The following is a 125,945-nucleotide window of genomic DNA, read 5'->3' as shown; positions in this document are numbered from 1 at the left end:
TTGATCTCTAGCATTCCCCAACGTTGAACTAGGAGGGCAAAGGTCTCCTTGCACAGAGACCATTCACCTGGGTGAACCTTTTGTCTGCTGAGAAAATCGGCTTACAATTGTCTACGCCTGGGATGTATACTGACGAAATCTGAGGCACATGGCGCTCCACCCATAACATGATCCTGGCTGTCTCCTGCATGGCCCCTGAGCTGCGAGTTCCCCCCTTGATGGTTTATGTATGCCACGGCCGTGGCATTGTCTGATTTGAATGTGCTAGGAACCTCTGACCTCATCAAGGTCCTGAGAACTGCCCTGAGCTCCAATACATTGATTGGAAGAGTAGTTTCCTGGGGAGACAAGAGACCCTGAAACCTTAAAGATCCCGTGACCCCCCCCAACCTGACAGACTTGCGTCTGTGGTAACTAAGGTCCAGAGGCCCTACTGGAGGGTCAGACTCTTGTCCAGATTTTGCGTGGTCAACCACGTCAGAGAAAGTCGAGTCGGTCTCGACAGGCGGATGATCTGCATGTCTAGCTGTTCGCGAGACCCCGACCACTTCCGAAGGATCTCTAGCTGGAGAGAACGGGAATGGAACTGAGCGAAAGGGACCGCCTCGTACACAGATACCATAGTCCCCGTCAGCTTCATGTAGCTGAGCATGGATACATGAATATGAGCCAACAGATTCCTGGTTTTGCGCTGATCTTGTCCCAAGGCAAGAAGACTCTGTGACACTGTGTCGAACAGTAACCCCAGAAAGCGAGTGAGCTGAGCTGGTATGAGGGAGGATTTTGGAACGTTTAGGATCCACCCATGGGCTTCCAAGAACTCCATCGTAATTTGCACATGGCGAGATAAGATTTCTGCCGACGGAGCTTTCAACAGAAGATCGTCTAGATAAGGGACTATAGTGATTCCCTTCTGTCTTAGAATACTCGCCATAGTAGCCATGATCTTGGTGAATACCCAAGGAGCTGAAGCAAGGCCAAAGGGGAGGGCCCTGAACTGAAAATGGGCCGGTCCCACCGCAAAACGAAGGTGATGACTCCATATGGGGACATGGAGATACGCATCCTTTATGTCGATGGAAGCCAGGAATTCTCCCTGTTCTATGTCCGCGATGACCGTTCTGAGGGACTCCATCTTGAACCGCTGGGCAATCACCTGTTTAAGAACTTTAGGTTCAATATAGGACGAAAAGATCCGTCTGGTTTTGGTACCAGGAAGAGAGTGGAGTAAAACCCCTGACCTCTTTTCTGCATTGGGACGGGAGCAATTACACCCGACCCCTGAAGCTTTATTACCGCCTTCAGAAGCGCTTGACGTCTGAGGGGGCAAGCGGGTACCGGAGACGACGACAAGAAACCTCGGTGGGGGAGGATGGTGTAGGTCTATAATGTATCCTCTTGACACGACCCCCTGCGTCCAAGCGTCTGACATGGCTGTCCACCACTGACATTTGAAGCGAAGCAGTCGTGCCCCCACCTTGGATACCTGAGTGGGGGCGGGAAAGTCATGCAGAGGGCTTATCGCTAGGGCGCGAACCTCCCCTTCTGGAAACGCCCCTGCCTCTGTTGCTTCCTCCTCTAGGGGCAGGAGGCTGGCCCCTGGGAGTACCACTCTGGGCTCGGGAGGAGGGAAACCGAGCCTGACAAGGTCTACGGGATCCCATGGGGGAGAACATTACTTTTTCCCCCTGTGGCCGCTTCAGTTACCTTCTCCAGCTCTGCTCCGAACAGAGTCACTGCATCAAAAGGCAAAACCTCTACAGACCTTTTGGACTCTGTGTCCTTGGTCCACGAACGAAACCATAAGGAACGCCGTGATGCAATAATCAGGCCGCCAATTCTGGCATTTACAGCCACCGCATTCATGGTTGCCTGTCCCACATAAACTGAAGTCTCCTGACTATGCTGAGCCAGGACGAGATTTGCCCGCGGAGTGTTTTCGATGGCCGCAACTAACTGCTCCGCCCACATCTGTACTGCTTTATTTGCCCAAGTAATGGACATCGTGGGTTCGAACATGCTTCCTGAAGCTATGTACGCTGAATGGAGAGCATGATCACACTTTGTCTGTAGGATCTCTCAGGGAAACCCGCTCATGTGTAGGGATGGCTGAGGATAAGGATAAACGAGCGACCAGTGTGTCCACCCTAGGAGACGCCTCCCATTTAACCGAGTCTTCCGCTGGAAGAGGATAAAGACTCTTGAATCTGGCTGGCATCACGAACTGTTTACCTGGTCTTACCCAGGCGTCCGTTACCATCTCCAACATCCAACATCTCCAACATCTGCGGGGACGGAGGAAAAGTTGCCAACTGAGACCTTTTAAAAATGGAAAAACCAGAAGGAGCCGAAGGCTCATGCTCTGGAAACCCTAAGGTATGTCTAATACCTAGGATAAGACTGTCTACATTATTGGCCGAGGCTATACTAAGTGAGTCTTCCTCCTGTGCATCCAGCTCTAAATCCCCTTATTTAACTGAGGTATGATCTGAGTATAGAAAATGTACCCAGATATCATCCCGTATGACCCCCTTGGTCCTGTGGGAGACTGAAAGCAGACGATCCTCACTCTGAGTTGCAGAACCGTGGGATGATGTGTCTGCATTTTCATAGGGTTGCCCTGTGAGGCCTCTATATGTGTGGGCCACTGCTCTGCTGAGAGAGCTACGCTGGCTACCTGTGTGTTCGCTGCAGTGTTCACGTAACTCTGCGGCTCGTAACATCACCTCGGTAAACCTTTCCATGGCAGAGGCAAAGGATTTTTACCCAGAACGGCTCTTCCATGGCTGCCGTTGTCTGTGCCGGGGCGGGACGCTCCTGAGCTCCGGACTCACATGCTGCACAAAGGGCAATTTATCATGCTGTCCAGCCGGAAGCTTTGCTCTACATTTGGCACAAGCAAAATACATCACAGACAATCCAGAGGGTCCCTTGTCAGAGGTCCCTTTGTTAGACATTATTGAACAATATAAAAATATTTTTTTTTATTTTTTATATGTTGAAAATACAAATCACCAATAATCTAACAGTAAGACACCAGACAGTACTACAAGACTTGTACACCAGATCTATATACCAGGCTACAACTTGTAACAGTACTAAATTAACCTCTTTGCAATTTTAAATAATATGCCAGTGAATGTTTAATATGCATCAGTGGCAATCAAAACAAGGTATTTTTTCTCACAAAACAACAATACCCAACAGCAGAAGAGAGAAACAGCCTACAGCTTTTGGTGTGTCTAAAATGGCGCATCCGCGCCGCAGGGACCTGAACGTGGAGGCGGGAGTTCCTCCTTCGGATCCGCCCCCTTTCAAAAAATTGTCTGCTCCTCACTGCTACTTTGATCAGCGCATACTAAAGTATGGCTGTCGGAGACTACTGCACACACGCTGGTTTAAGTGCCCAGGCAGCATGTGTACTCTCCCCTCCTCAGATCAGCATCGCTCTGTATAATAGAGTGGAGCGCTTAGACTCCCTGCTGCTCATTGTCCCCAGGAAGGGGGGGCTTGTCGGCATGTCCATTGGCGGGGAGAGATGGATCCCTATATCTCCCCCGCGCGACTTAAGCTGTGCCCCGCTGTGATTTACCTCTGTGGGCACCTAATGGCTGTCAAAAATAATACAGCTCCTACCAGCTCGTATTTAGGAGATTGAACTGCCGACGAGAAGGCGCAAGAAAGATATAGGGCATCAGTCACTTCTTACCTTACGAGGGGATCAGAGTGAAGGAAGTCCAGGACTGTTCACCCCCTCTGGGTCTTGGGATCGATCCCCGTGGGCACTTTTATAAGAAAAAATAAAACATGACATTATCTAACTAAACTGGGTATAGGCAGGAGCCTATACCCCAATGACCTGACTTCTAAGGCACTAAAAAAAAACAAAAAAAACTGAGGTGTCCAGGAGAGGAGGGGCATAGTAGTATGAGGGGAGTGAAAATCATAGAAGTTTTTTAGTGCCTGAACTCTCACACCCACTACTAGACCCCAAATGTATTGCAGTGTCCCCCAGTGGTAGGAAAGAGAAATTTCTGTATTTATTTTGTCTATTTATTGGGGATAAAGTGCGCTCCAGAATTATTTTTCATATTTTTTTTATTTATATTTTTAATACGCATGCCTAATTTTATGTAGAGCCTTCTCATGCCGCCAAAACAGCTCTGACCCCTCGAGAAATGGATTACACAGGAACTCTGAAGGTGTCCGGTGGTATCTGGCACCAAGACATTACAAGCAGATACTTAAGTCCTGCAAGTTGCTCAGACTTCTTTTTCCAGCACATCCCACAGATGCTTGATCAGATTGAGATCTGGGGAATTTGGACGCCATGTCAACACTTTGAACTCTGTTATGTTCCTCAAATCATGCAGTGGGGCAGAGCGTATTATCCTACTGAAAGAGGTCACTCAGGGAATACAGTTGCCATGAAGGGGTGTACTTTGTCTGCAACAATGTTTAGGAGGTGGTATGTGTCAAAATAACATCCACATGAATGCCAGGACCCAAGGTTTCCCAGAAGAATATTGCCCAGAGCATCACATATGCCTCCGCCAGCTTGCCTTCTTCCCATGGTGCATTCTGGTGCCATCTCTTCCCCAGGTAAACGACGCACACGCACCTGGCTGTCCACATGATGTAAAATAAAATGTGGTTCATTAGACCAGGCCACCTTCTTCCATTTCTCTATGGCCCAGTTCTGGTGCTCATGTGCCCATTGTAGACACTTTTGGTAGGAGTCAGCATGGGCACTTTCACAAGTCAAGATACGATGCACCGTGTGTTCGAACACCTCTCGGTCATAGCCAGCATTAACTTTTTCAGCAATTTGTGCTACAGTAGGTCTTATGTGGGATTGTATCAGATGGGCTAGTCTTCGCTCCCCATGCACATCAGTGAACCTTGGGCGTCTATGCCATGTCATCAGTTCACTAGTTGTCTTTCCTTGGACCACTTTTATTAGGTACTAACCACTGCATTCGGGGAACACCCCCGCAAGACCTGTTGTTTCGGAGACGCTCTGACCTAGTCATCTAACCATCACAATTTGGCCCAATTTTCCTGTTTTCAAAACATCAAATTCAAGAACCGCTTGTTCACTTTCTGCCTAATATATGCCACTGCTAGGCAGATGCCATTACAATGAGATAATCAATGTTATTCACTTTGCTTGTTGTGGCTGATCAGTGTATATATACACAGGACATCCATTTTTCATAGTGTTTAATTTGTAGTATGAGGCTTCAGAGTATTTTTGGAAACCTTTAGGAAGGGCAGGCAATAAAGTCACGGAGTCTGTGATGAACAGTACAGTCTGTGAATAAGCAGATTTTGCAGGAATAGGTGCCAAATGTGAAGCCCGTAAGTACGGAGTCAGTGGATCCAATTCTTCCGCCAATGGTTTCGCAGCCAGTGTGATAATGAGTGGGGACAGGGACCTTGCCTATCCCATTCGATATACCAAATTTTGAGGATAGTAACCCATTGCCAAAAATGTGACTAAGGGTATTTTGTATAGGGAAAGAATAGCTTGGATGAAGAAGCCTTTAAAACCAAACCTGGTAAGGACCATAGCCAAGAACATCCAATGCTGCATATCAGAGGCCTTCTCTGCGTCAAGGTATTACTAAAGGTTCAGATTTGGTAGTGTGATAAGCTACTATACTGAGCACCCTTCTCTATTATCAGGGGCCTATTCGTCCATCACAAAGCCCACCTAATACTGATTGATTAACCTAAGAATTGGGTTAAACTTGTTGACTAAATTTCTGGCAAAAAATAAAATCAGACTTCAGCAAGGCTATTGGTTGGTAGTTTGACAGATTCCAGGTTTTAAAGGAGATCCTAGTAGCACCTGATTTTATATAATTTGAATGTTACATAACATTTACAAATATTTAATGTTACCAACTTATAAAACGCAGACAATAACTAAGTTTGTAAAAAATATTTATTTACATACAATGTAACAATATTTCTCGCAAGCAAAGTATTACATCCCGATGTCCAGCATTTACCTGCTCAGAATTAAGAATCATATCAGAAGGGGGAGTGTGAATTTAGAATTCAGGGAATAATTACCAGCTGTTGAAGTCCTAATGTCAAGTTTCTGTATAGCCATTACCAAGCGCAATCCTGATGCCTGACTGTACTGCAGTTGCAACAACAAATGTACGGGTTTAAAAAAAGGATATCGGCACACATCCAAAAAAAAACAATAGGGTTTGCATTGCACAAAAACAGACATATCATTTGAGTTATTGCAACTACCAAAACTATTCTTCCTATATTGAAAGTCTGTCTTGCAGCTGGAGGAAATCTATACCAATACAAAAATATGTATTCTCAAAAAACAAAAACAAAATCAGCAAGGATACATTGTACTTGTAAATTAAAGCATTCATATCCAAATATAATAAAAATTCCTTTTATGGAGGCACAATCTAGTTTTAAAATTGCTAGATGTGCAACCAATCCAACTGAACATTTATTTTCTTTTTAAAAACATATTTAAACACAGTAACAATGTAAACTGTAGTAGATGAAGGACTAGTGTGCTGGGCAGAAATGGCTGCACAGCTCCTCTACTAAATTTTTATTCTCAAGAATGTAATTTGTAGAAAAAGAAAAAATAAGCAATAACGTTAGAGAAAATAAAAAAAAAGAAAAGAAAGCAGCAGACATAGAAACTTAAAAACACTGAGGTTTAAAACGGCTCTTTGGCGCCTGGGTATGGGCAGATTTATTAACTCAAAAAGGGGAAACCTAGATACCAAATACTGAAAATAATTTCTTTTAAATTAAGGCACAAAAGAAAGACAACTCACAGAAAAGTATAAAAAGGATAAAGAATAAAGCACAAGAAAATAGCTTGTTAATTACTATTAAACGCCACAAATAGTTAATTGTTGTTAGGTGTCAAAGTCCCCAGCCAGTGGGGATCAAATACAGGTTTTGTCTTCATGTAGAAACAAACAAAACACTGAATTCCTCTGTAATACTTGTCCTTTCTAAGAGCTACATTAACCAAGTATCTAGGCAACAAGTTCCCATACTATTTCAAATGAGATTATCCAACCATTCACCTCAGTAGGCCATCTTGCAGTTTTTCACCTAACTGCATTTCAGTGAAATGTCTTTGTCTACCGATTTGCGGACTGTCAAATTAGTGTAAGAAGGAAAAACTGCTTGATTCACAATCTGCAGAAAATTGTAGATTCAAAACTCTTGCCAGAAATGTAACCCATTTTTGTGACACCTGTCAAGTGCTGTACACGGTCTCCATTATGAAAACCAAATAGTTCCTCTAAAATAGTTTTCATGCATGAGGCCTGGACTACAAAATCAAGAGAGGAAGTAGTATAAAGCCTTTTCTCAATTTTTCTAACTGCTCTGAGTAGAAATAACATCTGTCGATTGTGGATCACAGAAAGGTCCAAAGCGTCCATAAACATCTTTCGCTCGAACAGCAAAATAATATTTGCTGCCAGAAACAAACTGTGTTAGAGTGCATGCCATGGGAAGTGGTAGTGCTTTCACTTCCCCAATCTTTTTCCACTGTGAAGGAGATGTTGCAGTTGGATCTTCATGATAAGCATACAGATGGTAACTGTCTACAACGGCACAGCTACGATCTACTTCCAATACGCTCCAAGAGAGAACAATTCCATTTTGGCTTTGTACTCTGGCCAGTTTCAGGTGAGGTTTTTGAGGAGCAGAAGTTGAGGCAGCTTCAGGAGGAAGGCGCTGAGGTTGTGGGGCCTCAGGAAGTGGTGCCGGGTGGATTGGCCTTGCTGGCTCCTACAAGAGAAGAAATATAATTAAAGTAAATTATATATATATATACACACACACACACATACACACACACACGTTAACCCGTGCATGATACTCATGCATTCTAGTCAAATCAAGCTACTTAAGGTGTTAAAAAGGTTCTTGTCGTGCATTTGGGCCATAGCCCAGGCCTCCTCAGGAGAAGAGCGTTACTTCCCGACACTAGCGCCCTTTTTGAACGTGGTTTTGTCCACATGTCACCACCTCATCATTCTTCTCCATCACCTCATCCTTCATTTTCATCGCCACATCTATCCAGGTGTCTATCCAGACACAGGGATCTCTCTCAGCGGTCCTGAGTATCACACTCCTCACTCTGTCACCCCCGGCAACCACCAACCACTCCCAACTGTCACTTCTCCTTCAAGAAATATATATATATTTTTTTTAAATCTTTATAAACACTTTTAACAATTAACAAATGAAAAACATCTTAGTGTGTGTGGGGAAAAAAATTCAGAAAGGGCTGAAATTTGGTATACTAAGAATTTAGTAGGTCAGTGTATAACTCCGCCCAGCAGGTGGTGCTGCAGCTTGGTTTTATTTTTTTCCACACACACACAGACTAACACATGCCACTAAGCATATACATGTATATATATATATATATATATATATATATATATATATATATATATATATATACACATACATATACACACACACTTTATTTTAACATTTATTCAACTCACATTTGATGCATTTTAAAGTATGTTTTAATGTTCAGCAGATACTTATATTTTAGCTTACTAACGAACTTGTCTGCAATAGAAAGAACTGAATGTTCTCATATGTACACTCACTTGAGGTGGGCGATGATGAACTGTAAGTTGTGGTCCAGTAGAACTTACAGGCATCCCATTATTTACTACATATGCAGTGGTTTGCGGCATTCTTACAGGTACTCCTGAAAGATTTCAGAAAAAGAAGAAAATTAGTTACAAATGTACAGTTTAGTAGTTACTTCATCTCTGAGTACACTGCTTAAGAATTGAAAAGAGGAAGTACTGTGCCAATAATACATAACAGTCAAAGCATTAAATTCCGGGGAGCAAATATAAGTTTCTGAAAGTAAAACTACATTAAAAACCAAACAAAAAAACAATAACTTTTCCAAATAAAGTTTAAAAAAACATAAAAACTTAAGTCTCTTACAGCTATTTTGGGACAGACACAGTGGGATGAGAAAGCCAGGAAGGATTAATAAGGACACAAATATCCAGCTGGTAAAATTTTGTTCAGTGGGTACCCTATTCTTCAGATATTAAGTCAGACCGATCCACCCTGCTAAAGTAAAGCTGTAACTTGCTGCCTTTCATAATAAAGATTATTAGCAAGCAATGCCACTTAACTTTATGTTGCTTGATGGTTGAAAAACACAACAGCTTATCTGCATTGCTAAGGAATGTGCCGGATGGCGAGACAATATTTTAGTGTTTAGGAGCTACATTTCATTGGCTAATATAGTCTACGTAGAATACAGATTCCTATATCATACACTGCATAGTAATCATATGACCACAAACTGTAATTCTCAGTTTTTTATAAATGTATGTAGATTGCGAGATTTACTGTTTCATCTTGCTAGCTACAAAATGCTGACGCATGTAAAAGGGAATATTTTTGCAGATTGCAGGGGTAACATTTTAACAGAGTAGAAAACTGGCATAGGGAATGGGTTTACGAGCTCAGATTACAATTATATTTTAAGAACACAGTAGTAACATGTTTGCTTAAATCTCCAACTCACAAAGAGAGATGTACTCTCCCCTTTTAATATTGCAACCATGGGCTGATGCTCTACATAGAAGTAAATATTACAGCAAGTTACTTCTGTGTGTATATAGTTGGTGTCCTCTTTGTAGAACTTTTGCACATGTCAAATTAGCTTTACTACAGTTTCAAACAGTTACTGCCACCAATACATAACGTTTAACTAAAAAAAGTTAGCTATAAACTTATGATAAGTCAATAAGAGACTTATCAGATAGACAAAAAAAGGCATTTCAGGAAATAAACACTGTATTGTAAGCACAGCATTTAATTTAAACACACAACATGAGTTGTTTTGCTTATTCTATTAGAAAGTACTTAATATTCACCAAGTTGTTTGTATAGTCTTACCTCCAGTTTGTGGACTAATCTGCCGTAGGTTCTGGCTTTGCATGGTAGTGTGGCGTATTGGTGTCTGCACAGGTACAGTGGGGAGGGTTGAAGTGTAAACCATGTGTGGGTTGTTTGGTGCTCGAGGAGCTGAAGCCCTTGTTGCTATTTGAGTCCCTGGTCGCTGCGTTATATTAACAGTTGTCTGAGCTGTAATAAAGAGTGAAACATTAAAGCTTTTGCCTTCCTCTTGTGTGTATTTTCAGCCTTACTATGTAGAAAAAATTATTAACAAGTTTCCTGGGTCTCCCCCAAAAACCTGAACTCACGTGAAATATATAATTTATTTATATCTATCTATCTCCATTTGTATTGGCGACTTGCTTTTATATGTATATAAAAACAAGTCACCAATACTAAAGGCTAACATGTGTTTTTGCATGTATAATTAAGTAAGGAAATATTGGAAAGTAGGGGTACTTTTTATCCTGTTTTCTAATAGCCACAAAATAAATCTTCCACACGGCTTCTATTACAGGAAGGTTCCATACGGTAGCTTAGTAGCGCTATATAAAATAGCTGATGATCAAACCCACGATAGTGCAAACTGTATATGAAAAGGCATATAAAAAGACTAGCTTCTGTGTATACACTTCATGAGCATTTATGGTTCTTATGCAGTACAAATGCACTTGATATGCTGACGTGTTTGAAAATGTGTTTATTTTTATATCAGTAGGGTTTTCATTTAAATGAATGGGTCATTAAAATAAATTGGAAAACTGTAGTAATAAAATATTTTAAAAATATCTCGTCTTTATTGAGCTAGTTGCACTCAACATACTCCCATAAAGATGAATGGTCTTTTTCAAGTGTGGGGATCTGCTTAGACCAATCCAAATTATAGATAGGTTGGCTAAGAAAACATACACAATACAAAGTTTTTCTTTTTACATGGTATTGTATATAATGCATTTATGTTATGTTAAGTGTTATGTGCATTAAACCACTAGGTGAAAACTTGTACTCTGTGGATGGAGCACCGTCACCCTGCAACACCTGTCCAGTAAGGAAAGAAATGCAACACTGTATGAAGGTGATCAGTCAGTACCATTACTTCGTGATCAATATTGACCTTCTTTTCTAGAACAATGGTTATACCCAAACCACGTCAGGAAAATATGCCCCACAACACTGCAAAACCACCAGAACCATTCACTGTTGGGAGACAAAGGCTCAGGGCTGCAAGCAGAGTTCTTTAGGATGGCACCCCAAATGCATTTGTCAAGACCATGGTGAAGGATGATTCATCTGATCACCTTCCTCCGCTGCTTAGCTGTCCATTGTCTGTGCTCTTTGCACTAATAAACTAGTAATGCTAGTCATAATTGTAGACAACCAGGGTAGTCCAGCATTTTAATACTAACCCTGACTGTGCTGGGATGTTATTTGGAAAATTAACACGCGAGCCGCATTGATGTGAAAGCCCTTGGTTTCAATATGCTTAGCGTCCCTCTGCAGGTAGACTTTAAACACTCAAGACTTGCAAACAATAAAACATTTGTGTATCAGAATCTTATATTACTAATAATATCTGAACATGAGGTTGTTTTGCACACTGAATACCTATCTACCGCAAAACAAGTTGACCTTATTCACTAAATTAATGCATTACTTTGATTCATTTCACTTCTAGAAGATTCTAAATTATTTTATTTCTCCAAAAGTTCTATATTGGTTGCCGTAAATCCTAACATCGATGATACCATCGGGTTATCTTGTTACCTGTTGGTAAAACATGTATTGTGGCCTGAGAAGGAAGGCCTGCAGGTGCAGATGTCTGCAGAGGCTGTGAAGGCAGTGCGGGCTGTGGAGCCTGTGCTTGACGAGCCACTGGTTGGGATGTCTGAACATTTCCTGACACAGCTGCAGAGTTGGTCCTTCTTGAGTCTAAAATAAAAATAAATTTAATTAAAAAAAAAATCAAAAACAAAACCTAAGTGTTTGGTAACTTGACAGGTATAAAAATTGCACTTATTCTTAAAAATAATTTAGCTTCATTCATTTGTAGTAAAAAGGCTGTTTTTGTTTTTTAAAATTTTTTGCACAAATAATTTACAAATACAATTTGTATTGACAAACCTACCACATCTGAACAATTATAAAGTGTGCTATACTACTACAGTAGCTAATTGCAAGAAAATAGACATTGAAACATTATCGCTGACTTATTAAGGCTCCACAAAATTCTGCATTGCTGTACAGTAGGAAAGTAGAGCATACATAACCTAGAATAAATTACACTATGTTAGATAGAAGTACAGAAAATGTAATTATAACAGCATGATGAAGCAAAAAACAGACAAATGCAAAATAGAGCATAAGATGTAATAAGCGAGGGGATAAGAGGTTAGAGAACTTGCAAGAGGTGATGTATGAGGAGACACAGATTGATAAAAAACGGTAGCATATAATCTAGAAAGGAGGGTGTTAAAAATATCAACTTCAAAATTGTATTTGTTACATGTACAGGTGAATCATTATGCTAATCATAGCTTTATGTTGCTCCTTTGCACAGGCTATAAAAAAAAAGGTGTTTGGGACGGCTTCCCATTTGGATAGTGACATTTTTGACCATCCAGATGTGGTGATGCCTCCACTTCATTCCTTAAGCCTGGCCATGACTCCCAAGTTTACATATTGGGAAATGGTGAACACTTATTACCACCTATATTTATACCGTGCTTGCATATTTCAAAGCTCTATACACTAAAAACCTTATTCAGGTATATCAGTACCTGCTTCAGCGAAGTTTAAATCTAAATTTCTCTACACACAAGAGCAGATTTTCTCAGAAGCCAATAAACCTAAAATTAAGTCTTTTTTTATTGTGGAATGATATCAGAGCACCTGGGAAAAACTCACATTAACATGGGTATAACCTATAAATTCCATGCACAGAAGGGGAATGGGTTTGGGAAGAGATGAGACTGCCAGGAATGAGTCATTTTCAGTTTCATGTCTGGGAAAGTGTGGCTTGCTTTGTAAATAATGCAACAAAAAAATAAATAAATTAATTTTTGTACTTTTTTTTTTTTACTTTTCTTAAACTCCATTGGGGAACACTGGAACCATAGGAGTCTATAAGTTACTGAAATGAGAGCTCCTCCTCCTCTGTGGGGGAGATTCAGTTCAGCGTGAGATGTCGCCGGAACATTTGCCGAGACACCTCCCGACCAATGTTATGTCTGGAATCTCCTCATTTTTCCTCACACTCTACAAATGAACAGATTCCTACTGTATTCACAGTCAATGTGCGCAGCTGAACATTGCACTCATGTCTACGCGCCACATTGCTGGCAACTGAATCTCTAAATATCTCTAATTAATTTTCCATCTCTGTCCCACTACATGAGAGAGGTAAATAAAGAGGGAGAGTGGGAAACAAGTACTTTTTCCTCAGCCAACTTATGTCGAAGGAAAAAACAAAGCAAAAACAAAAACAAAAAAACCCCACACACGACCAGAGTATTAAATGGGTGGGCATCCAGTGCCTTCAATTAAAGCCTTAAACGCAAGTAAACAGTTCCCTTTTTCTCATGCATCCTGTGGGGGTCACTGACAGCATGAGGGCTTCCAAAGCTGCTCCTATGGGATGGAATGATCTGAAGTTGCTATGCTCAGAGACCTTTGTTCAATACTAGAATCTTTGGAAGTGAATATATTGAACCTGTTAAACTTTGAGAATGTATGAACAGACTGCCAAGTAGCCACCAGATGTAGCTGCACCGCCAAGATCCCATGCCAACCGAGTGGAATGTGCTTTGAACTTTTCAGGAATGGGTTTATCTGCTCCAATACAAGCTTGCCGAATTATAGAAGCAATTCATCTAGCAATAGTTTTCTTGGTCACAGCCCAACCTCTCTTTTGCGCAACAAAGAGGACCAACAAGTCATCCGTCTTTTGGCTATCAGGAGTCCTAACAATGTCTGAAACGAGAAAATTAGGCCCAAATACTGACCAAAATGAGGCCTTCATCTAAGGCTACATTCACCCGGTACTCAGATGCCTCCCAGGTATAGTCAAACAAAGCCACCAATTCTGACCTTCGTTTGCCTGATTGTATGACTACAGAAGGCTGTTCTGACCACTTCCCAACTCGTTAACCCAGAACGAAGCCAAGATGGGTCTAATGGAGGTCCCAGCAACAAAGTACTTCAGTGTGCGTTCACATTTTCTATAATGTTTTAGACTGGCTGCATTAAGAATACAAATGGTTGGGGGCTTTAACAACTTCGTTGTAGGGGCATCCAATTCATATTTTCTCTATCCTATCCTGGAAAAGGATAACATGATTGTAATCTGTGACTTTGAACCTCTTTATAAGATTTGGCCTGCACTTAGTCAAGCATTTCATCTTTTAGTTGAGGAGAGGACAGAAAAGAAACTTGCGGGTTTACTCTTAAGGAGGAAGGCCTAGTGGCTGACAAAACAGACATATGGGAGTGTTGTGGAGATTGTCGGTCTAGCAGAAGAGATGGAGTCTAAAATACTCTCCAAAGGAGGAAAGCCTCACTATGCCTTGTACAGAGACTGGACCAGACTCTGGGCCCAAATCGACTCTGTGAAGATAGGGTGAGAAAGCTGATGAAAGGTACACAGGCTCAGATTCTGCACTTCAAACATTGAGGGGGTGGACTGAGGGAACACTTTTCTCGCTCAGCACCCTGCAGTAATTTGTAAGCTATGTGAGCTCTGCAATTAATTTGGCACCACCTGTGGGCAAACATAGCGGACAGGCCTCAGCCTCATATGATGCAGCAAAGGGTTTCCACCTCAGACTGCACACTAGGTAATTTGTTGTGACATTCAAATCATGTACAAGATTTCACCTCACCAGAAAAGGCTCTGGCATTACTCAGTTTGTCTGACATTACAGAAAGAAAAAAAAAAGAGAGAATAATGTGGACATTGGAAAGAATGAACTAAGACGCAAAATTAACAAAACTTTTGGCACAGAAGTGCATGATCATTTTGCCCATACATCTGAGAACTAATTATTCTTGCACTTTAGATTTAGTGATCCCTTGAAGATATAATCATGAAACATAACTATCCATGATTCAAAGTGAATATATTCTACAACTGATACAAACCGATACAGCTCTAAAGTTAAAAAGGTAAATTTTTCTTTAATGCTCACCTTGAAGAGACAGCTCAGCATCTTCATCATCCAGTGTAAGATCAATAACGCCAGCAGCAGCTTTTCCACCCTGAAAATAAAGCCCGTAAAGGTGACATGTAACAAAAGGGTATCAGTGTAGTGCACATGTTATAAGTACTTTCTGCTGAAATACTTCTGAAAGAAACTGGTATCCAACAAGAATTATATCTAGCAACAACTCCCTTTTCCACTAGCAACAAACAGATTGTGTATTTATGGACTAGAACTGAACAAGTGAAGTTTGGACGGCATTTCGGCTGCAATACGATCCAACGATTTAGCAATTGTGATCTGTGGTCATATACCTTCCTAATTCTTTACACAACACATGTGCTGTATTCCACGTGACAATATGCAGTTCACTTCTCAGTGAAAGTGGCCTTAATAACTGATCATAATCAAAACAAAGATCTATTACAATAAAGAAAAAATAAATTACCAACATTATTGATTGCTTTATTCTGTTTTTAGCAGCTGCTTAACTTTCTATTCAATTTCCTAACTCCTTCAGAATGCAAATACAGATTCTGTGACAGCTTTGATATGAGCGCAGACACTGGGCTACTCTAAAGGACAAACTTTAGACTCCAAAACAGTCCCCTCTCCTATCTGCAGACGGAACAAGACCAGGGACCTTATGTGTCTGCATGAGGTGTACTTTATAATAGCACCAGAAAATCAAAATGTAATTTTTTATTTAAAGGCTTCTTCCTAAAGAGTTCAAACTGCAGCACCAATACATAGATTTACAGTCATTGTCAAAAGTTTTGAGAATAACACAAGTATTGGTTTTCACAAAGTTTGTTGCTTCAGTGTTTTTAGACCTTTTTGTCAGATGTTGATATGGTATACTGAAGTAAAATTACGAGCATTTCATAAGTGTCAAAGGTTTTTATTGACAATTACATTAAGTTTATGCAAAGAGTCAATATTTGTAGTGTTGACCCTTCTTTTTGAAGACCTCTGCAATTCGCCTTGGCATGCTGTCAATCAACTTCTGGGCCACATACTGACTGATGGCCACCCATTCTTGCTTAATCAATGTTTGGAGTTTGTCAGAATTTGTGGGTTTTTGTTTGTCCACCGGCCTCTTGAGGATTGACCATAAATTCTCAATGGGATTAAGGTCTGGGGAGTTTCCTGGCCATGGACCCAAAATTTTAATGTTTTGATCCACTGAATGGTCTCAGGATGCTTTACTGTTGGCATGACACAGGACTGCTGGTAGCGCTCACCTTTCCTTCTCCAGACAAGCATTTTTTCAGATGCCCCAAACAATCTGAAAGAGGATTCAGAGAAAATTACTTACCCCAGTCCTCAGCAGTCAAAGCCCTGTACCTTTTGAAGAATATCAGTCTGTCCCTGATGTTTTTCCTGGAGAGAAGTGTCTTCTTGACACCAGGTCATACTTCATAAGTCTTCGCCTCACTGTATGTGCAGATGCACTCACACCTGCCTGCTGCCATTCCTGAATAAGCTCTGCACTGGTGGTGCCCCGAATCCTGCACCGGAATAAACTTTAGGAGACGGTCCCAGTGCTTGCTTGACATTCCTAGGTGCCCTGAAGCCTTCTTCAGAACTATTGACCCTCTATCCTTGAAGTTCTTGATGATTCGATAAATGGTTGATTTAGGTGCAATATTTACCAGCAATATCCTTGCCAGTGAAGCTCTTTTTGTGCAAAGCAATGATGACTGCACAGGTTTCCTTGCAAATAACCATGGTTAACAGAGGAAGAACAATGATTTCAAGCACCACCCTACTTTAAAAGCTTCTAGTCTGTTATTCTAACTCAATCAGCATGACAGAGTGATCTCCAGCCTTATTCTCGTCAACTCTCACCTGTGTTAACGAGATAATCACTGACCTAATGTTAGCTGGTCCTTTTGTGGCAGCAAACTTTGTGAAAAATAATATTTGTGTCATTCTCAAAACTTTTGGCCATGCCTGTATACTGCCCCTCTCTGTTCCATAGACTGGAATAGGGGAGGACAAAGAGCAAGCTCATAAGGCTGATAAGCCAAATATGTGGGTGGAGAAACTCTCCAGGACGGCTTCTGAATTTAATAAAATTATTTTCTATTAAGTTCTTTGGTCCTTCAAATAGTTTTTTTCTTGTGTTCATACTGATAGAGACTGCCGTTTACACTAGGTCTTGATGTTCAAGTGAATTGTGAGAATCTCCTAAATAACAGCTGTATTAATTGAGGCAATGGCTTCGACCTATTTGACAGTTAAATGACTGTTAAACAGAAGTGCTTGTTCCCTATACTAAGAAAGCAGTTCGAACTCGTGTAATCCACATGCTGCTTTACTTGTAGCAGTGTGTAAATATCTCAAAATTATGAAAGTTTTATACACCATATTGTAATTGCTGTAGCTTATTTTTGTCATATGCCCTCATCAACATTCTATGTAAATTTGAGCATCTTCCATGTAAAGCCTTTAACCAAAAACATTGCAAACAGTCTAACAAATGAATACCATAGTTTATAACTTGGAGAATTTTCATCAACACCAAGTCCTATTTTTACAAAATGTATGCTATTCCTTAAATAAAATCCAGAACATTTGACAGTTTTCACATGCAATTTTAAAATTGAGGAACCAAGTCTTCACATTTTCACGTAAAAATTAATTATGATACTTTTCAAACTTCACACTCCTCCACAGAGCAGATTTTCAACATCTTATCAAAAGGTTTCGCCCATATTTTTCACTATCCCTTTCATAGATATAGCAGTATGAATTAAGAGACTAATAACTGCACTACACAAAAGAGATATTTATGATTAATTTTAAAAAACATACCGATGCACTGCTTTCAGCGGCGCGCTTGCCTGCACCAGTCTCTGCTGTCTGTGTCCGGCTGGTTTGCAGTTCTGCAAATTAAGTAGAATATACTACACTGAAGTATAGCAGTAAAATAATAATGATAAGAACACCACATGTGTATTTCAATGAAAAACATGATTGCGAAAACCATTAACACTTTGTGATAGTGACTTGCCAGTACAATTCTCAGAATACCCAGTTTGTAAAACATTGACTGAGGAGGCTGCCACTAAATGTAAAATCCCATGACAACCACCCTTACAATGCATTAACATATTTTCAGAATGCAATATCTTAAATTTCCCCAACACTTCTTAGTTTCAATAAGACTTCATTAAGTGACAAATAAATCTACCTACCTGGTCTACTTCCAGAAGATGATTCAGTTGAGGATGTAATGTTAAATGCAGATACTGGCGTTTTTAACTGTGCTGTGTTCCGATTACTTGCTTGACTGTATATCCCAGAGGTTCCAACAGTTGGCAGTGATGGCCTGGATGATAAAGTAACTGAATGGGTTGTGGGAATAGCCTGTACAGTCAGAGTGGAAGCAATCGAACTGCCAGGAGAATTCCGCTGGATGCCTGGGCTTGGCATTGAAGGGCTATTGATTGCTTTGGTTACAGGTAGTGATACTGGTGTTTTTGTGAGACTGCCAACAGTGGTCTGATTTTGTACTGGGATGAACTCAACATTACCAGATTGTTTATTCGTCACCAATGTCCCAGTTGTGCCTTGTAGAAGCTGTGGTTGGGAAGGCATTGCAACTGGAACATGTAGAATGAAAGGTAAGGACGGAAGAGTTGGCTGGGTGCTGCTAGTAGACACTTGGCTGTTTCCAACAACGGTTGCAGTACTAGGTGCAGGTAGAACTGAAGTCATAATTGGAGCAGAAGTAACTGGTGGAACAGGTTTGGATTGACTGCTTAAAGTATTTTGAGATGCTCCAATACTTGAAGCATTAACTGTATAAACAAAAAAACAAAAACACATTTTTACCAAATACAACATACAGAACAATAATGAAAGCTCTTTAATTGCGTAAATGTGCTCACCATGGTATTATTATTTAAATGTAAAGCATCTGTGGCTTTTCAACAGATACAATACAAAAACTTTACATATCAATAAGTCCAACTTACTTTTCTGCTGAATTAGTTTCCAGTCAGGTGGTGCTCTTGTTTGAAGTGTAGTATTAACAGGGGGCTGGTTTACAGTCATCTGTGAGGTGTTTGATGTGCGAAGTGTTAAATTAGAAGGACTTGGGACAGAAGTTGAAGCTACAATATTAAAGAAAGAAAAAAGACAAGACATTAACAATAGGCACATGAATATCACAATGCAACAAAAGTGCACATAAGTGGGAGCAGACGTTTTGGTTTGCACAAATATTTCTAAATGCAATTAAAAACAAAATGTTACAATACTTGTCTTGAAGCAATGAAAAGTGCCCACATAAAAACATTTACTGTCACATGCAGTCTCTTACCAGCAGTGGATGACAGCACATTAGCTGTAGTAGTTTCTCCTACACTTCGTTTTGATTCTAACATTTGTCTCACAGTGCCAGCGGTCCTGTAGAAGAGTGCAGTTGTATTAAATTAGCAGGTATTGTTATGCAAAATATTTACAAAGGTTCAAAATATTTACAAAGATTCAATGGACCGAGCATAGGCCACAATCTCTGGGTTTCGTCACCAGGAATAAACAAGCATTTACAATAAAGGAAACAAAAAAAGAAAAGAAAAATTACATAAATGAGAAGGGTATGTCCTTAGAAACAAAACAAAAAAAATCACAACAAAGAATAATCAAAAGAAACCCGACATGTAGCTCCATGTTAAAATTTGATTTTCATTTTTTTTAAATTTATTTTGGGATGGCACTTTGTAAATTGTTTTAAGGACAATGATGAAATGTAACAGGTTATGATCCCTCTCCACACACCATTAGTAAGATGTCAAATAACTTTTGGACAAGCAAGTAAACATCTAAGCCATGAACATATTTCCTTCCATTTGGTTAAGTGACTTCATTGTGAACTTGTCTACCTGAACAAAACGGTTGAGGATTTTGAGGTTCAAAAGTGCCCAAAAGTTACAGTTTGGTCTTTGGACCAAAATCAGTTTGAAGTAGAATCCCATCACCCTGAGACCTGCTGACACTGGGGATATAACCCTGATCACAATTTGAATTTCCACTCAGAGAGCCTGGCATTTTACCATTTCCATAAGGAAACAGTCAGTGAAGAAATGTATGGGTGGTGTTCTGACATATATTCTTGATCCATGATGCTCCTGAGCCAGGAATCTGAAGTGGAGCTGAACCACTGACCCGGGCAGAGCAACAGATGGGATCCCACCATAGCTGCCACTAGTTGGTCTCAATGCCCTTCATGTGGACAAATTGTCTGAGGGCTCAGTCACAGTTTTCTTTGGCTGTCCAGGCCTGCCTTCTCCAATGTTGCTCTCCCCCAGGGGCAGAGGATGGCTGTCTTGGCAGCAGACTCCTTTTCCAGCAGCACAAAAGGGAGCAAAATACTGGAGAAAATACTCAAGTCAGACTGTCCTCAGAATGGAAATAAGGCAGAACCCTGATGCTTCCAGGACCTCACCCCTGAAGAGTTCTCCAGAACACTCTCTAAGAAAGAGGAAACTTTAACCAAACCCTGCACTGACATCACTGACCTAGCCAAGTCTTGAGCCCAAACCTGCTTGTCTAGTAACATTGCATGACCTCTGGCTGAGAACTCATAGCAGACTGGAGTCATTTATGGAAAATTCAGTGAAGGAGGTAGGAGGTCCCTTGACCAACACCCTTAGGATGTGCAGTAGTAATGAATTCCCTTGCAGGATGGGAATATAGGCGAGGGACATGATTTAAACAGCTTACAGATATTTAAAGTGCCAAAATCCTAATGGAAGCTCTATATCCCTATGGTACCAGGTGCCACCCAATTTGATGAATGATGAAAACCATTATAAATTTTTGAATCATCTAGGGACCGGCCAGATGAGATAATATACTAGTTGTCCAGCATAGCATTTTAATTTGGGAAACTTCTTGAACATAGATGTGGACATTAAATAGTCTGGGCTGCATAAAAATCATCATCTATTTATATAGCGCCACTAATTCCGCAGCGCTGTAGAGAACTCACTCAAATATAAAGTTGTCAAATAAACCTTGACATGTGGTTACATGAGTAAGGATTCTAGTATACTAATACATCATTCTATCAATACTTTACAGTAAATGTACAGTTTTATAGAAGAAATAATTACAAACTGCACAGTTGCTTTTCAGCTTACCTGTAGGTCATGGAGCTTGTACTTTGAGCAGGATCACCTACTGCAGACTTCTCAGGTGAAGCAGGCTGGGTGACTGTGGTTTGCTTTATTAAATATAGAATAAAGTTAATATTCAACAGTACTGAATATTTAAATCAGTTCTTCACAAAAATGTAAATTATTCCAATACCTTATTTTTCATGACCTTATCAATGTTTTCCCAGCGCAGAAGTTCAAAAATTTTCACTAGGCTGATCATACTAATGGTCATTAAAAATGAAGCCTAACAATATTATATTATCAGTTGGTCTATAAATTAAATACTTTCCTAAGGTACCTCTTCACAATTTGATGCATTGTGCCCTGAAACTTTATTTAAAAGAAAAACTAGTTCAACATGCATATTTAATAAACATTCTTCTATCTAGTTACGTATATCTTCCTTTTTAGCTGCATGTAAAATATCTTCAGTTGTTCCCTAGTCAGCCGTGGCTTCCCAATTATTTCTAGCACGAAGGCAAGGAGACCCATATAATATAATGTTTTTTTTCATAGTATTCATATCGTCAAGACAGTCTATGTCTAGTGCAATACAGATTTTTCTATTTTAAAATAAAACCCAGCCATTACCTCAGGTCTCTTTTTAAGGTCTTCCTTTGCTGCCCCAAAGCGTTTTGTCAGCCGAGTTATTTTAGCCTAAAATAAATAAAAATAAATAAATGTAACAATGTACAACCCCCCCTTCCCCCGAAAAACCTGCAGACATGATGCATAAAACCAATGTAGTGCATATAGTGCACACTTCTGTGCATATACATGAGTATTACCTGCATGGAATGCAGAACAGTCTCGTGTTTTTTGCACTCAATTTTTTCCACTCGTGTTTTCAGATCAGCTATTGCTTTGTCAAAGTCTATACACTGCAAGGCACTGAGCTTTTCTTCAAACATCTTCTGGATCACCTGAGAAGAAACATCAACTTTTGTTGTATTTTGTAAATACATTTAGAGTAATCTTTAATGTATAACATATTGCTAAATCTACATATTTTTATAAAATTTGCTGTTCCTAGGGCCTAGGCTACGCCTTGATTTGTCCTTCCAGTTGTTTCATGAATGTCTTATCTTTGTCACAACAGTCTGCAGTGCCACAATCAGAATGATAAAGCATATAAAACCCAAACATTAAAACAGAACAAGTACAGACAAGGTTGATAAAAAAAAAGTACAAAAGTGAGGCAGGGTTATGAGGGCCCTGCTGCCGAGAGCTTACAGTCCTAATCATTTGATTTTGTTTCTGTATTTGTAAAAATGCACTCTTCAAAAGTGGCTGAGCACCTCTGAAAAAAACCTTCTAATGTTCTTCCTAACCTGTAGTGGGGACCTTCTGGGTGCTGAAGCATGCAGTGAGGGAGAATTGAAAACATCAAACACAGCTGTGGAGGAAACTCCTGATCAGCAGTATTAAACAGTACTAGACAAATTCAGTCCTCCCACTCTTTGATGGGCAGCGCAGCATGCTGCCAGGTATAGGTAACTAGGAGTAAGGAAAGGTTTCAAAAGGAGGGACCACACCTATTTGCAAAACTGTGCATGTAGATAAAGGGTTGTCCCACACTCATAAATCCCGCAAAAACAAAACCAGTAAAAACAATAATTGAACAGTGAATTTTCACAAGGGTCACAGACATGCCTATTATCATTTAACTATACAACACACTTCATGACCCTTTTCAAATAATGACCATATGTTGCTTCTTGTCAACCCTTCATTTTGTAATGTAAAAAGGCAACTCAAACCTATGTGAAGAAAAGCTCAGAGTATGATGAGTGACCACACAATTATAGTGGTAAACTGACACGACATGAAAAATATATATATATTTTATTCAAGAAAAAAAAAAGATATATTAAGGGATTACATTGTGATTTAGCATACATTTCTTCATAGTTTAACAAAACATACCTTCTGCAGTTTCTTGTTTAGGTCATCCCCTGCTGTAATCTTAACCTGTAGCTCTGCTTCATACTCTTCACCTTCAAAACGTCTCCGCTTGGAGCTCTGGCTGTCCAAGTCCTCAGATTTAGAACGCTTCCGGCGGGATATTTCACCTGTAGAGATAAGCATGCATTGAATATTAACACAATTTAGAATGTGCCGTTTAACATAGACACCATAGGAAAAAAACCTTACTTTTCTCTGCTTGTGGTTCATCTACATTTTCTGTTTTTCCCTGTTCTTTATCTTTTTCTTCTGGCTCTTCTGTAATAACCTTAGCTGCATCTACAACAGGGGGAAATAGAATTATCCTCCACTCCTCCCACATTGCCTCAAAGGACACATTTAAAAGGAATAGTGAAGACAAACTTAAAAGGGGGGGGGGGGGGAACAAAAAAAAAAACCCCAACAATCACTGTAAAAGAGTTCTCAAACTATTTAAGGACAAATCCTTTTAACCAACAGTGCAGGGGCCATTTCTTGACCCCGACTTGAAGCTCCTAAAAAAGGTTATGTTTTGGGGATTTCCTCAATTATCCACAGACAATACCAATCAAACTGTATAGTCAATAATTATCCTACATGTTACTGCTATGTGATCCTTCCATTCTTTGACCGTCCCAGATCTTGGGGCATGGATCTTTTGATCACGCAAAACAAAGCTTTTCTGCAGTCTGCTTTAACACAGAGAGGAGCAAAAAGCACACAGCCTGGTATAGACCATCACACTGCGGCAAGGGGTGGGCTCCATGATGTGGCAGTGGTGGGCGTCATGACAATCTCTATTGTATGTTGGTCACAAGAATGTAGACGAATACTCAGATGGGGCTGGTAGATGTTGTATTGGATTCTAGCTCTATGACAATGTTAGACAATACACAGTCTTCATTGAGACCCATTTTTCTGTTGCAGGCACATTGGTATGAGAGCCTGGACCTCTTCCTTGTGTTTACCCCCAAAGGCCAAAATTTGACAGCCCTCCCCTGCTTGTCGCCCAGCAACTACATCTGTGTGAGCTTATACACACTGTGTAATAAAGGTTATATTATAGTTTATGTATTCTATACTGTGTGATCTTTCTACGGTACGGTATTCACTTACTGCTCAACTTTCCACATAAACATATACATTTTCTAATCATTCCCCAATATTCCAGAATACAACATGTAGGAGACAGCAACACAGTCCATCAAAAGACTTGTGCGGTCCCAACCTCTTGCTCTATTTCAATCACTTGTCCCATCCCCTCTCTGTCCCCTATCTCCACTTCCTCAATACCCTGTCAACCCCCCTGGTGTATTTATACCTTCCATCGCCTCCTCCACATGGCCACGTCCCAAACGCAGTGTATGGCCGCAAAGCGGCGACGTACAAACTTGGTAGTCCTGACTACCTTAGAATGACTGACTGTCTCTAAGCGTGCAATCAATGTATTTGCTACTGAATATCACAATGCTCTAATGTAAAATTTAAAACAGGAAACAAAAGAGGTTGAAGCATTTCTTTAAAAAAAATTTTTTTTTTACTGCACTTGTCTTAACTTTTAAAGACCACCTTTTCTGCAATGGTGAAAACCTACATTACATTGCAATGAGAAGATAAATGATACAGTCTTAAATCTGTGATACTCCTAGAACAAGTGCACAGCAGACAAACAAGCTCAAATATTTTCTAAACATGTTTACATTATGTGTGTCTATTTTAAACAAAGTCAAAACATTGTTTTTAAGTTGGAATTTTAAATTGCAACCAGCATTCTAGTACCTTACAAACAAAAAAAAAAAAAAAAAAGAACACCCCCCTTAGAAAATTACCTTGGTCATTTAAAAGGTTTTCTTTAGGTGGTATACTTTCACCACAAAGTTCTTCCTCATCAGAAAGTACTAAAAATGCTTCACTTGGTAGAATCTCACCACTATCATTTTTGCTTGGAGAAGTTGAATTGTTTTCAGTTTTTTCTTCTTCTGTAGTAGCACTTTCAGAGAGCACGCCAGTTTTTGAAAAATACTCGAGCGCATCCTCCACTGGTGCCAACTTTTCAAGAATGGGTATAATTTCATCAGTTTCCATTGTATCCAGACTTTCCATCCCAGAAACTCTCTGCATATCTGAAACAGAGAGGTCAAAAGGAGCTTCTGCTGGAGAAGATTTTTGCCCTTCGATTTTCAAATTTTGGTCAACCTCCATGCTACTTGATATAGCTTCTTCCCCAACATCCTGTTGTGGTGACAGAGTCTCTGAGGCTTCTCTTTTTTCCTCTGAATACCCAGTTTCAGACACAGCCATATCAGACAAAATATTTGGTTCATGTGGTCCATTTACCAATTCTAGATTTTCCTGCTTTCCAATATTTTCTTCAACATTCTCAACATTTTGCATTTCATTTTCTTGTAACTTTGTGCAATCTGACTCATTTTGAGGTTCTTCTTTGTTCAAAGTCTCATCATTTTCTACAATATTATCATAATCAACAGCCTCTGCATCAAGTGGCTCTTTAAGAATATGATCTTCCGTTTCATTTTCTGCTTTAGCAATAGGGCTTTCTAAAAATGTGTCCATGTCTTCGTGTTCCAGATCTCTCTCAATGGCATCTTCCACAGGATTTACATCTTCCAACTTATGTACACCTTCTAGAACATTGTGACTTTCTGCTTCCTCATGAGTGATTGATAGAATCTTTTCCCCTGACAATTCAGTATCACAAGAGAGATCCTCCACTAGTGACAGGCCCTCTTGCTCTCTTTGGTCTACTTTTTCAAGGCCAGTAACCTTTTCATCAAGTTGTTTTTCACTGTTCGTTAAACAGGCCTGGGTCACAGCACTACTAGTCCCAATTTTGCTTGTATCTTCTGGACATGTAATACTCTCAGGAAGTTCAAAATCAAGTGGAAGTTTCAAATCACTGGTTTGGTCAATATTTATTAAACCTTCTTTAATGTCAGACAGTTTCACAATAGAATCATGAGAGTCGCTGTTGATATTTATGCCATTTAGATTCCTTTTGTCCTCCATAGGGTCTGTAGCATTGTGGATAAAATTCATATCGGAATCACCATTTTCATGGTTTCCATTTACCAGCTTTAACTCTGGAAGTTTCAACAGATCCTCTTTAGCTTTGTGCACAGCATCCAACTGTTGACGGTCACTTGCTTTCATTGTTTTGCGGGCTTTAAAGATTTTTTTTTGAGGTTCTTCTGCAGTATCCATCTTAAACCTTTAACAACCAAAAAGAGGCCAGAGTAAAATAAACAGAAAGTGCTGAAAACCTAGTACACAATACAATTATAAACAAACATACATACGAGGGTACGTTATTCCTGATAATACTCAACTTTTCCTAACAATATTAGAGCTGACATTTACAGTAATTTATACCTATACTAGTATCATATTACACATTATTTTACAAGTCTGAACAAGAAGCATATTGCATACGCATACCTGGGGGGGGGGGGGGGCGGGGGGTAATATTGTCAAGTTTCGAAAAACAGATCTCTACCAAAATTCATGTTAATGATATGAAGAGCTCTTTTTGCATTTGTTGATTTTTGTTACATTTTTAGACTCACAATGTTTGATTATATTCATTTAACAATGAAAACAATTACATAAAAGTAATATCAAATACATTTTGAAACTTAGATGATTAATACAGCAATGGCTTAAAAGAAACAAAAAATTGAAGTACACAGTAGCAAGAGTAAAGGCTTATCAAACAAGTGGCATATTCAGAAAAAGAGCATGAACTCAGTAAAACATTGATAAATCAACCACAAAAATACAAACTTCTGTTCCTTACCAATTATTCAATTTAATTCATATTGATCTAGATGTACATGTTCTCTTAACAAACCTAGTAACACAGAATAGGACTGGTAATACATTAAATGTATATTTTCCAATAAGACCAAAACATATTAAGCAGAAATTGCACAAGTAAAAACACCTCTACCCTAAAAGCCAGTCACATTAAAACCTTGTAATGCAAATATTTCTGTGGCATATTGCTCAGATATGGCCCATGCCTGAACACAACAGAAAATATTTCCAGTCATATCCACAAGAGAGCTCCCTGTAGCAACAACTGAATATGGTTTGGAGAGACAGCCGTAGGCAGACAGCAGGCTCCATTGCAAAAAAGGGGGTGTTTACAACTGTGCAAACCAACAAAATGCAGTTTATCAGTGTTCTTAATAAATACACATTTTGAGCATGTGTCTGATTAGAGTATGTAGTACCCTAAGAAATAGCAAGTAAGGATATATTAATGATCACTATAGAAGGACATATCATGGGACACAGTAGACAGCAGTTTGCTGCAATAATGCCAACATACATTCTTGTCAACACTGCTTGCGTACTCACTAGGAAAGCCATTGTTTAGACCAGTGTTGGCTAACCTGTGACACTCCAGGTGTTGTGAAACTACAAGTCCCTGCATACCCTTCCAGCAATAAGCTGCTATATATTGGCAAAGCATGCTGGGACTTGTAGTTTCACTACACTTGGAGTGTGACAGGTTAGCCAACACTGGTTTAGACCAATCTAATTTATACAAAGTGTTATAAACCCGAACATCAATGTTTTCTAAAAAAGTAGGCATACCTTTTCTTTACTTTAGTGATCATATTACTGAAAAACTGCTATTCTTTATGCCTTGCTTGCTGCATGCAGTCAATGTCACAATGTATATTTTGAAACGGACAGAAAATCAAGTTGTGGAAATGCCTGTATCTTTAAATTTGGTTGCACATGCCCGTTTAGTTGAGATATTTTAACTGTGGTGCTCTAGCCAAGGGGTTGGAGAAATAGCATATGGGTCGGCTATAGGTTGAACAATGTCTGCTAACATGAGTTGCAAAGTAAACCAGGCAACCAGTATGTCATCTACAAAAGGGAAGTGTATTGAAAGTGTACACTAAGGCGTGATTACAGATAGATATAATTGTGTGACTAACATGATCATTACAAATTAACGGGAGAGGGGGGGGGGGGGGGGGCGGGTTACCTCCAGGTGCTCCGGTTTTCTCCCACACTCTACAAACATACGTGTGTGTGTGTGTGTGTGTGTGTGTGTTATGGAATTTATATTCTAGGCTCCATTGAGGCAGGGACTGATGTGATCGAGTTCTCTGTACAGTGCTACAGAATTAGCGGCGCTATATAAATAAATGATTATTATGATAACGGAGCTTGTTAAATCTAAAACGTACGTCAGCTAATTAAGGGGAACTTTTGCTTTATGCACATTGGGCTCTCTTTGCAAGCCTATTAAAAGGACATTGCAGAGCACCTTTATGAGAACAGTTGTATGCACTGTAATAGACAGAAAGGTTACATCAGAGACCAAATTCCTATCCCATGACCAGAATTATGACATCTAAGTTTATCAAAAACGATGCCCTTCAACTAGACAAAAAGGAATGGTAATACGAGTTGATAGGATCATATGTAGATTAATTACAAGTTACCGAAATCAGATGGAGATTTTAATGGGTTTTTTGTTTCATTTTATGGGGCATATTCAATCGTTTGAATATCCCGCAGCGTTAAAACTATTACCGTTATTACGGTAATAGTAAGCTGGATTTCAGCTCGCGGCTCAGGGAGCTGCAAGCTGAAGTCCAGCGAGAAAACTATTTACGCGCAATATTACCGTAATAACGGTAATAGTGCGCTCGCCGCGAGATTTTTTGCGTTTTCGCCAACAATTGAATATGCCCCTATGTGTATGCACTTCTGTTTAAAACAAGAGACCAACATCTGCACATGGCTGAGCAACTACTCTTCCCTAGATTTTCTTCCCATTTACCATCTCTGATAAGGCACACAAGTCCTAAATAACTTATAAAAAAAGGAATCATAGTACGGCTTACATTTTTTTTTATTTCATTTGGAAAAATTACACCTTTACAAAAAAATGTAACTGGATAATATACACGGTAACTTCCATTTATTACCAGTTTGTTTCAAACAAAATATTTGGGCATACATTATTGTGAACGGAACCCTATATCATTGTGCATTTTTATGTTCCATAATATAACTGGAGTTAACTGGTTGTTATGTACATAACCAGACTTTTCTGGTGGAACAAGATAACAAATATGAATAAGAGGGGTCTATATAATATCACTTTGCTATATAGCCAGTTTTGGCACGTTGCAAAAAGAGAAGGAAGGAGCACTTTTCTTGCCTCCGTTTGACGCACCTATTTGCATAGAAAGTTTGTAGAACAATAGCATTTCCAAACACAACAGGTCAACAAAAAAATGTAAACTTTTTTTCTTCCCAAAAAATGTTTGGCGTGTACCATATTCTTGTTTCTTTAAATTATATAATAGTAATAATTTACAGCAAATAACAGATTGCGGTTTTTGTTATTGCCTAGCAGGTTTGAATAAACGACAAAGCACAAAGCTTGATTTTTTTTGGTATAACCACTAGATGGTGCTTTAGGAAACTACAGAACATAGGTCATGGAAAAATGTAAATGTTCTTTTAATTTTCAATTCCGATTTTTTTTATTTATTTTTTTAAATAAGTTAGGAGAATATAGATATATATTAAAATAAACATTTCAATATGTGAATTAATTTGAGGCAGACATACATGGACTAGGAAAACTGGTGCCTGCCTATTCTACAAGAAAATGTATCTCTTGCTTGATTTGATTCTGCTGCACAGAACCTGTGCCTGGTGATGCAACCAATGTCAATTTGGTCACAGACGTAGTGGAAATTGGATGGTGGCGGTATTGACAGATTTCTTCTAGCATGACTCTGGCCTGTTATAGTGCAGTTGAAAAATGACCACACATGGGCCAACATGATTAATACAATATGAGTGATTCATTATCAGCCATCTGTCCTTTTTAGGCTACACATTCTGCAACATTGTGACAACTGCTAAATATTCGCAGGCAATATTGCAACATGTGGCTAGCGTTATTGCATAATAACTATAGTTTTTTGTATAATTAGTAGAAAAATAAAATCTACTATGTCCTGTGAAATAGCAGTGTGTTTGTTAACGACAAACTTCTATAGCCCTTGCTTTATCAAACGTAGACAAGAGTGATCAGTCCTTAAATACTAGATACACAATATTGGTTCTGAATATTTGTAACATGCTGGACCATGGATTTAATTGAAAATCAAAAACTACAAGTTTTGTAACTATTCTTATTTTATAAAGTTTTTCGAAGTGTTTATGACAATGCTTAAAATAGAACAAAACCTCTGTCAAAAGTAAAAACTATAGGAGATAAGACTGAGACACTTCAGTGGTGCTTTTTGTTAAGGGTAACTTGACAAACATTAAAATTTCAAATTTCCATTTCTAATTGGGACAGTAAATAAATCTGTTCATTTTTGCAAAATATTCCTAATGCAATAAACTCCAGTCAACAGCTCAGCTAACCATTTATTGTCCTCTACATTAACCACTCCCCTCCCTCATAAAAGAATAACTAAACCTCATTAGTTCTAAAACAGTTTGAGTTTGTGTATGGGGAGGAGGAATGAACATTTAGTTCTTATAGGGGTCAAGGGAAAGTCATGTTCAATTTCAAACCTCCCAACAGCCCTCCTGTTGGACCCACATCACCTGCATCTTTTTGCTGCAAATTACCATCCTTTCTGATCTGATGCATTGAACTGTATGGATAAACACTTCCATTTTTTGAAAACAAAGGTCTGCCACCAAATTAAATTGAATAGTATTAACACCATAAGCCTGGGTGTAGTAATAATTATACTTTGAAGCGGTTTGAAGGACACTATTGGAAAGATTACAAAAGGTGTCTGCCCTCGTGTTCCTCTTTGGCATAGTCCTCCTCCTTTGTGTTGTGGCGAAAAATTTTATTGTAATCCAATGACAGCAATACTTTAGTCTTGTTAAAAAAAAATAAAAAAAAAATAATTACTAAATTTTCCACTAATTTAAAATTTGTTTGCACAACATAACCATTCACATATAGTGAATGTCCATACAAACAGTGAGGGGAGTGCATCTTTGAATTGGCTAGCAGAACTGCATGTTTGGCCAGCAGTTAGCTCAGTTATTTTTACATTGTCACCTGTGCTGTCTAAAAATAATTAGATTTCCACAAATAACTTTAGAGAATTCTAATTTGACAATAACTGCATTGGGGGCGTGTGGTCATCACAGAAATCAAATGCATGAAGAACTTTTATCAAATTGTTTGCACTCATCCTGGCTCTCTACTTGTCTAGAAAGAAAGATCAGAAAGATATAGCCCTTAAACTAAAAGCTCACTATATCAGTGAAGTGTAAAGGCCTCTATATTCGTAACAAACAAGTTTATGGCGGAAGTTTGGACACATGGCTGGCAATGACTAGATTTGGACAAATAATTAACAATGACTCACATAATTTGGATTAAAATTTGAGAATTAACAGTTTGTAGCCAGTAACTGCTAGCAGGAACAGATATGGAATTTTGCTGAACAGTTTGTGTACTGTTACTCCTGTTGCCAGTCATTTGCTCAATCCTATTGGTGTTCTAGGTGCTGAGTGGAAAGTTCTCTTGCATCAACAGCACTTGTTTCCTGAGACTTAGTGTGAAGGTGTGTCTGAGAGGGACATTTTGGTCCTATAACAGAAACAGCGAAAATTGCAGTAGACAAATATGTTTAAGACACACAGATAAAGTAATTAAAACTGCACACAGTAGTGTATAATAATAATAATAATAATAATATATATATATATATTTATTTTGGAATTCACACTAACTCTATTTATAATTGAAAGCACAAAAGTAGATTTCATCTTCAAGATACTATTCAAAATGTTATACATGATAGTTTTCTTTCCTAGTGTGATCTTACCAGAAAATGTATAAAATATATTTAAAACTAAAAATGCACCTTATCTTATTAAGATTGAATGGGTGGTAGCCTCAGTAAGCTTCTTGCACATGACTAATTTTCCGCCAGTTTTGATTCACACAAATTAATATATATATATATATATATATATATATATATATATATATATATATATATATATATATATATATATATTTATTTTGCCACATGTGTTACTGTTCCTTTAAGCGAATGTCTAAAAAGGCCTCATCATTTGCTAAGAGTAAAAGCTGTAGTTAGACGCCATTAAGGTTTAAGTTCCCTGCAAAACAGTAAAGGGTTAGAATGTGGGTTTAAAAATCTATATATAATTAAACAAAAACAAACAAACCACATACCAGAAAGAGAGCCCCCTGCAGCCATGGTGCCGTCAAAGATCAGCTCTCCCGGCAAATAACTATACCAGCCCTGTCTGATGTCAACTGAATGAGTGTACAATTTGCATAGAACCTGCCATTGGTTTTTGAGCCTCACATTATGCAAACCAATCAGGAAACACAGCAGACAGCTGACTGAACAGAGAAGGAGGGGATGGAGAAAACTGCCTAGTAACAACAATAAGACTGGGGAAAAAAAAAAAGAAATTATGTCAGGAGATCTGACATGGGTGTGAAAATGGAAGCAGGCTGCAGGCACAACTTAAAGCTTACCAAATTATATATTACAAATGGTGTACAAACAAATCCATTGTAAAAAAAAAAAAAATCTCAAGCCATTATAATATATATATAATTTTTTTATTTTTTTAAAAAAAATAACAAATTTAAACGTATACATTAACTAGTTTCTAAATTGACAGACCAGAGTTCTAGGTTATAAAACAAGGACGGCACAGAAGCAAATCACTGAAAATTAAAGATTTGCATTTTATATTCATAATATTACAAATATGATGTTGCAGAATATACCAGAAAATATAAACAGCAGTATATATAGCCCAATTTCCCCTGAATTCAAGATATGTGCCCATTTTTATTTTGTTAACTTCGAAGTCATTAATTCTGGTCATCAGTACAATACAAATTCTCTTGAAACCGTGGCATCACTGCGACAATGCCTAAAATTCAGAAGGCATTGGTTCTTAGAAGCAATCTCGTGAATATTAATTTAGTCCACAAAATTCCTACCAGCACTGTGTAGGTGACCGGTCCACTTTCAAGCAGGTTTCATATGGGCTGAACCTGCCTCATGTAGCACCAACACCACGGCAGGATCACTGTAGAAATTTGGCCACACCCTTGTGGGTTTGGTAAATTGAACAAGACCTAGGTGTTCAGCATTTGGGCTACGTGTCCTGTATTAGTTCTGGCTTGTAATGAGGCCTGGTAGTATGGTTTGGAAGGTTGTCTGCAAACAAGCTCATGGCAGCAATCTTTTGATCCCATTTTAAAATATGCAAAATCAAGTTTGAGCTAATTAATATAAGACCCTTAAATTTTTAGAATATTCGGGCAATCAACCAATATTGAAGTATGCAGTCGGCTTTAGAGTCAATCCTTTATTATGATGCAGCAGCCATGAAAGTTGAGCTTTCCCCCTCAGACTGCCAATGAGAATACCTGAGTTAATACTTTTAAACATAAATAAATCGCACATTAGAACACTTTCTTGGTTGTCTTTTAAATTGATTTACTCACTATACAGCGAGTCTCTATATCAGTTATCGTCCTTCCCCATAGACAGATTCTCTTGGTAGTTTGCAATCAGTGAGAATCATAGGGATGCCGATTAACAGAAGAACATATGTCCTGCAAAATGACAGTGAATCACTTGATATGCATACCTTCGCTTATCTTGACAATTTTCAAATGCTGCATTACCCATTACATAAGTCAACTATGCAAACCATTCCTCCCAACATGGTGGCAAAAAAGTTAATTAGCAGAATACTTAAAACAAAAAAAAAATCTCTTACAGAAAATGATCTAGAACACAAGTGCATTTATACAAACAGGACTTCTCACTCAGGTGTAAGGCACAGCTCTAATTTGCCCACTTCTTCCTCACAGACCATCGATTCTCCTGTAGTGTATGCTACCATCAGCCAATGCACAAGATCAGTACATTCAATCAAGCCTTAGTATTTGCACTGTGAAGATTATTTAAACCTAAACTCACTTAAAATTTTCATTTTAGTTTAATTTCTCTTAACTCCAATAGCAACCATTAGACTGGTACATACACACACACACACACACACACACACACACACACACACACAAATAAAAAACATTTGGGAGGTATAATCACATGGCAACATAGCAGATAATTTGCTATTACCTGCTCATGCCAAACATCACCACTACTGTCCTAATTGTATACCTAGAAATTATTGAATTTAAATATGGTAAGTTAATTTGAATGTGTAGAAAACCCAAGCAAACTCTGGGGGAACATGTAAATTTCAAACAGCTAATGCAATGGTCTGAATAGAACTTATGGCCCCAGCGCTATAAGGCAGCAACACTGACCACTTTGTGTCGCGTTAAAAATACTATTTAAAAGTAATTAAGATGGCACAATGAAAGTAAATATACTTTATATACAAGCAGAAGAGGGAAGTGATCTTCTCATAAAAACACATACACATTTTTACCAAGCTTCCTTTTTTTGCCATTAATTTAAAATGGGATCTCCACAAATTCATATCTCCCAACTGATTTGCTGCTGTCATGTATTCATCAAGTTAGAGGAGATTGGAATATGTGCTTTCACATTCCCTTCACTACTCAGAACAATAGAACTTGGCAGACAGTGCATTAACCCCTAGTGTTAACCCTCTAGGGGTTAACAAGAGCAGTTTCACCAGTATTCTGCTGTACTGTTCCCTATTCATTACAATGAAGTTGCGTGCCACATATAGAAACTCCAATGAAATAAATAGGACATTGATATCAATGAAGCTCCATAACATTGTTATTCCCCGGTACATTGCCCATATGAAGAGATTCATGTAGTTTATACAAATTTCCCCTCAACATCTTCTCTTAGTGCAAACCACCATCTTGGACCCGCCGCCATCTTTTGTATGTTCGCATACCGCAACCTTTTTGACCAATTTGGTCTTGGCCTTTTTGAAGATGCAAGGAAGTATGGGAGGAAAAATATAAATATCTAGTGATAATCCCACAGAACAGATGCCTGCATATCCCTGATTTTCAAACAGAACAGATCTACCTTGTGGTTCAGCAGAGGATATCATTTCACCCTCTAGTAGACCCCATCTTTTCACTATTTGATGGAAAACTTCTGGTTGAAGAGACCGTACTCCTGAGAGAATGACAGGTCTTCTGAAGAAGTCTTACTCCCAATTCTCCAACCCCAGGGTAAACAGCAGGTATTGCCAGAAATTACTGTTCATGGCATGTCATGATACTGGCCTCTCATCCTTAGGGGGCTCCTGATTTATGCATGTCAAATTTACTGAAAATCTGCTTGCCTTTCAAGAAAGATTGAGCGCTTATGAAAGAGTTGACAGGGCAGCACGGTGGCGTAGTTGTTAGCACTTCTGCCTCACAGCACTGGGGCCATGAGTTCAATTCCTGACCATGGCTTTACCTGTGTGGAGTTTGTATGTTCTCCCCGTACATGTGTGTGTTTCCTCCGGACGCTCCAGTTTCCTCTCACTCCAAAAACATAACAGTAGGTTAATTGGCTGCTGATGTGAGCGAGTTCTCTGTACAGCCCTGCAAAATTAGTGGCGCTATATAGATGATCAGCGTGGGGTAAAGCAATTTCAAAACAATTTGAAGTACATCAATTTGATAACATTGATGGAAAAGCTCTAGTACATTGATGTAGAGCTCTGACCCTCGTTAGACCAGTTACCTTGGAGATATAGTGCCACTGTCCCCCGTCACTGAAGGCTGGCTCTGTTCGCATGCAGTCGCAGATGGAAAGAGAACGACCCTTGTTCAAGTTGTCAGTCCACAGCAACCACAGGATGGACATACGTGTAATGAACTGAGCAGCTAAGTGAACGTTAGATTTGAACCACTGTCTCGAATCGTCATTCTGAACATTCTGAGAATGGAAGCACACAAAAATGCACAACCTCGAATGTCCACACCATCTTTCCCAATAGTTCTGTGCACTTGAGAACAGATGTTCTTCTGTTTGTTAGAACAGACCCCACTAGTTTCTGGACAGATATAATCTACTCCTGTGGTAAAAAGACTCTGTAGAACTGTAAATCGAAGAGAAAGCCCAGAAATATACACCGAGTCAGAATAAAGTTGGATTTTTGATAATTGTTTTTCTATCCACCCATGAGATTCTAACAGTTCAGCTGTTCTGAAAGTGGTTGAGAAAGCCTTTAACAGCAAATCTGCCTTTAAGGAATCATTGACTCCTTTTAATCTGAGCAGAGCGGCCATAACCACCACAACTTTGGTGAATACTCTGGGAGCCGTAGACAATATGAAAAAGTCTGAACTGGAAATGGTGATCTCTTAACACAAATCTGATGAGGCCATGATGTCCTTCCCAGATCAGGATGTAAAGAAAGGTGTACATAAAGTCCATGGAAACAAGAAATACGTTCTACTCCATGCCATTGATTACTGACTGTAGGATCTTGAACCTGTCCATCTGAAGACTGGTGTTTAGAGACCTCAGGTTTAAGAGGAGTCAATAGGTTCTATCTGGTTTCTGAACCAGAAACAGATTGTAGTAAACTCCCTGGGCCTTCTGTCTGGCTTTCTGAAACAATCTGCTGAAGCCAGCAGTGACTGAATGGGCTCCATGAGACTACGTAGAGGACTTTAAGAGGTTTTGAAGAGAAGGGGTTGTATTTTAGACCTCCACTCATAGTTCTGGAGAGGAGGTCATCCATTTTCCCTGGAAAAACAGAAGGCTGGCTACCACCACAGCTGTGTAGTGACAAATTCAGTCATGCTGGAGATTTGTCAGCGGGCTTGGAGGCTGGATGTATGGAAGGCCATGCCTATTTTACTCTCTATGGTCCACTTCACAGGGTAAAAGACTGACCCCTTGAGGTAGAAGAGGTTATGTTTGAGGTGAAAGCAAAATGACAGAAAATTTGGCTTTTCACCTGGGAGCATTTACCAGAAGAAAAATGCTTTTACCATCTGTTGCTGGAGCGATTATCTTGTCTAGCTCTCAGTCAAAGAGAGCCTGACCATCAAAAAGCAAGGATTCAAATAATCTTCAACTCCACATCTGCATCACTAGATCTAAGCCAGAGAGCCCTTCTACCAGTCAATAAAATTCAGAAATTCTAGCAACAAGGGTTGCACACCCAGAACTGCCTCACCTGGGTACTCTGATGCTTCCCTAATGTGATCCATTAAGGGCAGTAAATCAGAGTTAGAAGTACCCTACTGAAGCCAAATGACTACCTGTTTCGACCATTTTTCAATGGCCTTGTTGACCCATGTGGATGCCAGATGGGTCTTGGCCCACACCAGCTGCAACATACATGAATGAAAAATGCCTTCCCATTTCCGATCTGTGCTGTCTTTAAGAGAAACAGCACAAGGGACAAGAATAGATTTAAACATGCGACCCATTGGTGCATCTACTTTTGGAGGAAATTCACACTTTTCAGTATTCTCAGCCAGTAAGGGATAAACTACCAGGAACTTCCTCGGAAATTGAAATTTATCAGGTTTAGACCAATGATCCCCTAACATTTCAAACAATTGAGGAGAAGGGAAATGCTCTTTTTCTCTTAAATAGAGAAACTTAAGGAAAATCTGAGTCCTATGAATCCTTTATATAAAGTGTCTGGAGAACTACAGTGACCAATTCATTCGCTACCTGTTTCCTAAAGGTTCTTTCAGGTTTGTAACATAATATCAGTCTCCCAACATCTCAACCTCCTCTTGGAGAGCTCTAAATTAGAGCCTTCTCTAAAATGAACCAAAGTGGGATTGGGGCGTTTACATGGCTTTAGGACTGAAGAGTCAATTTCCCCAGAGATGAAAAAATCCACACCAGGCCTATAACTGATTTGCAACAGGCGCCACTGAAATTTGAAAAATATTTCCTCCCAGTGAAAGACTACACCAGCGATCTTGCTTAAGCAGGTTCAATCTCAGCCGATTTCCCTCCAGATGTGCTCAAATAGCGGTCCTCATACTCATAGGCCACAAATCGGGCATCCGATTCCTTCAATCCATTCAGCAGTTTAGCTTGGCAGTTGGAACAGGTAAAGTAAATGACAGACTTTCCCACAGAGGTCTTAGCCTTGGAACTAGTTCCTTTATCTGACATGGCAGCAGAAGGGAAAAAAACAAACAAAAAACCTGTAGACCACAGCACCACAGTATTGGAATCTATTTTGATATGGTTGCAGTATGTCCTAAATTGGATGCGAGAGAAATTAATATTTTTGCACATCATTGAATGACCAACCCTTTTAAATCATTCCAACAACCGAAAGTTATATACTTACATCAGTGGGCTTCCATCAAACCATAGTGGGAGTCAGATATAGAGCGCTAAATAATTTTTTTTAAAAACATTTATTGTACTACCAAAATACTAAATTACTTCTTAAGTATAATGTAAAAGGGTCTTCTGCAACAGAGTGGTCTTATTTTAATTGTTTTACAGCGGCCCTAAAGTGACAGCTTGCTCCAGGAAACCGGAGTGTGGGTGTAGAAGTTACCATAGCTAGCTATCACATGTATACAATGAATATAAAATGTTTTTGATTTTTTTTTAAAATTTAAACAGACATACCAATATAGGAAGACAAAAGTTAATGTATTGTTAAACACTAAAGTTTTCTTTAGTTTAGCAACACTGTGTACAATAAATACTACAGCAACTTTTTTTTTTTTTTTTTTTTTAACAACTATATTTCCCTGCTTATAAAAAAAAAAAAATCAGACAAAGTAATTTTTCTTGTTATAAATGTGTCTGTCTGGTCAGTCTGAAGCAGCTGCAGATAGAATTTTGAGGGATGCAGCTGATGAGTGATTTTCTACGGCTCCCTGTGGCCAAGAAGAGCCAGGACATTGCTAGAGGCAGGAGCACGGAAGTACATACTTTCAAAATTAAATCAACCCTTATTTGTGTTAAACAGTTTAAAATGGGACAAGCATTACAAATTTTAGAGCAAAATCCTAATCTCTTACCCTGCCTTGTCCCAATAACATTACTTCCCAGACTACCCCATGTCCTTACAATCTAATGAGACAAGGGGTAGAGGAATGCACCTGATTATTTTATTATGCTACTTAACCAAGCTGAACCATTAATCACCAATACGTAACCTGCAATATTCTAAACAGAGAAGAGATTAAAATTCAGAACTGTATAATGCAATACATATATATTTCAGTTCAAATTAACTTTATTAGTGGTGACATTAGAACTCACGGTTTACATTATTATGTATGTTAACCCCCAATAATACACAGCTACTGTGATGCTCCTCATAACTAGGTGTTTTGCATTCAAAGACAGTTGTGCATTCTGTTGAATTATAGAAGGATACGCATAGAAGAGTTCATAAAACAAAAATAACCAGATCAGCAGACACCTTTCGTTGTTCCACAGTCCCTCCTTCAGCCCACGTTATCTGTTTTAAAAGGAACACTATGTATTCATCACTACCTCTATGATCGAACCCATTTTTTATTAATTGGTGCTGCAGAAATACTTTTTAATATTTTAAATCTACCCAAGCAAGTTTTATATTTTCCATGGCACAAATGATTTTCTTTTAGAAGTTTTAGTAAAGAGGTCCTCTTTCATTTTACAGCCATTACCCAGAAGGGGTGTTTGCTTTACACCCTAAGTAATTCCATAAGGATCAAATGAAAGTTGTCTAATTTTCTCATGTATAAGGAACTATATTATAAATGTCTAGCGGCGTGTGTTAGTCTGTGTATGGAAAAAACTACCGGATGACAGAGTGCTCAAACTGCAGCGCCACCTGCTGGGCGGAGTTATATACTACACTGACCTACTAAATTCTTAGCATTATCTAATATATAAAAGTAAAAGCCTAGCGGCGTGTGTTAGTGTGTGTGGAAAAAACTATTTTCTCAGAAAGGGCTCATCCAATTGACCTGAAATTTGGTATACTGACATTACTTGACAAAAAAATTAGAAGAGTGAAGTCAGTTAATTTCCATCATCCCCCCTTCCCCCCATGGGAGGGGTAGTAAAGGCTAAATTTACGAGTTGAGGGGTCAAACTCCTTTTCGTGAGGTAATTTTACCTCATGAACACACATTAAAAAGGGCGCTTGCGTCTGGAAGTAACGCTCTTCCCCTGAGGCCTGGCTAGGCCCAAATGCATGACAAGAACCTTTTTAAGACCTTAAGTAGCTTGATTTGACTAGAATGCATGAGTATCATGCACTGGTTAACTTGTACCAAATATGTTTGTTTGGCTTTCAGTAACGGAGTTCTAGAGGGGCAGAATAATGGGTATATTGCTTTTTTTTTGTACATTTTTCACATTATGTCAGCATAGAGCCATTAGTAATAACTGATACATGGTGACATCAATAATACTTCCCACCACAACATGGAAGCAATATGGTCCTTATCCACTGATTGCATTTTGTTCCAGAGTGCAAGTCCCTTGCCTTGATTCTTTCAAAATTCAGTATTCAGAGTGAACAAAGTGTGTGTGTTATACATCTCTATTTATCACACACAAATATAGAGATTGTATATGGAAAACCATGCCCCATGTAAATCTTTGTTGTGAAAGTAAGGGAAGAATACTAGGCCAGTGAGGTTATGGTTATGCATGCCATTCAGTCAAGTGTTGATCCACGCCCAGATGCACTAAAGCCCCTGGGGGGGGAAGGTATTATATATGTAAATGTGTAACAGATTAAATAAATTTTGGAACACTTAAAATAAATCATGTCAGACAAGGGGTCACGGCTTTTTCACCCCAGACAGAATCAGATAATCATAGAAGGCTCTCTTGCCTTCGGTGAAATACCTAAACAAAAATTCCGCACCACCATCTTCTCCTCCTTAACCAGATTTTTCAGCCATTTTTAAATTATAATAGTATTTGGGAACGAAGTTATTTCAAGCATTTTTAAAAATAGCCACCACTGAGATATTTTACCAGTAAACCACTTATTCCCAGATGCCAGAATAGCCGAGGTGGCATGTTCATTGGCGTCTATACAATGGCCGGTTCTCCTGCCACAGATGGCAGAAGAAACGTTTAAACTCCAGTCTAACAACGCAGATTATAATGTATCCGCAGCATTGGTTAGTGCTCTTGACACGATAGTTGCCATAAGTGCATCTCCAGAGTGAATCTGATATTGGAATTTGTGTAGGGGGAGTTCTAGCAAAATACTCCTATGGGTAGACAACCCCTCGAAAATATAATATGACCTTGGTGTTGAAAGGAATAATGCAATTTACTGCTTAGTGTAATATTAGAAATCACCTCAGATTTTCATGAGTTATAAAAGCACTGCCTGCATTCTCTCTTTATATAGTCCCAGTAAACTTAATCTCATAATTTATACTATAGTCATACATACTCGCCAACTTTATGTACCTGGCATCTGGGAAATCCTGGTGAGGGGTTGTGGTGGGAGGGGGCATAGCAATTTGTGTGATTTTGGTCCCGCCCCCACAACGGAATCGTCATTTTGTCATTAGGGACAGGCCAAAATGACATGATTCCCCACAAATTGTGTAATTTTGTCACCAGATGGGCAGGATGTGGGAGACTTGCCTGGTCTCCTGGAGTCCTACCCGAATTTCACGAGTCTCCCAGACATTCCGGGAGAGTGGGCAAGTATGCCTATAGTAATGCAACCAATTATAAAGTTATTGAACAAAGGAATTGTATAAACATATTACATAATCAGAAAATATTAGAAATTTGATTATAGAAATGTTTGGAAAAATATACTTCTGCTTTATATATACACTAAGATATTTAAAGGTTTAGAGCAAAGGTTCACATATTTATATAGAAACGCATATACATCACTAATTTATATAGATGCACAGGCAACGTGAGGTGTTATTTTCCAAAGTATCACTGTTTGCAGCAAATCAGACTATGATAACCACTTCATCAACGAAAAGTAAAGCAAAAAATTAAACCTTTCAACTTCCTTGTCAATGCAGAATATAAACACTAGAGTGTGCTAGAACAACTGACAAAAAGTAATGAATTATGAATAGGCAAAACAAAATGTACAGTGCTATAAACACTTGTTGCAAGTATTTACAGCACTGTACATATAATTAAAATGGTTTCTTTAGACAATTTAGTATCAAAATAGCAAAAAAAACATTATAAAGACATCAGCATTACTTAAAAAACAAAACAAATAAAACCCTGTACACTACAACTAAACAGGATTGAAATGAACTATATGAACAGGTCATCTATATAATCCAAAATTTGAGGGGGAAGCACATTTACAAACTGTATTTGAAGGAATAATAAAAAAGGATATAATATACATTTTATAAAAAAGTATATTATATATACACACACACTACTTACCACAAATATATACCATAATATATAAACACATATATACATACAACTTAAAATTTGAAGATAAATTATCATTTGGAAATTACAATCCTATAAAAAAATAAAAAAAAGTCATCGATAGCATTTTTGGGATGACTAACAGCTGTCAAATGTAGTTAACCGGCATCACAAAAAAAAAAAAAAATCCAGTTACAAAAACTCCCCTGTGGGTGGTGTCTTTGGCAGAATCACTGCTCAGTGAAACAGTTTGCCACTCCTCCAGCTATATTAATTACCCTCACAATGTCAATGTTCGAGCTCAAACCTTGCAGCTTTAAGACATGGATGTCATAAGTTTTAGCAGTACTAGCTCAAAATTCATACTGAAAGATAAATTTATAATGCAAGATCAAACAATTGTCTCTTACCTCACAAAACAGTGCCCGCGTAGCGATCTTCCCCCTTCGGACACACCGCCAGCACCAAACAAACATGTAAGAAAGCTAAAATACTATAACATAATTTACTTTAAAAAAAAGCTAAATAAGCTATCTGGGAACAAATATTACTTAAAAGAGAATTCAACCGATTGGCATACTCATTTTTCCTACAAAGTGTAATAATAACTATCAAAAAGAAAAGAAATGACAAAAGCTGTACACTGAGACTGATCGTGTAGTTACTATGGTCTGAACTCTTTGTACTGTTTTCGGTGCTTGCCAACTAGGAGTACTGCAGCAAATGTGTGCAGTGAGGCACCTCCCACATCACATAGCAGCACCAACAGACAAAACTAATCCTTCACAGAAAAAAAACAAAAAACAGGACATTAACACAACAGTAGGCAGTATTGCTCCTTGATGGGCCCCATTGCAGACTAAAAAGGAAATGAAGCATTACTTTCAGCTGCACAAATAAACTCAAAAGTGATCAAAAGCCATTCCAGGCAGAGAAAAAATCCACAACTCCTGTTATATACTGGTAAGAAAGCTGCAGTTAAAACAATTCTAGCACAAGCAAACACATGAAAGCAGGCATGATTTCAAGAGGGAAACTGTAGCACAATAGTGCCTATTGCAAACATTTTAATTGCTTTAACACCTATTAACAATATTCTCAATGAGTTAATGTTCAGATTTTAGAACAAACCTAATGTTTCAAGTATTTTTTGCTCCAGTAATTAAAGTTACATCTTAGAGACAATTCTGGTTAGAAAAAAACCCAAACATGACAAAATTACAATAAAAATTACTTGTTCAAATAGCAGTATTTTTTTTTGATAATGAAGCATACAAAACAACTCCGGATACTCAGTCCAATGCCTCGGATTGGTAGCGGTTTTACTGAAATGCTTGATAATTTGGCAGGTACCCTGCTTGCAGTAAACATATCTCCATTCATCATGACAAGGCTGAAGTAGTAGTAGGCACAGTTACATGGATAATGAGGAAGACAGCCGTTAGTTTCGCTACAAGCCCACTTGCCTAACTAAGATCAAACCCTATCATCATCGTCAGCTATATAGCGCCACTAATTCCACAAAGCTGTACAGAGAACTCACACAAGACCCTGCCCCTTTGGAGCTTACAGTCTAAATTCCCTAACATACAGTCTAGGGTCAATTTGGTAGCCGCCAATCAACCTACTACTATGGTTTTGGATTGTGGGAGGAAACCACAGCAACCAGAGGAAATCCACGCAAACACGGAGAACATACAAACTCCACACAGTTAAGGCCACTGCAATGTGCAGATAATGATGGACCAGGCCCACCTAAACAGATGAGTAGTCAGACTGTATGCCCCCGTGCCTTGTAGACATGCTGTATTTGAAACACCTCAGACAACCAAATATGAAACATTTTTATCAGCATTGCAGTGACTCTTTCATATTGCAGGGGTGATATGTAAAAAACAAAAATGATCATGTAGCTGTATTTTACTGCAAGTAGACCGATAAATACTGCTGTCATGAAGGCAAACCCTTAATATACACAATGTGGTATTAAATGTAAAACCCGGAAGTTGGCCATAACAAAGTTCTTTGGGCAGCACATTCAGCGAGACATCTTCCATGCCTATGCCACTAGTACATAATAAATGGAGATGGTTGTCATCCATGTTATTGGGCATATTTTACAATCATCGTTTTTTCTACACAATCATTTTTATTACTTATTGTAATGATACGGAATGAAAGATTGCACCTATTTTACAAAATTGTTGTTCCAGAACAGCAGTTACGATAAACTGCTGTCCACGCGAACACACAAGTACACCTATAACCTATCTGCTCTATGGTCACTATTGCAAAGTGCTCACTTTGCGATAGTTACCGGAGGGGAGAGCAGGTGAGATGAAATCTTTGATTTTCCGAACTTGTTAAAACATGCAAAATAGCAGTCCCCATAGAAAACTATGAGGACTGCTTTCCGTAGGAGGACGCTGGGACGGCAGCAGATATCTCCACTATCTGCTGCGATGCCTTAATAATGAATTTAAACATTCTTTAAATAAGAAACTATCCCCAAAAACCTGCCATTTTAAAGAAGATTTGAAAGAAAAATAAGATTGATAAATAGGCCACTACATGGTTGTTTCTTCATGATTAGTACACCATAAATATGGTCAGTTTTTTCTACAACATACAGTTTTGTTTTTAAATTAAATATACAGAAATATATATATTGAAGGATTTCAACATGTCCATACCATAGGATTTAGTTAATGCAGGCAGTATGGTTACTAAAAAACTAAACAAAAAATAAAAAAAAAACAAAAACAGGTACTACTTACAAACAGTCAAACTTGTAATTTAAATGCAATTAAAATGTAATTTATGCATTTAAAACTGTGGCAATTTGCACTAGAAAAAAAAAAGGAGCAAAAATACAGATATTCAAAGCCAATCTATTGCAGCTGTGCTCTACTCATTATGACTGAGGATCTGGTGCTTGCTAACAGCAGCTCTTTTGTGTCTTAGGAGGTGACTCATCGGAAAAATACAGCTCCACCTCCTGCATTCCATCCACCCTTCCCCCAGTGTTTTTCATTAGCACAAGCTTTTTATGTGTGCAGAGAACAGGATGCCAAAACACCCTTGCAATGCTGTTCCTGCAACAGCTAACTGCATGCACAAGGATGCATTTCTGCAGTGTCAAATTAATAAGGTTTATTTCAAGGTCACAGCAAAGACAGGAAGCGATAACCGATAGTAAAAAAAAAAAAGCACTGTAGCTGATTTCTATTTGAAAAAAAATCTCCAATCGGTTGACTTTAGTTTAAACATGTAGTAAGCAGCTAAATATATAGTGTGATGTTGATTCAGCAGGGTCAATTTATTATGCCACAGTGCTTTGCAGTGCTGGACGGTGGAGAACACATTACATACAAGATGGACAAAATAAATGCAAACATGAAAACAAAGGGGGGGGGAGGGGTCCTGCTCATGAGAGAGTTTACATCCAAATTGGTAGAGGGCACATTTGAAAAAAGAGAAAATAGTGTGGCTCAGAATTGAGACAGTTGTGAGATTGCTTTAGTGTGGGTAGTATAAGTGGGAGTAAGGCAAGCGTTTTCAAAAAACTGAGGCCCAGGTCAGAGAGATCCAAGAAAGCGAGAGTGTATGTCGACTTGAGATTAAAGATTTATGAAGGGAAGGAGCTGTTGAGGGGTTTGTATGTAACAGGTAAGTAATTTTAATAGGACTTTGGAGGGCATGGAAAGCCAGGGTATGGATTTCGAAAGTAGTGCAGCATATGTGGAGTGGCAAGATAAGATTAGTGTTGCTGTAGAATTTGATGATAGAAACATGGATAGATGGGAGAGGTAGTTGCAGTAGTCAAGGCGGGAGATGAGAGAGAATGTATAAGAGTTTTGTAAGCAATATTTGGCATTTTATTATGTTCAATTCTACTGCATACATGAGGCAAATTCAGAAACAAGATTAAGATATACAGATACAAAACTTAAAATAAGAAGACATTTTCTTGAAGTTAATACTCCTGTTGCTTTTATTAGCTTATGAATTCCATAAGCATTTTCACAACTAAAGCTTCACACACACACAAAGGCCTATGGCCAAGCAAAAGGATCAGTGCCCAATTTGGTCATACACGTAACTGGCCAAATTAGAAGAGATGCCGTAGTTCACGTCCAATGTAACTGGGACCCATCAGCGCAGTTGGATAGTTGTCATCTGCGGTTTTCTTAAGACCGCAGTACACGTGCAATAAAGATTTGGTCAATATCTAGCAGCAATCATTTTTGAACCATATATGCTGTGATACTGGGTCAGCCATTGTAACATGTTAATTGTAATACAGCATTAGCAAACACATTTGGTTCCCATGTAGCGCATACCAATTACTCCATACAATATAACTCTACCCATTTTCATTATATGCAGATACAGAGCTAGCAATGAACTGGCCCTGCATGACTGTGTAAAAGGTTCACAGGAGGCATAAATACTTTTTGCCATTCATGCATATTTTGGGCACTTTATGAATGCGAGGCGATTCTCAGATCTTACACAAGCATAGCTTAACTGGCAAGCTAAGCTCTGATATTGACTGAGCTAAGCACACCTTTTATATCTATAGAACCACAAGTAGGCTGATCAGCACTAAAAAAGCAAAGCTTATTTCCAAAAAACATGAAGTGCAGTCATTATGTCTGTAGTGGAGCCCAGACAAGTCACACACAGCATGCACAGAGAGAGACCTTCCCTAGTCCCTGTATCAGATGGTTTTTATTGCATGCAACTTTCAGTTGGTTTGGCCTATCTCCCAAAGTAAAACTTCAACTTGAACCTGGGAACTCAACAGAAATGTATGTCTACGATTGAATAAACTGTTCTGTAAGGCATTATCCAAACAACTTGCAGTCAAGAGCAAAAGCTGAGTGCATAAGAACTCACACAGGTGATTTGTATGCCCCATAGTATTTTATGATTGGGCTGCATTCCTCACACTGTGCACAAAACACAACAGGCAACTGAAAATGATGCTCATGCATTCAAAGTATATATTCAGAGTGACTGTTGGGTCATCGACACAAGACATGATACATTCATGGGTTATCCGGTGTACCAAGATTATTTGCATGTACTGTGTGCACATTCTTCGGAGATCTGATTATATTTTGTTGATTGTACAGCACTGCAGATTCTGTGGTGCCTTATAATAGCCCACTAGACATTTAGCTTCATCTTCACCATAGTTTATATCACTGGAACGAATTCTGCATCATCATCATATTCCCCTACAGCCACCAAGATATACTGGCTTTATTTTATTGAACATGTATATATAAAAATATATAGCATAGTGGTTGTGGCAGTGTGTTAGAAGTGTGACATACTGATCCAGGGGGCATATATAGTCAGCATATATAATAATTTTGTGTCTTGTTGGGGTAGCGACTAGCATATAAAGTGTCTGAGTGGCATTAACCCATTTACATATGTTGATAGCTCTTCTTTAAAGGATTTCATAACAGGCTTTTTATACTTTTCTTCAATCCTTTTCTCTGAATCCATTGGGGGACACTGGATCATAATGATACAAAGCTTCCATTACGACCATTGCACTTCAAATAAATTCAACACACGAAAAAAACATTTAACTTTGTTAACAGGAGAACTAGAGCATACAATGGATGAACCCTTAGGGCCTGAGTCATTAAGGCAAAAAAGGAGTAAATGTTCTCTGGGACAAACCATATTACAATACAAGGGTGCAAATTAATTTATTATTTTGCACATAAGTTAAATACTGGCTGTTTTTTCATCTAGCACACAAATACTTGCTAGCTTGTTATAACACCGAAATTTAAAGCTGATCCAGGACATGTCCTACCCCAACTATAAATCTGTCCCCACATTTTAAATTTACCTCCCCCTCCAATACAACATGGTTTTGCCCAGGTGCAAATGTTACTCCTTTTTTATGCTTTGCTCTCCTTGATGACTCAGGCCCTTAGTGTCCCCCCTTAGTGGATTCAGAGAAAAGGATTGAACACAAGAATAAAAACCCTGTTTTCTGTCTTCCTCTGGGGGGACACTGAACCATGGAGCACTCCAAATCTGTCTTTTTTGGGTGGCTATGCTCAGTGTTTTATTACATGGAACCTTCTGGACAAAACTAGCATCCTTGGATGCAAAAACATTAAACTTGTAAACCTGAGAGCTACTTAGCGAAAGTTCTGTGCTGCAACGTCCCATTATACAGTCACTAATCTGGTAGCTTGTGCCTTCTCACTGTAAGGAACAGGTTACTCCACCACAATGTATACCTGCTGAACCACAGAAGTGATCAATCTAGCTATTGTCTGTTTAGACTCAGGTCAACCTATGTTGTGGGTATCATAAATAACCAAAAAGGTCATCCTTCTTCCTAGAGCCATCTTGATGTAGATCTTCAATGTCTACCAAGATCCAATGAGCGAAAAGTTTACTCTTCGTTCATAGATGGATTCTGACAAAAAGCTAGATTGACAATATCCGTATTTAAATGGAATTTAGAAAACTTAGGTTGAAGAGATTTTTTAGTTCAGAGAACATCCCTATCCTCATGAAAACAGATAGAGAATTTGCAAAACAAAGCCCCCAGTTTGGATACCCTCCGGGTCATGGAAACAGTCAAGAGAAAAAACAATCTTCCAAACCTCAAAAAGGAGGTTGTTGTAATACCAGAAACTCCAAATTGTAGTCCCAGTGAAACATGGTCTAAAATGAGTCATGCTATGCAAAAAAAAAAAAGTCTGTACTTTCTATAATAGTGCCAACCTCTCATGTAAGAAAAAGAGCAGAAATCTGAACCTTCAAAAACTGACGTTTAACAGTTATCAAAACCATCCTGGAAAAACAGTAGCACATCGGCTAATTGAAAAGAAGTCGTGATTGTTCCCTTCTTGCACCAAGAAATAGAAGAATTCCAGATCCTATTATAATGCATAACCAAAATAGGTTTTTGTGCTATGCACATGGTCTCTATAACACTATCAGAGAACCCTTTTTTCTTAAGGATCATGGCTTCAACTGCCACACACGATCAAAACAGTTGTGTTCAACCCTAATGGTAAAAGAGTCCCCAAGTTAGCAGATGCCACCACAGACTCAACATCTTGAGACTATCTGTGTATCACAACTGTCTTGGCCAGTCTAGTATCATCAACACCACCCAGAACCCCTTCTCTTTTTACCTTTTTTTGAGAACGCATAGAAACATTGTCACTGGAGGAAACAGAAAAATCAAGTTAAAATCACATGGAAATGAAAAGATATCTACAAGGTAACACTAGTCTTTGAGCTGAATCACTCCACCTTGTGGTTTAACTGGGACACGATCATGTCAATCTCCAGCTGACCCTATCTCTCCCACTACTGATATAGCCAGCCTCCGAGTTTTCCACGTCTGGAATTAACAGGACAGAGATTGAAAGACAGTCTGCTAAAAGGTGGATTTCTTTCATTGCAAGGGAGCTTTTTGTGCTTTTCTGGTAGTTAATGTATGCTACCATAGTGGCGTTGTTGACTCGATCTTTACCCAAAAAAAAAGCTGTCCCAGAGCTAGAGCACCATCCTTAATTCTAAAGCATGGATTGGAAACTTGCTTCTTTCAAGGACAATATACCCAAAAAGTGTCAGCCCCCCCACCCTCCAGTCCCAAAGGCTGGTGTCTGCTGTCATAACTGTAAAATTTCATATGGTAAAAGGGCGTTCCTTGTTGAGATTGTCATCCCTCAACCACTAAAGTGACCAATGTGTTTTTGAAACTGCCCTTTTAAAGACGCTTTGTAAAACCTTTTGCAGGTTTGTGGGTCCGGCTAGAAATGTGCCTAGTAAAACATTAAAAATGTCACTTCAAAGTCCACACTGCCAAAACCAAGACCACCTACATTTACTCTCCATTTTGCTCCTCAAATATTGCTCGGGTGAACCTCATTTATGTTTTAATCCAGTCAGGAGAGGGAGGGGACAATGGGACTCCCTTTTATTACACTTTACTTTTGGGGGTTTGAATGTTTTAATTACATTAGTTGAAATGCACCTAGAAATACACTTTAGCTATGAAAGATACTAGGAAACTTCAAAAGGCATCCCAAAGCATATAATAATGTGTAAAAGTACACTCCCTTTCAAAATATAAACAATCTAGTCCTCGCAGAGTACTAAAGTTTAATACAGTTAATCTCATACAACAAATAACATGCAAAAGGCATCCCAAAGCATATAATAATGTGTAAAAGTACACTCCCTTTCAAAATATAAACAATCTAGTCCTCGCAGAGTACTAAAGTTTAATCTCATACAACAAATAACATGCAAATTTTATCGTAAATAAATAACAAATAAAATGAACATAAGTCCATGTGTGAAACAGTACATCCTTCCGGCTCCCATACCAATAAAGAAAGTAATTTGAGCCACATGCTGCTGATCAAACAAACTTCATTATTGGATTACCAGGAAGCAGAACTTTTGGTTATTCGTTCGGGAGCATTCAGGTTTGTGTTAACACCACGGAGAAGACACCTGCAATGATCTCCTTAGAAGCAAATGTTGCAGCTCTTCAGTGGTGCAGCATGGTGGCTTGGTGGTTAGCACATCTGTCTCACAGCACTGGGGGGTCATGAGTTCAATTCCTGACCTTGGCCTTATCTGTGTGAAGTCTATATGTTCTTCCTGTGTTTGTGTGGGTTTCCTTCGGGTGCTCCGGTTTCCTCCCACACTCCAAAAACATACTAGTAGGATAATTGGCTGCTATCAAATTGACGTGTGTGTGTGTGTTAGGGAATTTAGACTAAGCTCCAATGGGGGGCAAGGACTGATGTGAGAGTTCTCTGTACAGAGATGCAGAATTATTGGTGCTGTATAAATAAATGTTGATAATGATCAGTGTGGGGTAGGGCAATTTCGAAACAATTTGAAGTGCATCATTCTGCAGATTTTGAATTTGAGAACATTGATGGAAGACTGTTGCCAACCTACCCAGTGGAATTCACTGGGAACATTGTCAGTGGACCTGACAGTGAATTCACCTAACAATTGAACTGTATAATGCTCAGAGAAGCTACATCCCAAGAGCTAATGATCTCAACATCAACTTAGTAAATGTTAACATTCTTGGACCACCTTCAGAAAGAGTGTATTCACGCAAAAATAAACACATGATGTCAACAGTATTTGCATTTTTAGACCACAGCTTTTCACTTTCATAAACAGTTACAGTGTAAATTAAAGTTATAGTTACTTTCTGACCTGGATGATTTATGTCCTAACATGGTCACAGTAGTGAAGGGTATTATGTTTAATCATGTGCTCCAAGACCGTTTAAAACCGCAATGTAGATACTGAGAGAGCATTTGGAACAGAATGAGACTTCACAACTCAATAAGGAACTACTAAACTCAAAATGAAAATTGCATTTCTATGAAGGGCTACCAACATAAAATGTGTAAAATATGTAAAAACTTACCTTAGCATGTCAGGCTATTTACATTTGCAGCGCTGAGTGTGAGCTATTGTTCTGTTACCAGCTACATAGTGCAAAATGTGGACAAAATACACTTAATTACTGGTGGTGTAAATCTGGGCACAGATGCAGAGATATGCAGTGTATGTGTCCCCCAAAATGACCACAATGGCAGTTCAATAATCTGTTCAAATAATTAATAGGCATACCGGTAAATATGGTCAGAAGCAAGAGCTTTAAGAGCCAAATAGTAAAGTCTGGCAGACAAGGTGGGCCGATTGCCTTTTAGACATATGATTTGTAGGTTTCTGAAACAACTGGACAATTTTAATGACTAAAATTTTAATATTCAGTTATACTCTTTAGGAAGGATAGGGTGAATAGAAATAGATGGTTGAATCTGGCTTTATACACTTAAAGTAATCTGAAATGAAGGCTGTCTCTTGATGGGACTGAAATATTATGGAGTTAATTGTTGGGTATGTTGCAAGCGACCCTGTATATATGCTGGGAAATGAATTTGGATGCTATCAGTCAGAAAAGGCTGCATAACAGAAAAGTTGTAGTAGTAAAGGTTGTCAATAAAAGCAAGATCAATACCCAGAGAATATATATTAATCGTAAAAACAGAAGGTCAGAACATGTTGGTCCTAAAATATGTAAATGGAGAATTAGTCATAAGGGACAATGCAATTACTTAGTTACCTTTCCTCTGTGTATAAAAAGCAAAGAACTTGTGTTATGTTGTAGAAAAATGCTACTGACAATACATAGTCTTGGTTCTCAACAATAATTGAAAATTAATAAAGCATTTGAACAGTGTGATTTACATCCACAAGTCTTTAGATCTTAGGTCACTTATTGCAAAACTATTATTTTCAATATTTAAATACTCTACAAACTGGTATAGTATCAATGAATTGGCAAAAAACTAATTTGGGACCTACATTTAAAATAAATAAAAATCAATTGGGATCTCTCAACCTGGCGACAAATTCAGTAAGTTTAATGAGCAAGTAAAGCCGCTATTTGACAATAACATACGGCAGTGGCTGGTTTGAGGATACCAGGGTAAAAATTATCACTGTTCGCCCTGACAGTCGTAGATCAACCCTACACATCGCAATTGGCCTTCCTGGTACCTCAACAAGGGTTGACTAAATCACCTAGATAGAAATATAGGCAGCATGCTGGTTAGCACTTCTGCCTCACAGCACTGGGGTCAGGAGTTTGATTCCTAACAATAGCCTTATCTGTGTGGAGTTTGTATATTCTTCCTGTGGGTTTGCTATGGTTTTCTCCCACACTCAAAAAACATACTAGTAGGTCAATTGGCTACTATTAAATTTACCTTAGTCTCTCTCGTTCTGTGTGTGTGTTACAATAATGAGTGTCTGCAGGCAACATTGAAGCATGGTGAAGGTTCCTTGCAAGTTTGGGGCTGCATTTCATCAAATGGAGTTGGGGATTTGGTGAGAATTAATGGTGTCCTCAATGCTGAGAATTACTGGCAGGTACTTATCCATCATGCAATACCATCAGGGAGCATATTCTGCAGCAGGACAAGGATCCCAAACATACAGCCAATGTCATTAAGAACTATCTTCATCGTAAAGAACAACAAGGAGTTCTGGAAGTGATAATATGGCCCCACAGAGCCCTGATCTCAACATCAAGTCTGTCTGGGATTACATGTAGAGAATGAAAGATTTGTGCAAGCCTACATCCACAGAAGATGTGATTAGTTCTCAAAGATGTTTGGAACAACCTCCCTGTCGAGTTCCTTCAAAAACTGTGTGCAAGTGTACCTAGAAGAATTGATGCATTGATGGGTGTTTTCAAGGCAAATATTGATTTGATTTAGATTTCTCCTCTGTTCATTCACTTTGCATTTTACTAACTGCTAAAAATAAACTATTAACACTTCTATTGTTAAAAACACTCTTACTATGCAGCATTTTTTCCACACCCGCCTAAAACGTTTGCACAGTAAAATTATATATTTTATTAGTGGACAACACAATGAGAAGGGGTGTCCAGCAGGCTAAGCCACTGGTGTCAATTTTCTGACATGCCCATCTAGTCAGAGAGCTGACTACTATGCATGAAATAGGTGGAATGTTTATACTTTAGTCCACCATGATCTGTCACTGATTTGCAGGAGTTTTCCTGAAAGAACATAACCGCTTGGCAGACATGGTTTGCCAAAACACACTGGGCCTGACTTAGAATTAGCCCAGTTATAAGATGCAATTTTACACCTTGGCAAATCCAAGCTGCGCTACAGCAGATGCAGGGGGACAGAGTTGGGAGAAAGAAGAGTAGCTCAACTCTAAATGCACGCCTTGCATCGCAACAGGATTTGTCCTGATGCAAAATTGGGCCATTTAGGTGGATGTACTCCTAACTCTAAAGGAGTCCTACTGTGTAGATTGGTGAAATCACACACCCAGACTGAGTCAGTGGTGTCGCAGAGTCTCTGTGTGAAACATGATAGTTATCCTGTTGCTGCAGTGCAGCAGGATATGATCCCTACAACTGCACTTAAAAAGGGGATAAAAAAGACAAGAGCCAATTTGTGTCTAGAGCACAATTCTTTTTAATGCCATTAAAAAATGTCAGTGTACTTTAATGTGAGAATAGCAGGTTCTCATTCATTTTATTACCATAGAAACTGGTTTTGAACTAACAAAACTTAGCTTACAAGTCTTCCATCTCTCCTGTAGCTATATCTGCACCATATGCCATTCCTACTACAAAATGCACTTTTTCTTAAAGCATACCTGCCACCGTGTCCTGTAAGCACTGCTTTACTATGCAATGGCTTCTGCACTCAGGCTAAACTGCTTAAAGATAGGAAACAAGACAATCTGCTGTGCAGGCTAGAGGTTCGCCTGGGAGAGAGCATTAGAACTATGACATGTAGTGGAAACTAGCCTGGGAGCAAGCACTGTAGTCTGATGTACCAAGTCTGCTTACAAGTCAAGCCAAGATATTGCACTATGCTTGCTCCAGGGCCAGCTTGCTCTATATGTACATAAGCATACTGCATGGTGGAAGAAGCATACACCAAGGAGAGAGCAGAACACACTTAACAAAAAGCTCAATGGGAGGGGGCACTGTCACGCTAGCAGTCAATTGCAACTGAATCCAATCAGCAGTTCACTGAAAATCACAGCCTGTGTGATCAGCATAAGAATGCAAATTGCTTGATAGCTATTTCAATTAACACAAATTCATACCTAGTGCTAGTTATCGATCAAGAGAATGGATCAAATTAAGCAGGGAATGTCAGAGACATACTCAAATAATTGTATTTGTCCCTTGGTCCCAAAACCACCACCATGTCCAATAATAATAATAATCCAATAGTCATTGAATGGATCATTAGCATAAGTTGTAGTAAATGCAGCAACTCTCACCAAATATGACCACTCGTTTGGAGAATAGTCCGAGCAGCAGGATAGTACTGTGAGTTTATAACATTACAATTTGTTATATGTTCCTACTACGTCCTTGGAGAAACTGGACTTTTGTCACAGTTTTAAAGTTGGGACAGCACCTGCACAGCATCAACCAGAAGTTCTTTTTTTGGAATTCAACGAATTTCCATCTAAGATCACATAAGCAATCGGTCTACTATATTATATCTCCTCCTCGTACAATAATGTTTCATCTCTAGACTCGCCACCCCCCAAACCACCCTCCTATGAAACTCCTTGTCTATTACATACCTACTCATTATACTCTCTAGCAGCACAACATTTAGGGGCATGCAATATCCAATCTTACATTGTGTCTTTCCCCTTCCCTCTTCAGTTTATTGCAGATAGATCACTCAACTGTGGTCTTATTACACATCCTCACCACTCCTTCCCATAATTTATACAACTGACATTGTTGTCATCTCTACTCCTACTTTGATGATCTCCACTGCCTCCTTGGTGACAGTAGCTGCTGCTGAACAACTGTCCTGGGTCTGTTTCCAGCAGTGTGCATGATACTAGTGACATGAAACACTTGTCACACCACTACCCCAAGCTGGCGGACAACGACTATAGAACAGAGGGTCAGTTCAAATAAATGGCAAACAACAGTTATAGGTGACAGCCGATGACTGTTTAAGATTTTCACAGTGACTGATTCACGTTTCTGCCTTCTAGTCTCTCCTCATTCCAACCATGCATAACACCAGTAGCTGCAGAGAAACGCAGGTCAGCAATGTCTGCTTTATTGATGTACTTTCAACACCAACAGCTTGAATGGTTATTCCTCTACCTTATGTATCAAGTGTCCACAACAACCTTTGGACTTTAGAATATTTAATATCCCATAACTACAAAAATCTACCATTGTTTCACAATCATTTCATTTGAAAGATCTTTCTTTTTCAGACATTGCCTTCACTGCAGCTCTCCCCTATGCTGGCTTGTAATTAACGCTCAACAAAACTTAAGAAGCAAGATGGAGGTGTGGGACTTATTCCACCTCCACTTCAAAGTTCCTCTCTTGGCCGCTCACAACTTCCACTGACAGTATAGGTCTCTTTTTTAAGACAAGGAAGAAAAGATCTCTGACTATACAAACTATCCTCTACAACACCTACCACAATCTACTAGGTTTGTACAACACCACTTCATCCATCTACACAGGGATCTCCAAAGAGAAGATAATCTGTTCTGCTTCTATGAAAAAAACCCTCCCTTCATCTCTATTTTGTTCTGTTCCAATTTAGCGATCTATCACTACAAACATTTCATTATCTGCGCAGGTCAATGTTGCTGCTGTCAAACAATGCGCCCCACTTCAGACTTTGCCATGGCATGCACTTTATATGAGATCTTTACAAAGATTAATCCGCACAACCGAATGCAAGTGGGAGAAATATGGCTTTAACTCAGATTTCTTCAAGAACAAATTCTATCGTCGCTTCTTGAAATTTAGCCTTCAATGTGTTTAAACAAACTTTTCCACACCAATAACTGTTCAATTCTCAACTGGCCCAATATGAAAAACCCTGCTTTAATGTTGTATTGTTTCACAGGAAGCAGATTATAAATATATTTAACCCCTTCATCACTGTACTGAGCATTTCTGGGATCACATTTATTTGTCTGCTGATCAAAACCGATTAGCAGGAAATAAACAAATAGGGGTACCATCATTAGAAAGTTAGGAGTGCCCTCCCATTTTCAAAGTGCCAGAAATAGGGAAAGAGAGGCTCATAAAAGAGCCTATGCCTTATTTCACATTGAATTTACTAGACTGCGCGCTGCATACGCACACTGCGATGCACGTGCTGCATACGCACACTGTAACGCATGTTTCTAATGGAGGAAAGATCAGATCACAGTGGGACATTATCTGTGGGTTTTCTTAAGCCCTAAAATGCAGAAGACAAGCCCCACTCTTCCTTTAGGAGTTAAAAGCAACACGTGGCCCATCACTAAATACAATGATTCCAGTATTACAGGGTGCTTCAGCTAGTGAGCAACATGTCAGCAACTAATTTCACATGTCAATTAATAGAGTAGTAAGTGCGCTAAGCATCAGGATCATTGAACCAGCTGTCCTTTTGGAACATGTATAAATGATTCCTATAAACTCATTTTTCAGGCCTAGTGTAATCCATAATTTTCAATTCGACAAAAACTCAAAAAGTATTAATTGTAACCATTTAGTTGGCTAGTGCAGGTCATCCAATCGGTTTCATTCAACACCCAGGCCAAGTCTGTCAGATACAATATATTCCAGACATAATTTGAGAGAAATTGGATTAACTGTTCCTCAAAAGTTACAATTAACTTTGAATGTAATAAAAAAAAGTGAACATTTATAGTTTTGGTTTTTTTTGTTGCTGAAGTGGTCAAGCATACTGCATTTTAAATAGCCGATTAGGTCCTTATAAGCACTAACTGCATGGAATTTATTTACATTTGTCCTTAATCCTTAAACAGCTACAATAAATGTTCGACTTCCATTTTATTAAATAAAACAAAAACACCCCAACAGCAAACTACCAATTACAATGAAAATAATTTATCTCTGAATGTTTCTCTTTACATAGACTCAGTCAGATGCAACTGGACATACATTTTTGCTAAACTCAAAATGAGAGATGTAATAATGTTGATGGGTGTGTATAGGTGTTTCAACCATAATATATATAATACAGATTTGATTTAACATAAACATTTTACTTTCTCTGCATGAAGGAGTTTTGAACCATGATACCAACCATTAGTAGAGCATGCAAACATATCCCCGCCCCCTTTAAACCTTCGCAATTACCAAACAACTTGCAAGAAAATGGCGCTTGCAGCTGTTAAGTAACGCATGCACAACGAGTCCTATACAAAGAAGCGGAGCTGGCAGCTAGTCACGTGAAAATCTGAAGTGAAGCCCCGCCCAAAGTCTGTGAAAGGGAGGGGGCGCTGCGCACCACTTCTCTCCGTTCACACTGCGGGCGCCATCTTGGTTACAGGGAGGAAAACGATAGCAACGCGCTTATATCACGACATAGCGCAACTAAAACGGCAGTGTGCAAATATTTACCTTTGTTTGAAGATCGTCTCCGCTGAGCTGAACAGGCGAGGCGAGCAACCAATATCGAAATTAAGCGTTTACGCTGAACTTTCACAGAGCCGCCTTCCTACAAGCCCTTCTTCTCCCTCGGCGCCTCTCTCTCCGACATTCAAACCCGAACGCCGATTGCTCCGCCCACTTCTATCCAAAATGTCACGTGCTCGGCCGTTATGCAAATGAGCGTGTGAACGGGGAAGAAACTTGCCGATTGGCAGTAAACAACGCCCCAGTTTATCTATCCTGCCAATCCGTGGTTATGTTTATACCACAGGCGCGGGGGTATTTAAATGAGTAACAAAATGGACTGAGTGGGCAGAAAGGTAAGTAGCTCCGCCTGGTCACATGGCCCATAGCAGATGGCAGCATGACCAACTAAGAGATACAATTGGTGTATGTTGCTAAAATGTTTGCATCATTTAATAACTCTTATCTGGATACTTATGTTATCCTAAGCAGTATAAAGTGTTGTGTTCTAAGAACCTCATTGAAATAAAACCATTTGTGCTCTGAGAATCTCATTGAAATAAAACCATTTTCATAAGATTAGATTTCGCACCACAAATCGGTGTCCGAAAGCTAAGAGCACTTTTTGTTACACTAAAAAAGCTTCACCATTATAAATGTGATGTTGCAAGCCCATTAAAATAGCAATTTAATTACACTGAATTATTAATTAAATATTTTTAGACTTTTTTTTTAGCAAACACCTTATAAAATAAGAGATAACAGGTATTAAAATGTATTGCCTTACGCATTTATTTTCTATCACGGTATTCGCTGGAGCACAATGTAAATTGTTGCAATAATAAAGGCATGCAAATCGTGACTTAAATATTGCGACTAATAAAAATCCGCAAAAACTAACAAATCAAATTATCAAAAATGGCAAGGTTTTCCGACTTCTAATTATCCCTCTTACAAATTCTTATTGTATGTGTTTTTTGTGAGCCGTGTATTGCTCTAAGAGAATGATAGTTAACGCAAGAGATCTACAAACAGGCATGGTTTTCAAATAAATACTTAATTTCAATGTTTTGAATTATTTATTTCATATTGGTTGATGGTGCTCTTCGACAATATAGAAAGTATTGCCTGTTGGTAAATCTATAGCACACAATTTCACTGTTGTACGAAGGACAGGGGTGGCTCTAAAAATGAGGCATGTACCTCATGCTACTTTGATGTGTTGGCTAGGGTTATGTCATTTATTTCAACACGTTTTTAGAAGTGCTATAGAAAATACTATATAGCATCATGATTAATGTACCTGTGGTTAAAGATGGCCATGTTGAATCATGACTGGTGAATAATAAGCAAAAAATGCATTTACAATTTTTATGTCGAGCATTTTGTTGTAAATATTCTTAATGAGGTAATCTGAGACTGCTGTAATAGTAAGAACCATGCTTAATTTAGGTAATGTCCATTGCCTATCTGGGTGAGGTACAAAATCTTAACTGCATAGTTATCTTAATTTAAAGTGATTTGCTTTGAGTTACCTCAAGGACATTATTGATAAAAGTCTCCCATCCAAGCAAAACACTTTTTATCAATGTATTCTTATTTTTGCAGTACCATTAAAGTGGGGCTAGCCCTGAAAAACTTTTTCTTTGAAATGTTGAAGGAATGTAAACTGTACTGTCTTCCCTTTTCTTGAATATCACAAAAGGTCTGCTTAATAGGACAATTAATTGGAAGTTGCTCACTGCATTCTGCTGAGTGCTGGCATATTGCTTTGAAAGTCCATACCAAATCCTTAGTCACTTTAACCTATTCAGGACCGGAAATCGTTAACACCTCCACGACTGAAGATATTTTCACATTTTTGTCCTTAATTGGTTTCATTGTCAATTTTTCTTATGTCTACACAAGTACATTTTCTATTATAGTTATGGGACATATATAGGTATTCTTTTGGTAAAATGTTGAACTAGATAATTTTTTTATTTAACAGGCAAATCAACCAGGCAAAATCACACTTTTCCATATTTACTTTTACTATATAGAGCCATTGTTGCCATATTTATTTTTACTACTTAGAGCAACCCCAGTAAACTACCCTGAAATGTTTTTGTAAGTATCCTAAATATAGTGATGCCAACCTCTCCATTTTATAGAAGCTACAGTTACTGGTTTCTGCAAATTGGAAAACACTATTTGAGGTAACCTGTGGTACTATAGCTATTGTGGAACTATAAGCCTCTGCATGCTGGAAATTATACCTTTGCAATAGCTGGGTTGTCACAAGTTGCTTCTGTTCTATAAATTATTGCCTTGTCAACAAGTTATTTGTTGTTTTTTTCTTGGGATTCTTGTAGAGTTTTTTTGTTTTGGTGGGTTTAAAGCACAATCCATGCTGAACTATGTAGGATAAAGAATAGAGGACGAGAATATTTTTCTTCTTTTACTTTTTTGTTAATAAAGATAATTTCTATCAAGGGAGTAAGGACTGTGTGTATTTTTTTGTGTGTATTTTTTTCAATTAAAAAGTATTGATGTAGAGATCTGTTATCGCAGATTTTTATCAAATAGTGCACAAATGTGCCACTTTACAAACCATACTAAGTGAACAATGGTAGGTTTATTCTATTTTTTACAGTATGTCTGATAAACTAGGGGATCCTGATTCCGAAAATGAAGGGCGAGCTGCAGAATGATAAATTTGACTACATGTGTGGGTCACCAAATCAGATGAGATTCGACCCCATCTGCACTGGTAGTCATCATCATCATCATCACCATTTATATAGCACCACTTATTCCGCAGCGCTGTACAGAGAACACATTCATATCAGTCCCTGCCCCATTGGAGCTTACAGTCTAAATTCCCTAACATACACACTCAGACAGACAGAGACAGAGAGACTAGGGTCAATTTGATATCAGCCAATTAACCTACTAGTATGTTTTTGGAGTGTGGGAGGAAACCGGAGCACCTGGAGGAAACCCACGCAAACACGGGGAGAACATACAAACGCCACACAGATAAGGCCATGGTCGGGAATTGAACTCGTGACCCCAGTGCTGTGAGGCAGAAGTGCTAACTACCAAGCCACCGTGCTTAAGCCATCTTCCAAACACGTTTTTATATTCTTTAGGGTAATGATCATTTTGATTTTAGGTGCTCATCATTTGGAATAGCCACTTAGCCTGTACATGATGCAATATCAGCCATTTGCCCAATATCTGTTGCAATATTGCAGCAACTATGGGCACCTATAAACCGCTAGAAAGATCTATACAATAAATATATCAATAACAGATCTTCCAAACTATACCTTCCATCTGATACAAAATGCTGTGCTCCCAATCTTTCCACTTAATCTACTATTACAGTTACCTGAGATGAACTAATTAATTGATGAGAAGGTTGTTTTATTTAACATTAATTTACCTTAGGTAACTCCAGTAATTAATGTGAAGTTTGGAAGCAGAGCATTTTGTACCAGGTGGAAAGGGTCATGTTGGATGGTCTGCAATAAACACAGATGTTTATTCAAAATTTTCCTGCATAATTTTAGCAGAAGCCTCATATCACTACTCTGCACTGTTGAGGGACTATGCTCCTTCCACTAGCAAATTTTCAGTCTGTGACTTCATAATAATCACACAAGTGATTAAGTCATTATGTCCCATATAAATGCCTTTCACACTGCCTAAAAGAACCAGGTTTTTGCCGGGGCGAGCCCCGACGACCCGGGTCCTGGCTTAGAGTGAAAGGGGGGTCCCTGCATCTACCTGGGTCTTTTTATTCCTGGGTCAGACCCGGATAGCCTCCAGTGGGAACGACATCCATTGAAAAGTTTAAAAAAAAAAACAAAGAGGAGCCAATCAAAGCTCCTCTTGTGATGTTGCCATGGAGACCCGGGCAGACCTGTGTTCAGTGTGAAAATAGTCTACCAGGGTATTTGGCAGGGGCAGAGAATCTGTTCCCCCGAGGTGGCAATCTGAAAGTGATATAATTTGAAACATTTCATGCTGCTGTGCACATTCGGATGACCTAAAAGGATTGTTGTGACACCGCCCACTTAAAAACTAGGGACAGCTGAACATGTAAGAGGTGCAGAGTGAGAAGTAAAATGTCCTCTGACACTTGATAAGCACACCTTTTAAAAAACATCCCTTAATTACTTTCACTGTATGTATAAATATTTTATTACATGTAGAAGATAAGTGCTCAGTTTTTTCCCACCTTAAGTGTACAATGCATCTGGGGCCTGAAATTGGTAACATTTTATTAAAAGACAAAACTTACAGTTATGCTCAGTAATCTTTTAAAGTCAATTCCATTCACATTTTAATCCATATCCCCTAATTGATACGATGGTATGCAGATAATTTTATTATTCATATTTTCTTTTGTGGACCAGCCTTGAAAGATAATTATCTACAAATATATATTTCTGAAAAACGTGATTTTCTCTGCAAAGCTAAGATTTAACTGTGTCCATAATGTATCAAACAGATTTTAAAATGTATGAAAGTTCACAGAGCTTTGATAGTCACCTATCGCATGTTAAGGTCTGCTATATTGAGTGAATCAAGGGAGGAGGATGGGAAAGGCCAGACAAGTGGGCTTACCTACTTGATAAAATTGGCTGCTTTCTCTAGTATTCAAAAATATATATATGCAACCAATTTAATTTATTTCCAACAGAAGTCAGCAGAATATGTAATAACCATAATTATCAAAAGTTATTATTAATTTGGTGATTCCTTTGGAACTAAATTTAAAAAGCAATTGCTTTAGGGTATGTATATTACTGTGTAGTTAACATGCATTTGTTTTGCATGGTAATCAAATGAGACCTTCAGTGCTTTTAATAACCCTCCCACCATCACTGACAATCTCTACAGACTATTTCCGACATCATTTAGTATCAACAGTATTAGGCCCACTAGCACATAATTGTAACGTGTCTATGTAAATACTTGGACTACACGACTTAAGATATTCATTGTGAGAAGTATGGGTCTTTTGAGTGGCTATCACAGGTTAGCAGATGACATTGGGTAATGAGGTTGGTGTTAAAGGTATGAATGCAAGATTTGTTATATGAGCAATATTTATTAACATTTATATAGCACCTACATATTATGCAGAGCTTTATAGAGAATATTTAAACATTCACATCAGTCCCTACCACATGGACACACACTATGGTTAATTTTGTGTGTGAGAGGAAACTAAACCACCTGGGAAAAAAACAAACAAACATGAAAACATACACAGTCCAAACATATAGGATCCTGGTCGGAATCAAAACCCATGACTCCAGTGCTTTAAGACAGCAGTGTTAACTACAGTGCTAACAATTCAAAAGTAATCATTGCAGAAGGGAAAAGAAAAACATTTTATTACATTAAAAACAGGTTGTTCCTGTTTTGGTGGGGAATGTTGTAGTCAGGTCATTGTGAGAGTTTGAAAAAAAATGGCTTGCTCTATATTTCGCCCATCTGGAGTAATAATAAAAAACAGTGCAGAAGCAGCTCCTGTTGCTAATCAGAACTTTTCCCCTTGCATGGAGAATCCCTCCTAAGCCATAAAATTTTCCCCTCAATATTTTTTTTTCTACCCTCCGCTTCATTACAGGGTACTGTTGTACCTTACATAAACAGCTAAGGAAACCAAAAGAGAAAAATACAAGTGGCAGCGCTGGTAATCTCTATAATAGCCTATTTAATTACATATAAAATAAAAATGTATAAAACTTAAATAGACACGCTCGGCGAGCCTTATAATAGCACTGTGCAAAAACAAAGCACTTGATTGATACAGCTGAAAAAAGTCCAATATAAACAGACAATAAGGAGGAATAATCCAGCAATATGTCGCAAAGTGCATAAGTGTGCCCACACAATTTCAGCGTTAGAAGAAATATGTCCAGCAGTGATGGACTATATATATATATATATATATATATATATATATATATATATATATATATGGAGTCTTGGCACACTTAGTGCAAAAAATGTCTCCTTTCCAGTTGTGTATGTGCAAGTACACTTAAGCTGCTGATCAAATTGATTGACAGAACGCTATTCTTGTAAAATGAAATAGCATCTGCAGTTACACAGGTCTACGTTAAGTTTTCACACTATTATTACATTTTAATTTTGACTTCTTTACAAGATAGAGAATGGAAAATATATACATGCATTTCCGAAGCACTGTCTAGAACCATTTAGTCTATGAAATTCTCTACAGTAATTCATTAGACCCTTTGCTTCTTAACCTTTAATCAGCTGTCAAAAAACGTATGTACTTTTAAAGTTTATTATTTTTATAAATAGGTTCTTTAAGCTGCTGATCCATTCAATTACACAGTACTATCCTTGTAACATTGCATGTTACTGGTCTTAAACTGCTGGAGTTGTCCAGGCCTATATTACTGTACATATAAATGTTAAGCAATGCACCATTATTTCTTACATATTATAAAACTGAAAATATATAATATACAGACATTTCTGAAGAATTGTTTTATCCAACCCTAGTGAACACTCCATGAAACCATTTGCTAAAATTATCTTAATTAGACCTTCAGCTTCTCAACCATTTAAGTTATTGCTGAAAACTCATCTATTTAAAAAAGCTCATGTATTTGGCCCGACATTTCTAAAGCTTTGTAATTACAACACACACCCAGCTTTTTACATTAAGATTGTAAGCACTTGTGATCGTTGTTTGGTTTGGTGTATACTGATATGTTATGTCTGTGCACCTCTTGGGAATTATACACTGCTATTTAAACAATGGAGCTATTTTAAATACTGGAATAAAATAAGTCCATCTAGCTTCCCTGTTTCCAACTTCTGGCAAATGCATTGATATATTTTCTGTACTAAACAAGAAGCGCATATATATGTAAATAGAATTAATATCTGAAAGTGCACAACCAGCAGGAAAGCAAATCACTTTTACTAACCCTGAAGCGGAATTGTTTAAGTGAAAAAGTGCTGTGGCTAACGCTGGGTACACACTACAGATGCGATTTCTGTAACGATTTTACCAATGACTTAAAGTCCCAATGAGCATGCAGATTTATGTGTGGATACCTACACGATTTATATTCAGATCTGTGCCCTTCGTCTGCTAAAAGGATCGGGACTCTGCACACTGTAGAGATGTGCATATACACTTCCACATTTGCCCAACATCGTTGATTGTGATTTTTAGGGCATTTATAAAAGCAAATGAAATGATACGATATGCTCTGGTTCTGTAGAACATGATCGTTAGAGCGTACACACTAATGCAATATCGAACCTAACAGTCATTTATCGCGTGATTGGGCCGATAATTGGTTGAAAAACATGTAGTGTGTACCCAGCTGTACATTGGTACAACAACTGTTGATTTTATTGAATTTCTCTAGCAGTCTACATTAGCTGGCACAGGTATTTAATGTTCTCTATAATTGTAGTGTTTGTCCAGGATAGGTATGTTTTTCATAGGTGTACTAGGTGAATATGGTAGCGTCACATATCTGTATGTGGACAAATTACAGACATTGCATTGAAATACAAGTCTGAATAGTAAAATGTACCTGCTAAACAAATTACAGTACATGAGTTATTAGGTTGAAGAACATTGTCATTTGATGCTCCAAATTGCAGATTAGCTGTGAGGACAGTCAAGATTTGCAATTGTACAGCCTTCTAAAACTTGTGTGGCTTTAACCAGTATGCTATCATTTATAATTTAAACACAACTAAAAATTTGTTAAAGGCAACTAAATTGATTATTACAGCTATATAGAGACAACTGTAAAACTGGGACAAAATGATGGGATGTAGAATGTGTTTTTTATTCGCTTTAAGACATCTGCTCATTAAGGAAAAGTGAGGGAGAGGGATGCAGGGTAGTATGTGGAATTGTCTTTAATAGTATTTCCGACAGCCAAGTAGTTAAAACTTTTGTTAAAAAGAGGTACTGTCCGTGAAAGAGCATTTTTAAATCACAATTGAGTCATTCCATAGCCAGTATCACAGGTGAAAGCAGGCAGTTTACGTAATAGTAACTCTATTGAATGTCTACAGAACCTTCTTTTACTAGATGCAAGTCCGTAGTTGCACAAATTATCCAATGTTTTGTACATACCAACTTTACTTCCTTAGGCACATATGAGATATGTCTATTAAATAATGAGACTGTGATTCCACCTAGTAAACAAAGCAGTGCGTACCGGTTAAAACTGCATACGTAGTAACCTTGAACCGGTCTGAACTTGCAAGACAAGCTGCACACTGTATGACGTTCATTTGATTGTGAGTCGCCATTTAGTTTGATTGTGTTTTCCGTAGAGTATCGAAAAAATGCTAAGTTTAAAAGTTGAACAACGTGTCAATTTGAAATTTTATGTAAAATTGCACAAAACACCAACAGAATGTTTTCAAATGCCTATGGGAATGACTGCCTGTCTCGTGCACGTGTATTTGAGTGGCACAAAAGATTTTAGCGAGGGACGTGAGAATGTCAAAGATGATGAACGCCCTCAATGACCTGGCACTTCAAGAACCAAAGAAAATGTAGAAAAAAATCAGTCAGATTGTTCAAAAAGACCGCCGACTCAGTGTTCGAATGATAGCTGAATACGTGAACATTGACAATGACACCGTATGAAAATTTTGCGTAAAGATCTTAACATGATGAAAGTTTGTGCAAAGATGGTCCCAAGGGTTCTCACACCAGAGCAAAAAAAACGTCACAAGGAATGTTGTGTTGACATTCTGCAGCAACTTGACACAGATCCAAACCTGTTTCATAAAGGAATCACTTGTGATGAGACCTGGATCTTCCAGTATGATTCTGAAACTAAAAGACAGTCAATGCATTGGAAAACACTGTCATCACCAAGAATGAAAAAAAATTGTCAAAGCAAGTCCAAATTCAAAGCAATGCTCATTGTTTTTTTCGATATCAAGGGTGTAATTTTGGAAGAATGTGTTCCAGAAGGCACAACAGTTAATCAGCATTATTATAATGAAGTTTTGCAAAAGCTGAGAGTCAGAAAGAAACGGCCGCAACTGTGGAGAAATGGTTTCTTTCTTCACCAGCACCATGCGCCTGCTCACATAGCACTTTCTGTGAAGCAGTTTTTGACCTACAAACACATTACTACACTTGAACATCCTCCATATTCGCTCGATTTAGCACCTTGCAATTTTTATCTTTTCCCGAAAGTTAAATCAGTGCTTAAAGGGACACATTTTGAGTCAGTTGATGCTGTAAAAAACGGCAGATATGTTGAAACAAGTGACAGATATTGATTTGCTCCATGCCTTCGACCATTGGAAAACAAGACTATAGCAATGTATTAGTGCAAATGGGGAGTATATTGAAGGGGACAAACATTAAATTTGTAATACCAATAAATAAAGGTGAGTTATTGAATCAGTCTCGTTATTTAATAGACATACCTTGTCTAGTGGGAAATTCAATTAGCCACGGAGTGACTCCGGAATAGCCGTGAAGGCTCTCCACGGCGATGTCACTCCCCCATAGAGGTGAGAGGAGAAATTTGCTATGTGGAGGTACAGTAGTACCTGGAAATGTGCTGAGTAACACTGTTTGGCTGTACATCACACACAATAGAGTGCCAGCCATAGTAAAGGAAACACAACTATTTAAAATATGAGTAACACAAAAGAATGCCGGAACTTATTTTTATATCTAGTTGTATGTTAATAAAAATTACAAAAATTGATGGTTTGTGAAATCAGATTTGTGCTAAACTATTCCTATTTGCAGTCATATTTTATTATTAATTTTCAAAATATACAATTTGTTAAACAATCTCAATTACTTTCTCTTACTGTAATATGAGAAACTGTTTAAACAAATGTATTTAAAAATTGGATTGTAATTTAATTAGAATTTTTATTATGTTTTGAACATCATTTAGTTTTTCACTATAAATACGTTATTTGTTTTGTTTTGTTTTTTTCAAATCAAACTCTTTTAGTACTTTGGTGTATGTTCCTCCTGTGTGATTCCCACAACATTGTTGTATCTAGCACCATTTTCAATGCTACTCAGCTGTAACTGAAGAAAAACTAATATTTGGATAGTAGCTAGTAACTAGGATCTCAATCCTAGACCCCAAAACCAATTAGAATTAAAATATTAAGAACAATAGGGCTGTAGAAAGTGTTAGGCAATAATCTTAATATTAGGACTGCTTCCTTAGGATTAGGACACTAACCTTTGAAACATAATGGATGATCTGTGTCGTTCAGGAATTGTTGTACCCATTTTCCCTTTTTAATCCTATTGGACTAACATATATAATAGCATGAAATAGTCTATTTAAGTTAATTGATTTACACTTTCTAAAGCCCTGGGATATTGAATATTGTTTAAACTCTGAATACTACAATACCAAACTTACTAATGTGTTTGGAAGATTTCCATGTCAGTGCATTAATTGAAGAGCTCCCCTACTATTTGTGTTTGTTAAGAAAAATAGCTCATATACATTTGCTTCATATTCCATAACCATAGCAAAGGTTAAAAAAAATGTAAAAAATATTAGTTATATTAAATTAGTAGTTATAAAATCCTATATTTAAGATGCATCAATTTTGCCACAAATACCTTATTGTTATTCTGTTTTTTTCTGATAAATAGTTTTTTTTAGTAGCATACATATTTTTTTTAATCATTTTATGTTGTTAGAAAAGAACCCTAAAATGTACATGTTTCAATTTTAAGTGTGTTGTGCAGGAAATACAGGCACAAATATGTATTTCACATCATTCTTTCCATAGTGACTATAATATAACTACTTTTATTCAATCAGTTCAACCTCAGGTTACTTACCCATGTGATATAACATGAAAATCTTACTAGTTAAAGCAAGAGACCTTACTGAATTACAGACTCTCTCTTGGCCTAACATTTTTTTTATATAATAAAATGCATAGTGTACAAGACAACCCACCAGCTTTCACAGGTTCTCTCTTACCTTTTGTAAAAATGTTACTAACTGTCTGCAGAGCTTAAAATACACTAGAGATCCTCTGTTCTTTGTCCTAACAAACAATAGGCTAAAACTATATTTCTCCCGGTATGACAATATTGAAAATAAGTACTTTTATAACAAATATATACATAACTGCCAAATAGGCCATTCACCTAATCACCCCAGTCCAACCATCCCAAACCTCACCCATTACTGGTACCAAGTACAGGCCTCTTTCTTGACTGGCTAAAATAGGAACTGTTGAAACTGTGAAATATGGAGAAGAGGGATAGATAGGAAGGAGTGACTGGAGAACCATGTGAAAGGTAACCGCACATATATATTTAGCAGATACCAGAGAGTGGTGTAGCTACAGAGTAGAGGAGGGTAAATGTAAATCTGATATAGGGGGCTGATATAGCAGTTGAAATAATGGTGGGAATATAGGTGACGATACTAAAACTAGAGATGAGTGCAGATAATATTAAAGCATTTTACAGTATAGGTAAGGATAAAAATAAGGATGGGAAAATTACAGATAAAAATTACATAGAAGAATAGAAATAAGAATGGAATTGTATATAGAGGTGGACACAGGAAGGCAACGGAGACTAATACAATGCAAGCAAACCTGAAAATACAGGTGAGGGAGATGTGCACCTTCAAATTAGATAAGGTGAGATGTAGGTAAAAGTGGCAGATAAAGATTAACTCGTACAAGAATGTACACAGTATGAGAGGATATTAAGTAAGTAAATAAATACAAGTAATAAAAAAGAATAATAAGATAAAATATAAAAGTTATAAAATATATAAAATAGAAAATGATAAAAGGTAGAAAATAAGAATAGGAATAGAGCTAGAGATAGAAATAAAAATAAAGATAATGTCACAATTCTTCGCCCAGCTGGATTAGCGCTGGCAGTTACAGAGGTGCGGATTCTAATGAATAACTGGCTTTCACCAGGGACCCCCGCAAGGAGGTTTGGGCTTTGCTGCAGCTAAGTTCACAGGTTGCAGTCCTCTGTGCTGCCTCCAGGCGAGATGAGCTGGTATCAAAGTGCAAGATTGGTCAACGTAGCCGGGACTGGTACACAACGGACTGCAGAATGCCATATCAGGAAACTGAAGAATTGTCAGAACAAGTCGGGTCAGCAATAATCGGAAAATCTCAGTACCAAGCGACAGAAGAAAAGTCAGGAACAGTCCCGGTCAGGATACACAGGAATCAGGAACAAAATATGCACAGGAATTCTGGAGTAAAGGTATGGAGCCTAATACTTTGGCACAGGCCTGTGCACTGAGTAGGTATAAATAGCTGATTTGAAAAGCAGGGTGGGTCTCAGGACAGAACACATGATCACAGGCTCAGAGTTTTTAAAGGGTCATGCGCCTTCTGTTGTACAATATATTACTATTATGGCACACGGTTCTGCTCCTGGAGCGGAGGGACGAATAGAGGGAGCATGCCAGACAGTGGGTTTGAAAAGTAACTGCCAGATTTCGATGTGTGACAGATAAAGATAAAAATAAAGATAAAGATGAAAACGTAAAAATCAATACAAATAGAAATAAAGATAAATATAAAAAATGTAGAATATCAACTGTTGTAGTAGTGTAGATGTGTTTCACCACATGTGGTGGCTTCCTCAGTGGGTTTTGCGTGAAGCAGCTGTAATACCACTTCTATGCTACATTTATAATGTAACAATCAAAAAAATGTGTTAACCAAATAAAATCATTATGCTGCATACTACAAGTTCCTGGAATAATTTCCAATACTTGTAATAGGTTTTCTCTCTGAAATTACCTGCTAAAGACTCAGAAAGTCTGCCATTTGATAGACGTGGTGAATAATACCCCTTTCACACCAAAATCCCAGGTTAGACACAGGATAATGATCACAGTTTCGACCCATGTTGCAACCCTTAAAACCCCTTTCACACAGAGGCATGGACCTGGGAATAACCTAGGTCGCTGTCTTTCACACTGGACCCGTGTCTGCCCTGCGTTTTCAAGTTGAACCTGAGTCGATTAACCTGGGAACACTTTTGATGCAGAAGCATATCTGGCTCCAACGCACAAATAGGAATAACCCTGGTCGCGACCAGGGTCGTGGACCCAGGGTGCATGACCCGAGTTGCCCAATTCACACAGACACATGACCTGGGTCCATGCCTCTGTGTGAAAGGGGTATTACTGACCTATAGAAACATATACAGCAATGGAAACACTTGTGAACTGCATATATTCTTTCTATTGCTGCAGATGTTGCTAAATTGAGTTTTTAACCATATATTTGTCAAACTGGAATTACAGTGACTTTTTGAGTTTTGAGAAGGCAATTGTAGAAATAAGTCATATATCATGTATCTGTTAACAAATAGGAGCTCTCCTGTGTGATCATCTGTGCAATTACTGCTACTACTATGTGTAATATCATTACTGAAGTTCACTGATTCAGCTGGTCACTTGGCAAATAGTTTCAAGCTTCATTCAGCTCTCAGTCTCACAGCCTCAGGCACTCACCTAACACCAGTGGCGGATCCAGGGGGGGGGGAGGGCGATCGGGGCAATCGCCCCCCTAGCAGGGGCTTGCTGCCGGCGGCTGCACACTATGTGCAGGTCCGCTCGGCAGTGACAATGTGCTGCCCGGCTGCTCTGATTGTGTTTTAAACACAATCAGAGCAGCCAGGCAGCACATTGTCACTGCCGAGCGGACCTGCACATACTGTGCAGCCGCCGGCAGCCTTAAAAGGCAGAAAGGGGGCAGGGCCTAAATCGCCCCCCTAAATCGCCCGGGGTAGAAAATCTATCTAGATCCGCCCCTGCCTAATACACTCATGCAGCTAATCATCCTGCAGTTCTGTTTGGTGCTGCTGCTTTTATAAACCTCTTACTGGTAGCATACTGGTGCTGGTGATAGTTCTTGCTTGACCTAGTGTGCCTTGTATTTTGACATGTTCAGCTCTCAGTGTTTGACCCAGATTGTGTATAGGAATTGTTGTCTTCTCCACTCCTAACTCTTGACATTGTTGAACAGATTTGACCTCATATCTCTATCTGCCCTGACCCTGGCTTGTTCAAAGGACTCCTCTATCTTCTCTACTGATCCTTGCCTGTCTGACCCTGAACTACCAAATATATTCTGGTTGCTCACTATCTGTTACCGTGAGCTATTAGACAAGTGGCAGAACACTCTGTATTATCCATTGCCTTTATGGCTTAGAGTTCAGCTATTTACAGTCTGGTTGCTCCCTACCTGCTGCTGTGTGCTATCCACGTCATCAGACAAGTGCCAGACTACTCAACATTAACCCTTGCCTGTCTGGCTGAGAGTACTGCTATTTACAGTCTTTTTGCACACTACCTGGTGCCGTGTGCTGTCCACTCCATCAGACAAATACCAGGCTATTCCACATTAACCCTTGCCTGCCTGGCAAAGAGTTCTGCTAATATATCCTGGTTGTTAATTAACTCCTACTGTGTTCTGTCCTTTCTGCAGGTCAGCTTCCTGTTCAACAACTGCTACTACCGGTGCTAAGCCTTGGGGGCAACCGAGTACTTATGGAATGTAAAAAGTTCCTCGGAAAGGGGGCTGCTAAAGGTGAACATCTTGCAAAGCAGGTTCTAGCAGTTGAAGAGCTCACGCTACTCTGCCCATTACAGTATCAGGAGTTATTCCAGGAAGTTCCATTAGTACCCCCATAATGATTTTAAAGAGGCAAAACTACTTTTTGAGTGAAGATACCATTTAAGAAACTGGAATAAATATTAATACAGGTACAGGTAAGGGGATATTTAAGAAATAGTGATCATTCAATGGTAAGATTTGACCCTGCTTTCAAAAATAACATTTTGGGTATATATAGAGCCCGTACATTTTAGAAAGACAAAATGTAATCATCTCAGAAAATCCCCACAGCTTGTGTCCTGGGTTGGTGTTGTCTTAAATAATAATGACACAAAAATCAAACATGACTTTTAAAAATATATTAAATAATTAATGTTGCCTGCATTTACTCTATGGTAATAAACATTCTAAATATAAAATAAACTTGGATAAATAAAAAAATATTAAAAAGCTATACAGGAAACAACAATTAAGCTCAGAAAACATTGTATGCAGCATCTTCAGATCTTGATTACTCTTGTGTGATGGGGCGGGGCAAACATTTACTTCAGCCAGTCACTATGTGAGCAGTTGAGGGCTATGGATCCTAGCACCTTTCTAGCTGAATGAAAGCACCTATGTGACACCACTGTAGCAAAAAAAGTATAGTTATATCTAAATACGATTAAAATTGATGAAGCTTCTGACCCAGATTGTATACTCTCACATTTACTTAAGGAACTCATTTCAGTAATTGTAAGACCACTATTTTTTATTTTTAGGGACTTTGTCATAACCTGGTCTACAAGACTGGAATACAGTCTGGAAGACTACAAGACATGTCTACAGGACTACAAGATTGGAAAATAGCAGATGTGTTGCCAATATTTCAAAAATAAGCAAAATTAAACCAAGAGCTGTTAGACCTGCAAGTCTGGCATCAGTTGTGGGGAACTGTACATATTTGTTATCAGTGAAAGTAGCCACAAAAAATGTGTCGGCCATAGATACTAGGCACATAAAGAAAATAGAAATTATCTGTCTATGGAATATTTGTTGCATAATGTTTCCTATGCACATGTACAGGAAGTCATAACTTGTTTAGTGGACGTAATATCATATTTCTTTCATGTTCTACAAGAGAAATATGCTATTCCTGTGTTGGAACAACCAGCAATAAAACCAACCATAAGAGAGATTAGCATATACACACACTTTTTTTGCGATGACCTCACAATAGCGGGGGGTGGGTTGAGGGGGAAATAAAAGTGGTTTTAAAAAGTGGTAACATGATGTGAGAAATTAATGAAAAAATGTTTTAGACTTCTTCGCACAAAATCAGCAACGCAGCCCTTCTTTTTAGAGTAGAATCACCACCTACATAAAATAACAGATACCCAAGATAGAATAAAGGATAATAGGCGCCTATTGATATCGATGTACATAAATAACAAAATATATCAAAGTCACATGGACATTGTCTATAAAGTATCTTTATATCCACTCCGAGACAGGAAGAGAAATTAGGACAAATAGTCCACAGTGTTATGGATGTAGCTTTTTCTCACTAATCCCAGTCACAAGAGAGCTAAGAAGTTAGTGCTATTCTTGGAAGAATCTTCTATTTTCCTTGTGGTGTGGTGAGAAAAAGCTACATCCATAACATTCCTGTTTTATTTTAAAATAACATTTTGCATTTCTATTTACTGTATGTCAATTATTATTCAATGAGCATTCTAAATGTCTTTGCCATATTAAACTCCGCTTAATAATGTTCAATCTTTGTGTTCTTAACAAATTCATGTCAGATAGGCTTGGTTGTTATAAGACTAAATTTAATTCAAATCACTGTTTACAATATTTAATTTTATGTTATATTTAACAATATTTAATATTATAGTTAATATTTAATGTACATGTTTACATTGTTTACAGTAACTCTGATTCAATTAGATTGAAATTGTTTTTTGAGATAAGTCGCAGAATAACTGAAGACTCTCTAAGACAGTCAGCTTTTGAACTAAATCGTAGAGTTGGCAATGGTTTGTGTTTAGTAGTGAGTATGAGAAATATTTGTAGGGGGTTTAGTCATTTTTAGATAGTCCAGGTGTTTGTTTTTTTATTAACCATTTCACACACATACATGTCATACATACCCAGGTAGGTCTTGTTGTGACAGTGTGCATGGGTTATTGTGGCATGCCCTATTTTCTAGCAAAATTTAATTCTCTGTAAACACAAATTAAAATATTTTATGGATATTTTTAATGAACTACTTTTCATAAATCTACTTTTACTTACTTCTCCAATCAATTTCCATTTTACATCTGTCACATCTCTGAGATGTGAGCCTGAATTGATGTCCTGAGTGGCATAACGCAGGTATACTTTTTATTAAAAAAAAAAAACCTTTAGAGCAAGTTAAGGATTCATTTATTATTAATAGGGTATGCACTGTGGATCTGATTTAGAGTTATATGTAAGTGCGTTTGCAGTTTAAATACACAACATGGTGCAAAATTGTTGTACTGCGTGTGTGCACAACTTGCATACGTATTTGGAGTTACACGTATCTTGCACTTGTTGCCCTTTTTGCTTGGAGAGGCAGATCAGGGACATTAACGAGAAAGCAGAACAGTGAGGGCATTGAGAATTAAGCATACCCATTTGATATGCATCTTATTTTGAGTCAAGGTTTTTGAAATACGTTAGCGTTGAGTGGTAAATTCTGCACCTACATAAACCGGCACAAGTTTTGGAGTTGTGATGATGATGATTGACGCATCTTTGCTCCGGACACATCTATACAGCAGATTTTTGCAGGTATTTTAATATATCCAAATACACACTTTGAAATACAAGTGTGCAGATCTAACTTTGTTCATAAGGAAACAAGACATCTTTATGTTCAACTCTAAATAAGGCTCTGTGACTACCAAAAAAATGTTTTGTAAGCTAGCAGGTGCACTTTAAGGTAGGGTAGATAAAGCCTTTAAAGCACATTATTGAGCTAGTTTGTTCAATTGTCTTTTTCACACATCAGTATATACCAAACTCACGTAACAATTATCAATATATTATCACTTTATTTTATTTAAACAGGGACATACAAGGTATACAAAAAATAAAGACTGGAAAACAAAGGGTATGAAAGTTCCTGCACACGAGAGAGCTTACATTCTAATTGGAACAGGGCACAGATGAAGCAAGAGGAGTGAGTGTGGCTCAGTTGTGTGGGTGCATAGGTATGAGAAGAATCAGCTAAATATAAAAAAGTTATTGTATGATAACTGTTGGGACTGCATTTCAATATCCCTTTAAACAGTGGAGATGTTGTCTATAGCAACCAATCAGATTCTAGCTGTCATTTTGTAGAATGCACTAAATAAATGACAGCTAGAATCTGATTGGTTGCTATAGGCAACATCTCCACTTTTAAAACCTGCAGTTTAGTAAATATATCCCTAAGAGCCCAAAACTATAAAAATATTGATAGATTCCGCAAAGAGACAACTTTACCTTTTATATGTGTGTTCATATACATAATATCTTGCTAAATGAAAGAGAAAATATCACAGATTGCCAAAATGTGCACAATAACCATCAAATCAGCACAGCTTTTACCTCGCTGTTGTGTCCGCTGGATGTGGGTTAAAAGAATTACTATTATTCTGATTCTTCACAGTAGCTCACGCTGCTACTGCATTGCTGTGGAGACAAAATAGTCATATTTGGCCAACAGACCCCTCAGACCTTTTTCATATACAACTCAGACCTTTTCGCATACCCCTCAAAGCTCTTCACATGCCCATCAGATGTCCCTGTATGTCATCAGACCTCCCCACATGCCGTCATATCTCCTCACATGCCCCTTACATGCCTCTCAGACCTCCCTGCATGCTATCAGATATCCCTACATTCTCTTGAGTAAGCCTCCTATGGGGCAAAACATACGTCGGCCTTTGCGTCATTAGTTACATCACAGACACTGGAGTTAGGAGCTGTCAGCGGCAAGAAGCCACTTCTCCCATACTAATGATAAATAGTTTGTAGTGTAGGTGCAAAATAACAATGAGGTACCAAACCTTGTAATTTAACTAATATAAATGTGAGGGGAATATAACAGCAGTTTTAGTGAGAGTAGGTAACTTAGTGGGACCGAAATGGTAGATACGTGGGCAGTGACTAACTAGTGTAATTGATAAAGAAATATATTTTACAATAAAAATTAGGAAATTACACCAACACTAATAAATAAGGGAATCATAAGAATCTCTAAATATTGCATTAGTAAATACTGTAAAGACCACGGCTAATAGATTAACTTTTAGAACCGAGCTAAAGAGTTCTTCACCTTTAGCAGCATCCTTTCCTGAAGAACTAGAAACTTTCGGAGGTACTTGGATTCCCCAGGACTTACAGTCTAAGGTAGTAGAAGATTATCTATTTAGCCATAGGGAAGGGAGTTGGAAAACCGGAAAACTGGAGACAGGAATCGGGCACAGGCCAAAAGTCGTACGTAGGTCAGTAACGAGCAGGAAAGTCCAAGGACAGACCAGAGGTCAGGGCAGGCAGCAAATGGGGATATGCAGAAACAGTCAGAGGTGAAAGGGGCACAGGCATAGATGCAGAAACCAATAAACAAGCCAAAGGTCACAACGGGTTAACTAAACTTAGGACAGCAGAAGTATCCAAACAGCAGGTCAGCAATCTGTACTAAAGAGTAATGCTATAACCGGCAGGGAGGCTAAGCCCTCCCTACTTTAAATGCATAGGTTGATCAAAAAATGGGGGGATCCTAATAACATAATCATCCTTCTCAGGCTGTTTAATAATTAGCTTGATGAGGCACGCACGCGCCCGGCTATCAGATTAGCCAGGGAGCGGCAGTGAGAGGAGAAGCATCCTGGCTGTTGCCGGGACGTGAAACCCGGAAGTGATGTCAGGGCAACAGCCGGGACACGGCCCCTACTGTGAGTGAACAAGTCGCCATGATGATGATTCGTGACAGATACAACATTAAATATATAATAAACATAACAACTACAGGTGCCAATACAAGGCTATAAGTATTTGGGAGCTACTCAGCAACCACACATATATTCAAATCTCATATGGGAAATTGAATCCCCTCCTCTCACGAATATATGTTAAGGAGTGAGGGATAATCCCTTTAGGAAAAAATAAATAAATAGGAAATAATTCCATTTGACTGAAGAGGTTTTTTAGATACCTATGTAAAAACAACAAATTATTGAAATACACCTACAACTATACTATGAGATATACATTTGGGATGATGTATGTTGGTATGATACCCAGAATATAACAGACACTATTATGAAGAAAACATTTATTGTGCTTTTAAAAATAAGGCACTGTTATCTCTGTTGCAGTAATAGTGTTTTTCACTCTGTTGAATTGATTTTGGGATGTGTGCACTGCTTTTCCTAAATTGGACATTCACGTTTCCACACAAGAGTTGAATTACAGGATCACCATTCAATTTAACCATTCACATGGGCAGCTAAATTGGTCAATATCTGGCTGTTCAATGCTCGTGCTGAGCATATGGATTACTTTTGGTGTCACTGGTACCTGTCAGTGCTGTTGAAAGATAGCCGCAGATAGTGGTCTTATTCCGACCACATTTTCAACAATGCTTGATATTGATCCTGGCTGTATGGCCAGCACAGAAGAGCAACTATTTCATGTTGTGACAACACTAATCACTGCAATTTTACATACGTTCTTCTGAATATAGCTGGGTGTCTCCTAGACTCTTTTTCCCTTGGCAAACATTGAGAAGCATGGGATTTTTGTTATTTTTCTATCAAAACAGAGGAGTGCAGCACGCACCCCACATTATTAATGATTTATTTCTAAATACAATAAAGGATTGATTAATATTGGAAAAAATACAATTATACAATCCTGAATCAGGATCCTTTTCCGAGAACAATACTTCCTAATTATCCAGTGATTGTCTTTAAAAAGGTCAATCATTTGATAAATATTTTTGTTGAAGACAACAAAAAAACAAAAACATCTAGATGCCTGTTGAGTGATGAGAATCAAACTGATCCAAGTAATGAAAATACAGGTTAGTGTTCACCAGTCCTGAATCAGTGTTTTAAATGTGACGGGTCCTGCTGCATAACATGCAAACATATTGACAATAAAGTATACACTATCACTACACCATTGGGCAATACGAATTTGAAAAATTAGGGGATTTATCAATTGTAATTCATGTTTTGTCATTTATGTATTGAAATGCAGTTGTAATCTATGTTATGTGGAGAGAACCACTAGGTCCCTTAAAATACGATTTAATGAACAGAAAAGAAACATACTAAAAGGTCTTAGGACACATAGGGCTTTATTCATTAAGGAAAGGAAAGCAAAAAAAAATGAGTAACTTTGCACCCTGACAAACCATGTTGCAATGCAAGGGGTGCAAATGATTATTTTGCACATAAGGAAAATATTGGCTGTTTTTTTCATGTACAATGCAAATAATTAATAGCTTTATTTTTACACTGACATTAAGGGCTAGATATACTAAACTGCGGGTTTGAAAAAGTGGGGATGTTGCCTATAGCAACCAATCAGATCTCAGCTTTCATTTATTTAGTACTATCTACAAAATGACAGCTAGAATCTGATTGGTTGCTATAGGGAACATCCCCACTTTTTCAAACCCGCAGCTTAGTAAATCTAGCCCTAAAAATTGATCTAGGACATGCTCTTACCAAATTATAAATCTGTCCTTACATTTTAAATTTACCTCCCCCTCCAATGCAACATGGTTTTGCCAAGGCTTAAAGTTACTATATTTTTTGCTTTACTTTCCTTAATGAATCAGGCCTATAGTGTCTCAAGACATAATACAGATAGGCATAAGTATATGTCTCAAAATAACGGGGGTTAGATATATTCAAACAGTTATGTAAGCAGGAAGTCTTTTCGATTTATCAAGTTGCATACACTTTCTCCTGAAGGTCGAAAGTCTTAATGAATCCTTAGAACTAAATGAGTTAATGTGATTTGAAGGTTGGCCTCTTATACATGTTGCAACATTCATTAAATATGTTTTTTCCTTTTTTAAAAAAATATCCAGTTGATTTTTAATTTATTATATTTATTATTTTATATCATTTGTTTATTTTCTTGGATACAATATTTGTTTTACAGTCAAAATATGAAGGTTCTAATGAATCCGTAGAATTGAATGAGTTAATTTGATTTTGAGGGCTTACACATGTTGCAATACTTGTAAAAGATCATTATATTTGTTATTTCAAATTAATTTATTATTATTATTTTATTGGATATAAGTTTTGTTTTATAGTGAAAATATTAAGATCTGTGGATAATAATTTGTTTTGTATCATAACCTTTAATAAGATTGTTTTAAGATTTGTTGATAATTAATTAGCTTGTTATGTTGCACAGGTGTGCAGTATAATTAATCAATTGGTGCATATACTATTTATACAATAAACTTAGTATCCATTACAAGTCTCTGAGGAAATTGCTTGCATGCAATAAAACGTGTAATACGTGATTGATTGCTTCCTAGACTGAGTTTTTGAGCACTTTTATTCACACGAGGTGCAAGCTGTTCTGATATAGATTCACTGAGAAGTCACATATCACATGGATTCCAGGGTTGTTGGATAATACAAACACAATCAATAAGCATTTATTACAGTTATACAGAGGTCTTAAGCAGAGAATGTTTGACACAGCTTCCGTGACATCGTCCACCTCTGTGCGGCTCAGGTTTGTAGACACAGAGCTTGTCTCACCCAGTTGGCCAGAGATTGGTTGCATTATCTACACAGCATCTGAGAAGAGGAGCTGCTGTATCAGATTTCTACTAATGATTAGAATCCTATATGCCATATTACCTATTGTGGACTGTATTACTTTGCAAGACATGGAGGACACACATTCATAGTGTGGATTGGTGCGGCACTGATCACACCATCACAGTGTGATAGCACCAGCCAAAATCTTGAAACAGCTATTCGTGATTACAGTTCTCTGATTTCCATCAAGGATAATAATACCATATAGGCAGATTGTGATCCAATTAGTGTCTTTCTAATTTACACCAATCTGCAACTTGGACATTGTTTATAAGCGGCCTGTGAAATAAAGAGGTGATTATCACCTCCTTTCCACATTTGTTCAAGATCCTATTTCCAAATTATTTTGAAAGCTGCCAACCTTTGGAGATTTGTTCACTACTATTATTGTTAATATTGTGGGGAATAACATTTATAACTCATTGTTCTCCAGGAATAGTGTTTATACATCTCACTTTTGTGAATAGTGTCCTACATGTGTATATATCTAATGATATATCCACATTGATTGCATTGTGGTGATTTGGATATTTTAATTGCTGTTTGAACAACATATGATATAATTGAGCTCATCTAGGTCAGTTGTTTTAATTATATATATGTACATGGGTTAATAAATTGTTTTTTTTTATTATCCATGGATCTTTTTTCAGTTTTATATTATGTGTCTATAATAGAATAGTTCCTGAGTGCTGATGCTGATTTTCTTTCTTTCTAATATATTTTCTATTTGGGGTGTGCAGGACCCCTGCAACTGGCAGGCTTAAACTAATTATATACTCACCTCTGAAAAGGTTTAAATTGTTATACAAGTTTCCCTGACTCTACCTCACTAAAGGCTGATAATAGCTATATATCTATTCAGTTTCAAGCAAAGTTGTCTCCTTTTTATTCAATATGAGACCTATTTCGTCCAGGACGGAGGTACAACATGTAAGCCTTCTAATGTCTCCCCTGCAAGGAAATCCTCAAACCTGGGCTTTTGGTCTAAATCCTGATGTCAAAGCTACATGATGTGTGGACAAATTCTTTGTAGCTATGGGGGTATTATATATGATGACCCAGATCGGATATCATTAGCAGAAGTTAGCCTGTGCAATCTGAAGCAAGGATGAAACTCCGCAGATCAATATTTAACAGAATTTTGGAGGTGGGCTACTCAAAAGACACTCAATGGAACAACCCTGCTCTAAGGAGTAAGTTTTGAGTTGGACTGAAAGATGCCATAGACCAATATCCTGTTCCAAGCACCCTGGACTCCTCTATGAGACTTGCCATTCAGGTAATCGTCGACTACAAGAGCAAGCCCATGAGCGCAAACAGTCCTCCTCTAGTTACCACAGGGATTCCTCCCCCCCAAGGAGGCCTCCTCTTCCAATAATAACCCAGAAATAGGCCAGTTTAAATTCACTTCAGAGGAGAAAACCAGATGATGCCAGCAGGGCCTTTGCCTGTACTGTGGCTTCAAGGGTAATTTTACATTCACTTTTCCTTAGAGGCTGGAAAACGTAGGAAACAGTACCTATTTCCAGGATCGTATCCAACTCCCTACATATACCCAAGAATGGGTACAACCGACCAACCTAAAAGCCTTACAGCGATTTCTTGAGTTTGCACACTATTATGAGAAATTTATGCAAGGATTCTCCTCAATTGTAGCTCTGTTAACAACTCTAACCTAGAAAAGGGCAGACCCAAACAACTGGCCTCTGGAAGCCATCAACATTTTTATCAGATGAAAAAAAGCATTCTGTATCGATACAGATTTAAAATAACCCTTCTTTGTTGAAATTGATGCATCATACACCTTCAAACTCGGTACCCATTCAAAATGGTACAAGGCAGGGTTGCCCTCTCTCTCCCCTCATTTTCGCTCTAGTAATTGAGCCATTGGCCTCTCAAATCTGATCTAACCCCAACATTTGGGGCGTACAGGTGGGAGATATTAATTGTAAAGTTTCGCCCTTTGAGAATGATGTCCTGCTTTCGCTTTCTCAGCCGGCCATTTCCCTCCCCAACCTCTATAAAGTTCTCCAGACCTACAGTGTGGTATCTAACTATAAAATAAACTACACAAAATCAGACGCCATGCTGGTCCATGTCACCCCTCGGGAGGCCGAGGTGTTGCGGTCCTCTTTCAAATTCAAATGGAAAACCAGGAAAATAAAATATTTGGGAGTCTATCTTACATCTCTATATGACCTCCTTTATCAAGAAAATTTTCTACCCCTATTCTCCAAAACACAATCTGATCTGGCTTCCTGGAACTGTCTTGTTATCTCATGGTTGGGCAGGATCATAGCAGTCAAAATGAATATCATACCTAAGTGGCTATATCTCCTCCAAACCCTACCAGTTGCTGTCCCCGCCACCCTCCAATCTAATATCCAAAAAGCTCTGACTCGTTTCATCTGGAATCACAGACCCCCAAGGGTCTCGTTCAATGTTCTGAAAAAGACTATCTCTGGTGGTGGCAGGGGACTACCTGATATCAAGCTATACTATTTGGCTTCCCATTTCTCCCAAATTGTTGCATCATATGCCCCCTCGGGTTCCACCTCGTGGCTTGACCTGGAGGCGGCACATATAGCTCTCCCTGATTCCACCCCATTATGGGGTCTGCCCCCTATACACCGTCCCCCACCCTTCCAAATCACTTCCTACCACTAAATTCGACATCAAGATTTGTGATTCTTACTCCTTTAAACTAAAACTCACAAATGCCCTTCCCCCCTGACTCCCATTTTGTTTAATCCTATATTTCCTCCTGGCCTCTCCAAGGTAAGATACCGCCTTTGGATTCAGGCCGGCCTAAAATTCCCATCAGATTTTTCGAAATTAGGCCAATGGCTCCCACTAGCAGAACTTCAGCCTCACCCTCCAGCTAGAATGCTTAACCCTTTTGAGTTCTTTCAAATCACCCACTTTTTGTGATCCCTACCACCCAAATATTTACTACGCCCCCTCATCCCGTTCGAGAACCTTTGCAAACTCCACCCTATGGATAAGGGTATTATATCACAACTTTATAATATCTTTCTTGAATCCAATATTCATCCACAACTCTCGCATGAAGCCGACTGGGAGAGGGATCTTGCCCCCCGGATGAGGAGGCCTGGGAGGACATGAGACTGGGGATAGCCAAAAGCTCCATGTCGACCAAACTAAAAGAAACATCCTATAAAATTTATTATCGTTGGTACTATACCCCCACCCGACCTCATACAATGTTCCCCTCCTCGTCACCTGACTGTTGGCGGGGTTGTGGCCACAGGGCATCAATGCTACACATCTGGTGGACTTGTCCAGTTATTACTCCCTTCTGGGATGTGATCCATGGCTTTATCAACACTCTATTTGAGGCTCCCGTGGCGAAGGACCCTTGGATTTTTCTCCTTTGTTACCCTCCCCCAGACCTTGATAAATTTTCTAGAAAATTGATAGCACACATCCTCACAGGCGCCAAATCCCTTATAGCCCTTAATTGGAAACGCAGCTCTTCCCCATCTATCTCCGCCCTTAAAAAGCAAATCTGGCATGTGGCTGCCATCGAACAGACTACTTACTACTTACACGATAGAGGTTACACTTTCAACCAAGTATGGGCCCCTTGGCAGTTCTCAGAGCGCTTGTTCCCTTCTGACCCTTAACGATCTCGTCATGACCCGTGTGTGGCGATCAGGACTCTACTTCTGTTCCGCCACTTTCTGATTCTCTAACATTTACTTTTTACCTTTTTCTTGATCACAATCCTGCATCAGCCTTTGTGCCCCCCCCCCCTCTCCTTCTAATTCTCCTTTATCCTCCCTCCCCATTTTACCTTTTGTATTAATGACTCATATGCCTAAAAAAAAAGGAAAATAAAATAACAATATGGTCAATTTATGTTAGAAGTTGTTGAAGGGCATCTTCGCTGGATTCTACTGCAATGTTAATGTCCGTCTATGTACACACTCTAAACGGTTTTCCTCATACTGTGTAAACCCTTTTTTTTTTTTTTGATTGACCAACCAAAATAAAGAATTTAAAAAAAAAAGAAATTGATGCATCAGATATCAGGGCTGGTGCAGTTCGTTCTCAACAAAATTTTATAGATCACAAGTTGCACCCATGTGCCTTCTTTTACTGAAAGTTTACAGTGGCAGACAGTCATTACGACATGAGAAATCGAGAGCTGGGCTTTGTAGGAGTGGTAGCATTGGTTGAAAGGAGCCAAGCATGTGGATAAGATTTTTAGCAATCATAAAAACTTGTCTACATAGAATCCGCTAAGAGACTCAACTCCAGATAGGCACGTTGGTCATATGTTTCCTTCAGATTTTGATTTTATTATCACATACTGGCCTGAAACCCTGTCTATAAGTTATATGCCTCAAAGTGGTCTATTACCTCTGGATCCTATTGTACCCACTACCAGGATTATTGGAGTCTTGTTTAGAGATCTATTCACTCAATTACAACAAGCACACCCCAGACTTCCTGTTCCAAATCCTTTGTATCTAGGAAGCCAAGATCCAAAGTTCTTCAATAAACCCACAACCGCAAAAAATCAGGCCACCCTTGAATTAGCAAAACACTTCAGTTGCTGTCCCAATCTCTTTGGTGGCCAGAACTCTGTAAAGTTGCTCAAAACTTTGCCCAGTCATGTCCAATGTGTGGGGAATTCTCAACGAAAAGCACAGCTTTGTCTTCTGGCACCACTCCCTATCCCTATAATTGCATTGACTTATATCACCATGGATTTCATAGTTGATCTCCCATTCTCCAAGAGGTTAAATACCTTCGGGGTGGTAGTTTGGTTCAGTAAAATGGCCCGTTTTATTCCTCTAGAAGGATTTACTTCAGTCAAGAAATTGTATAAGTTATATATATTTCATGTCTTCAGATTTCATTGGGCTCCGCTCAATATAGTATCAAATACACAGTTCTGCAAAGCCTTGGGAACCAAGCTTTTATTTTCATCAGCATTCCATCCACAGACAAATGGCCATACTTAATTAATCAATCGAGTATTGGAACAGTACCTCTGTTACTGTATCACTCAATGTCATAACAACTGGACTGACTATAACCCGTGGGTGGAGTTTGCCTACAATAATTCCCCCATTCGGCATCTGAGATGTCTCCCTTCTTTTACACTACTGGCCTTCAACCTCAAGTCTTCTAATTTTCTCCTGTTTCAACATCTTAGGCAGATGACTTAGGGAATACTGGCTCCAGGTTGAAGAAAGTTAGAGATAACTTAGAGATAAGGTTCAAGTTTATCTAGAGCCCAAACCAAGACAAAGACAGCAGCAGGCTGTCATCGCATGGAGTTCCAATTTAAGGTGGGAGACACAGTTTGGCTTGCCACTAAAAATGTTCAACTCCAACAACTATCCAGAAAATTCGGTCCTAGATTCATTGGCCCTTATACCATAATCAAGAAGATCAATCCAGTAGCATACAATCTGGACTTACCTCTGCCCATAACAGTCCCCAGAGTCTTTCATATCTCATTGCTGAAACCTGAAATCTGGTCCAGAACCTTTTATAGGAAACCTACTCCTAGGCCTCCCTCCTTTTAGTATTGATGGGCATACTCAATTCCTGATAGAAAATATTTTAGATTAACGCTGGGTCACAAACTAGCTTCTATATCTTGTCTACTAGAACGGTTAAGGTCTGGAAGGCCTGGGTGCCATTAAAGGATTTTAATGCCGAGAGGTTAAGGAAGTTGTTCCATAAGAATAATCCACTTTAGCCATCCTGTTGAAAGTTAGATGACCCCTCTTCAAGGGGGGTAATGTAATATTTTGCTGCTCTGTTGTCTCAGAATCCATTCCAGATTCTGCTGTATGTCAAAATTGTTGTATCTCTGTGTGTTGAAGGTTGATAAGCAACCATACTCACCCTGCTTTCTGAGCTGCTAACTGAGATTTCACATTTTAGCTGATTTATCAGCTGTTGCTAGACTCATTGCTGTTCACTACCTAGCAGCTTATCAACCAATTCACTCTGCTCACATGATTTTTACCCAGCAGCTGTGCCTAAAGTATGCAAAAAAGTGCTTTTTTACTCCCTCTCTTGTATATATTAGCATGGAGGAATTTAATAGTAACACATCAGAAGAAAAAAAGGGACTATTTCACATGAACTTGAGACTTTATTGAAGCACATTTTGGAATATTTCATTTGTTTAACAGTGCCACACTTTTCAATTAGATTTGGTTTTCATGTGCTTCACAGGTGTGGTGGCACCTTTTATAAAAGCATATACAACAGCATATAGTCAAAGTTGCAAGAACAAATAGGAGAGAGCAGGACAGTCTGCCAATGGTTCTGGTGGCACTGTCTTAACATCAGTCTGGGCATTGTCCCTAATGCAAGGACAGTTTTGAGGTATGTCCCACATTATGCTGCTTTACTCATGAAAAAAGTGGGAAAGTATTGGAAAACAGTCTCATACTGGCTAAAATAATAGCCTATTGCATGATGGTCGTGCCCATGCTGGCAGCGTAGAGTGTAAAAACCCCTCTAGAAATTCTGCTTTTGCTCCTGACCTTCCCCACCATTCCGCGCCATGCTTCCCATGCGTATATCAGAAGGAAAGAAAAATCACTGCCCTGGTTACCTGAGTGATTCTTTTTACCTTCAGATACTGTGCCAGAAGGAAAGAAGACTCATTTAGGTGAAGTGACCATGGCAGTGATTATTCTTTCTTTCTATTCTCTCTAGTGGCTGTCCATAGCTCCGTGGTGGCTGGCCACGCCTCTTTAGTGACACGACACCACTATTTCATAGGCCTGCTGAAGTTTAATAATTGAACGAAGGTGGTAATCAGTTGCGATGCAATTAATACGCAACCTAATTATTATTGTAGCAACATGTAAATAAGTTTAATGTATTTATATCATTTAGTCTCATTCTGTTTACATTCGCATGAGAAAGTTTCTGGTATTATTTATGTAGCGTTTGTGAACTCTAGTTATAACTGATATTACTTTTCATACACCAAATAGCAACTCCAGAGATGTCATAAAAGAACCAGTTTATCCAAGTCTAGGGGTTGGAGCCCAAGAAAAGGACATCTAGTCACACATGGAAAGATGACCCCCACCTCAAGAAAAAATTACTAGAGGAATCAACCAGTGGGGTGTTGAGTTCTTGGAAGGTCATGACCCATCGACCTATGATTATGGACCTTATGTCACTGAATTCGAGAGTGATTTTAGGATCACCTGAATCTGCCTGATTTGGCACAACTCAACCCAAGGGAGCGGAGTCTAACAGAACGGGTGGTCTTAACCAGGATCCCCCGCAAGGAAGTATGGTCTTAGCAGCCCCCGTCCCGCAGGTCGCTGTCTCTTGAGAGAGTACCAGGCAGATCAGTTCGGAAGAGCGGAGAACAGAGAAAACAGCCAGAAGCTGTACACTAGAGTAGTCAGCAATGGAGTCACTGGAAGAGCATGGAAGTTCATTGTGGCCTGCGGACAGGAGATGCTGAACTGTAGCTGAACACTAGAGAGGTAACTCAGGATATGTAGCAATGGAGTCACTGGAACAGCGTGGAAGTTCACTGTGGTCTGTAGACAGGAGATGCTAAACTGTAGCTGAACACTAGAGAGGTAACTCAGGATAGGTAACAATAGAGTCACTGGAACAGCGTGGAAGTTCACTGCGGTCTGCGGACAAGAGATGCTGAACTGTAGCTGAACACTAGAGAGGTAACTCAGGATAGATAGCAATGGAGTCACTGGAACAGCATGGAAGTTCACTGCGGTCTGCAGACAGGATTCCAAGAGCGGGGTCAGGTGCTTTAAATATCCATCCAATAGACTTGGGCCAATGTGGGACGAGTGAGTGTTCTTAAAGGGAAGAACGGGTCTGCGCATGCAAGATTGCGTCTGCCATCAGGAGGATGCGGCCGAGACCGTCTGGGCTTCTGTCTGCCGGAGGGAGGTAACACCGCCGGTACCCGATTGCGGGGCCAGCGTGTGACATACCCCCTCTTTTAAAATTGGCCACTAGACACTTAGAGATGGTCTTGTGTGGACACTTGACATGGAATTTATGTAGAAGAGCGGGCGCATGAATATCGGAAGCGCTAACCCGTGAGAGCGTTCCTCAGGACCGAAGCCCCTCCAATCCACCAGATACTTGACCACTTCCCTGGAGGTTTTTGAATCCAGAATTTGTGTTATTTTAAACTCCGCCTGTTGTGAAAATTTAGGTACCATGGAGAAAGATGCTGGAGTAGAGAATCTATTGATGATCAAAGACTTTAGGAGAAAGATATGGAAGGAATTAAAAATATGGAGAGAGGCAGGAAGCTGTAACTTGTAGGAGACAGAATTGATAACCCGTAGAATCTTATAAGGTCCGATAAACCAAGGAGCAAACTTCATTGAAGGACTTGAGACGGTTATTTTGGGTTATTTCTTTTTAAATACACTTTCACACCTTTCCCCACCTCCAGGGCTGTGCTCTGTGACACAGTTTACAACCATTATTTGCATATTGCCTGATTTAATACCCAATTCTGCTATGTGACTTAAATTTTCTGTGGAGTGTCTTCAGACCCAATTTGATTATTAATAGATCCCCTATGAATTTACTCAACTATTGATACCAAACAGGCCTAGGGACAGGGTATTAGTTGAGCTTATAATCATTTCCTCAACTTCTCTGTGTGGCAAAATTCTTAATTTGACATATTAGCTGCCCTTCATCATGCCATTGAGGAATATGTGGTTGATCACTACTTTTATTCATTTTAAGTGGCATATTTGAAAATTATTTGAAAAATATTCAAAAATATTTGAATTATTTTTGTCTACATAAAATATAGCCAGTCATCACATGGTCTCCTTGTGCCAGACACCATGCTGAGCAATTCCTAAAAGTTTTTTCAGGTGTCAAAACTCCATCCTCGGCCAAAATATATAGCTCACCACATGATGTCTTTGAAGCTGACACACTTCTAACACCAGGATGTGCAGAGCTCCCATAGATTGTAAGCTTACCAGCAGGGCCTTCTTACCTCTACGCATGTATATATTACCCAGTATTGTTTTAATTTCTGTTTGTTCCCAATTGTAAAGCGCTATGGAATCTGCTGGCGCTATATAAATAAATGTTGATGATGATGATGAGCCACCGAATAAACACACAAGAAACCCTCTGACATCTCATTTTACACTTTAGTAGCTCCATTTATGAATGGATTCATTTGATATACCATATTTACACTGCAGTCATGATTAGGCCTTATTCCTCCAGTTATGTTATAGGTTAATTCTTATTCCTGTAATTCCTCTATGATCACTACAGTGGGATATGAAGCAAAATTAATAGTTTGTATTGGTACGCAGCACAGATGGTGAACAATACAGTCTAGCCAAGTGACTGAACCATTAGATATAGTATACTATATTATATAGTATATTATATATATTATACATTAAAATTAAATATAAGCTCTGGAAAAAAAAGAGTTTCCAGGAGAGAAGGAGAACCTCATTGGAAAAAAGCGTTTCCAGTAGGGAAAGTCAGAGGACGTCACTTTAGAAACATCCAACCTTGCAGACGCACAATAGTGAGCAAGTGCCTGTATTGGTTATAATTCAGTTTTTTCTTAACCTACCCTAACATTCGGAAGGACCACAGACCATGGGAGCCAGGCAGACATGACATGGGGCAACATTAAAACAGTATAAGTATATGGTAGAAGAATCTGCAATATACATTATGAGTAGGAAATATGGTCTTGGAGCAACTGTTTTTTTGTGAGAAGTGGACAAAAATAATTGCTCAATGCGTGCACATTTTTCCTAATGTTGGTAGCTTTGATCCTGAGATATTATATACAGTTAAAGATCAAATTTGTATGTTAAGTTCCCGAAAATTGCGAATTAAACATATCACATGTTTAAATTAATGGCAGTATGAGGGCATATTTTGGTGAAAGAAATTAGTGCAGGCAGATAAATAAAATTGGTCAAACCTAAGTACGAACAGCGCCACCCCCACCTTATGTGGATAGTAACAAAAGTAGAGCTAAAGAAATCAGTGAACCTTGTAAATCATATCCTGTTTTGGGAAAATGTATTATTTTTAGTGAAGGAGATGGTGATGAGCTTGTTCTAATCTCTGCAATAGCTCATACTTTACAGTTATCAGAAGTTTTAAGAGATTAGGAAGGGGGGATACTGTCCCACCCTCAGTTTCTTGTACAGACCCCAATAAAACTCTCCTACACTTTAGCAAACACAGAAATATCCATTGTGCAGAGACAATAGTTCCAGCTAATGACCCTGAATGTAGTGATACTCTAGAATTACACCCAGCCAGTAAAGTGTTATAACTGTGGGAGAGAAGTGCATGTTACTAGAAGAAGTAGACAAGATAAGAAACCCTTCCATCCATATGCAGATAATAGCAGACAGAGTAATTGGCAATGAATTGCTAATAGGCTAGTGAGAGATTAGCATCAGGGACACACTCACTCAATGGCAGCAAATGTCATGAGTATGCATGCTAATCTCTGAAATCTGGGCCACACCTGTAATCCATAGATGGTTAAATTAATGAATAATCAGAACAAGGAACCAAACGTAAAAATGAATATATCTGGTACTAATCAAATTTATTTTTGTAAACACAGGGGCATCCAGATCTGTATTAATTTCTTCTCTAAGTTTTTCAATCACCAAAAATACTGTGCTAGCTGTGGGAGTGACTTGAGAAGTGCATCGTTAACCCTTGACTGCATCAGCAGAAGTTGCTATTGGACCATTGCATACTAAACATTCTTTTCATCTAGGTTCAGCAGCCCCTAATAACTTACTTAGCTGAGATTTGTTCTGCAAAATGAGGTGTGCAGTTTTCTCAGTCTCTAATGGGGTGTTTTTAGTTATTCCAGAAAACCATGCACAGGAAATACAAAATATAGTGGACACCCCACCAGGGCTAATGTTGCACTACTCTGTTATAGAGACAAGCCCATCACAGGTAAAATTATTTTTGTCACATATACCGGGTTTCTTATGGACTAAAGATGGAAAGCACACTGAATTAATGGCAAGTGTAGCTTCCATTACGATTAAAAAGAATGAAGTGGGGTCTACATACTAGTACAAGATTTAAGGGGGAATTAATAAAGCAATTGAGAGCCAATTCCCCGTAGTGCCCAATCCAGATGTCATCCTGATGCAAATCTCTTTTTCTGCAAACTATTTCACTGTCACTGTTATTGTTCCTTGCTCTACCTTCTTCTCTGTCCCTCTCCATCCTGACTGTCAGTGCTTCTTTGCTTTCTATAAAGGGGTACATTATAGATGGAACAGATTGCCCCGAAGGGTTTATGGACAACACCAATATCTTGTCACAAGCCTTGCATGTCTGTTTGCAATCTTTTCAACCAAGCAATGGGTTTGTTCTAATTTAGTATGTAGTATTGATGTGTCCTGATTGGTAAGTAAAAGCGAGTATATAGTATTGGGACATGAGTCTCTCTGTACACCACATGTGGTATCTGCCCTCCTAAATTCTAACCAAACTAGACATCTCTCCTCAGCAAGATTCACAAAATGGGAGTTAGCACTAATTCCACCTGTAAACATCACAATAAGAGGTGTAATACATTAAATCCAGCTACATAAATACTATATGTGCCTCGAGATGCACAAAGGGTGGAAGGAGAGGCGACTCTAGCTGAAGGTGAATTTGGCAGGTATACAGATGCAATGATTGTATGGAATACTTAAATCAGATTTTTACAGCAACACCTGACATACATGACACCCCTATAGAAAATGTAGATTTTAAGGGCTAGATTTACTAAGCTGCGGGTTTGAAAAAGTGGGGATGTTGCCTATGGCAACCAATCAGATTCTAGCTTTCATTTATATAGTACCTTCTACAAAATGACAGCTAGAATCTGATTGGTTGCTATAGGCAACATCCCCACTTTTTCAAACCCGCAGCTTAGTAAATCTAGCCCTAAGTCTTATACTGATGGGAGTTGTCATAGACAGATGGACAGAGGATAATTATGTACCAGTTATGCTGTTGTAGATGATGAAGGTGTTATTGAAGCTGAACCCCTTGGCCCACCTCACTCAGCACAGATAGCTGAACTCGTGGCATTGAGAAGAGCATGTGAGTTGGCAGAGGGTAAATCCGTTAATATATACAGTGACTCTATGTACTCCTTTAAGGTAGTGCATGATGATGGGCTCTAAGACATCTTAGGAACTTCATTACAGCGTAGTGCACTCACATCACAAAAAAATACTTCTGACAGCTATACAACTACCTAAGGAAGTAGCTGTTATCAAGTGTAAAGCACACATGTAAACAAAGGATTGGGATCCCATATCACTTGTTTATGACAGAGCAGATGAGACTGCTAAGAGATCAGCAAGATCAGTCATAAAATCAAATGTAACCAAATTAATTATTTTTTAAGCTCTCGGTGTACAGAAATTAATAGAAATGCATGATTTGTGTCCCCTATAGGAGAAGGCTGTCTAGAAATCAAAGGAATATGGTCAAGAGTCCTCTGGACTTTGGAAAGATGGAAAAGGCAGGCCAGTGGCTCCAGAGGCATATCTTCCAAGCTTAACAGAGGCAGCACATTGTCTGACTTACCTGGGTAAGGAGGGTATGTGCAAATTGGTAAGAGCATATTGGTGAGCATGAGGCTTCTCTTCACAGACTAGTAAGAAAGCAATGTCTTGTCTTACTTGTTTGAAAAAGAATATAGGAAGAGCTATACAGACAGAGCTATCCCACATTCCTCCTACAGATTTACATTTCCAGGTTATACAAATCAGCTTCATCCAATTACCACACTACAGGAATCTCAAGTATTTATTAGTATGTATTGATGTTTTCTCTAACTGGGTAGAGGCTTATCCAGCTGCTTATAATACTGTTGTTTTCACTGCTAAGAAAATCATTCAGAAATTTGTAGGTTTGGTATCGACAAAATCATTGAAAGTGATCGGAGTACACATTTACTTGGGATGTCTTTCAGCTTATTTGCAAGCTCATGGGTATTGATAGTAAGTTACATACTCCTTATAGGCCACAAGCCAGTGAGAAATTAGAGAGGGTAAATGGTACTATCAATAACAATTTCAGTAAAGTGATGATAGAAACTGAGTTAGCGTGGCCAAAAACATTGCCACTAGTACTCAATAGCATTAAAACCACTCATAGACCACCGCTTAACCTGGCACTTTTTGAGATACTTTTCTCAGACAACCTCACTTGATGGTAGATGCCCAAGTTGATTTAAAATGTTACAATGATGTGACTGGTCAATATCTTATGTAAAGAGGAGCAAACAGTTGAGACAGCAAAATAAGTATGTCAAAATAATGTCTCCTGATATGCCAGACACTGTCATAATGTTGAACTTGGGGAATATGTTATGATCTGCAATTTTCTACGCTCAGGTTGTTTAACAGACAGGTGGGAAGACCCATACCAAGGATGTTGATGACCACATCCTTGAAAGTAGCAGAAAGAAACACTTGGATCCACTCCACCCACTGCAGAAAGTCAACAATCCAGAGAAGGTTAAAGACAAGGCTGAGGCTGACACTCATGAATCTGTTCTGTGAAACTTAAAATCGCAGTCAATAACATCTGAGCAAAAGGATTCCGCAAGGCCTACTCTCTCATCATGGATCAGCAGTTTTTCAGTTTTGCTTTTTCTATTGTTTATGTTATCCATATTTTCAGGACAATCTATTTTTCCAACAGTGATCAGTTGATGGATATTGGTTCGGGTCATGGTATTGATGTTGTGGAGATGAGAATATGTTGGCACATTCAGTTCAGCCTAAAACTTTATTTAATTCATGTGTAAAAAAAAGATCTGCTAACCTTGGAGCTTGGAGACAGTGGGAGGGGCTATTGTATGAAGAATATTGTATTTGTAAGTACTGTGACCACATAATCAAAGAGAAGTGCATCCAGCAATGTCAGTCTAATAGTAACTTGAATCTGAGCGGACATCCATTATATAATTATCATTCATTGGTGGGTAAGGTCTTAAACCAAACTTAATGCTGGGTGTGGTTTCATGTGCCTCAGGGACAAAATAATGTAGGACTGGTACCCTTTCCACTAAAAAAATATCTCTGAGGTATTTAAATTACAGGGGGGAGGTGGACAATAGTAAGAGGTAAAGTTACAAGATTCCCTAGTTTGACACTTCATCAATACTCGGTAGACAGGTCTCTGCTGTGCCTGAATTTTACGCATGAAAAGAAACTTGAGTATTGGGAAGCTGAACAGAAAATCAGACAATCAGACAATCATCATCCTCATCACCATTTATTTATATAGCGCCACTGATTCCGCAGCGCTGTACAGAGAATTCATTCACATCAGTCCCTGCCCCATTGGAGCTTACAGTCTAAGTTCCTTAATATACACACACAGACAGAGAGAGAGAGACTAGGGTAAATTTTGATAGCAGCCAATTGACCTAGCAGTATGTTTTTGGAGTGGTGGAGAAAACCGGAGCACCCGGAGGAAATCCACGCAAACACGAGGAAAACAGACAACGGCCTGCTCCGCAAGTTTTGTACAAATGGTTAACTCCGAACTCCAAAGGAGTATGTTTTCTAGGAGAAATAGTTCCTAGAATAATGACTTTTTCCCATGATAAAATGATGGACATTTACAGATCGATCCCACCTCCTTATGTACACACACAGTATGAACACAAAGTCACAAAAAGTATGACGCCAGGGGAAGAACGATTAGCTGCAAATTTAATTACAGAATCTACAGGGTTTCAGTTCTTGGTTGCATTGGACCTCACCAAGACTGCTCGGGGAACCCTAAATTATAAATATATACAAACCCTGGCTAAACTAATTGATAACATTACTGAGATGTATGATGACACATTGAGGTATACGGGTAAGTAGCTACAAGCTTACAGGAAGGAATTAGTACAACATAGAATGGTACTAAATTATCTCATTGCAATTACTGGTGAATATTGAGTGACATTAGCCACCCAGTTCGGTGTTAATTGTTGTACCTACATAATGGGCGCAAGAACTGCTTACTTATATAGGTAAGCTCCTTATCCTTATAGTTGGTATCTATCATGCGCCGGGTGTGCGGGCAGCGCACCCGACACCCGGCAGACTTACCTGTCATCGGCGCTCCGCTTCCCGCTGGGCGCCGCCATCTTGGATCCGGATCTGCGCATGCGCAGACCCAGCGGTTGCACTAATTCCTTTGCCTGCTGCTGATTGGTCCTTCTCCCTGGCGGCAAGTTTAAAAGGCACCTCCTCTCTATCTTCAGTGCCTGTTCTTTGAGTCACCTCCTGGTGATAGAAGTGGCTTCCAGTTGCCTTCCAGCCATTCTCCTCCTTGTGGACTGCAGAGCTGACACTTACTCTCTGGAACGTTCATCTGTCACATAGTGACCTGCAGAGCTGACGCTCATTCTCCTGAACTTTACACCACATAGTGGTCTGCAGAGCTAACGCTCACACTCCTGGATTCTTCTCCACATAGTGGACTGCAGAGCTAACGCTCACTCTCTCTGGAACTTTCATATGTCACATAGTGACCTACAGAGCTGACGCTCATCCTCCTGAACTTCACTTCATCTGCCACATAGTGGCCGACATCTTCATTACCAACACTTCTAGCATTGTCAGCATTTCCTACGATACTATTGCCTGTAGTCTTCCCAGGGACTTCCGTACAGTGCTCTAGTAGGGACCGCGACCTGCGAGGTAGATGCAGCTAAGCCCATACCGGTTTGCGGCGGTTCCTGGTGAACACCGTCTCCTTGTTAGACTCCGCGCCCTGCTGGAGTAGTGCCAAACTGTTCAAATCTCTTGGTTTCGCTACATCTACCGAGTCTCCTCGTTAAAACCGTGACAGTATCTTTATAGTAATTGGCTTATATATCAGATGTGTTCCTGCTGTTTTGAAGTGTTGTAAACAATCAACTGCCGTGACCCCAGAGAATAACAATATGATGGTATTAAGAGTAACAGATATCACAGAAATAGAATCTTGAAAGGGTGAGAGTGTTGGATACACTAATAAATGGACGGACTGTTGAAGTTAATTGGACAAAGGTGGTAATCAATAATTTCTATAAACTACAATAAGTTGCGATCCAATTAATAAGTAACCTAATCATTAGAGGGACATGTAAATAAGTTTAATGTATTTCTGTAATTTAATATAAAATATAATGTGGTGAAAAAGCTAATTAATGTTTCCAACATATTAATTGTACTGGGTGTAGTCTCATTCTGTTCACATTCGCATGAGAACATTTCTGGCATTATTTATGTAGCGTTCGCAATATTATAACTAATATTACCTTTCATACACCAAATACCAACTCCAGAGATGTCATAAAAGAACCAGTTTTTACAGGTCTAGAGGTGGGAGCCTGAAGAAAGGACACCTGGTCACATAGGAAAGTTGACCCCCACCACAAAGAACAATGACCAGAGGAATCAACCAATAGGGTGTCGAGGTCTTGGGAGCTCACTGCGTAACTTTGTGATATCACTGCCTTTTATGACTGTACAGTGTATAAATTGTTCATCTTTGGCTTTGGAAACCAGAGCGTTCTGATAGAAGCTTGTTGTTGGTGCCAATCGCACAGGCGTATGTATGCAATAATTTGCCCTGTAATCTATTTTGCAAATAAAACTCTTGTGCTTTGGAAACACAGTGGGGAATGTCTATTTTATACAACACTACAGAGGTAACAGGCCCCTACCATCCCATCCCCTCAATGGGCCCATCATGTTCCAGTGCAACATTTGATACAGTATAAATATATTTTAAGGCAGCATGTTCAGCATTATTTGCAGAAACAGTTCTAGATCTATAACTGGAATAAATAGCTAATTACTTGCACCAAACAGATAACTGCCAAATGACTTATGTTCTCTGTTTCACCAGACAGTTATTACACCTTTCACAACTGGCACATTTCTCAGTCAACCAAGCGTTTCAGTGTGTAATCTGAGAAGCAGTGAAGACGGGGGATGGTAAACTATAAATACAGTTCCATACAAGGAGCGTTCTGTGGTAATCAAAACAATAAGAGAATGGTACTGGGCATCTCGTAATGACAGACTTACCCATTCCTGAAATCCTGGACTTGTTATTGGAACATTTTTGGTGTATTTATATAAAGTACATTTACAAGTCTGTATCTGTATTTACATACACAGTTTTAGCTCATGTGTGCTATGCCTAAATCCAACACAGAGACTGAAATTTCACATGACAGCATTGCTACAGTTTTGTATAGCGCTACGTATTATGTTTGTACTATATAAATAAAAGAGTATAATACTATAAATATTATTATTTTAGTATTTTTGATAAATATTCAATTACCTTTCTGACACTGCACCAAGTGTCATAAAGGTAATGCTCTAAACTTCTCTGTAAATTGCAGTTTGAATGCTACTATAGAGAAGCAGTTAAGACAATTAACTGCATCATTGCCAACTGACCCTAATTTTCAGGGGCAGTCCGTGGTTTCAAAGATTTGTCACTGGAATTTGTTTGTCCCTGGAAATATCAGTTTTTTCAATATTGACAAACTGCACAATACAATTCCTTGCCTTTAAAGCCAGTGCCGGTTTAAATTTACCATGCAAAGAAGCCGGATGTTGTTGATTTGCAAAAATTGCTTTTTTATATATTTACCCCTAAGTCTCTATTCTGATTTTCTCTTTTGCAGAGTTAATATTTATTGAAAATAAGTATTTACAAGGCAAAATGTATATTATTCATTATACATGAATGATGGGGATTTTAGTGATCCACCATCCACCGAGATGAATGACCATGGGGATCATGGAAATACCAGCTCAGGAGCAATGTATCCCTGGAAAATATTTGAAAACGGTGCAACTATGTAACTGTTAAACAAATTTCTCATTCACATACAAATATTAGAGTCTTTGACACAGGCACAGGCAATGAAATTGTAAATGCTGATGGATGTTAGAGATGGCTGCGCTTTAGATGCACCACTCCTAGATGTCCTGCCTTCCATATAATTTTCTTCTGACAAATATAAAATAATTAAGAACTTGTTAAAGCAATGGAAAATTAAACGGTGGTCCAGTTATATGTCATCACACCAAAGATGGTTGTTTTGTAGATCTACTGGCATACCATCTCTGTTCATCTGCTGGACCAACTGAGCTCAATTGTTATTGGTGTTGGACTTACTGAGCCTGAGTATATGTTGAAAGACAATAGTGTCTAACTAGCTGCACCAGTCTCACAATACATGCTTACCAGCCTGCTGTCACATAGAAAGTAACATCTGTGGTAAGATATTGTATGGATCACTCAATCCAGACTGCTCTATTTATGAATCAATGGAAATTTACATTACAGTCAGGAAAGTGTGACTCCATATATATGAGCAGCCAACGGTGTTATAATTTTGCATACTGCCTGGGCTTAGGTGGTAGTGTACTATATTATAGTAGTTGAATCATCATTGCCCCATTCCATGCAGAACTAGCGATATATCCCTTTCTTTGGTGCTCTGATGAGCACAACTTCTGAAAACCTGGGAGACAATTGTCCTGGCTCTGTGTCCAGCAGCAAGCATAATGCAAAAAAAAAATATCTGGCAGACATGTTCTCTGAGTTGGCAAACAACCACAAGTTGACGGCAGAAGAATTAATCAACAAGCCCAAGATGGTCAAGAGCACACTGATGGCCATGTAATTCAATTACTTGCCATTTGACACCAAATAAGAAGGATACGGGCACAGAGAGGGCTTTTGGCATAAAAGCCACTAATCTGGCACTTAAATCAGGAGCCTGTGCTGCTTGAAAGCCTTCTCCAGAACCAGAAGAGGAAGGACACATATTCCCTACCAAGACATACTTTTTCCGCTACCTTATGTATTAATTGTTCCCCACACCTCTTAGATTGTAAGCTCATTTTGGCAGGGCCATATTTACCTTCTGATTCATGTAATTGTATGTGATTTATTTGTATCACAATCCCCTCAACGTTCAGTGCTGCAAAAATATGTCAACGCTTTTGAAATAAAAGGATAATAATCATAGGCTTTATTGTATATTAATATTATTATTTTACATTCATATTTATTGAGACCATGAGTCACAAAATGAAAAAAAACCCAATGTTTTCAACAATCTTCTATAAATCAAGTTCCTATATCTCATAATGTGCTGCGTTTCTGGCTGATCTCTATTTATAGGAATTACACTAATTTCTATCATACCCCAGGGAATAGTCTACTTGGTAACCATAGATACAGAGCAGAGCAGGAGGAGCCTATAAGAATGGATTGTAAAATAAAAGAACTAAACACATACAATGTTAATCAGTGGTCCTAAATCAAATATACAGTTGATATTAAGCTCTAGCTATAAATTGGTACATATGTGCCATACAAGAAAAATGTAGCTTTGTAAAGGGAAAAGTTTTAGGAGTATGTTATTTTGTTAATAAATTTGCGTTTGCAGACCATTTACCCTGTGAGATTAGTATTCTACTGGAACAAAGCAAAACAGCTGGGAATTTCATGTTGAGACTTGTGCAACCAATAAGAATTGCCTGCAAACTAGCAGACATGTGAATGAAAAAATTTAGTGGTGAAATGTGATCACAATGATGATGTACAATAAGTATGTGTGTAGAATATAACCTGTGAATTATTTTTGTAGCGATATCAGGACCAATTTTACTTTTTGCGTACATGTTATTAAAAAACAAAGAAGTAATTATCCAGTGATGTCCCTTTATATGAGTTGTATAAATAGTGAACTGATAAAATACAAATATATTTTTCTTGCAAACAAATCTAATTGAATTGCAAGACAGTATCAAAATGATTAATGAAAAACTGAACTTTGATGTGTAGTGTGCCTTTATTCATTAAAAGAATATATATGGTGTAGTGTAAAAATCAAATACAAAAGACTGGTTAAGTGTAAAGTAAAGAAGATACAAATTGTAAACTATATGGAGAATAAAAAATAGAGTAATAAAAACACATCAAATGTTAAAAAAAAGTTTCTTTGTCTATTATAACCAACCAAGCCCTAAAAAGGTCAATAGAGAATTATTTTGCATGCAGATAATCTGTTGCAGCTAAAGAGTACCTGGTTAAACAAATAAAGTAGAAAAATATTTTTTTGTGTCTTTATTGAATATATTGATCCAATTTACTGCTTGGTGAAAAAAAGTGTGTAAACCTTTAGCATTAGTAATCACTGGCAGTGTAATCTGGATCTAATAGCACCTGACATGTCAACTTCTTATAGATCCATATTACCTTTAATCTTGTAGGGATAGGTTACACAACCCTACATCTCCCAGAACACCCCTATCTATCCTTATACTTTAGTAACCTTAAATACAACATTTATTTGAAAGCTGTTTTCTGAATGCATCTTTTGCTACCCTCCATACTGGATCTTTACATTATCAATGACAGCCCAAATTTTTAAAATGACCTTAAGGTGTCAGGATTTGATATTATATATGTTTGAAAATAGAAATAAAATCAGTTTTTTACTATAGTAATGCTGGCCACAGATATGTATATGGCATGCATATGGTCAGCCAACGTGGTCATTTTTGGCCAAACTGGATGAACAATGTATCATGTGTGGAATCACCTCACACTTGATCATTCTAAAAGATCAACCTATAATTGAATGAGGTTGTATGAGGCATAATGGAAAGCCAGCTTAGCCAATGGCTCCCACATGTGAAATCATCTGCCAAAATAAAATGGGAAGTGTGTGGGGAGCTTTCATTTTTAAATTGATTGTTCTGCCTAACACCTGTCCAACACCTTTGTTGTAAAATGGGGCCCTACAGGTGCTGCAGGGCCAATTATCATGATGGCAATGTGAGTGGGCAGCCTAAGAATTTTTTTTCCCCCCTAAGACACATACTCTACATGACCAAAAGTATGTGGACACCCGAATAATACATTCAAATGTGCTTGTTGAACATGTCATTCCAAAACCAATTAATATAGAGATGGTCACCACATTGCTGCTATAACAACCTCCACTCTTCTGAAGGTTCTTTACTAGATTTTGGAACATAGCTGCAGCCCAGTCACGTTATTCCACACCGATCTTGGGACACCAATTTTTGATTAACCTTGCTTTGTGCACAAGTGCAATTTCATGCTAAAACAGGAAGGGGCCTACCCCAAACTTTTGCCAAAAAGTTGGAAACACACAATTCTCTAGAATGTCACTGTATGCTGTAGCATTAAGATTTCCCTCCACTGATACTAAAAAACATCCCAGGACCATTATTACTCCTCCACCAAACTTTACAGTTGGCAGTACACATTCTCCTGGCATCTGCCAAATTCATATTCTCCGATGGGGAAGCATGATTTATCACTCCAGAGAAAGTTTTTCCACTGCTCCAGATTCCAATGGCAGTGTGCTTTACACCACTCTAGTTGATGTTTGTGATTGCACATGGTGATCTGAGGTTTGTGTGCTGCTGTTCAGCCTTGGAAACTCAATCCATGAATATCAGATGCTAATATTGTGCCAAATGTAATGGATATATATAGTGTTCAGTTTGGTGGTGTAACGAAAACTTACCCTTCCTCGCTTCCATGCCGGTTTCTTTATGCTGCGCATGGCACTTCCGGGTAGCGGGGTTTGGATCACATTGATTGGCCAGCCAAGTGGTCACATGATCGGGTCCCTGGGGCAGGTTTTTTGAAATCTCTTCCTATTTAAACCTGCACCGACACTTGCTCAGTGTCAGTGCAACTAGTTTGCTGTGCCTCTGACTCCCCTGTCGTTCCTTGCTGTATTTCTGTGGATCTCCCTGTGTACCAGTATCGCCTGTCTGACCAAGACTGTGGAATCTCCTAGTGTACCCTTTTGCCTGAACCATGTACCAGTATAGCCTGTCTGACCAAGTCTGTGGATACCCTTCTACCTAATATTCGTGTACCAGTTCCCAACTTGTCTGACTACCCTCTGCCTAATATCTGTGTACCAATCCCGGCTTGTCTGACTACTCTCTGCCTGACTCCCGCTCATATGTTCCATCCGGCCTGTTCATTCCTCCACCTGTACAGCGGCGGCTTCTTCATTCCACTCGTGTCTTCCTCCTGTGGTTCAGACCTTGTGTCACATCCTGAGGCAGTCCAGAGGGCCGCGACCTGTGGATTCCCGGCAGCGAAGGGCATCCCACATTGATGCGGTTCTTGGTAAATACCAGTTAGTCCATTAGACTCTGCGCCTCTGGTCTGCCAACGCAAATCGGGATTGATACAGGTAATCTGAAGTTGTAACAGGTGGATACAGTTCTCAGTATTCATTATTTTTTTGTACTACAAGCTCTCAGTTCCAACTACCATTATCAAAGGAGAAATGAGGTGGCTGTGCTAATTGCAGTACCCTTACAGGTGAGACTTACAACACCACCCTTTAGAATTTATCAGTGTTTAAAATGCAGCTTTCTTTTTACTTTTTTTGGAAGTGCAGTTGTAGTAATGGGTACTGGATAGTGTGAAATTGTAATGAATGAATATATCCAGTTCTATATGCATTATAGTGCGACACAGGCACCCTCTTAATGATGCACACGGACAACTTATTGCTTAAAACAAACGGTGCTTTATTGTTCACAACAAACAGCATATACATTATCAGGAATACACCAGGCAACCTGACTCTGGCTAATTTCATTCTCTAGACACCGGCCACTACCTTACATCGGTCGCAATACACAAATTCATAGTACAAGTTTCTATAGTTGAGACTCCTCCAACAGCCTTAGCTTGATGGACGAGTGACTCTCCCACTTTGCCTTTAAATTGATTTCTCCTCAGGTGTTCTGTAACTCCTCTTCACTGCAGACACATCCTGTCAGCAGGGCTGCCAAGAGGAATTCAGGGCCCCGGTACAACAACTTAATGGGGCCCCCCCTATTGTTGAGCATGGCAAAACTTATAGTGGGTGTATTCATACAATGGGGGTTGTGGCTATGCATCATTAGGGCATGGCTAGCAGGTGAAAAGCGCTAGACCACCCTCCTAGAAAATAAACCTGCATTGTTGTGTACACCATTGCCACAAGGGCAACCGCTCTCCGGAGAGTGACATATGTCCCAGCACTCCTGACTTTCAGGACATTTAGCACCAGAGTTTAGTATACATATGTTACATACATCTAAAGAACATTTCCAGAATACGCACATATCTCACACAAGACACCGCAAAAACCTTAATTCATGCACTCATCATCTCCTGCATCGACTATTGCAATTCCCTCCTTACTGGTCTTCCCAAAGTCAGACTTGAACCCCTACAATCTATTATGCACGCAGTGGCTAGATTGATTTTCCTTGCAAACCGTTCTTCCTCTGCTGAGCCACTCTGTCAGTCTCAACATTGGTTGCCTGTATTTCAACAAATCCAATATAAAATTCTTCTACTAACATACAAGGCCGTCAACAAAATTGCACCGGCATACATTTCCTCACTTGTCTCAAAATATCTCCCTACTCGACACCTCAGTTCTGTACAAGATCTGCGTCTCTCTTCCACTCTCATCACATCCTCCCATTCTTGGTTACAGGACTTTTTCGGGCTGCACCCACTTTGTGGAAGTCCCTCCCTCGCACAGTAAGACTTTCTTCTAGTCTCCAAACCTTCAAGCGTTCTCTAAAAACCCACCTCTTCAGTCAAGCTTATGATATTCCTCAACCACCATCTTAATCTCCCCAATTACCACCCTCTACACAACTAACACAAGACGACAACCCTCTGACCAACATTGGTACACACACAGCCCACTCAGTACTTTTACCAGTGTGAAATATGATGTAGCACATGCCCTTGTGTTTCAAACTCCCATTGTCCCATAGATTGTAAGCTTGCGAGCAGGGTTCGCTTACCTCTCTGTCTGTATGTATTACCCAGTATTGTTTTATTAATCTTTGTTCCCAATTGTAAAGCGCTACGGAATTTGCTGGAGCTATATAAATAAATGATGATGATGATAGAAAGAATGCAGTGTGTACATAAAGAGTTCACAGTCTTGGCCTGCCCCTTACTCACCAAAAACTGGGATTGTCCTACTAGAATCACAACATTTCACAGACTCTCCTGCTCTCTCCTACCTGTTCTTGTCACTTTCACCACCTGTGGCTGTTGCCTTATTTAGTTGTGGCTTGTCTGGATCCAAGTTGGAGGGGTTCTATCTGGAAAAAAAATGGGTACATTTAGAAAATTACAACCAGCCCCAGCGTTAAATCAATAGCACCCACAAGTAATAATTAGGCCTTCCTCCGACCCCAACATTAAAATAATAGTATTCCCATTTAATAAATAAACCTATTTCCCTCCTTCCAAACAGCCCCAGCAATAAATTAATAGTATTTACATTTCAGAAATGTACCTATTTTGCCGCAACCATCACTGCCATTAAATAATTCATAGTCAAATTTAATAAAGAGACCTGAGCCATCACACACAAACACATTACCACAAGCCCCCTGTGCCATCACACACACACACACACACACACACACACACACACACACACACACGAACACACACACACACACACACACACATTACCACAAGCCCTCTGTGCCATAACATACATTATCACAAGCCCCCTGTGCCATCACACACACATTACCACAAGCCCCCTGTGCCATCACACACACATTACCACAAGCCCCCTGTGCCATCACACACACATTACTGTGCCCCTTCATCACTACCACGCTGTGGCCACTTATGATCACACTGCACCCCCCATGCTGCTTTTCCCCCCTTTACCTGGCCCTCTTCATCACACTGTGCTATGCTGCTTCCCCTCTCTTCATCGCTTTTGCCATGCTACCCCCCATATCCTTCATCACTGTGCCATGCTGCCCGCCCTTTCCTTCATCACTGTGCCATGCTGTGCTCCCCTTTTCTTCATCACTGTGCCATGGTGCCCACCCTCTCATTCATCACTGTGCCATGGTGCCCCCCTCTCCTTCATCACTGTGCCATGGTGCTCCCCCTCCTTCATCACTGTGCCATGGCGCTCCTCCCCTCTCCTTCATCACTGTGCCATCGTGCTCCCCCCTCTCCTTAATCACTGTGCCATGGTGCCCCCCCTCTCCTTCATAACTGTGCCTTTCTCTCTTCCCCCCTCCCTCTCCTTCATCACTGTGCCTTTCTCTCCTCCCCACTTTCTTTCATCAAAGTGCCTTTCTCCCCCCTCTTTCTTTCATCACTTTGCCTCTCCCCCCTCTCCTTGATCACTGTGCCTTCCCCCTCTCTCTCCTTCATCACTGTGCCTTTCTCTCTCCCTCCCTCTCTCTCCTTCATCACTGTGTGTCTCTCTCCACTCCCCCTTCGAATTCATCACTGTGCCTTTCTCTCTCTCTCCCCTTCTTCATCTCTCAGTGCTGTTTTCCTCCCCTTGCCTCTCCGTTACTTTACTTACCTTTTATTAGCTTCTTTCATCTCTTCTTTCTTCTGTCCTGGTCCTCTTTGCACTGCTCCTCACTGAATGTCGAGCGTGACGTGATGAAGTCACGCCCGATATTTAGTCCGAATGGAACAGAGAGGAAGGAAGAGGACGCCGGCGCCAGGATCCCGTGAGTATATTTTTTTTACTACTGTCGAAGTCAGCAAATTGGATAAAGTAATTTCAATTAATATCGAGCAAACTTGGTTGTCTTTGTCTGAAAAGATGCGTAGAGCACACTACGGCGTGGAAGGGCGTACGCAGCCGCAACACATGGCAATAACAGTTTTTACACATTTACACACATTCGCACAAATATACACATTTGTAAATAGTACACATTAATTGTAGTTGCAACACATAGTTATTTATGTCGAAATATAGTAGTATTCATGTTTAATATTATAAGTTATGTGCATGTTAGTAAAACATATGGTTCGGGTTAAAGGAAATGTGTCATGTCTGGTATCATTCTAATCCCCTATTCATCAGCAGTTGTCCGGTTCCTTCGCCAAAGAGATCGCACATTGCATACTCTAGTTATTGATGTTAGGGAATAAACCTTTAAAGTAATACTGACTATAAAATGCTAATAGACTGGATTCTTGGCGGGAAAGTCGGAGCACATCCCCTTTGGATATTTTAGTTTGAACTAGCCTATGATCTGCAACACCCTGGACCCTCCTGAAACCTGGACTAATAGAAGCAAGTCACGTCATCTGCATTGTTTCACTGTATTTCTGACTGCATATAAGCAGGAGCTCTTCATCTAGTGAGCAGTCATCTTTGACCACAGACTTCAGACCTGAATGACTGTTCACTGGATCCAGGGCGCCTGTGATAAGTAACGGCTGTACTTATTATTATTTTGCTTGAATTATTCTGCTACTTTTTGAGAATAAATATTTGTGTGTTAGAAACACAAATTGAGATTCAACAATCGCTATTGGATAGCGACAAAACGTGCATAACAATACCCAGCTCCCCTCACCAATGAAGGGGGCGGAGCCACCCCCAAAAATATAATAATAAAAAAAATGTTACAGTAGTTACAAAACATATACACAATACAAATTATTTACAAACTGTTATGCACTGCCTTTTAATGTGTGCAAATATGTCTATTGGTCCACGAGGACACCTCAGTTGTTTTTACATTGGTTGAAATGAACCTAGAAATGTGCTTCCCCATGAAAATACAACTGGCATCCAATTGAAAGTGTAGGGCTAGGTCTGATCTCAGACACCCAGGAAGAAGTGGAAAAGGTTATTTTGCTAGGAGTAAAATGAGGTGCACCCTCTCACTGAATAGGGACCACTCACTAAATGCACTTTCTCCTTTAATCACATCCTATTAAAAAACCAACAACATTTTTCATGTTGATGCATAAGTACCCACATTCATGTGCGTATACAGCATTCAACTGGTCACATCAGAATTTGAGACCACCCCCAATGAAGCCTCCATATTGGGCAAAAATTATTTTTTTAAGTATGGTTTAGGCCCTGATTTAAAGTTAGGAAGAAATTCAGCTAAAAGGTGCATATTTTCACCAGGGCAAAACCATGTTCTGCTGTAGGGAAGGCAAATGTAATATGTGGTGATAAATTTAAAGTTGGCATTGTGGTGCATTCTAGCTCAATTTTAAATTGAAGTGTTAAAATAAGCATGCCCAGTATTTTTGTGCTACATGGAACAGCAGGCAGAATATCACTGCATGGAAAATTTGCATTTGCAATGAATTGCATTGCAACATGGTTTGTCCAACTGTAAATTTTAACCATTTAGCTGGATTTTCTGCCAACTCTGAATTAGGTCCTTAGTGTTCTAGTTAAATGTGGCACTTTCTTTCAGTTTGAAAATCCATTTCACATCCCTAACAATATACACTTTTCATCTCTTTATTTCATTTCAATAATCTCACTCCATCAAAGGAAATCTAATTTCTGCACTGCTACACAAAACTAGGTGCACTTTTTCAACTACTCTGTACTTTCATCATCATCATTATTTATTTATATAGCACCAACATATTCCGTAGCGCTTTACAATTGGGGACAAACATAGTAAACTAATAAGCAAACTGGGTAAAACAGAAAAAGAGGCAAGCTTACAATCTATGGGACAATGGGAGTTTGACACATGAGGTTAAGTCTACATTTGCAGTCTGGCTGGGCCGACTGCAAAGGTAAAAGTGACTCATAAGCTAAATGATCCTGTCACACAACAATGTTGGTCAAGGGATAGTTGTATAACAGGTGGTAATAGGGTAATGTAGTGAGGTTAAGAGGGTGGTTGAGGAATATTATAAGCTTGTCTGAAGAGGTGGGTTTTCAGAGAACGCTTGAAAGCTTGTAGACCAGAGGAGAGTCATATTGTGTGAGGGAGAGAATTCCATAGAGTGGGTGCAGCCCCAAGAAAGTCCTGTAATCGGGAATGGGAGGATGTAATGAGTGTGGATGAGAGACGCAGATCCTGTGCAGAACGGAGTTTCCTAGTTGGGAGATATTTTGAGACAAGAGAGGAGATGTATGTTGGTGCAGCTTTGTTGATGGCCTTGTAGGCTAGTAAAAGTATTTTATATTGGATTCGGTAGAAAACAGGCAACCAGTGTAGGGACATACAGAGTGATTCAACAGAGGAATAATGATTTGCAAGGAAAATCAATCTAGCAGCAGCGTGCATAATAGATTGTAGAGGTTTGTGTCTGTTTTGGGGAAGACCGGTAAGGAGGGAATTGCAGGAGATAATAAGTGCATGAATTAAGGTTTTTGCAGTGTCTTGTGTGAGATATGTGTGAATTCTGCAAATGTTTTTTAGATGTATGTAACATGATTTAGATAAAGAGTCAATGTGAGGAACAAAGGATAGGTGTTAGTCAAGGATTACACCTAGGCAGCAAGCTTGTGGGGTGGGATTTATGATCATGTTAGCAACAGAGATAGAAATGTCAGGTATGCTCTTGTTGGTGGGTGGGAATATTATTAACTCTGTTTTAGAAAGATTAAGTTTGAGTTGACGAGAGGACATCCAAGATGAAATGGCAGAAAGACAGTCAGCTACACGGGACAACACAGATGTTGAGAGATCAGGAGAGGATAGATAAATTTCGGTATCATCCGCATAGAGATGATACTGAAATCCAAAGGAACTTATTAGATTTCCAAGAGAAGCGGTATAGATAGAGAACAGCAGAGGACCTAGCACTGAACCTTGCGGTACTCCAACTGATAAAAGAAGCGGAGCAGAGGTGGCCCCAGAGAAATTAACAGTGAAAGAGCGATTAGAAAGGTAGGATGAGAACCAGGATAGAACAGTGTCTTGAAGACCTAGGGATTGCAGCGTTTGTAAAAGAAGAGAGTGGTCAACGGTGTCAAATGCAGCCGAGAGATCCAGGAAAATTAGGAGAGAGTGATGGCTTTTACTTTTAGCAGTGATCAGATCATTGACAACCTTAGTCAATGCAGTCTCTGTGGAGTGTTGAGAACGAAAGCCAGACTGAAGAGGATCCAACAGGTTGTTTGTGGAAAGGAAGCCTGTAAGGCGAGTGTAGGCAAGTCTCTCTAGAAGCTTGGAGGGGCATGGCAGCTGAGAGATGGGACGGTAATTTAAGAGAGAGTTTGGATCGGATTCTTGTTTTTTTAGAATAGGAGTAATCACTGCGTGCTTGTAAAGTGATGGAAAGATGCCAGTAGAGAGCGAGAGATTATAGATTTTAGTTAGAGGTGAAATGAGCACAGGAGGCATGGATCTACCAATTTGCGAGGGAATAGGATCAAGAGGACAGGAGGTAGAGTAGGAAGATAAGAAGAGAGTAGAAATTTCCTCTTCATTTGTGGGGTCAAATGAAGAGAGGGTGTCAGAGGGTAGTGGGAAGGAATTGAGCTGATTGCTTGTCGAGGAAGAGGATACCATTTCTAGTCTGATCTTATCAATCTTGTCCTTGAAGTAGGAAGCAAGATCCTGGGCACTGATAGTAGATGGAGGGTTTGGGGTGGGAGGATTAAGAGATTTAAATGTGTTAAAAAAGTGTTTGGGGTTAAAAGCCTTAGCATAGATAAGAGATTGGAAGTATGTTTGTTTTGCAGTGTCCAGAGCATTTCGATAGGAGCAGTAAATAGAAGTAAATGTGAAGAAGTCATTAGAGGTGCGAGATTTACGCCAGTGACGTTCTGCTTTACGGGAAAATTTTTGAAGATTTTGCGTTGCTGTGGTGTACTACAGCTGACATCGAAGTCGACGTGTAGTATGTAGTGTCGCTGGAGCCACTTGATCAATGGCTATTGCTAAGGTTTGGTAAAAATTAGGTATTGCCATCTCAGGGGAGGAAAACGTAGAGATAGGGGAGAGAAGGTGTTGGAGAGAGGTGGAAAATTGTTGAAGATTAATAGAGTTAATATTTCTGCGGGTATAAGGAGACTTTGCAAGAAAAGCCCTCACTCTGCCAAACTCATACCCTCTGCCTGTGCAAATGTCTGCTCCTCTGTAAACACAGTCAGTTGCATCACAAACCCATATGCCTTGTATAAGCATTCACCACACTAGTTCCAAATGACAGCTACAAACACATTTTGTAGAATGCACTAAAAAAATAAAAGCTAGAATCTGGTTGCTATATGCAACATCTCCACTTTTTCAAACCCGCAGTTTGGTAAATATACCCCCTTGTCTCAATTCTTGTAGTCAGTACTCTGATAAGGACAACAATTGAGCAAGTCACCCCATCTGGATTACTGTACAGCTTTCTTTACTCTGCAATCAACCCTTCAGTGAAAACATAAAGTCAATTAGAACAAATTTTATCACCTGTTTGTAGCTTTTATAAAGTCCCTCAGTTCTACCAAACCTTTGCAGGAGCAAATTTTTGGAATTTCTCTGTTTATGCTTTGAAGGAGACTTGTTATGTTTGACTGTATATCTTGATTCTACCTTCTCCAATCCTTCAACTTTGGCTTCATCCCCTACTATTTTACCTTCTACAATTCTTTGACTGCAGTCTATAACTCATGACCAATCCTCTCAGGACTAAACGGCTTTGCCGGACGTGATGTGTCTCTAATAGCTACCCCAGTGTTTCTTTCCTGGGAGCTAGCAGCACAATGAAACCTTGATTGAAATCTAGCAACATCTATGCAAATTGAGGTGCACAAAACCTAGTTTTGCACTGTGCAATATATATTTTGCGGTTTGTAAATGACCTCCAATTAAGGCAAAACACATCTATCTATGAAGATGTCCAAAAAATAAACAACTTGTTAATATTGTAAACCACCACACCATTATGTATTAACTTACAAGGTATAGTATTTAAATTAACAACATTCTCCATGCTTCATTGTGAAGTTGGGTGGTGTTCTTTGTGACGCATCTCTTGTCTAAACAGCTAATATTCATATAAGGTACAGGTCAATAATAGTATTGCTGTGTTTCTTTGCTATTTCATTTAAACCTGACTATGTATATAGATGTAGAGATAGAAAGAGAAGAGATTATCGAAGATTGAGTCAAAAGCACTCTATATCATGACAATAGGGTTTCTGGGATCCATCTCGGGACCTTTAGGACTAGCTATGGCAGGGATGAAGTGGAAGATAGGAGGCCGGATGAAGGTTTTGCTCATAGAGCAATATAGAAAAACTAAATAAGGCGCTATTGGATATCGAGCAGTACAAAAGCTTGTACATATATTATAATATAACTAACTATAACTTCCTCTCCCAAATGGCAATCTACTGATATTACCCCTTAGATCATCAAGAAAAAAAGATATCTATATGGAAATGATGTATATAGTAGAAATATATTTAACAATTGTACCTAATATCAAAATGCAAAGAGATAAAATGACATATGCATAATACATAATATATATGTCATTTTTTCTCTTTGCATGTTGATTTTAATTGCATTTATTAAATATATTTCTACTATATCAGCACTTCCATATACATATCTTTTGCTCATAGAGGAAGGATGTGCTCTATTAGTCTTTACCAGTTGACAGGAGGAGGAATGCTGCACTGGATTCCATACTGGAATAAGCAACTGGAATATGGACCTGATGGACTGGAATCTGGATGCAGGAACAGAGGGACTGAACCTACGGCCAGAGACTCAGTACCCCCAAGGGTCTAGAAACTCGAAGATTATTGTACCAAAATTGGGATTAAAAAAGGCTCAGAACTCAGGCAGCGGATTATCAGGGATGACTACCTCCTGAACTAGATAAACCTGGAACTCTCCTCAGAACTCAGAACCTGCATAAAGCCTGGAACTGGAAGCTGGTACCCAGAGACAAAGAGATGGCTCTAGAAGTTGAAAGACTCAGAGCAGTAACCCACTATCCCAAATAGCCATTAGGTGAGTCAGAGGAATAGGCTGAAAAGAGCTGAATCCACATGAGAGGAGAAAGCTGGAATCTTTCCAGCAGCAGATAGAATGAAGCTGAATCCAGACAAAGGGTTAAAGGCTGAAGTATGAAAAGCAGCAGGCAGAATGAAGCTGAAACCACATGTAGGGTTAATGGCTGAAGTCTGTACAGCAGCAGGCAAAATGAAGCAGCAGCAAACAGCAACAGTGATAAGCTGGAACCAGGAATTAGGGAAGTGTTACAGTGGCAATTAGCTGAGTGTAGGAAGTGACTTTTATAGTCTGCAGAGGGAGCTAATTGCTGGATAAAGTCAGGTGCTCAGAATAATCAGGCTGTAGCAAAATGTCTCACCCAAAATGGCAGCCTAAAGTGCAGCAGACAAGTCACTCTTTGTCCAAGGATTTAGAATGCTGCATTCTGACAGGAAGGAGATGCACAGTGATATAATACCACCAAGTGATGTAAACATGGCTAAGACCCCGATTCATGACACTCTATTGATCAAACTAAATCTACCTATCCCATGCCGCCCAATTTTTCCAGGACACATGAAAACTAGAAGTAATTATGTAATCTATGCTATTTCCTGCGCAAACTGTAGGAGACAGTGGTGTCTTGTTGTTTTATGACCAACATCTGTATCTCAAAAGGCAGACAATACTGGTGTCTAGGGTGTGAAAGGCTCTTACCTAATTCCCATGCTGAAAAATACTTTGATACCTGTCTTAGCAAAACTTCTGAAAAATCACCATATGGTCATATCTACCTATATGTAAAATGAAGAAATAAAATAAGAGAAGCTAGTCAAGTCAAATCACTAAAACAAACAATAGATTTTGGAAGTACATCTCTTCAGAGATCCAAATTGGATATGTTTGATTATTAGTCTCAGTAGGTAATCTTATTTATTTTTCATGGAAAACAACAATATCATTTGCCAAGAACCAAAACAATCAGACAAACCTCTTTCAAGATGATCTGCCTCTAATGTAGATCTATCTCTGAAATTTATCCAACCATGGTCAGATAATAAAACAATTCAGTAATGTTCCTAAAATATATTGGAATATGTTATTTGCAGTCTGGGTGTCCCATTCAGGTATTATGTTATCATATGCTTAGGAGCTGCTAGTACCAACATTATGTAAACTAGAATAAAAATAGAAAGTCAGATATTGAAGGCAGTAGATGAAATTAATCCTCAGTCTTGAATAGTCACCAAATAAGTCTATGCATGCAGGCTAATGTTACAAACCAGTGCCCATGTTCTTAATTTTCGAACAGTTCAGAAAGGTCCATATGACACTTTTCCACACTTGAAAGTGTAATGATGTTCTTCAGCTATGTCCACTTTCCCAGCAAGAAAAGTCAAAAGAAAATAGAGATAAACATCACACACTCAGTGTAGACTTGACTTGTAGTTAGAGGAGAAATAATACTCACGCTGTTCTAGAAAATTCCTGCCTTCAAGTCTGCAATAATTTTCTTATGTGTTGCTTCATATCACTTCATACTCATTCAAGTCTACTTCCTCTTTCAGACCCTCCAGAGGGCTCTCACGAATACGTTGTGGTTTTATCAAAACTGTTCTACCGCTAATCTCCCTTTTAAGTTTTGTTACTTTGTTAATTTATATGGTATCATTCAGAATGAGTCAGGATTACATTTTTGCCTCTAAATCATCTTTTTGGGATTCATATTCATTCTTAAAAACAAGAGAGAAGAGCAAAGTCTTCTGGGAGAGGAAACACCTTTGAATATCTATTTTGAATCAACCACTTGCAGTCAGAGGGGGAATCAACCACTTGCAGTCAGAGGGGGAAAAAATCAACTGTACCTTCCTTTTTAGCGATAGTTGGAAGACTCACAACAGTCCTCAATTATTATGAAATACATAACAATTGCAACCATGAATAGGGAGAAATTTGTCAAGATGTGTTTTCAGGGAACATGTAAAACTACAGCTGCCACCTTCAAACGTGTTGGAAGAAAAAGTCATAAGAGACTCTTGTTAACCTATAGCAGCCTTTTGAAAAACCATCATTTCAATATGAAAGGAAACTCACAAAGAGATGAGGAAATGCTTCATGGTTCTAGAAAGAACTTATATTTTCTGAGCCATCATCTATTCCTGTTATAAAAATGGTCCTTGATTCAAATTCCAAATCAAAGCTGGTTCTGTTTCAGAAACACAAGACACCATCACCTAGATGTCCTGTTCCTGATATGTGACTTTGCACTTCAATATATTATTCCCCAATTCCTATCAATAAAAAAGTAAAAAAAAATATTAGATACTGTTTGTCCCGAAAACAGTCTCTCAGCTGCCGTGACTTTGGGGGTGTTTGCTGTATGAGGTCACACGATTCCAGTCAGCAGTCTCTCTCTACCTATCACACAGGTTATAGACCTACTGAATCGCCCCCCAAACACAGTGCTCTCACACCCCCAAAAGCTTCATGTTTGCCACCACCTATTGAATACGGGCAATAGGATCCCAATATACTGTCCTACACTGGCACACAAGGCTTCTAGCTGCTCACAGACTAGCAAAACCCACACCAGCGAACAAATGGTTAACTCTTCACACCTCCAAACTGTTACACAAATGTAAATGCAAGCATACACTAAGCTTGTTAATCAAATGTATCAACAAATCAAACACTGGAATTCAAAGGGTTAACTTGGTTGAGCTATATTCTTCTTAACAGACTAATGGATTTATTAGAGTATCAAGGATGCAACATATGAAATTATAGATTTAATATACAAAAGTACAGGTGTGACAGGATGGACCGCCTATGCCACCCTCTCTGTTGCTGCTGGGAACCGGCTGGACTTACTTTGCCATTTTGCTCTTTGTCGCTGTGTAAGGAATTTCTAGCTTCTTTGTTTGGCACAGTATCTCAAGGTCCACCTTGGACATTTTATCATACTTCAACACCCTGTGCGTTCTCCTGGCTGCAGTTATTCCTCCCCTGAATTACTCGGCTCTCCTGAGTGGTGCACGAAAAGCCGACCGGGGTTATCCTGCCTCTTGCCACCAGAAATCTGTGACAGGATGGACCGCTTATGCCACCCTGTCTGTTGTTGCTGAGAACCGGCTGGGCTTACTTTGCCACCATTCCCTTGCATTATCCCAAGTGCGCCCTCTTGCCGTGATATGAGAGGCTTACAATGCTGCCACCACTGGACTCCTTAACCGGCATCCAGTACCGGGTTCCTTTTGGGTAACTGTCACTGCTGGGGTACCCCCTTGCTGGTGTACCTGGGCTGGTACTCCTGATCTCTTACTATGGATCAGGGTTGCTGTGGATGGATTCCCCCTGGCCTATGACACTGACCAGGGCTGCAGGGTAGCAGGCAGAGCGGTGGTACTGGAAAAGCTGGGTTCAAACCTCAGAACAGCCGGGAACGGATTAGATTTTGGGTCTAATCTGTAGGTCACAGGATTTTCAGCATGGAAGATATTTTCAAGCACGTCGTTGAAGCAAGTGATTATTTGATTTATTTGCTCTTACACTGGTTAAAGGTACAAGTGATCAGGTCAGATGAAATCAGAAGAACATTTCAGTGTACAGGACAGTGCTTTTTATACAGATTTGGACACAGGCTATTTTTAGAATCAGAATGCAACCTGTTTACCAAAAAGTAGATTTACATGCATTGCAAAGCTAACAACATTTACACTTATCTGTGATAGCTTAAAAACTTTGCTGTGATTTCCTGCATCTTATTTCAGAGGCAGGAGATCTATTAGCAAGTCAAAAGGTCTAATTTAAATTAATCCTTTCTTCAGACAGTCGCAGAATACACATTCCCAAAGAAAGGTACAAACCCCAAACAAGCCATTTCCCCACATCACAATACATAAAAGACTTTCTAAACAAAGGTTCATTGTATCAGATATGTACATCAGAAATAAGGCATTTCCTTTGGCAAGGTTAAAACAGAAAAAAATGAATTTTCTCCCCTAGTCTCATAAATAAAGATTTCCAATATATACAATATAAAAAATAAGTGCATTGGCAATTATATAAATAAGCGCCCTGTACTATTTCCTTTAAATAAATTTATACCATAAGTTATTTATAAGTGATCCAGTCACAACAGGGCATTCAAATATAAAAAAATAATTATTAAGCAATAAATAGATTGAGATAGCATATACAAGCAAAGCAGTTTAAAATAAAAGGGTTTACATTCAGAGTAGCACTTACATGAATTTGCATTTTCTGGCCAAGGGAAATTGGAAGATGGACAACTTATCAATGTGAATTGATTTCCCACAAGTGTGACAACCTGCCCTTCCCAACACAGGTTTTTTTAAGCAAAATGAAATGCGACGGTCTTCACAGGGGCAGTGTTAAATGCTAATAGGGGGCAGGGATGTCTCCTGGGAGTCACTTAGGATTTGTTCAAAACGATTCCTAAAGTTTTGACCTTTGGTATCTTCTCTCAGATATATTCTAGAGACATAACTCCCGCTTCAATAAACCGGTCATAATCTCCCGCACATTTAAATACGAAACATGATGGAATTATGACAATGTGGCATACCTTTTCCAAAGATATGTGATTATAGCTGTTCCCAGATACTGCCAGTACCTGTCATTCACAACCCTTGTGTGATTTCTGCTTCTTGGTATGGAGTAGCACCCAGATTTCCCAAAATATGAATTATGAAGACATTTTCCTTTGAAGCCAATATTTCTATATACCTGTATAGGCTTTCAAATGTGGCCTTTGTCTCCAAGAATCTCACCTAGGCTCTCTCATTTACATTTAGTGGTTCTTTGTGTTTACACTATGTTATGTGCGTATTGTCGCTAACCAATAACGATTGTCGAACATCGATTTGTGTTTCCAACGCACAAAGATTTATCCGCAAATAGTAGAATAATATGCTCAAGCGAAGTGATAATAAATACAGTCGTTACTTATCGCAGGCACTCCGGATCCAGTGTGCAGTCATTCAATCCTGAAGTCTGGGGACAAGATGTCTGAACACTAGATGTGAAGCTGCTGCTTGTATACACACAGAAATACAGTAATACAATGAAGGTGGTATAGTTTGCATCTATTGGTCCAGGTCTCAGGAAGGTCCAAGGGGTTGTCAATAATTGGCTAGTTCATCCTAAGGAATCCAAAGGAGGGGGTCACCTCTCCAGGGGGTATGCTCGGCTCTTCCCGCCAAGATTCCTTAGTCTTAAGTAGTTCATTCATAACTTGTGTATGCACTCTTCGATTCCTTTGCAGAGTGAACCAAACAGCAGGGAATGTAAAGAGGTTTATTATGATACCACTCATGTTATGATTCCTTCAACCTGTTCCGTATATTTCATTAATATGCATGTAACTTTCATATAACATATAAATACTACTATATTTCGACATAACTGACTATGTGTTGCAATTACCATTAATGTGTACTATTTTATAAGTATGCGTGTTTGTGCGAATGTATGGTAAAAGACCAATTACTGTTGCTGCCACATGTAGTGGATGCGTACACCCTTTCACGCCGTAGCGTGCCCTTGTACGTCGTAGCGTACCGTACGCATCTTTTCAGACAAAGACAACCAAGTTTGCTCGACTTTAATTGAAATGACTTTATCCAATTTGCTGACTTCGACAACTACCTATTGAAAGGAAGTCAATTAGGACGTGGAATACATGATCAAAAACAATGGATGTCTGTCATCTGCATATCTTAAGCAGGTCTCTTCACAAAAGGGTTTGCTTAACCTAATTACCTCCTACTGGGCTAATTGTTTCCTTTTTAAAACATGTGGTCAAACATTTATCTGGGTTGAAAATCGGGTTCATTTATGTATCAATGCAATATTTTATTTGGGCCCTGACATTCAATATTCTGTTTCATGATATCAGATTTACCCTCTCATCCTGACACCGTTCTACTACCATAATCCCAATAATACATATTCACCACAAAGAACTTCTGCGAATGTATATAGCCCATAACATTGGTTTTTCTTCTGTTGTAGACAAGGTTTTTCATCTATTGCAGACAAGTCTTTACTTTACAAAACTATACCTAGATATATGACTGATTAAAAAGAAAGGGTGCTATCAGCAAGAACATCGCCAAAGACTTTACAAATCTTCTAGAGTAAGATTTTTTCAGACTGTTGACAAATTAGATAGTCATCAAACTACAGATGTCTCCATAACAGAAATGATCATATAGTGTATCTAAAAGTCATATTTGAAAAAAGGACTTAAAACCCAGGGTAAAGATTTCTACATCAGTCTGTTTTTGGGCCAAAGTTTCCCTCAGTTTTCCTCAGTGAAGATTTTGTGCAACTATATATATAAATTACATAACTTGTAAAAGACGATTATAGGCAGACTGACAATTATCTTTGGAATGGACTAATATTCTATTAGTACTTAGTAATATTATGATGAATAACATTAACATTGGTAATGTTAGTGGTATACATTGTCACTGGCAGTCACACTAGTGAAATTATACACTGTACTTACTAGGCCACAGCACATTTTTGTGCAAAAGCACTTAATTGTCCATCATGTGCATATACAGGCGCACACCTTGTTTTGATTTCTAAGTACATCCATGCATGTTTGATTGTGGGCCATAATGGAAATACAAATACAAGCGCAAGTAAAAACATAACATCAAAGTCCTGCATCACACCTTAATTAACGGAGTTGCTCACTTTAAGACATATTTTACAGATTTCAACATAGACAGAGGAGAGGATGAGAGCGCAAAAACTGTAAACCAGTAGTTGAAATAATTACAATTCAATTTATTATATAAAATCATGTGTATTTATAAGTGTTATGAGTGAATCATTGCACATATTCAATGAAACATTACCCAGTATCAAGTGTGTCAAAGAACTGGCATAAATTAAGTTCAACACTCTTAATGAGTCAAAGCACATAAAAAATTCCTTATATGGATTCACAGCAGGTATAATAGTTAATTAATATACTGATACATATAGAGGTTGAGACCTATAAATAAGCACAACTCTGTGTGCAGGATGGTAATCAAACAAATATAAGGCTCAGTCCTGAAAAGTAGATGTGTTGGAGCACACGGATAGAGAAACAAATCCTCAAACCGCAGATGTAGAGATCCGTAAATTTAGTGAGATCACTCACAAGAAATTCGGAAAGTTCATATAAGCACAGCTTAGTGCACAAGTCCCCAATTATACACAAAAATACCCTCTCTATGAGAGGAAAAATACCCTCTCTGTGAGAGGAACACTGAAGCCTTGAGATGTTAAGTACTTAACGTTTGTCCCAAATGGGCAGTCAGATGTCACAAAAGTTCAGCCTCCAAGCGGTAGTAAATAGAGGTTTTACCATTCGAGTCACGAAAAGGCTCTTCAACCCCGGGGTACAGTAATCACTCTGCTGTCACAATCGCCAACTGGAATCCAGCAAACACCTGACGCGTTTCTCAGCGCTCTGGCTGTTTCATCAAAGGTGTAATTGTCAGGACAAACCAGCCTTCTATACATAGTCTGTGCTTGTGGTCACGTGGAGATGGTAAACCAATCCCTTGTTACTAATCACGTGATACAAATAGTCCAATAAAACAAGGTCCCATTCATAAAAATACCAGCCGTTTAGCACGTCACTAGTAACTAAGCTGTGAAAGTTGTAATTACAGCTGATTCCGCTGTTAAAGATCATCGTTTATAACAACAGATCATATTAGTGTTTACTACCAGTACACCTGGAAATGATTTAAACACACACAGATATATATTAAATATACATAGCTAAAGATACTAGGACATTACAAAAACTAGAAGTATATAACTAAAATACCAATATATATATAACAATACTGATGGTCGTTGGCTCAAAATTCTCAGCTAAAATAATAATAAAAACCACATATTATAAGCTCATTTCTCAACGTACATCAAATTGAGATACTAAAATCAGATTGGAATTAATTAATCCAACCTAACAGAATTAATATGACAAATTGTTGTAAATAACATAGACAACATAGAACCCCATAACACAAAAATACATATTTAGCAAATATTATTAAGCTCTATGGTATCATTCAAACTAAAAGGTGTTAGAGTTTTCAACTTAAAAATCCAGTAAGCTTCCCGCTTACACAACAAATGAAACCTCTCCCCCCCTCTCAAGGTTTTTGTGACTTGCTCGATTGCCCTAAATTTAAGACCTGACAAACGGCCTTCTTGGCATTGTAAAACATGTTTTGAAAAACAATGTGTTTTGATGTTTTTCAATATATTCCGCCGGTGTTCCTGGAATCGTGTGCCAACTGATCTTGTGGTGCGTCCCACGTACTGAATACCGCACCTGCAGTTGATCATATAAATCACAGTTGATCATATAAATCACAAATGTGGACTGACAATCTATAAATTTCTTAATAAGAAACTTCTCACTTGAGAAGAGAACTCAATACATTCATGGTCCACACATGCACATGAACCACATTTGAGTCTGCCACATCTATAAAAACCTTCTTTCCTACTCAACCATCTTCCTGGCTCACATAGTGGTATAGAGGGCAGGCTGGAGATTGAAACAGCACTCCTAAAAAGACTAGGGGCTAGATTTACTAAACTGCGGGTTTGAAAAAGTGGGTATGTTGCCTATAGCAACCAATCAGATTCTAGCTGTCATTTTGTAGAATGTACTAAATAAATGAAAGCTAGAATCTGATTGGTTGCTATAGGCAACATCCCCACTTTTTCAAACCCTCAGCTTAGTAAATCTAGCCCTAGGAGCTAATTGTTCCTTCAAGTTCTTACATCTCCTAAATCTTGTAATGTTGTTCTTTTTTAATGAGTGGGCCAATGTATTCATCTAGTTCTAATAGTGCAGCATTCTTTCTCACAATGGACTTAATGTCCCCCACCAGACTATTAAACTTGGTTATAAAAACCAGAGAGTTGTCGATAGCTTTGTATTTATTGGAAGACACAAATAGGCTTGATCTATCAGGTCTCTCAACGTCCTCGAGAGCCCTATCCAGAATGAAACTTGGATAGCCCTGTTCCAAAAATGAACCATAAAGTTTAGCAGAATGGGTTTTAAAATCTTTAATATCGGAACAGTTTCTCTTGATACGGAGGAACTGTCCCTTAGGTATATTAACCCGCCAGGATTTGTAATGGCTGCTTCTATAATGGAGAAAATTGACTGTGTCAACATCTTTTGAGAAGTTCTCTGTCTTAATTCGTCCCTGGACTATCTTCAAAGTAACATCCATAAAATTAATGGTTAATGGATTGCAAATACTTGTAAATTTAATACTGAAAGTGTTTAAATTAAGGTGAGCTGTAAATAAAGAAACAGAGTGAGTGTCCCCATCCCAAATAAAAAACAAATCATCTATATACCTGCTGTAGAGGACCAGGTTAGACCCAAAGCCAGAATCCCATATGTATCTCTCTTCTCTGAGCCTTATATTTGTTTGATTACCATCCTGCACACAGAGTTGTGCTTATTTATAGGTCTCAACCTCTATACGTATCAGTATATTAATTAACTATTATACCTGCTGTGAATCCATCTAAGGAATTTTTTATGTGCTTTGACTCATTAAGAGTGTTGAACTTAATGTATGCCAGTTTTTTGACACACTTGATACTGGCTGTTTTATTAAATATGTGCAATGGTTCATTCATAACACTTATGAATACACATGATTTTATATAATAAATTGAATTGTAATTATTTCAACTACTGGTTTACAGTTTTTGCGCTCTCATCCTCTCCTCTGTCTATGTTTATATCTATACTCAGGTCCCAGAGCCTGTAAGAAGAGCTGCAACTGGCCATAGTTTTGTACATATTTGTATCCAATGTTGTTTAATAGGTTTTTAGAGCGCCCATTAATTATATAATTTTTTTACAGATTTCATAAAAAGAATCCAACAAATTGTCTATCTAATTCCTGAATTTAAAGAGTACCTAGAACCTATACAGATATTCAAATTATTTGAACTGGTCTGTCATTCGATCAGACACTATATGGACAAAAGTATTTGGCCACACCTGCTAACTATTGAATTGAGGTGTTTCAATCAGAACCGTTGCTAGAGGTGTATAAAATCAAGCACCTAGCCATACAGTCTCCATTTGCAAACATTTGTCATACAAATAGATCAATCTGAAGAGCTCAGTGACTTCAAGAGTGGTATTGTGATAGGATGCCACCTTTGCAAGGAGCTCTCCAGGCAGGGCTCTGTCAAAATTTTAAGCTGACAAATGTCTAACTCACCGCTGACAGTCATGAACAAACACCGTTGCACACCTGCGTCATCTAATGGAAGTTTGAACTATTCTCCTGCATAAACTTGCATACACTCATCTCATTATACAGCACTATGTAAGACCCATAGAGAGAGATTACTATGGTGCCTTTTTAAGAAGATATGTAGAGAGACTTTTTTGGAGATACTGTATTTAATCTGAAAACATGTTAAAATAAATTAAAAACTCTGGCATGTTTAAGCTTAAATGGCTACATTTTATAGTATTTTTAATTAGAACAGAAAAGATTACTGTGTTTAAGTTAAAAGTTTGCCATTCGCATTAAAAATACTATACAATGTAGGCACTTAAGCATTAAACTTTCTTGAATATAGTTGTACCTTTTCACCTTGCTTGAATTTGGATAAAAATATATAGTCTACCTGAAGTTGAGAATATATTCTAAATTATTGAACTTTAGATCCAGTTTGATGAATTGGGTTGAGATTCACTAATTTGAGCAACTCTAATCACATACACATTTATGCCTTTAATAAGTAATGAAAGCAAAAGGATATTGGGAATGCCTTTAATTTGTGTGTCACAAATGTACATTTTAATGTTTTAACCAGTATTTTGCCTGCATATGTTGTTGCTAGCCATCATTCATTAAGAAAGCTCATATCCACCCAATTCTTCCAATCAGAAGAAACACAATTTGTTTCCTCTGCAGCTGCCACTATCTTGGTGGGGTAACTGACACATATAACCTTAATAATGATTAATACAAAATGATGGACTTGTATTTTTATCTCAAAAACCATTTTGGGGGAACAATTGCCCCTTTCCTCCAGATGTAATATATAAAGTGCAAATTAAGAGCGAAATGTAAAAACCAAGTCCCCAGACTTCACTTCTGAGTAGAGAAGGTCACTGACCCCCGTGTTTTGGTTTTGGTTTTGGATCTGGATTACCTTTGTGTTTTGGTTTTTGTTTTGGCAAAACTGCCCCTGTGTGTTTTGGTTTTGTCTGGTTTTGTTTTGCAATTAGTTAAAAAAAATATTTTTTGGGTCTAAAATAACTTAATTTAGGTATTATTTTGTACATAAATTATTATTAACCTCACTAACACTAATTTCCAGTCATTAAAATGCTTAACGGCTGATAACCTTTCCTTACCTTATACTCTTACCATTTAAATATAACCATAAATAAAACACAGATAACTTCAATGTGGCGAAAGTAAAGGGAATTTATTGTAAGGTATGGTGCTGGAGAAAGAGAGCAGTCCGAGTCGACTTCCACCAGGCAAACCAGGATGCCCCAGCCTTTCAATGGGACATCCGCAAATGGGGGACAACCACACACCCCAAGGTTCACATATCTACCTCAACGGGGCCACCGCCCTGAGCACTACAGAACCCTCCCCTTTTCTAGGCTAACGGAAGCAACCACAAGTAAATCCGATCGGGAAGTACTTTGACCGAGACTAATAGCCTATTCCATTTGAAAACAGGTGGGTTAAGCGTGCCCGATACCATCATGTGACCTTACCACTGGCCGTTGACTGTACTGCGATTTGCGGCCACTGCTACTCCCAGACAGCCACCACCACCAAAATATACCGGTACTGGATCATACTGCAAATGACCATCCAAGCCGTTCCACAGGGAGGGAGGGTTGGCAACGTCCAGCTGCATAAGGGACTTGATTCTTAACTGTCTATTCCTGATATGAACTCCGTAACCCCTCCCCATGACTCATATGGGCGTCATTACACAGACCAAACAAATTAACCCCCAGAGTACCAATACAGTCCAATACAGCCTTAGCTTTTAATATCCCTCGAGCTCAGATACAGCCCTCAGTTCTTATTCCATTCAATTTTGACCACCTCCTAGGTCACAATATGATTTTCATACACTTTCAAAGAAAAATAACTGCAGCTCTTGCCAATCATAAAAAAAGGCCATTGTCATGCCTGGGCATAAGACCAAAAATCCACCTCTTAAGTGTGGAATTATTTTTACAAAAATCCTGACAACAGTTGTCTAGCCATTTGTAGTGTTTTTAAAGCCACACTCAGTAGAGGTAGGGACCTTAACCATGTAGGATCCTCATCCATGTTACGTCATTTTTCAGCGAGTTCATGGAAAGCTGTTGGGAAAATCAGAAACTTAGGTTAAAAAAATAACAACAAGCAGTCCAGCATCATCTACCTCCCTTCTCTCATCTATATCCCAGCACCTGCAATCTACACCCCCAACACCTTCATCATCAATATCCCCAGAAGCAACAATTGACAGTTAAACAATCCTTTGCAAGAGGAAGCAAGTATGAAACCTGTCACCCAGTCGCAAAGTGGATCACAGATGCCCTGGGTACTATGCTAGTATTAGATCTGCTTCCAATGTCCACTATTAATACAGTTGGTTTAAGACATTTAATTGAGGTGTTCTGTCCCTGCTAGAAAATGTCATCACTATACCATTTTACTAGAAAAGCTATTACTCACCTGTACCGGAAGGTTCCTAAAAGTTAATTTTTTGGGCTAAAAAATGGCATTCTACCCACTGTACACTTAACCACAGATATGTGGACAAGCGGAACTGGGCAAACTAAAGATTATATGACTG

The 125,945-nt window shown here is 38.8% G+C and overlaps 1 protein-coding gene across 3 annotated transcripts; it reads right to left on the bottom strand.

The window, feature by feature from the left end:
* Nucleotides 1-5,932: 5,932 nt before the first annotated feature.
* On the bottom strand, nucleotides 5,933-58,948 carry ATF7IP (activating transcription factor 7 interacting protein). Of its 3 annotated transcripts, none has more exons than XM_075182878.1 (16): nucleotides 58,670-58,948; nucleotides 25,102-26,501; nucleotides 23,483-23,572; nucleotides 23,255-23,400; nucleotides 22,117-22,251; nucleotides 21,920-21,985; nucleotides 21,311-21,393; nucleotides 19,489-19,574; nucleotides 19,142-19,279; nucleotides 18,359-18,964; nucleotides 17,976-18,046; nucleotides 15,144-15,213; nucleotides 11,725-11,889; nucleotides 9,961-10,149; nucleotides 8,640-8,743; nucleotides 5,933-7,800 (listed from the first exon to the last, which is right to left on the bottom strand). In XM_075182878.1, the coding sequence occupies exons 2-16, from the start codon at nucleotides 26,492-26,494 to the stop codon at nucleotides 7,384-7,386; spliced, it is 3,759 nt and encodes a 1,252-aa protein (XP_075038979.1). In that variant the 5' UTR covers nucleotides 26,495-26,501; nucleotides 58,670-58,948; the 3' UTR covers nucleotides 5,933-7,383. The 3 variants fall into 3 exon arrangements, with proteins under 3 accessions (XP_075038979.1, XP_075038980.1, XP_075038981.1); XM_075182879.1 differs by lacking the exon at nucleotides 58,670-58,948 and adding an exon at nucleotides 43,065-43,337; XM_075182880.1 differs by lacking the exon at nucleotides 58,670-58,948 and adding an exon at nucleotides 32,520-32,718.
* Between the last annotated feature and the right edge of the window lie 66,997 nt (nucleotides 58,949-125,945).

Source organism: Mixophyes fleayi, chromosome 8 (genome assembly GCF_038048845.1).
Source record: "Mixophyes fleayi isolate aMixFle1 chromosome 8, aMixFle1.hap1, whole genome shotgun sequence".
In the NCBI taxonomy this organism is placed as follows: Eukaryota; Metazoa; Chordata; class Amphibia; order Anura; family Limnodynastidae; genus Mixophyes; species Mixophyes fleayi.
This window is presented reverse-complemented; position numbering and strand designations above follow the sequence as displayed.

Bases quoted from the DNA above. Each gene is read 5' to 3' on its own strand.
- ATF7IP (XM_075182878.1), bottom strand. From the start codon at position 26,494: ATGGATACTGCAGAAGAACCTCAAAAAAAAATCTTTAAAGCCCGCAAA. The intron at 21,986-22,116 runs GTAATACTCATG...TATTTATTTTAG, and splicing joins CTGTTCTGCATTCCATGCAG to GCTAAAATAACTCGGCTGAC. The intron at 19,575-21,310 runs GTAAGCTGAAAA...ACTCTTCTACAG, and splicing joins ACAAGCTCCATGACCTACAG to GACCGCTGGCACTGTGAGAC.